Source organism: Wyeomyia smithii, chromosome 2 (assembly GCF_029784165.1).
Source record: "Wyeomyia smithii strain HCP4-BCI-WySm-NY-G18 chromosome 2, ASM2978416v1, whole genome shotgun sequence".
Classification (NCBI taxonomy): Eukaryota; Metazoa; Arthropoda; class Insecta; order Diptera; family Culicidae; genus Wyeomyia; species Wyeomyia smithii.
In genome coordinates this window covers 272,999,751-273,101,684 of record NC_073695.1, presented here as the reverse complement: position 1 = coordinate 273,101,684, position 101,934 = coordinate 272,999,751, and the positions used below count along the sequence as shown (strand labels likewise).

At 40.6% G+C, this 101,934-nt stretch overlaps 2 protein-coding genes across 2 annotated transcripts; both read left to right on the top strand.

Annotated features, from left to right (window-relative positions):
* Positions 1-11,532: 11,532 nt before the first annotated feature.
* Positions 11,533-53,263, top strand: LOC129724551 (pro-resilin). The gene is made up of 4 exons (XM_055679539.1): positions 11,533-11,751; positions 49,816-50,031; positions 50,091-50,282; positions 50,350-53,263. Exons 1-4 carry the CDS (start codon positions 11,737-11,739, stop codon positions 50,425-50,427), a joined length of 501 nt encoding a protein of 166 aa, XP_055535514.1. The 5' UTR covers positions 11,533-11,736; the 3' UTR covers positions 50,428-53,263.
* Positions 53,264-71,237: 17,974 nt separating this feature from the next.
* LOC129723299 (pro-resilin-like) lies at positions 71,238-73,269 on the top strand. The gene is made up of 4 exons (XM_055677433.1): positions 71,238-71,547; positions 71,822-72,109; positions 72,170-72,304; positions 72,388-73,269. Exons 1-4 carry the CDS (start codon positions 71,512-71,514, stop codon positions 72,889-72,891), a joined length of 963 nt encoding a protein of 320 aa, XP_055533408.1. The 5' UTR covers positions 71,238-71,511; the 3' UTR covers positions 72,892-73,269.
* The last annotated feature ends 28,665 nt before the right edge of the window (positions 73,270-101,934 follow it).

Genomic DNA, 101,934 nt, shown 5'->3' with positions numbered 1-101,934 from the left:
CACTTGTTACCTTTTCGGCTGGGAAAACTGACTGAACTGACACAATCGTGCGCGTAATAGTATGCCTCAAGGTGCAATTGTCCCCTAGAGGCATGCCATCCTTGCACTGGTACATGTGTCATGTGAAGTTGCTCTTTCGAAAATTAGCTCATTTAGTAATTTGTAAAGTGATATAAATCTTAGTTTTGTCATTGCACCCGACAAAAGATGGTTGGCTTTTTATTTACCTTGCCGCCTCAATTCGTCACACAAATAGTTAATTTCTGTGCCATTTTCCAGCGCAAACATCATCAGTCATCCAAGAATTCGAAACATCCGCGTAGACACCCATTTTTCTGTCCTCTCCTCGTACACCACAAAACGTTACTTCCTTTCCGACGTTCGCTGGCACAGTGGAGGACCGACCGTCAGAACGATTCTTGGTGCAGCCAGCCCCCAGAAGTTCAATGTGATCAAACCAAATATACACAAAATAAATTAAATCCGTCGGCTGAAAAACTAAGTCACGTTTCTCGACGCCGCTAAATGCCACTGACTGTGAGAGAGACTGACTGCGCTGGAGACCCTCTCAGCGGCGGTAACCCACTAGCGACGCCTTATTTATGTTTACCCGGCTGCAGTGGAGCCCCCGCTTGTCCTGGGGCATCAAACGTCGTGTGGTGCCAAAGCGGCAGCCACTCGGTGATGAAGACGACATCCGTAGACATCATTACATTGATTACTCTTTCCGACCAAAACCGATTCGGCTGGTTTCTAATGAGCCATTTGATCTCCGTACGGTGAGGAATTCTCGTCGTAATAAGAAGTATTCGCTAATTACCTTGGCAACAACGCCAACGACACAATCCCGGATCTGGTGCATAGCGATTCTCCTTCCAGTAGCTCATCAAGCCACTTAACATATAAATGTGTACGTGCGCAGAAAGGCAGGAGACAATTGCTGCGATAATTTGGAAGATACTAAAAATCGTTTTTAACCTTTGCCGTGGTTGCGCTCCAACGCGATTCCGTGCATGATATGGAACAGTCACCATCATCAGCGTGTTTCGCGAAGAGCACCAGGAATCGCGTTGATGGGCATGCCTTTTACGGCACACATGAACTGATTGAACCGTCAAGGCCACGAAGATGGTAAACTTGCTTCCATTTTATCTGCCATTTGGACAGGGTCATTTTGCACTCACTCGCCACGCTGTGATTGGTCCGGCTGGTAATCGATTCCGGCAGTGGAACGCTCCCATTAACAGTTGCGAGCTGTAGGGTTTTGCTATATTTTTATTCTGCAGAATTAATGACCCGTTCTACGTTCCAAGCGATTCATCTTGAGAGTGATGGTTTGCCTAGTAGGGGAGCAATTCTCGCTGAAACCGTCCCACTGGTGACATGAGGTCTTTCAAAACGGATATTTTTATGTCTAAATGATCGAAAGTAGCGAAAAAATGAGAAAACCACTTTGGTTGGTTCATATTGATGGACCCCTCGGGCACAAATCGGTTAAACGGTTTTTACAAAAATTGATTTTCGGTGAATTCTTGACCTTTTTATTGATTTATTTCTCTTGAATTTGTCATTGAACCCCCTGCAACCAACGCATTGTTTTCAAGAGAACTGATAGAGCTTTCATTTTAAGTAGAAAAAAAAATGCCCGGCATCTTGGATCTCGCCGCCATCTTGAATTTCATCAGAAAAATGTGTTTTTGAGCAAGTTCTCAACTACCGATTTTGAATTTGACATCACCTTTGGAAAGCTGAGAAAAAATGCTTTAAGACACATTCAAAACATTAGGTGAGCATTGAGTTTACCTTGTCATTCTGGTCACTTTTCAAAATCGAGCTTCAAACAGTACTACGCAGGACGTGTGGCCAATATCAAATCATGCTGAGCCTGGGGTGTGTGTCTGTGTGTAGTGTATATTAGGGGCCAGCCATGTTCCACGTGGACAGATTTTCAAGGATTTTGTTACCCACCCCCCTCTTCCCCTCCCCCACAACTTCTCATATAAGTTCTCAAAATTTTGTATGGACCGTGGACATCACACAGACCCCCCTCCCGAAAGTTGTTCACGTGGAATGTTGAAGGCCCAATGGCTGTGTGACTTTGGGTCTGTTTAAAAATTACGTAAAGCAAAAAATCGTATATTTGATCCCTTTTCACTGCATTCACTTTGTTTATTTCTTCACTCTCTCGCTCCTCCTTGAGTGTAACGTAATTTGTGATTAACCTTCTCTACGATTTTTTTGCTAGAACAAAGTTGGGTTCTCTGCACCGAGGAAAGTTTTCACGTGTTTAGTTATTTAACAAATTAATGTTAGATGTTGTTTTTGCTTCTGTTATATACTGTTGTTTTCATGCATTAAACTACTATAAACAAACTTAGGTATGGTATATCAAAGTATAGTACATATGAATCAAGTATATCCCGAGTAATCTGGAGAAGATTTGCGTATGCCAGCGTAGGTAAAGTAAGAGTAGAATCATCACTTTTTTTATCCCTAGCAAATTCCTATTGACGAACAGGGTGCGTTTGCTACCTAACGAAATTCAGCCAATTGATTAAAGGCTATTCAAAAATTACGGTGCGTGGGTGCACTTACTACCTGTGAACTAGGAATACTGACTGTCCACATCATACGCACACCACAGGCACAGTATATTGCGTTGATTTGATATCGGACGCGCGTCATGCGTTGAACTGTTTGAAGCTCGATTTTGAAAAGTGGCCAGAATGACAAGATACCCTCAATGCTCACCTAATATTTTGAATGTATCTTAAAGCATTTTTTCTCAGCTTTCCAACGGTGATGTCAAATTAAAAATCGGTGGTTGCGAACTTGCTCAAAAACACATTTTTCTGATGAAATCCAAGATGGCGGCGAGATCCCTGATGGCGGCCAATTTACTCCAAATAAAAGCTCTATCATTCCTCTTGAAAACAATGCGTTCGTTGCAGGGGGTTCGATGACAAATTCAAGAGAAATAAATCAATAAAAAGGTCAAGAATTGACCGAAAATCAATTTTTGTAAAAACCGCGTAATCGATTTGTGCCCGAGGGGTCCATCAATATGAACTAACCAAAGTGGTTTTCTCATTTTTTCGCTACTTTCGATCATTGAGACATAAAAATATCCGTTTTGAAAGACCTCATGTCACCAGTCGGACGGTTTCAGCGAGAATTGCTCTGGGGACACTCATGCAATCTGGTCCGTATTTTATTTGCTAAACACGACAATTTCTCATTTACCTTGTAATTTCATTCGCATCATACATTAACAATCAAAATTTCAATCAACAAGTGCTATAACTCAAGAAATAAAGTAGTTTAGTTAGTATGTGGTTCAAAAAATTCTGCACAGTACTACAAGCAATTAAAAATATGTCTTTATCACAACTTCCGTAGAAGAAAAGAAACAAGTAGATTCCTGTGTATCATTCATCTGCATATTTACATTCCATTTCAGGTACAATCATAAATGAAAATCGGATCATTGTTCAAAATAGATCTCGTGCGGGGGGTGTTGTTTGTGAGTCAACAGGTAGGAGCGGAACAGAGCATTAAAAAACAACGGCCTCACAATTAGGCGTACAAAAAACTAAATCATCTACCGAGTATCACTTGACTTGAATATTGGAGTAGAAAAAAAACATTGAACATTCAATATGCTTAGGTCCTGTTGGAAAAGTTTATACTTTTGGCGGCTTCGAGATTTTTCGAGGAGGGTTCCAGAAGATTTTGCCTCAGGTTCGATTGTTTGCTTAACAAGTTTCAAGAGGCATAATTTTCTAATCCTAGCTTGATCCTCACGTACTTCATTTTGAGTAACTGCATTTTGACCTGCATGTTGACTGATATCTGCTGTTTCTTCATAGGAAGTCAACGCTAGTGGTTTCCGATAGAAAAATAACTTCAACAAACTAGACAATCAATCAACGCATATGGCATTTATGTAACACTATTTTATCAAAAACAATAGACGTAAAAACATTTAATGAAAAAAATGTGAGACAGAAAAATATCGCGTCCGTCCGGGTTCATGCTTCTCTGCAGGTCGGACTCGATTATCCGGAGACTCGATTATCCGGGGGCTCGTTTACCCGGGGCTCAATTATCAGGAGAAAATGGTTCGATTATCCGGAGTATTTTTTTTTTCTGTATTTCTATAACGTACTTTTGTCTTTCAGGTCATTGGGAGGTTCAAGGTTGTTCATAATTATAGCGGTACAAGCCCCGTTTTTGGCAGCTTTGTTGCCGATGAGGACAACTGCTATTGGTAAACCGGTTTCGGATTTATGGCAGGAACATAATCCTCTAATATAATGGTCATGATCGTTGCAGTACTTAGAACCACAAGCAGGCCTGTCTCGGTTGTGATCCGGATACTCTCGGATTATTGAACCACAACTCATCAAGCGAAATTAACGACTTGAAATCCGCAAAGTAGTCCATTAGTGGCCATATCGAGCGTCTAGGTCGTTATAGGTCACTCGAAAAATAGAAAAAAAATATATGAATGTTGTTTTATTTCTTTTTTACACGTTCGAGGTAATCAATATAAAATATTACATAATTTATTATTACGTATATATGCATAACAAACGCCGACAAACAGTCTAAAGACAATTTTTAATTTTTTTCGTCGGCACGTGTATTATTTACAATTTATTATAATAGAAAACTCACTGTTCTAGATGACAGATATTAAAAATTTTAATAAAAAAATGGCTCAATTATCCGGAAGGTTCGATTATCCGGAGCGAAATGTTTTTCAAAACTCCGGATAATCGAGTCCGACCAGTAGTAGCCAAAATCCAAACTTCTCTCTCTCCTTCTCTCTTTCTTTCTTTCGCTCTCTCTTCTTCTTTCATTCTTTCTCTCTTCCTCTCTTTCGTTCTCTTTCTTTTTCTCTCTCAATTTATCTTTTTCTTTTTCACTTTGTTTATCTCTTTTTCTCTCTTTTTTTTCTTTTTCTTTCTCTTCCTCTTTCTCTATGTTTCTCTTTCTTTTTCTTTTTCTCTTTCTCTTTCACTTTCTCTTTGTCCTTCTCTTCATCTCTCTTTTTCTTTCTCTTTCGTCACCTGCCAATACATATTAATATTGGAGAGCATTAGCTATTCTGAAACCAGAAATCGCCGATTTTCAGTTTCTAGGAATATCAATATTGAGCAATATTGAGGAGTATTTAAATATTTTACTCAGGTTTTGCTGAGAAAAGATATTGTCAATTGTATTTGACAATGGTGTCAAATATTTATTCTCGGTTCAACAATCAACATTTGGCAACTTCTATTGTAACCACGAAAAATGGAAGGCGTCATTTTGGATTTCAAAATGACAACAGACATCGATAGTTAGACTCCGCAGATTTCCGGAAGCTGAAAGTCACCATCGTGGATTTGCATCAACCGGGACATAATGTTCGAAAAGCTTCGAACATCATGTTTCGGTCTGTGGATATGACCAGCAATAGAGTTCTCCAGGCGAAAACATACGAACACTACGACACAGCCCGCGTTACACTGTATATTGAAATTTGTGAGGAGTGAATCAAACTCGGTAGTTTTCTATCCTCTCTTTTAGATGACAGTTCTCACAGGTGACAAAAAATTCTCACAGTTAACAAAGAAAAATCGAATACATCGCACTAATACACACGCGCCTAGAGAACTCTATAGACCTTAATAAGGTATAGCGTTTACTGATCGCCTGAATGGGCATGCAGCACGGCTAGCCACAAAATCACCCGTGACAAGTGGGCACAAAAACTAACAAAATTGCTCGTGCGAAATGGGTACCAAACTACCACATATGATGCTCAACTGCTAACGCTAATTACTCAGTTCACTGATGCTCCGTCTAGCCTGTCGCGATCGTCATCCCAACAAGGTAGGCTGTGTGAGTGATCACGACACGTTCTTATTCTTTGCAGCTATTCCTTAGCTGCCACGGTCAGCACAAGATGGCGGCCAGGATGCCATCGCGCTCGTATCGCACGCGGAGTAGCCTGCTTGGCAGCCCGGTTGCGGCCACTTGGCCTTCAGGCCGAAGCTTTTCGTCTCTTGCGCGCACCAGGAGTCACACCACGGACACAAAACCCGCCACACCCGCGCTATTCATGCGTTTTCAGGCAGGCCAACACTCCCAGCACATTTTTCCAACTCGTTTTCGCAAACTACGCACATAGCCCGCCTGGCCGTGCAAAGTTCACTTCGTTTTCGCGAGGCTAGTATGTTGTTTCCCGCGATCCACTAGAACCCGTTTTGCCTGGGTTTTCTTTCCAACTGGCAGAGCGCTTTTGGTTTTATCGTCACCACCTCGCTGCATTTGTGCACATCGCGACGACTCAACCAGAAGAGAGCTAAACGCTGCCCCTTTCGCTTCACGGAAGTACCGTTCTTCCCCTTCTTTTGTTGCTGTCATCGTTTTGACGTTTCTTTTTCTTGAATGTCCTTTGTGGCAGACTTCACGATTATGTGTTTTTTATAGCAGTATGAAGAGGAACCGTTGTGATGAGCTGACTTTATTCTTAAACATAACAACCTTTTTATTTGCACTAGTATGTATTAGCGGTCGTTTTCACTAATGTAGGAACTGTTCCATTAATCATCTCAGCCCGTATATTCATCTCATTCAACATGTAAACACAATTGAAAACAGGAAAAAACGCATATTTTCTTCTGAAACAACGGGACTCGTTCAGCAGCCAACCAAAGTTTTTTTCATCACTAGCGGACCACTTTTTATTTCAATCACTAAACAAAATCACTCACTACACTAAGAATACTTCAATCTTTGAAATGTTCACCTCAAATTTCCTAAAACAAGCTTGAATTAGCAGAAATATATGTGATGAATTTCTACAATTCTTAAATTTCAACTGTATGTATTTTCATCTGTTTTCACTGCTTTGAAGAAAATCAAGAGTTGCCAAATCAGTTCCTATTAATACGAAAAAATCATACTGAAAATATTGAATTATTCCGATATAATTGACATAAATTTACAGCACTGTAGTGGTTACCTAGGTTACCAGTTTTGCACGTAAACAAATGCAGCGGGTATCTAGGTAACCTACTATGACGGGCTGCGGCTACGTTCATTCATGATAATGTGTTTCATTCATGATTTACAGTGTGATGAATATGGGGGCGTCGTGAGATGAATAATTGAGCAGTGATTCAAGTTTTGAGATGGATATGGAAGCGTTGTGAAAAATGGTTTTGTTTTACAAAATTCAGGATAAATCTAGCTTATTTTACTAAATATACAATGCTAAACGATTCCATAAGAATAGGTAAGCATATTTAGTTTATTTGTTAAATGATTCCGTGAAAATTTGGTGTTTAATCCGTACATTCTTCGTGAATATCGGCTTAATGAGGAATAATGGAGCAGTTCTCCTACATGTATTTTGCTGGTTGCAAATAAGTAACACGCTAGTCAGTAACCAGAAAACGAGTATTACTTCATTGCTTCACTGAAAATATTTTTTCGTTATTCTCTGCACGCACATTTCGTAAACATGAAATTCGTATATTGTACAGCACTTTTGCTGGATGTATAGAACATTCGTACTGCAAGTTATCGAATAGAATTGCAACTTTACGCATAATTTGTACAATTCACGAATGTACTTTCATACGAACGTGGATAACAACGAACAAAAAAAAAACGGGAGGACGAGTTTTTACTTGAAAGAAATTTTCGTGTTCTGTTATTTTTGATTTCGTATAATGTACATGTTATTGCGTAAGCTTACTAATTTTTCGTACTATTTACATTATGCAGCGTTTGTTTGTACGATTGATTGCGTTCATTTTTTGAACCTTTCGTTACGTATACGAATAGAGATCTGCAACCATTTTGGCAGTTCTGACGAAAGTATGTACCTTCATATTTAATACTCATTAAAGATATACCACATTGCAAATATTTTTTCGTTATTCCACTCACGCACAATCCGTAAACATGGATTTCGTAGAGTGTACAGCACTTTTGTTGATTTTATAGAACATTCGAATTGCAAGTTATCGAATAGAATTGCAACTTACGCATAATTTGTCCAATTCACGAATGTACTTTCGTATGAACGTGGATAACAACGAGTAATTACTTGAAGGTGTTCTGTGATTTTTGATTTCGTATAAACAGAGCTGGTAGCCACATGGTTACAGAGTCCGCTTTAATAAGCAGATGGTCGTGAGTTCCACTCCTTCTCTCTCACACTTGGTCCGAATCCGTTGCTTTTCCACGATGAGGTAGAGAACATTTATACGTTTCTGAAACAACTTCACTTTCGCATCGATAGAACCGCCGCTCAGCCTCCGCTCAGCTCAGGTTTCGTATTGAAATAACTTTCATGAACATTTGTACGTCTCTGGGGTTAAGTTGGGAAGGCGCGCGTCGTCGCTCTCTCGCAATCGATAGAACTAGAATCGCGTTGTGGCAAAAACCGGTGATGATCAATCTTTCTCTCTTTTATTTTTGATTTCGTATAATACTAATTTTTCGTACTATTTACATTATGCAGCGTTCTGTGTACGAATTATTTGCGTGAGCTTACTAATTTTTTGTACTATTTACATTATGCGGCGTTCTTAGTACGAATTACTTGCGTGAGCTTACTAATTTTTCGTACTATTTACATTATGCAGCCTTTGTTTGTACGATTGATTGCGTTTATTTTTAAAACCTTTCGTTACGTATACGAATATAAATCTGTAACAGTTTTGACAGTTCTGACGAAAGTACCTTCATATTTATTACGCATTGGTTTCGTTGCAGAAAATAACAAAAGGTTTTGTATATAAAACATACGTTTTCGTGGAATAAACTAAAATATATTTTCAGTGTTGGTTGAAAACACATCGATTCTATACGGTTCCACGATTAAGCCTGTATTTGTAAGATCTACTATCTTTTACTGAATCGATACTTCTTGATATCATTTTTTTCACACTTGAAAAATAATAAATAGATGTACCTAATAAAAAACTATTTTTTTCATCATGAAAATATACTCATTATCAAGGCAAAAATTTGATGAACATTCAAGAATGGTGCGTAATTGGTTTTCCGGCAAAACTTTTCCATAAAGCCGAAACAAAATCTATGTACGGCTTTCACGTCGACTTTACGAATGCATCTCTTGATTCTACCAATCAACTGGTGGCAGTTTGCTGCTCTTCAGTTATTGTTGTAAACCAAGAAACTCAAAATCCCAAAGAAACCTCCGATTGGACGACACTGAGACAGGTTTGTTGAGTTGCGTATTTTGGGTACAAATTGGGTCGAGCGATTGTTCAGCAACTTTTGTGTTTTTTAGCGCAATGTGATGATGATGATCTCGTTCTGGTACACATCTTGAATGATAGCCAAACCACTGCGATTGAACCACGATTTTGATTAGAAGAACGAAATCCTCTTTTGTTCATTACTTTGGCCGGTCTTCTACTGCGAATTATTGTTGAGGTTTGCAGGATAGAATTCACATTCAAATTTCTCTCTAAGCGTGTTTATTATTGAGTAAAAGAACCTCGAACAAAATTCGACAATATTAGTTGTATTTGCGCACAGTTTTTAACCATCGTGTGCTCGACGGGGTACCCGGGTATCTTTACAGGTTTCAGAAGACGTAATTTCATAGTTCACCTCAATCAATAATGATGAAAATCAGTGACATCGGAATACTCATTGAAACGCAACTTTCGATAACATTAGTTTTAACATAGCAAAATGGGGGAGTTAATGGGAGAGACTTGAATTTTTTTACCTCGTACGTTTCCGACGGGGTAATCGAGTACCCAAAAATTGAAATTCCAGTAACTTTTGCACATCCGATTTCGATAGTTTAAGTACTAAATGATTCAGTAACTTGTCTACTTTAAAATCAGAATTGTGGACGCGACGCCTCGATTTTTTTTTTTTCCTTTTTTTTATTAAAAACTGGTTTTCCGCGGAACTGAGAGATTTTATGAATATTTGAACAAAATCATACTGGTGCAAAGTTTATAAAATTACTTCAATAGCCTGTTTTCAGGTCTCTACACATCAACTATGAAATACTCATAAGATGTACTTTTTGTTTTACGGAAGTCACCATCCTTAATTCCAAAAGGGAGTCTGGAGTTGATTTTCGGTCTCATCCAGGTACCGGAAATACCTATATTGGATGGTATACGGCCAACTTTTGTTCTCGTCCAGATACCGAAAGTTGCCATTTTGGAATCCAAATGGGATCAGGGGTCATTTTCCGGTATCTAGATATCATCCTGGCTCTTAAAATACCGATATTGAATGGTATGCGACCTTGTATTATTTAATTGTGTCTATGGTCAAAGCCCCGGTGAAAATCTGTTCAGGAAGGACCATTTTGAGTGTATATCACGATAACACCCAAAATCATAAAAAAGGCCTGTAGATGTAATTTTTCAATCTTTGATCTTTCGGATTGATAATTTCAAAACAGATAAGTTGCTGAATCTTTAAGTGCTAAAACTATCGAAATCGGATGACAAGTGCAAAGTTACAAGAATATTATTTGTAGATAGCCGGGTACGCCGTTGAGTACAAGACTCAAGAATATTCGATGCGTCACCTGAGAAAACATTTCCTGATGTTTGCAGAGATGACGCACTACGTATTTCCGAGTATTGTATAAAATAAGAAAAGACATCCCCTCGAGGGTAGAAGAGTTGAAACTCCGAGACATTTAGAGTGAAAATACACCTCTAAAACTACAAAAAAACAGTAGAATTAAGACAGAAGTTTCATTACACTGAATTACTACCAGAACGATTGTATTACAAAATGCAATACTAAACAAAAAACATACAATCTTACAACTTCACGGTGAGCAGATGTTAAGGCATGAAAAACCTTACAAAATCAAAGTCACATTCTGACGAACCCATTTTTATGAATCAAGTTCAGCTCCGCCAACGGCAAACCGCAACATCGATTCGAGCGCGCCCAACAGAGAGAAGATTCTCTCCACTAATTTTCGTTCTCCAAAGCCTATCTCTCAAAGTTTCGTCAGCGCGCCGTTCTTCCGTTAAGCTCTCACAAAAGCATCACCATCAGTCGGACTCGGGTGAGAACAATTTACCACCCCCTTTGTTGTCGAGCTGGGCGCCGAGCAGCGGCTGATCGATCGGCGCAATGCAGCAACTTTGTAGGTACCTTTCACGCGTGCTCATCATCGCGTCATCGTCGGTCGGTTGGCTGTGGGCTGGCCGCAACCTGTTTGAAGAAGCTACGAAGAACAATCGTTCAAATCCTTTACTCATTCAACTCGTGCGCGGATGCTCAATCTAACGGCTGGGGCGAAAAAAGATAACTAAAGTTTGAGAGAGTTGCTCTCCGGCTCGTGACGGATGCTTTTTCATCTGAGATTTGCGCACGAAGAAGAGGATCGCGTCGTCGGGTGTCGCGCGTGCCTCGGGAAATCTTGGGGGTACCGCGCGCGAAAAACATAGACTCCTTGCCCGATCTGTGCGGATCTACGATCCACAGTTAATAAAAGGGAAGCTGGTGGCGTTGTGATGTGACAGTTGATTTCGGTGTTCTGAAAGCGAAACAGCTTTTGTGCTGCTGTACGGTGTCGTGTGAAGTGTGCTAGAAAGAATTATTTTTTCTGTGGATTGTGATTCTGTTCTAGAGGGCAGAAGAAGACTGTGCTTGATTGTGGGTTGATCGTTTGTGAAGTTAGCGAGTGGAAAAGGACTCTGCAGAAGCAACATGATGAAGTTTTTGGTGAGTAGTGTCTGGTGCCATATCGAGCAGTTCCATCCGAGGCAAGTTTAGATGTATTCAGTGCACATGTACGATGGAGTACGCGCACCCGGATGTAATTGTCTTGATTGTTTTGAACAACAACGCCGAATTGGACCATTTGAAGAATCATAACAATGACTTTGCGCGTTTTTCTATAAAAAATGTAAAACAGTTGTTAACGGTACGTCATCTTTTCAAAACAAGCGGATGCGAATGGTGTTGCTGAAATACGATGAAAATGCTACAATGGCTATGACCTACGTTTGAATGATTTGCTTTAAATATTTAAATATGTATTCCCTGATGGAGCTTTAATGAATTTTTATCATTGTTTCTGTGTCTAGTTTGAGGTTTTGATTATTCTTTATTTAAAGTTTTCTCAATATATTTATTTGTTTTCTATTGCTTTTTAATGAGTGTTTTTTTAAGACTATTATAGTTTTTACAACTTAGTGAAACTGAATGTCATTTTCCACGATTTTATGAGTTCTGCGTACGAATTGATTACTTGCTGCTATTCTTTCATTGCATTTTAACAATTATTTTATAGTCTTATTATGATTTATTGACAATAGAATAGAAATTTATTCATAACAAAAAGTGAAAGGGTAATATTTGTTTCACCTTTTGTCAACGATAGATGTTTTATAATAATGGTTTTCTTATTATTCAATCATACTTCGTGATAACGTAACTTTGTTTTTATTATCAATTTTTTTTTATTCAATGATATATTGGTACAGATTTACATTCAGGATTAATTCAACCGTTCTTACAGTTCATATTTGATTTTAATTTTTTTTTTTGCGTTTCACGTTGCATTTTTTTATAATCTCCATGCGTCAATAAAAAACCAACCAGAATTTCAAAAAATATTTTGTATCAAGTTACGTTGTAACGGAATATAATTGTATATTGAATAGTATCTAGATTGCTTTTTTTATTTTTTATTTTGGAAGCTTCCAATAGCTTTCAGAATACAGTGATCACCCGATTATATCTCACCCTGATGATTTTTGGCGTGATAAAATAGGGATAGTCATAAAATCGGGAAGTTTTTAAAATTTTTCTTTAATTTTTATTGAAGACTAGTTGAACGTTCCCGGCGATGCTCGGGATCAAAGGTTTTAAATTTAGGAATCATTTTTTATAATTCATTACTGCTTTAGCACAACTTACTTATAATACTTAAAAACTTAAAATACAATATTTTGAGAACAGAACACACATAAACTGGAAGTCGGCATATCGGATTTCCAAACGACGTATGGAGTTCCACTTTCGGAATTATTGAAATGGTTGGCCAAATACCACTTTAGGATATTTTTCTTAAGCCAGAAGCCGCCGTTTTGGATAATGTTGTGTGGAGTCATCCCAGTTTCGAATATTTCTTTACTGGGTGATATTCAGGCTATTTGACAATCGTTTACAGTGAAACCTCTTTTTAGGAAATTCGAGTAAGTAAGAAGAATTGAGCATGATCATTCATGCTTATTTCTCCTCTATAATGAAATCTAAAGAGATGCTTGTGATTTTTTTCAAAACGAAAATGTTTGTTGGTGTCCAAGGAACACGTCTGAGAAGAAGTGAAGGTTTTCTGATAACTAACAATTGTGCTTTAATCCACAAAATTATATAGAAAATAAAAAATGACTTTCAATGCTTAAGTCGCCTCTTAATCTATGTTCAAACCAATGAAATGGGACCTTTCCTCCAGCTAAATGTTCCAAGATCTAGTTTGGGTATAGGTAAAAAAGTAAATCGAATCCCGTAATGTGTTACTATTCACAAATCTACGAATACATCAGAAATGTAAATTTTTTATGCTCGACTCGCACTGATTCAAACATGGATTTTTCTTCAAAAAAAATATTTGGAAATATTGAAGAAACAACGAAAATTTTATTGAAGAAAAATTTACATGTCATCGTTTTGAATTTTTATTTAGATGCGACTTGAGCTTATGCTCAAAAAGTCAAAGTTTTGCATGTATTATATGTTTTTCAAAAAAAAATCACAGAGAGAATTTTAAGGTGTTTCTTTGCATGCAGAAAATCATCTTTAAAAATGCTTCGAACATACGTAGTTTTTTGAGTAATATGTCAGCTTTTAGCAATAAGATACGTGTTATTTTTTCTCAAATGTCTTTCCTGAACATTAACTAACATTTTATTGGAAAACAATCACATATCATAGCTTTGAATTTTAATTTGCAGACAAATTGAGCCTAAATATTCATGATTTTGCACGTTTTACTTAGTTTTGTGAATAATATCTACATTTTCAGTAATCAGATACCTAACATTTCTTCTCAAATGTCATTCCTGAACATGAACGAACATTTCATTGAAAAAAATCACATGTCATCGCTTTGAATTATGTTTTAGAGACAAATTAAGCCTAAAAATCTTGGTTTTGCATTTTTCACGTAGATTTATTGAAATTATTTAAATTTCAAATGATCAGGTACTTAATTTTATTTATTTTTCCTTAGTTTTATCTTAAAAAAATCACAGATCATAGATTCGAATTTTGATTTATAGGCAAATTCAGTATGAAAAGTCATGTTTTCGCATGTTTCACGTAGTTTTGTGATTATTATCTCGAATTGTAGTAATCAAATACCTGTTATTTTTACTCGAATGTTTTTCTTGAACATCAACGAACTTTTCAATGAAAAAAATCACATGTCTTCTCTTTGAGTTTTGATTTGGAGACGAATTGAGCATAAAAAGTCACAATTTTGCATGTCTTACGTAGTTTTGTGAATAATATTTCAAGTTTTAGTAATTAGCTATTAATTATTTTTCCTTGAATGTCTTTCCTGAACATTAACAAACGATTTAATGAAAAAAGGATCTCATGTCATCGCTCTGAATTTTGGTTTAGAAGTAAATTTAGCACAAAAAGTTACAATTTTGCATGTTTTACGTAGTTTTGTGAATAATATCTCAAATTGTAGTAATCAGATACTAATTATTTTTCATCAAATGTCTTTCCTGAACATCAGCGAACATTTTCCGGTTAAAAACCTTTATGTCACCGCTTATTTTTCTGATTTAGAACGCTTTCAAATGATGATGATTACTGTACACCACAGAGACGGAGGGAATAATATCAATAAGATCAAGCGTTACGGAATTCCATTTTTATATAGTAGATGTTAAATCAATAACTAAATTCGTAAAATCAGCGATTTTAATTTTTTTTTTTGGAAAATTTATCTGTACAAACATATGAAAATAGCTGCAGTTGTTTTTTCACAAATTGATATATCTGAATAATGACAAAAAAGAGAGAAAAGTTGTCAAGAGATGAATCTGAGAAATCTGTTTGAGCTTTTATAAAAAATATTTAAAAAAATCAATTTGAGATCTTGTACTGAAAAAAAAAAATTTCAAAAACAAAAAGTGACTATAAAAAATCGATCATCACTATTTTTTTGTTACATTTTTTTGGATAGATAATTTAGTTGCCTAAAACTTTTCTGAACAAACCTAAAAAAATAGAAAACCTAAAAAAGTCGATGTAAAGTGGCAAATAAATTACAATTAAGTTTTTCATTCGTTCATGTTTTTGTTTGAATTGGTAAAATGAATTACTTGCTTTTTTGTAGCGCAGTACCATAAGCAAAATATTAGATATTCTCACAACACTAAACTTTGCCGAAGACAGCATGCTGATATCTCTCACATATTGCAACCAGAAAAATCTTAAAATGTAAATAACGATTTTTAATGCCTTCTCATAGAAAACTTTATGTTGCTTGCAATATGTAAGAGATAGTAACATGATGTCTTCTGTAAAGTTTCTTGTTTTGAGATCACCTAAGACTTTGCCTAAGACACCAAGCGTCTATCTTTATCTAAAGAAAAAGTAAATATCCTATCTCACTTTTAGGAGGATTGATCACCCAGCTTTCTACTTCAGAAGATGCGTTTTCAAATATTTTGAAACTTCTCCGAACATATTATACGATCGTAATCGACATTTGTATCACTATTCAATTATTCGCACGATAACAGCAAAATGTAACATTGTGCATCGGTTGAATTTTTAATGTAAACTGCATCCAGAATGATACACAGAATTATGAAAAATATCTTAAATATTGAAGCGTAATAGAAAATCAGTTCACCCTGACATTTTTTTAATGAAATGTTTTATGATGATAAAATCGGGTGAAAAATGTGGTAAAATCGGGGGCAGATAAAATCGGGTACAGATATAATCGGGTGTTTACTGTATCTGGTCGATAAATTTTAAACCAGAATTTTCATTTGTGTACAGTTCCATCGCAAACACGATACTTTTAGGTCTAAAAATAGCTGCTTAAAGTTACCTCTTTGCACTGTTGGCGAAATGCTGAACGTTTTAGTAAGAGAAGTTATGTAAAGTAAATAACACATTTTAGTAATTTAAACTATAAGAAAATTTCCATGCGTCCAAACTATTTTATTCGCTCAAGAAAGCTTGGAAAATGGTGAATATAAAACAATGTTCCTTGTTCTAAAGTCAGGTTTATGTTTAGAATTCTTTTCCCAGTTCAGAATGTTTTTGTCTATCAGTTTAGATCCGAAGTTCAAGATACGCACCTATAAAGGCTTATGTAACCAAAATTGAAATCCACAGGGAAGTAATTTAGACCCATGACTGTTGTATAATTTCTCTTAGACAAAATAATTTCCAGATGATTTCAAACTGAATGGTTTTACTTACAATTTAGAGGTGACTGAAGTGAAGCTTCAATTCATCTGCAGGTTTCACGGTTGACAAAAATTTTGCAAGTAAACTCGGTAATTATGTCAATGAGTAACATCCATCCGAAATGAATTAAGATGAACTTGAGATTGAGCATCATCCACCACCGAACCAATTTTGACAAATAATGTACCACATCTCTGCCAGCAAATCAGACCGTAGCTCTTACATTGCTCGCTAAAATAGACAAGCAGGGGCCGATCTCGCCGGTCAATTAACGCTGAAATAGTTTAGCCGCATTTTTGACAAACAACAAATTAGCGAACCATTTCCCATGCACCCAACGTCGGCCACCAACGTTTTTGCTACAGTCAAAGTGCCAATGCAGCGTGCGAAAATCACGGTATAAATTAAACATTCACTTCTTTTCAAAAGAGCCACATCTCACTGGGAAGAGAAGGGGATTCCTGCAATCATCTTTTCGGTTAATCGGTTACTGCAAGATAATCTCACCTACCACGAGCATCTGCTGCGAATAATGGCAAATTTGATGGGGCAGCAAGCCCCAAATGAGCCTCCTTCCGTGTCCAAATCCAATCTCCTCCGGTGTGGTCAGCAACCTGCAAATTGGTTGGAATCGACCACGAAAATGGAACCGGATTAATTATCAACGCAATGGTTTGATGCACTCTGGTCATTAAACTGCAGTTTTGCCCCGTTCCGTTCAGGTAGTGGAGATTTTGCAAGTGTGTTGATTTTCGTTACGATGTTCCTTAGCTACATTTTAATGTTAGGATTACTGTCACTCTGGCAGAGGCTAGATCATAAACTGGGATAAGCGTTCTTATGATGCCGTTCTCTGCTCGATCACGAAACTTCCAAACCTAAATCCTCCAGGCTGAATAATTTTTAAAACTGGTACCAAACAGTACCCGATCGACCAGTAAACAGGCTGACGTTGCGTCTTTAGTTATTTAGTGTGGTACCCGTAAGCGAACAACCGGCAACAAGCATACCAAATGGTAAAAGCACACAGAAAATGTCAATTCTCGGCTGAAGCTTATGCAAAGTGCAAATGCTTGTAGATGTAAATCTACACTTCGAAGAGGATCCAATTTGTTCAGATTCAGTGCAGTTCTTGTGAATGGGTTAAACACCGAGTCGAAGATTTTATATTTTTTTATCTAAATCAATTTTTTCTTATGGAAATCGTGTTAGTAAGTTTTTAATCTGCCAAGGTAATTTTGAAATGTCAGTTTTGAGATTTTTCAGATATATTAACCGTAACATAAGAGAATAGTCTTTCTTGTATTATCCAAACAATTTCAACATTTAACGAAAGTAACCTCCAATTTAGTATTTTTTTTTCGAAGGTTTTTAATTTTGAGAATGACAAATCTGGCAATATTTATTAACAGTTTTTTCTGCCTTTATTAGCATTTTTGTTATAATTGTTTAAGTTTCAAAACATTATCGAGCTGAAATGAAAACCCGAATAATACTTTTTTTTAATTCGTGAGGCTTCCGGACTGAATAATGTCCTCACGTTTCGTTCGTGTGCAATTGGATTAAAAAAATGTTCTGCTCCCACGTTAGTTAGTCGCGTTTGCTTATCGACCCGCATTGGCAGTGATATTGGAGAACACATTTCTGTTCGAGACTGTGCTCGTGGGAATCCCTTGTGTGTGGAAATTCTATTAAATTTTAAAACTGATGGTATTATTGAAAAATATTGAACGTGGTTGGATACATTCCTGCCACACCTGTCCCGTTTGGGGGAATAGTGTAATACAATGAAGGTGTTTGTCATGATGAAAATTTAGACAAGTGGTAAAAAATGCGTTCGCACAATAAATTTTCTTCCACAATGAGATAGACGAATGCTACAACTCAATGGATAGTTGATAGCTCCTCCTTTATTGTGGATTCATCCACTTTATTTTTTGCAAAAGCTTTACTAACATATGCTACAGATTGGTCATGGTTTTGAGTAAGTATCGTCCCACGCGTCGATTGTTAAAACTGGAAATTTTAGCATATAATTTATTTGGAGAACTTACGACAATAGCATCGTCGTCTCTAATGAACTGCCGGCAATTTACTGGCACAATTTTTTTCAGCAATTGTACAAGTATCTGGTTATCGGCAACTCAGTGTCATGCGGCATCTAGTCTTGTTTTACGGGTTGTAATATTGGATTTGGGGCCACTTGAACTTTTCAAACCACTTTTATCGGTTTTATTCTTTTAGTACCTATCAGTAGCATTAGAGAAATTTTCTACAATTCCGTTAAACAACCCCACTGAATTTATAAAAGCATCTAGCATTTCAGATTCTCCCGCTAATTGGTCTATGAGATATAAAACAGTTTAACTATGCATTTTTCTGGAACATTTTGCGCGATTTTTTTTATTTTTTATTTCTATACCACTAGAATCTTTACTAACAAGTGTATCTAGGTATTTAGCACCTGGAAACACTTGACAATCCTAGAATTATCAGCGGAAGCCTGAAAATGTCATATTCATTAAAAACAATTTTATTATCAGGATCTAATTTTACTTTTTGTGCATTCGAATATTACACTTTTTTCAAACAAATTATCCCTGAACTTTTTTACATGATATTTCTCAACGTGAATAAGTATATTTGTACGAGCAATTAATTTTTTTGTTTTATCTTCTGAATTTTCATCGATGATTTGGTTGGAATGTTCATTCGGGTTTAACAGCTACGACCTAGTCCCACCAAATACACAGCATAACCATCGCAGGATATATATCAGGCCGAGCTGACGACGTAGTCCCCATGATTGTCTATTTTTTTAGTTACTTTAATAAATTCATTTTCCATCACCCGTCATAATGCGTCGAAGAAAACTATTCCGTTTTTTATCCAATTTTTTCAACTGTTCACAGACAAAAACGACACTTGAAATGACTGAAAATAATAAGAAAACCAAGTACCCTGTTTTTGAGCCACTTTTGAAGCCCCTCGATCCTTATCGAGCAATTTCTCCAATTGAGCGTCTTCGAAGGTTTTTGTCCTTCTCAGCTTGTTTCATCACGTTTAAGATATGTCGATATGTGATATTCACGAATTTAGAAATCACGCAGTTTTTTACGCGCTGCGTATTCCCTGCGTAAGAAAGTCTTTAGTTTATGTTACTATATAGTAGGCTGCCCCAAAAAAATCGATGTTGAACAAGTCAAGGTGCTCAGCCCTAATTTGAAAGATAATGTTATTTTTAGCATTTTTGTAGAACATTTCGACTTTCTAAGAAATCGTTTTCAGGTTGCCCAAACGTGATTTAAGAAAAAATGGCTTTTTCAAGCTACAGGGTGACAAAAAAGTCCGGTCACACAGGAAAATCTCAATATTTCAAAGAATAAGAAGAAAATCTGAATCTGGCTTTCATAGCTTTATTCAGTAACACATAAAGATACTTCACAGACGATATCTCGGAATTACACCACCTTTCTCTGATCGAACCAGCTTCAGATGTCTCGGGAAGTCGTCGCAAGCGGCGCGCACGTGCTCCATCGGCATCTCGTTCCAGATTTTCGTGATAACTCGCTTGAATTGCTCCAAATTTGTTATTTTATAGTCGTTCAGCTTCGACATCATTTATCCCCACACGAAATAATCCAGTGGATTCAGATCCGGAGACGACGGAGGCCATTCATCCTTCGAAATGAAATCGGTCAAGTTTTCCTCACACCACGCCTGAACAACCTTTGCGGTGTGGGATAGGGCGCCATCTTGCTGGAAGCAGTAGTAATCGTCTTCAAACAATTATTCAGCTTGAGGCAGAACATTTTTATTCAAAACCGTGTCCAGGTAGTACGCTGCGTTGATTTTGACCCCTTCATCGATAAAAATAAGAGGCAGTTTACCTCTTTTGCAAATGGCTCCCCACACCATCACTGACGTCTTATTTTGAAACCGGGAAACGTTCAGTTTGTCCGCAGGAGCTTGCTGGAGGCTCACACTCCAAACTCGATCATTTTGGCGATTGACTGTTTGCTCCAAAACGAACAGCTTCTCGTCCGAAAAAATAATCTCGTCATCTGCGCGCCAACCGAGCAACTCCCGCGTCCGTTGGTACCTCTTGTCCTTTGTAGCTTTGGTAAACCCATGAACCACCTGTTTTTTGTACGGTGTAAGTTTTAAATCCTTGCGCAGAAGCAGGCGGATTGATTCTTGGTTCATTTTAAGGTTCCTGGCCAGCTTCCGTGCAGATTGGGCGGGATTCCGGCGAATCCGGTCTCGTATAATCTTTTTCAGCCTTGGAGTTCTCACAGACCTTGGTCGTCCAGATCGTGCCTTGTCCCCGGTGCCTCCGGTCTCTAGGTACCAATTTATGGTCCGTACACGCGGTTTTAGGTGTTTGAATATGTGTCCGGGTGTGTACCCTTTCACATATTCAACAATAACAGCTGCTCTTAACTCTGCCATGGCTCACAACTCAATGTAAACAAACTGCACAGAAACGAAACTATGCCACTTTGGGCAACAAAGTTAACCCTTTCATTTGACATATAGATGGCACCAGAGAGATGCAACGTGTAGGCTACAGGCGACCCCAAAAAAGTGTGCCCGGACTTTTTTGTCACCGTGTACAAAACCACTCTTCTGCACTTTTTTCAAATCTGTTCGATTCCTAAATTTTTCCATTTATATTTTTTATTTTTATGGGATTGTTTTTGAATATTTTGGCATGGTTTACAGAGCCCATTGAACATAAAAAAAAGTGAATTTTTCTTATAATTTTCAGATAAAACCCTTCAAACACATATGAAAAAAGTTTTTGATCAAAAACTAAAATTTTTATTGCAAAGTGGGATTCAAGCCGAAAATTTACATGGAAAAAGATCTTTGATATCTTATCGGAGGGCTGAGATATTGGCGTTTTTACATGTGACGGAAAACTATGCATTTTCTCAAAAATGCCACTAACGCTCAATATCTCCATTGCACAGTATTTATTTTGCCGTTTGTGCGTATAATTCCCTAAACAGTGATTCAAATGTTGATTATAGCCATAAGGTATGTTCGGAGAAGTTTCAGGATATTCAAAAATGCATCTTTTAATATAGAAATATGGGTAATTAATCCACCAATGAGTGGGATAAAAAAATTTACTTTTTAATCAGAATGAGAAATACGCAAGGTGTCTTCGACGAAGTTTTAGGTTATCTGAAAACAAGAAACTTTACCGAAGACATCATGTTTTACATATTTGAGTTTTCTATTAGAAGGCACTAAAAATTACAATTTTCGTTCTAACTTTTTTCGTGGATTTTTCCGATTTTTTAAACCTTCTAATAAGTTATCCACCATCTATAAATGCGTTTGTTTTCTGAACATTGTTATTTTTTATCTCCCAAAATAAAGCAGTTATTTAACATATTAGTTAAAATGGATAGTTTTCGATCACATAGAAAAACGCCAATATCTCAGTTCCACGATAAGATACCAAGTATCTTTTTTCAAGTAAATTTTCGTCGTAAATCCCGCTTTGCAAGGAAAATTTCAGTTCTTGATCAAAAAATTTTTTTCTTTGTGTTTTGAACGGTTTTATCTAAAAATTATTAGAAAAAATATATTTTTTTGTGATGTTTAATGGGCTCTGAGAGTCAAAAAACTGAAAGCAATGCTGAACTGAACCATGCAAAATATTCAAAAACAACCCCACAAAAATAAAAATATATATGGAAAAAATTAGGAATCGAACAGAATTAAAAAATGTGCAAAAGAGTGAGTTTGTAGCTTAAAAAAGTCTTTTTTTTTCATAAATCACGTTTGGGCAACCTGAAAACAATTTTTTAGAAAGTCGAAATGTAAATAACATTATCTTTCAATTTAGGGCTGAGCACCTTGACTTGTTCAACAACGATTTTTTTTGGGACACCCTACTATATAGGTTATTCCATATGAAATGATCACGAAAAAGCACAAACTTAGCATCGACCATCGCGAATTTAGCTCAAAGTTAGGGGAACAATTTATCTAGGTTCAATTTGGAAAATTTCCAATTTTGGTGTCGATTGGAATACGACTCCCCTATTTGTTACAAATAACGCATTTTTTGTTCAAAATCATTTTTTCCCTACAATTCATAGACGTAAGATGTCCGAAAAATGCTGCTAGATGATTTCTAATGAAAGTTAATCAAGGGATCCAATAAATATATAATTTTTGACCGGAAGTGTTGCCAGATGGATTATTTTAGTATTTAAAACCAAAATTATCATTTTTTCGTAAATGCTGCCATTTTAATTTCGAATTTGATTATTTCATCGAGAAACTTTACATAAAAAACTTAGAATCGGTTTCTGGGAGAAAATCGTCAAGCTTTTATATTTATTTGAAAAAAAGTAGCAAACCAACTTTTTAGTGATCATTTCGACAACTTTTGACCAATGATTTCAATCTTTTTGAATCCAGTTTATTATGTTAAACTGCATTTATATTTGGGGAAAACTCTCTTCAATAACAATAAATAGACATAATATCATCAAAATAGGGTCCATACAACAACAGAACTGTCAAATAATAATAGATCGATACTTATACCCATGAACGAAATAAATAGAATGTTTTCGACTACGTTTATGAAGCACCTGACACCCAGAATTGGACTGAATTCCTTCGACATACAATTCGATTGCCCATAAAATTTCTCTTTCTTTTAAGTTTAAAAAAAAAGAAACTAAAATCAAATTCTTTAAAGAAAATGTGAATCTGTATTCAAAACTTGGATACTTATTTATAGGATGATTATATGTAGGTAAACTCGCATCACTCTTGCAAGATAAGAAGACCAAGGGTTTTACCTGTTTTTGTAATAATTTTTACGTTATTCCTGAAGTAAGTTTAATTTCGAGTTATTTCAAGTAAGTAAGCCTTGGTGCTACGTTCCGATTTGGAATTCGACCTTCTGTTTTTTATACACAAACTTCGCACCCAACTGTTCAGTGTACAGGACAATTGCGGGTCTAGCGCTACGATCCTACTGACAATAACTGTCTCTCCCGAGCCGAGCCTCGAACCTACGACGACTGGCATGTTAGACCAGTGTAATTATGACAACGGAAAAGAGTAAAAGAGTACAGTGGAGTTTCGATTGTATCACGGTCGAAAAAGCATTCACCCGTGAATCCAACGAAACTCTGGACTTGGTGAAATAACAAAAAATTAGTATTATTCGTTACATTTCATTGCTTTTTAACAAAAAATACTAACCTCCATTATCTCCTCGAATCCAACGTTTCGCTAGATTTACCGGAAAGTGTTTTTTGACCATGATAAAATTGAAATTTCAATGTATCTCTAAAATCTATATGTTTCAGGAAACTTCTATGATTTCACTTGCGAAATTTGAAATGCCGTTGAATGACAATGGCCTTCAAGAAATGATTTAAAGATAACAAAATTATTGTTATGCAGTGGCCGGCCCAATTGCAGATTATTAAAAAATAGTAGGAGGGTGGTATTCAAGACACGACCGCATGACGTTGACTACCGTATTTTTATATTTCATTAAAACAAATAGTAGAGGGAATTGCAACGCTTCTTTTACTACTTACTAAACTTCGAGGCACCAAAAGGTACCAGTTGCCGATTATTCTCGTTTTCTGGTCAGTCCGTCCAGAATTCCAGTCATTTTAGTATTTTGCAGTAGCCATGTACTACTAACAGCCACCAGCGTTACGGGGAAAACCTGGCACGAGATCATCGGTACTATTTTGTCTTTCCTCCTTTCAACGGATAGCACCTAACGTCGTATGTCACTGATACGGTTTTAGAATGAAAATGACGGGGTGAAATGTTCGAACGGTATCTTTTATATCAAGGCAATGGCAAGGAAAGAAAATTTTTCTTGTAATCCGCTGTCGTAAAATTAACACCAACAAAAACATGCATATTTGCAAGGCTTTTTCCGCTAGCAGCAGCATTTTGTAAAACAGAAAATTCAATTAGCCGCTTCTAATACAATACTTCGAGGCACCAAAAGGTGCTAGTTGCCGATTATTCTTGTTTTCTGGTTAGTCCGTCCAAAATTCCAGCCATTTTAGTATTTTGCAGTAGCCATGTACTACTAACAGCCACCAGCATTACGGGTGAAACCGGCACGAGATGAACCGTACTATTTTGTTTTTCCTCCTTTCAGCTACTAACACCTAGCGTCCGTATGTAATTGGTACCATTCGGTAGAGAATGGATTGACAAGGAACGCAAATAAACATCGGAAACAGAAAGTGACAACAACAATAACAACAAAGTCAGATCGATTGTATCCGTTAGTGTCGACTGTGCTTGGGAAGAGAGGTATTGATTGGGTGCGCGGTATGATTTAGACAATCGATAATAATTACCAATTTTTCAATAGTGTTTCTCAAACAATAGGTTATTTTTGTTACATAAATTTAACCGTAAAAGAATTTCTGATCGATTGATGCCAAAACCTCGAAAACCTGATTATAGATGACTGAAAAATAAGCGCTCAAAACCTGACCACTTTTCCCTGGTTTTCCCTGGTTGAATTACTAGATTTTCAAATTCAGGTGCCTAACTTCGATATAGACGTTAGTCAATGTCAAAACTTATGAGTTATGTAAAATCAAGAAACGAAAAGGAACTGTGAACCAATCTCCAGGAAGCATAGTACGTGATGCTATCCGAAACAAAGGTTATACCACCGAATATTAATGAAAAGCTTGACAAAGCAAATGATTGTTTTTAAATTTTGCGGCTTCTTCGATATTTTTCTTTGATAGAAGGACCATTTTTCAGAACGTTATAATCGCTTCCAAAATGTTTTTTTTTAATTGCCATGATGTACGAGAATCGTATTCTGGATTCGACATAGGATCTTAACAATCTGTCGCCATAAAAGTAAAGTAAGTAAGTAAGTACGATGTACGAGAAGCTCACGAATAAAACCATTATATCTATTAGCTTTCCAATGAGGATCGCTACTTATGATTTGATCAGCGTTGGTCTCATTGTTTTGTCTATCACTGTTAGAATCGCAATCTAACACGTAGACCAGCGGTTCTCAACCTGGGGTAAGCGTACCCCTAGGTGTTAAAACTTTTTTCTCTAGCAGACCCGTTTGTAAACGCCGTTTAAGTTGGATCAGCTTTAACTGAAATTTAATTTATTTCAGCCATGTAGATAATTGTTTTAGACTAATATGTAAGCTTACAATTTTACAGTTTCTCCTTCGTACTAATTTCGACAATGTGAATTGTAATTTTAGGTTAGATGAATATTCTAGAATAAGTTTTATAATTATACAGTTTTATAATATTTTATAATGAACCGAGTAATCTACTCACGGTTAAACTAAGTTACCCTTTCTATTCCACTGTATCTACCTAATCTTAAAATCAATATAATCTTGGCATATAAATGAATATGCACTTTAAGAAAACGCTCTCCAGCACTAGCTTCAATTGTTCGATTGATCGTTCAATTCTGTCTCGTCACTAACAATGACGTTTCTTGATGATCCTGCATTGTTGCCCGAAATGCGCCCGTGTCTATTGGGCACTGTTGGACGCCGAGGGGTGCTCGACGTCACGTTCCCCCTCCCGTAAACCATCTAGTCAGTCTTCTTCCGGTTTACCGTCTCTTACGACGTCTAGCAGCGCCAATTTAACAACCGGTCGTCTGACGATTCCATTAGTTGTCAGCACTAAGGCTTGTCGGACACGTCCATCCTTTCCTTTGACGACCTTGATCACCTTGCCTCTTATCCACTGATTCCGTACAGTACTATCCACAATCAGCACCAGATCTCCTACCTCGATTTCCTTTACATCTTCAAACCATTTTGAACGCCTCGATATGATCGGCAAATATTCCTTGATCCACCTCTTCCATATACCATCCGACAGGTGTTGAGCAAGTTTCCATCCGCTATTCAAAGTTGTTCGATAATTTGTAGGCATAACTGTATGCTGTTTAACTCCATCTGAGCTCCCCAGAAGAAAATGGTTGGGGGTTAAAGCTTCCTGATCGGCTGATTGCAAAGGAATGTACGTCAACGGTCTCGTGTTTTACATCGCCTCCGCTTCAATGATCACTGTCTCAAGAATCTCATCATCTGGACGTCGTTGGGCTTCCAGTATGGTGCCTATTGCAGTCTTCACTGAGCGAACCATTCGTTCCCACGCACCTTCCATATGAGGCGCGCCTGGTGGGTTAAAATTCCAACGAGTTGTTGTGTTCGTTAAGGTCGCAGCTAAATGATTGTTTCGGTCTTCTATTTCGCGCTTCAGTTGATTGTTCGCTCCATGAAAATTTGTCCCATTATCGCTGAATATCTCCACCGGTGCACCACGTCGGGATACGAATCTTCTTATTGCCATGACAAAAGATTCCTTCGATAGACTGTGAACAACTTCCAGGTGCACAGCGCGAATAGTGAGGCAAGTAAAAAGAGCTATCCACCTCTTGACGATGGTTCGAGCGAGCTTTACTGGCACTGGACCAAAATAGTCAATTCCTACGTAAGTGAACGGCCGTATATATGGCGTCAATCGGACTTTTGGCAACGGTGCCATTGGTGGCGGGCTTGGATGTGCACGAAGAACTTTACACCAAATACACGAAAGCCTCCAGGGAGTACGCAAAAGAAAAATCAGTAATGGCGGACAATGCAATTTTAATTTATAATACTTCATATTCTGTTGAAACATGCTCTTAAAACATGACTATAGCAATCAAACAAACCATAGTTCAATTTGAAACCTGAATTAGACTACCACAACATGACCTACCACTACCCTTTTCCACTCTGCGAGAACATTATAAGCCAGGGGGTACGATTGATTGGAAAAATATCGCCAAGGGGTACGCGAACAAAACAAGGTTGAGAACCGCTGCCATAGACAATGGTAATAACGTACACTCAAAATATTTTTCACGTTATTGTTACGTGAAATTTCCTGTACTTATTTATTTTCTGTCATTTTGCATGATTTACGTGACAAACATAACATCTACGTGAAAATCACATGCATACTATGTTTTATCACGTAGCATCTACGTCAACTTGGCAACGTCAAACAGAATGGAGTATCGCGTGAACTCTCCGTGCGAAAATATACAGAAATCAAAATGGCGAAGCTGTTGTCTGATGTTGTCAACATGAAAGAAATTCCTCGATGACTTCCCAATAAGTGAGCTTTAGAAAAACCCAAAGAATCCGTCATCGAGATTTCACACAGATTCAGTTCAAATTGCGAGGAATTTTCTCAACATAACCAGTTGCAGCTAACAGTCATTATTGCCAGCAAATATCGCAATATCATTTTGTCATTTTGTATGTCGTAATTCATTTACGAATTGGCGATTTTGCATGCTTATCAAGCAACATATTTGGATAATTTCTGAAAATTATTCCTAGTCTCTCAAGAATTTGGGAAACCACAATTGAAAATTATACGTTGTATAAAACGTACAACCTATCAGCAAAGATAACTAGAACAAGATACCTAACTTCCATATTTTGCATACATTTTGAACACGACCGATTTCCGCCGGTTTGTGCTGCCATCTGATGACTTAAATTCTCATAAAATTTTCACTATGAGCAAAATCGATTTATCGTGCAAAGTCCATCATTGATCGTTTAGCTGTTCAAGATTGTATACGAAAAAGGTGTAGCAGTTTGGTCAGCTCGACGCTTAAGATAACATGCAGATTAATGATATTGTCATTTTTGCACTTAATGCTATTGCCATATTTTTTGCACTTCAAAGTACGAAAAAAGTGTGGAATTGACTGTCAGAGTAGGGTTTTTTTTATTGGATTATTTACTTCAGAACCATTGTGCATATGGTCAGGATCACCGGGGCACCCGATTTTTGCTTTATTATTCTCGGCAAGAGTGGAAAACTGGACTGTAGAACGTGCTCATAGCGGTTATCAGGAAGTTCTGATGGTACGCTTAATTTTAAATGATGCGCCGATGATTCTTGATTCTTCCAGAAAGTTTCATGTTTGAGAATTAAAGATTCGTAGACATCATTTTTATTTTTCGGATGGCAGCACCGTACAGTCATCGTACATGGATACTAAAAAAATTGTTTCACCTTTCAGCAGTTATGTCTTGGTCTTGTCGTCAATTGATTTTGACGTCAAGTATACATTATATTAACAGTGTTTAAATTAGTTCGACTTTTGCTCACACGCCGCGACAACCATGTCCGATGAATTCTGAAAGAGTCAGGTATCTTGTTCTAGTCATCTTTGCTATCAGACAATCAAATGCTTTTCACTTTACCGGTAGTTAAATTCTACGTGAAACTCACATGAAATGCATATGTCTACTGAATAAGATTCACAGGATAAATCATCTCACCAGCTCATGATGAACTCCAATGACAATCACGTAAAATCTACATGAAAATGACAGTGGAAAATATTCACATAACTTTTCCGGTAATTATAACGTGGAAAATATTTTGAGTGTAAATATGTGTCACAGGAATAATGATTAAGCTGAGTCACTTCCAGCAACCAAAGCAAAACTTTATTTTAATGACGAAGAAATCCATTGTTTACAAATTATTTCTAGTAAAATGCGTCCCTTCATTTTCATATTTTTTTACGATTGCGAATATCACAAAATATTCGATAATAGTATACATTCAATTCTGAAATGCGTGGTTGAAAATTAAATACTGTGTTCAAAACCTTTTAATGCTTACCTACAGCTTGGAAAATATTTAAAAAAGGGTATGATTTATTGTAAAAATGTTCAATCCGTTGGCATTGAATGAAAAATTTACTTGAAAAACATAGTAAAATATAGACAACAAATTAATCTGCTGTTAGAAAAGGTAAACAAATATATTATGCTTTGGAAGTATGTTTAAAAACCATCTAAACTTTCATGTTAGATAATTATTATCGCTTACAGTAGACCTAAAATTTGCTGAAATCGACGACAAACAAACCGCCTCAAACTGATCAGACTACCCAAAATACTGTGTCCTTCAACGGTTGCAGGGCTATCATTAAATTGAATCATCCCAAAACAGTCACCAAAACCTTGATAAACCATTTGCCAAACTCGGCTGCTTTTCGAGTGAGTCAGCTAGAACCAAACAGTGCAAGACTTCAGCATAGTTTTTCGCGAAGCTCGCAACAAAGGTCTCTGCCACCTTAAAAGGGCACACCTCACCCCGTCGCTAATGTGACAACGTAAATCAACAAACAGCAAGCAGCCAGAAATATCAACGGATCCACTTCGGTCGGTCTGGTGTGGCCGCGATGGGGGGGCTCTGCGGGTGTTCTCGATCGCATCTGCGTCGCGCTGAGGAGTGGGAAAACGGAATTAATTCTGATTTACTACCACCATTTATTGTAAAGCCATACGCGGCGCACTGGAAGTGCACCTGAAAGACACTTCGCAATGCGACCTGGGTGAGGAGCCCTTCGGCGGTTTATAGTGAAAAAAAAAATCAATGATCGATCACTGCACATCTTCGGAGCGGGGCGCTTAGTGCTACACCGGAGTGTAAAGCTGCTTCAGGAACCAGAGTGCCATTGTTGGTAGGCATGCGTGCTGTAGTAGAATCTCTTGCTGATGGTCGCTTTTGACGCCTCTGGGCCTGCCTACGTGCGGTTCATACCAATCGATTTAGCTAAGCGAAATCCACTTAATTTACGTTGTGACACGCGATTATCGGTCGTATAAATTGACGAGATCCGATTGCTGACACCGATTATGAAGCCGGATCTCATCGTTCGTAGCGGTTCCGACTAGCACTGTGACAACAGTGGAATTTATCAGAACTTTCCTTTGTTCTAACCGAAGAGGCGTTCATTGCTTGACACTCACTCATGTCTTTCGATGTTTCCTAAGGCAAACATCAATCGCAAATAAAAATTTAATTTGTAGCAAATTGGAAAGGATTCACCATTAGTGCATATGAAGCGTTAATTAAATCCGTCGTAAGCAAGATCGTGGCATAACATTAAAAGCCGAGTTTAAAAGAAACCGCACTTGGGGGGACATTCTCGCAGGTGTAAAAAATTTTCGATCCTTCGCCGTGCATGTGTAATGGAAACCCTTTGACCGGCCGCAAGCTCCGCTTGCGAATCCGATGTCCTGAATGTGCTCTACAGCCATTCCGCGAATGATATAATTTAAATCATCCTTGAGCATTCCTCAGTACACACACGTATTCATGCATATTACAACTGCCTGCTCGCGGTAAGCCGCATCTGCTGCTCTCCGTAGGAGAGTACGGCAATTAAAAAGATTTATGGCCACCGTTTTTGCGGCATTCGATTTGCATAATTTAACGGCTTCATCTCACGCTCGTGATCTCAAAGCACTGTCGCATCTTCACCAGTGGCAGCACTGGGGATGACCACCGATCGAGGATTAAAAGGAAAAAAAAAATAATAGACGCAATGACAGGCAGTTTAGATGAGTAGAGGATTTATTTTAATTTTTTTTACTGTTGACTTTTGACGTTCAATCGTTAACATAAACATGGAATGGAAGTTGTGGGTCGGTGCTTGATGATTGATGCGGTCCTACAGTTGGGTCGAGTGTTACTTGTTCGCAATTACGTACAGCTATTAATTTTAGACACTAGGTCGGGCGGTGAATTTGTGTTACACGCTACTGTTACGCGATAAACGCTGTCGGTCGGAGATCATTTAGGTTTTTGAATTTTTCTTACTGGAAGATCAGCTTGCACCGCGATACATAAAACATGATTGATAGGTGGAAATCGCACTAAACTGTGCTGTGGCTGCAGGATTTTGAGGGAATATAGGTGTTAAGAAACATTGTTCGTTTGATGAGTAGTTGTGTTGCTTCTGTTTGAAACTGATGTATTTTATGTTTTTTGTTTCAATTAGGCAACTTGATATGGTTTCTAATAATAATTTAAATTAATCACTCTAGTTAGGAAACTATGAGTTATACCTACCAAACACGAACATTTTGTTCAAAGTCACGTTATTGAAATCTATTCGAATGAAGATAACCTTAAAGTTTTAAATTAAACTCTCTTTAACAAAGGAAAGAATTATAATTGGTTTGTTCGAGTATGTTTTATTAATCCGTGTAATTATACTTTGAACTTCCAACATTCGCTGCGAATTAATGCTTGCAAATTATTTAGGCAAAGTGAGAGTGGGAGTCGAAATGTTTAACATACAACTAAAATTTTATTTTTCATATTTTACCTTTGATTATTCATTGGATTATCTGTACATTATTTCTAACAAATTATGGTCCAACATTTCGATTTGACATTCGACATTTTTACATAACATACAAAAATGTTAACATAATTACGGTAGATCCGATGAATCTCACTGATAAATAAAATGATCACGCGACGGTTTCACACCATTCGTACGGCGTCGCGTGCCGACGGCCATCGAGGAAGGAAGACCCTCCGTCCTCGCACGCAGAGCCCATCAATCTTCGGCAGAAGTCAATTTGAGGAACTGAATAGGCACTTTAACGTAAAGTCTTTGGGCACCAGGGTTTCGATCGCCTGACCACCCAAGTACGCCACAAAGAATAATGATGTGCTGATGGAAAAATGACCCGAAAATCACTTAATAACTATCGCAGCGATTGCGCTGGTGTTATTTTTTGGTTATTAAGCAAAAAGAATAATAATAGGACTCATTCCGCGTCAACGTGAGACAGACGAAACGCGCATTAGACAATTATTATGGTCACCAGTCAGGGGTTGACCTGCGGTCGACCTCCGTGCCCAGCATCATCATTATCATCGACGTCATCGTAACGAACTGCGTGGCTGATCTTCGGTTTCGTCGGTGGACAAGCGCGTTGACGGCTATTAATTCCGAACACCGGCTGCCATTTAACATTTTGAACTTTTCCAGCGGTTGGTCTTCGGTAGACAAGCGGCAGCAGTAGCAGCCGGGGGGAGAGATTTTATTAAATGATATATGCATCGAGTTCGTGCTACACGATAGCTATTAATCACTCCGAACGGTTATTGGACAGTCAGTGTCAGAAAAGTTTAGGTCAAGATGGTTAGGCGTTGTTCATGTGAAAGGTAATTTGATTTGATACTGTAAATTTTCAACGAAAGCGTGATTTAAAATTCACCTATTTCCTCACAAAAATTTTCAACCTGCGTGTCAGGTTAGGAAAGAAAAAACCATCTTTATCAATCACCCGCACTGAAGGGTTGCTACGGTCTCGCATAAATTGCAAAACAACCGCCTGAGTCCACGTGCAGACCAATCGAATGGTTGTAAAGCACCTTTTTGTGCAAATTCTTCTCGATCACTTGTTCTATTGTCAATTAGAGGAGCACAGGAGGAGGAGAGCTGTGCCACGATTAGGTACGCGAAAAAATAATGGAAAATTGTCAGCCCATCAAGCGAGTCTTCTTCTTGCAGCCGGCATCGGCTTGATGCTACCGGCTATAGCAATGTACTCAAGATGTAAGTTATTGACAGAATCCGTGAGTCACAAGCCGAGAGTCCGCGAAGGGAATCGCGAGGCAATTTATCAGCGGCTTGCTGGACCGCGAAAATTTGTTTGCTATGACTACTGTCGACTACTGCCGTACCTCTCTTGACAGCGCCGGCCAACGACGGTGGTGATAAATTAATGAAAACATCGATCCACGATCGCCTGCAATCCCCGACCCACGGAGGAGAAAACTGCTATTACTGCTCGACACAGCATTCACAAATTGGTGGACTTCGTCTACCAGTGGAAACGGCCGTTCGAAGGTTGAAGGAGCTGGGGGGTTGGGGTCACATGTGGTAATTGCTAATGATGTATGATTAGTCGCGACTAGCGGCTTCGCCGCGTCTCTCCACTTGTTCCTAAGAATGTTGAGAACATTTTAGAAATAGTATCAATCGAAAGGAGCCGTTCACTGTGGATTCAATATTCCGTGATGGTTTTGGATGACGCTGCTGTTAATTATTACTACCGCCTGTCAATCAGCTAGAAGTGATCGTTTGGCGGTTGGACGACGCAGCAAGGGGGAGATAGAAGCTGAGTTGCATATTTGAAGATGCAGATGAAGATGATTACCGATTATGATGCTGATTTTCATGAGAAAAATTCGTCACGGGTTGGAATAAACTGCATAGTGACATTGCACCGTTGATTACTCAATTGAACGTGATGATAAGTGGGTTTGATGTACTGCATATATTGTATCAATTCGCATACAGTTGGAGCACGTTTTGTTCAGAATTTGTTTCTTTAAAGTTGCTTCCATCGAATTCCTATTATAGATGATTTCACTCATTTCTATACCATAGATAATTTCAGCAGTCGGTTTCAGCAAGTTTGCAATTTACTATAACCGGCAGTAGTCAAAAGGAGGTTTAGATGGTTTTTAAACATACTCTTAAAACATAATTTATTCAGGTATTAACCTTTTTTATCAGCAGCCTAATTTGTTACCTAATTCGTTATTTTCTGCATTTTCCGTGCTGTAGGATCTTGAAAGTTGTGAAAATTCAATTTTGAATTCAATTTCCTACCACGCATTTCAGAGTTGAAGATATAACGATAATAACGCCTAAACCATCGAATACTTTGTGATATACGCAATTGTAGAAAAAATCATGGAAATGAAAGAACGCAATCTACTAGAAATAATTTGTAAACAATGGGTTTCTTCGTCATTAAAATAAAGTTTTGCTGCTCCCGTATCATCTCTTGTTGGTACAAAAAATTATATTGTTAGGTTCCTGGGAGCGGGTAAGCTTTATTATTATTCCTGTGACACATATTTACGGTATCACAATTGTCTACGGGCTAGAATTTGTCACTATTAATAAGATCAACGCTGATCAAAACATCAGTAGTGATCCTCATTGGAAAGCTAATAAATATAATGGTTTTATTCGTGAGAATCTCGTACATCATGGGAATTAAAAAAACATTTTGGGAACGATTATAACGTTCTGAAAAAATGGTCCTTTTATCAAATAAAACCGAAGAAGCCGCAAAATATTAGAACAATCATTTTCTTTGTCAAGCTTTTCATTGATATTCGGTGGTATAACCATTGTTTCGGAGAGCATCAGGTACTTTTCGTGACACGGACGCAAAAAGGCTTCGACATTTGCATAAAGAATACTACTACTATACTTGCTGCATTTTGGTTCGCGGTTCCTTTTCGTTTCTTGATTTTACAAGATTCAAGGGTTTTTAACAATCTCCAATTGGGCCGGCCGCTGCATAACAATAATTTTGTTATCTTTGAATCATTTCTTGAAGGTCATTGTCATTCAACGGCATTTCCAGTTCCGTAAGTAGAACCATTGAAGTTTCCAGAATACATATACTGGCTAATCGTCGACCTTATCCAGAAAATTAGATCAATCCCGTACCACATCCCAAATCATGAGTTCAAAAGCGGAAATCTAAGAACGGCGAGCTCAGAGTTTTCTTTCGACAAGCGACAACGGCGTGCTGTTATTACGATAAAATTCGTGGCCGATTTCACCATATATATTTCACGGGATGTGTTTCTACATGCACGAAAACGATTTAGATGACAATAATAATCATTCATAATAATAAGATGACTTAAATATTTTTGTTTTCATGACACAGAACTGAAACACTGAAACCAAGATTAAATTTATTGCTTCACACTTAATTTGGAGAATATATCGTCAGTTGAATTCAATACAATACAAAAATTCTAATTTTAGGACTTCCCATTTTTATTGGACTTGTTTGGGTCTATCATGTGCATGTAATGAGCAAGTTATAATAATTGTAACCTCATTTTTCTGTCTTTTAAATATCTCTATTTTAGATTTGTGCAATAAAGGCACATCTACTTATATTTCTGGAAATATTGTGAATTTTGAAACGGGTCTTTGTGAGATGAAACTTTATAGTTTTTGGCATCGTTTGCCATCAATAACTCAAAACTTCAATATTTTGAGTTGTGCCAGTATTGAATTCAACTGACGATATCTCAGTCATAATTTCGCGGCTACTCTATGGCAAGAAAATCGGCCTGTTGAAAACAACTGGTCCTATGATTTATTTATTTATTTTTTTATTTGATGTTTTCATCTGGCTAAGTATGCCTTAATGAATTTTTCGTGATGAGGAAAGCCCTTTTGAGTCACAGTTTGTTACTCAAAATAGCATAAAAACCTTATATCTTTTCTTACACTACAAAAACATCTACAAAGTATAATCAAGAACTAATACAAAAAAAAAAACGAACAAGTTACATGTTGATTGGTCAGTCAGTATAAATCTATCACTAATATTATAGTTAATTTCGTAAAATTCTCGTCATTGAAGTTCTCGCCCTCCATTCAGAAGTTTTCGTTGAAATGCCGCATTAGAAAAGTTGAAATCGTAGAGGTGGTAGACCTCATTAAAGCTGGTAGCCATAAAACGGATCGGCTCATGGCGACCGTATTCCGTACGCCGGGCATCGAGAGAAAGACAATCCCGCTGCCGTAGAGTCCTTTCAGGTGCGTATTTTTCCGACAAAAATAGCCTGAGCAACGAATCTCCTGTGTTCTAGTGTGTTTAGACCCAACAAGTTACACCGGTGTTCATATGGTGGCAAGTTCACTGAACACAAACGGCAAACGTCGAAGAGCGTATTTTACGAATTTCTTCTGCACTGATTCGAATCTGTTTTTCCAAATGTGCTGATATGGGCACCACTCAACTGCATTGGACTCTAAAATCGAGCGCACTAGAGCACAGTACAGCGACCGCATACAGTGAGGATCGCAAAATTCGTTGAATATATTAAACATAAATCCGAGCTGTCTGTTGGCTTGAGTAATTATTTTGTCGTAGAGAAGGTGAAATGAGAGACCAGAATCGAGTATTACTCCCAAGTCTCGAATGTGGTCAACTCGTACAAGAGGTTGGTTGGAAATGCTGTAGTTGTAAGTGATTGGGTTCAGTTTTCGATGGAACGTTATTATATTGCATTTATTGATGCTATTCGTTAGAAGATTTCTCGAGCATCATTCTTCGAAAATGTTGATCCATTTTTGGAGCACATGACAATCATCGATGCGTTTCACAGTTATGTATAATTTGACATCATCCACATAAAAGAGCCGACATCCCGGTGGCAGTAAAATTGACAGCTCATTGATAAATATTGAGAACAGAAGTGGACCGAGGTTGCTTCCTTGTGATACGCCTGACATATTGGAGAAGCTTTTAGATGATACGGATCCGATCTTGACACAAAGTTTGTCCGGGAAATAGGACCTGAACCAACAAATAAAATCATCGGAGATACCAAGTTTATTTAATTTTAGAAGCAATATGCCATGATCAACTCTATCGAAAGCAGCTTTTAGATCAGTATATATTGCGTCAACCTGAAAACCGGCATCAACATTACGTAGGCAGTATGAAGTAAACTGAACCAGATTCGTGGAACCGGATCGTTTGGGGTAAAACCTGTGTTGGTCAGCTGATACATAGTTTTTACAACTTGAGAACAGTACTTCATTCATAACGATCTCAAATACTTTGGAGCATGCACATAATGACGTTATGCCGCGATAGTTTGCAATATTTTGCTTTTCTCCTTTTTTATGCACAGGTAACATGATTGACAATTTCCAGCTGGTGGGGAATTTGCCTTCACGGAGAGATTTGTTGAAAAGTAACGTCAATGGCTGGATTAATGAGCTCGTGCATCGTTTCAGGACACAGGAAGGTATTCCATCTGAGCTAAGTGACGTAGAAAATTTCATCTTGGAGATAGCGGATGCTACCTGTTGGTGGTTTACAATAAAATTCCTCAGTTCACATGCGTTGGTAGGGGTATCTCTACATGCATCTGTAGCTTGCTGAGCGGAAGCAGTGGAGTTGTTGAATGCGCTTTGAAAATGGCTGGCGAAAAGTTCGCATTTTTCAGAAGGGGAGCATGCTACGTCGTGATCTAGAAACATTTCCACGGGAAGCTCATTATCCTTCCGTTTGAAGTTGACGAAAGTCCAAAACTGTTTAGGATTTTTACGGAGATTATCTTGTGTTCTAAGGGAATAACATTTATACAGATATCGGTTGTAGAGGCGGTAGATATTGATGGCACGCAAAAATTGTTGCTAATGAAACGGGCACCGGGTTCTACTATAATTACGCAGTGCCCTAGATCTTATACGCTTCAGACGCCGTAAATGAGCATTTCCCCAGGGTGGTTTAGAAAGAGATCTACAAGCAGGAACATGTTCAACCAACGCATTGTTAACAAACTGCGAGAAAAGTCAACAGCCTCGTCAATGTTGTCTGCAGTATCTAAGAACGTCCAGTCCATTCGAAGAATAATTTCATTCAACGCTACGTAGTCAGCTCTGCGATAATCCAGTACAGTATCGTTAGAGTAAGGTTATTGAAGTGTTGATGACTGCAATTAACCTGGGCCAACTAGCCACGACACATAGCTGTTGAGAGTTTTCTGATTTGGTTGTATCTAGCACCAAAAAGCTTAGATATAATCTATATTGTTTCTTGGGTACCGATCTTATCAGCGGTTTGTACAGCGTCAACTTCGTGCATCGTCGCACTCGATTCGATTCGTTAATTTGTTTTCGACGCATTTATCCACACTCATATTCATCTGGCCTCAGCTTTCAGTAGGGCATAGGTCTCCTCCGCCGTTGCAAAGTTACGCATTATTATGTCAAAGTCGCGGAGCCTAAAATCGGAACCTTGTGAAAATCTACACCCTCAAGGGCGATGTTGAACAGCAAACCTACCGTTTGTACCGTTTGTTCTATCTCGTTGACTTGCCCAGGTATATCACCCGGAGTCCCGAAGCTAATTGATGTTGAGCCGCGGAGACCGGTTATCCACATTGGTGCGTACGTTTGTAATGTCTAGGAAGAACTGGACGTCGATCAGAGCATTATCAATTTGGTTTGCTGTACGTTAGTCAGGTGACGTGTTTTTACAAGCTACACACGGTTCGCTGCTATCTCCAAGCAAGTGCGTCGATTTGCTCGCCAGTGCAAGAGCAGTTGTTTTCGCAGTGAAAAACATTCTCCTATACGCTCTCTGAGAAGAAAAAAAATCACAGGAGGGTTGTGTGCAAAGCCACGACCGCAAGGTTGAAGTAGAATACTTTTACAAGGAAGATAACCCGGCTGTTTGCGTGTCAGTCATTTTGAAATCGGATTGGTTTCGTATATACCACTTATTAAGCACAGTATCAACAAATCGTAATAAACATCACACTGCTGTGTATTTGCAGCAGCATAAAACTTCAGTTGCGGTTTATTAATAACCATTCATTATGCTCTTCCAAAAACATTTAGTAGCCTTGAAAAAGGTCGATTGCTGCAATTGCAATTTTCATTCAATTATTGCATAAATGCTTCATGGTCAGATATACCCGCTGCAACTGCTTAGGGATGTGCAATACTTTATCGATACCGCGGGTATCGATACTTTTCTTTCGATATACCGATTATTTGGCATCGATACTTCAACAAGCAATATTATGGGATATCGATATATTTTCATTTGATACTTTAAAAATATCGGAAGAAAATTCGAGTTGACGGTGTTGCTTATATTCGTGTGGTTTTTGCATGTGAAAACATAGGAAAGAAGGAAGAAAGTATTCTTTTGTTATCACGCACATCATGAAATAACATTTAAGATTTCCCGCAGGTGCTAACAGTCTTGAAACTCTATTTTAACGCTTTTAACACCGTCAACGCGAATTTGTGAAATTCGTGCGACAACGAGCAAAAAAACAGCGCGATTTTGATCTTTCTCAAAGTGTGGTTTTAGAACATTCACACGTAAATAGGTCTAATTTAGTAATTATGTCATAAATACTTCCAGTGTTATTCGCTATCGACGATATGAAAAGTAATAACCATAAATAGATTTTTTGTGAAAATGTGTTTTTTTACTTCTTACATGCCCGCGAGGATAGTTTCAGCACCAAAAGATTCAGCATCTTCTTTACTCTGACATCAGTGCCAACGGAGAAAAAAATTCAGTGTAGGAAATCCGGTTTTCGGATATGTTCCGAAACTGAGGAATTTCTAAATATTTGAACAGAATCTTACACTTATTGGTCCAAATTTCATAAAATACTTTCACAGAATATCTATATGGTTTTAGGTGTTATTGTGATATGCCCCCGAAATAGTCCTTTCAGAACAGATTCCATCACTGTTGAAAATATATGATCAATTTGAAACTTTGGAAAATTTATTATGCTTATAAACAAACCAATGCAACTCGCTCACAAGCAAAATTCACGATTCACGATTTCGTTAATTTTTTCGTTTGCACTTCACCCGTTTCGATATTGCGATAATATTGAACTATCGATTCTTTCATTGCGATATATTTGTTACTTGGTATCGGATCGTTTCAATATATCGCGATACCAAATATCGATACCTTCGCTTCCGATTCCCGTCCCTTCAACTGCTACGCTAATCGTAGCCATGCCACAGTGTGTGCGCCATCCATTGCTCCGCCGCTATCCGCTATCGCTGGTATCCACTGCACTGCTACTGCTAAGGGATGACTGCTTTTGTCGCTGTCTAGAACTATTATGAGCGGCTTCGGCTGGAACAGGCTCTTATATAGGCCAAACAGCATATTTTCAATTGCAAGGTATATGATTCTGTCGACCGTGCTTGGGAAGCAATCATGTAACGACCAATCAGAGGTCGAATTTTGCGTTTTGACAAGGCTTGACTATTTTAAATAGTACAATAGTTTGAATAATAAAATTAGAATCATCTTCATTTGGGATGAATCTTAGAAGATTTTCCAATCTACTGCTGCAAGAACAAAGGAAACCCATCGAATACTAACCGATTTATCAGCATTTGAAATTGGACATATTTTTAACTTTTTTCGGTTTTAGATTTTCATTTTACATCCCTATGTAGCCGAACTTCCTGAGAGAAGTATTCTACTTCAAAAAAAAAACCGGAAGAACACGATATTAGAACTATGACTTCTTAATTCTGCAATGGTGTGCCTGGATCAAATTTGACCGGATATAAGAAGTTGTGGAATCGAGTACAAAATTTATTGCATAAAAACGTTAAAAAAATTAACGTTCGAGTGGGCCCCCTGCTTCAGTCCATGCAACTTCACGAAAGCGACTGATGTCTTACCCGCGTATTCGTACGTTCGATATAGATCCTTCTAACGTCATTCGATTCATAGTAATGAGCTTCATTAGAAACTTCATTTGAAATATGATTTGCCGTAGCTCTATGAACAGTTGATCAGTATACTGGGACACTGTTATATGGGAAAAAAGCGATGGTGTTATTTATTCGCTCCCATTCTCTTTTTCGTGTTCCTTATGGGTCTTTGGTGATGGAACTATCATTAAAAATTCTTACTGATAACTATCAATAAATTCTAACTCGTTGCTGATTACTATCAGTAAATATTAGTAATTTGCATTCAAGTTTTAAGCAAATTATCAAGTTCAAGCAACCTTGGCTCGACATTGTTTTTCGCTGACGGTATTGCATATGTTTGGTGATTTAAATTTACATTAGAGATATCCAATCCAATCTGTATTGTTCATTTTGATAAAAATTAGTCAATCGCCAAAAATTGTATTGTATTTCGAATGCCGCGAAGAGCGCTCCCATCTCACACAAGAAATTTTCTAGCCCGCACTCAGATTTTTTCACAGAAAGGTTGTATTCTACATAGGTCCATTTCATACTTCTTCTTAACCTGCGGAGAGAAGCTTTTCAGTTATACGGCGATTAAAAACGGGGCTTAGTAAGGTCAGCACAGATTCTCATATCTAGCTCTACTCAATACTGAATCAGTTTTGCTGAAAGAGGCTGACGTTGGCGCTTCAATCCATTAGTTCGAAGATTCAATCCTTATTGAAGTGATCTTTTTATCTTTTTCAATCGTTATTTTATCAATATATTTTCAATGAAAAGTTAGGAAAAATACCACCCCCCCCCCTGAAAAATTTTCTTAATTGCGCCCAGAGCCGGATTTATATTTTTGGGGGCCCGGGGCCCAGTTTTAAGTGGGGGCCCCAAAATAGAACAAAACCAAACCAAATGTTTTTGAAAGATGTCTCCAACTGCTCGAAAACCGAAAATTTTTACTTGATATCTGAAAAAAAAAAACCTACCGCAATTCGAAAAAAAACACACAAAAATTTTCACACAATTTGAGAAAGACTGCGCAAATATAAGGCGACCCTGACACACATCTCTGCACACATCTGCAGATCAATGAAATCCCCACACGGACTCTGGAAATCCGCATTTTGCAAGGCACATCCCTGATTCGGACAAGTAAGCAACAGCAATGCATTAGAAAAACTTGTAAGTTATTTTCTTTCTCTGCTTGGGAGATGGTTCGACTCAAATGGAGTGTTAATGTGTGTCATTCCAAGCACAGATAACAGACATCCAAGCTAGAACAAAAAACTCCAGAAATCGCGTGTAAGATTTCAAACAACACAAAAACGATTTCAAACAAAAAAACTCCAGAAATCGCGTGTAAGATTTCAAATTCTTACTCGTCTGGAAAGCAAACAACATCTTTCTGCAACTTGTGGTTTTAATCACATTAGTGATGGCAGCGCTGTATTATAGTCAAAGTTGCCAGACACATGAAAATTCTCACAGATTTCAAGTCAGATTATAGACTCGCTGTTTTTGCAACGATATGATTTTGTGAGGCTTGGGTTTTTTTCAAATCAACACTAAAACAAACAAATTACAAGTGCTCATCAGTCTACTCAACAGTATACAATAAAAAAAACGGCAACCCTTCTTATTGCGATAATATCGATAAGAGCTGGAAAACTACGAATTTCATCGTTGACCTCCATTGGGTTCTTAGCGCCACCATACTGCATTTTGCGACATGTTAAAAAACCGTTGCATCTTTTTACACATGAAGCGAAATAAGCTAGGATATCTGTTTCTGTATTCAGCGATGCCAGATTGGAAGACATGTCTTCAAATATAAGACATTTACCCTGTGAAAACCCTGCGGTGAAGTCATCCTTGTTTGTGAAGAGTAAATATGTGATTATTGGTCGCCAGTTTTCGGTTTGCCGGCATTTGAAAAAATGACCTGGCATCCCTCTGTGTGTTTCAAGAGAATCCAAGGTGAACTCTTATGGATATCAATTGGCGCTCGCGAAAAAATAACACTGAAGAAAAGTTTCAGATTGAAACACACAAGTTTTTTAATGCATTGCTGTTGCGCACTTGTTGCAGATTTTAAGAGTCCGTGTGCAGATTTTGTTGATCTGCAGATGTGTGTAGTTTTTTCTTAGTTTCTGTGGATTATTGTCAGGGTCGCCTTACATTTGCGCAGTCTTTCTCAAGTTGTGTGCAAATTTACGTGTGCCAGTGGATCGCAATTTTTTCAAATTGCGGTAGGTTTTTTTTCAGATTTTTTTTTTTTCTTCACATAACATTTATTTGACACGGCACAAATACAATTTAATGTTTAACGGCGCCAATTATATCTGATGACTTAAAAACTAAAGCAAATTTTTTATCCTCGCTGCCGACTACGAGCTGAAATTAAGTCTAACTTAAAACTAGCATGGGATTTCCAATCAGTGTTTTGTTGTTCAATGGTCGTCTGATAATCGTCGAATGGCATGTATGGATTCGTTCTGCTGAGCCACGATGTCGTGAGTTGGGACAGAGGCTCGTAGTCCTTGGGTCCTGGTTCTGTTGTGCGGGGTCTGGTTGCTGGTTTTGTGCTTAAGGTTCAAACGTGTTCTTGTCGTTTTGTTGGGTGTAGACGGAGGGGAACGGGACTAGACTGGGGCGTGGATGGATTTCAGGAAAACGTATATAAGGGACATGTAGGATAGGTCACGGCTCGCCAAGACATCACGAACAGGAACAGCCGGCTGTCTACCCTCGGCCTGCAGGGAAGCTATTAATTTAGACCTGGCGTCACGGTGTACAGGGCATGACCAAACCACATGCTCTATGTCGTGATAACCTTCACCACAGGCACAGATACCACTTTCCCCGAGCCCAACACGACGGAGGAGCGCGTCAAATCTATAGTGATTGGACATAAGCCGGGACATCACGCAAATGAAATCCCGACCTACATCCAACCCCTTGAACCACGGGTTCGTCGATACTTTGGGGATTATGGAATGTAACCACCTTCCCAATTCCCCTCTGGTCCAAGCATTTTGCCAACTGATGATCGTATTCTGACGTACAAGTGCGAAAAATTCATTAAAGGCAATCGGTCTTTCATAAATATCACCGTTTGTTGCGCCCACCTTAGCCAAAAAGTCCGCTTTCTCATTACCCGGTATCGAGCAGTGAGAAGGGACCCACGCTAAGGTAATCTGAGTAGATTTTTCGGATAAAGCACTCAGATGTTCCCGTATTTTCCCCAGGAAATACGGAGAGTGCTTAACATCTTTCATCGATCGGAGAGCCTCAATGGAACTGAGACTGTCCGTAAAGATGAAATAATGGTCCGTGGGCATTTTTTCGATAATCCCTAGGGTGTACTGAATTGCAGCTAATTCTGCGACGTAAACAGAAGCAGGATTATCGAGCTTATGGGAGACGGTTAAATTGTTATTGAAGATACCGAAGCCAGTGGACCCATCAAGAAGTGATCCGTCAGTGTAGTACATATTGTCGCAGTTGATGTTTCGATATTTATTGGAAAAAATTTTAGGGATCTGCTGCACGCGTAAATGATCCGGGATTCCACGAGTTTCTTCTATCATGGATGTATCGAAAAACACAGTAGAATCAGAAGTATTTGATAAGTCGACACGATTTGGAATATTCGAAGAAGGGTTAATATTTTGGGACATGTGATTGAAATACAATGTCATAAAACGGGTTTGAGAATTAAGTTCGATTAACCTTTCAAAATTTTCAATCACGGGACGGTTCAAGACCTCACATTTGATTAGAATACGAGAAGACAGGCTCCAGAAGCGGTTTTTCAATGGTAGTACTCCAGCTAAAACCTCCAAACTCATCGTATGGGTCGATTGCATGCAACCTAAGGCGATACGCAAACAACGATATTGTATTCGCTCCAGTTTGATCAAATGTGTGTTTGCTGCGGAGCGGAAGCAGAAACACCCGTATTCAATAACAGACAATATCGTTGTTTGGTAAAGCCTTATAAGGTCTCCTGGATGGGCTCCCCACCATTGTCCGGTTATTGTACGAAGAAAATTCACTCTTTGTTGACATTTTTTCATCAGATACCTCACGTGACAACCCCAGGTGCCTTTAGAGTCGAACCAGACACCAAGATATTTGTGTACCAAAACCTGAGAAATCGTTTTACCCATTAATTGTGTTTGAAGCTGAGCAGGTTCATGCTTCCTAGAAAAAACTACTATCTCAGTCTTCTCCGGAGAGAATTCGATACCTAGCTGTAAAGCCCAAGCAGACAAATTGTCCAAGGTATCTTGCAATGGTCCTTGCAAATCGGCAGCTTTGGCTCCTGTAACAGAGATTACACTGTCGTCTGCAAGTTGTCTTATCGTGCATGAATTTGCCAGACATTCGTCGATGTCATTTACATAAAAGTTGTAAAGAAGGGGGCTTAAACATGAGCCCTGGGGAAGACCCATGTAGCTAATGCGAAAAGTTGCCAAATCGCCATGCGTAAAATGCATGTGCTTTTCGGACAACAAATTGTGCAAAAAATTGTTCAAAATTGGAGAAAATCCTTGTCGGTGAAGTTTACCCGAAAGAATGTCAATAGAAACGGAATCAAAAGCCCCCTTAATGTCCAAGAACGCAGACGCCATTTGTTCTTTACGAGCATACGCCAGCTGAATATCTGTTGAAAGCAACGCAAGACAATCATTCGTCCCTTTGGCACGGCGGAAGCCAAATTGAGTTTCTGATAGTAGACCATTTGATTCGACCCAGTGGTCTAAACGACGGAGTATCATTTTTTCCATCAATTTCCGGATACAGGATAACATTGCAATCGGCCTATAAGAGTTGTGATTAGAAGCTGGTTTCCCTGGTTTTTGGATGGCGATCACCTTCACTTGCCTCCAATCCTGCGGTACAATGTTTTGCTCCAGGAACTTATTGAACAAGTTCAACAAGCGCCTCTTGGCATTGCCGGGTAGATTCTTCAACAAGTTGAATTTGATTCTATCTAACCCAGGCGCGTTATTGTTACAGGACAGGAGGGCAACTGAAAGTTCTGCCATCGTAAAAGGTGATTCTATCGCGTCGTGGCCCGGAGACGCATCGCGAACAATATTTTGCTCAGGAACAGAGTCCGGACATACTTTCCTGGCAAAATCAAATATCCACCTACTTGAAGACTCCTCGCTTTCGTTGACCGTTACGCGATTCCGCATTCTTCGGGCTGTGTTCCAAAGAGTGCTCATCGATGTCTCCCTCGACGTCTCGTTCACGAACCGACGCCAATATCCACGTTTCTTTGCTTTAGCCAAGCTTTTAAGCTTGGTATCAAGCTCCGAATACCGTAAATAGTCGCCAGGTATACCTCCCGTCTGGTAGGCCTTAAACGCGTCGGATCTTTGCGTGTAGACATCGGAGCACTCTTGGTCCCACCACGGAGTGGGAGGCCGTTCTTTGATCGTTACGCCGGGATATTTCTTCGTTTGGGCTTGCAACGCGGCGTCGAGAATCAAGCCCGCGAGGAGGTTGTATTCTTCAAGTGGTGAATGATGTTGAATCGACTCGACCGCTTTTGAAATCATTTCCTCGTATAACTTCCAATCGACATTTCGTGTGAGGTCATACGGAATGTCAATTGGTCGCATGCGAGTTGACCCGTTAGTAATTGAAATAAGAATAGGCAGATGGTCGCTACCGTGAGGATCGAGGATTACCTTCCATGTGCAATCCAACCGTAGCGACGTCGAACATAAGGATAGATCCAAAGCGCTTGGGCGCGCTGGAGGTTTCGGGATACGTGTCATTTCACCGTTGTTTAAAATAGTCATGTCGAAGTCATCGCAAAGGTTATAGATTAAAGAGGAGCGGTTATCATTGTATGGGGAACCCCAAGCCACGCCATGAGAGTTGAAGTCTCCCAAAATCAAACGTGGCGAGGGAAGAAGTTCTATGAAATCAAAGAGCAGCCGTTGCCCAACCTGTGCTCTTTGGGGAATATATATTGAGGCAATACAAAGCTCTTTACCTTGTATTGTCATTTGACATGCGACAACTTCGATGCCTGGAATCGAGGGGAGGTTAATACGATAGAAAGAATAGCACTTTTTAATCCCTAAAAGTACTCCTCCATATGGGGTGTCTCGATCAAGGCGAATAATATTAAAATCATGGAAGTTGAGATCAATATTTGAAGTAAGCCAAGTTTCACAAAGGGAAAATGCATCGCATTTGTTTTTATTTATCAAAACTTTAAACGAATCAATTTTTGGTAAAATACTTCTACAATTCCACTGTAAGACAGAGATAGAATCCTTCATATACGCAGTTGAATTAGGCATCGAAGGATACAATCGCTGCAAGGAGAGGCCATTGGGCAGTCAACTGCTTCAAAAATGATTTAACTGTTGGGAGGAATGCTGTAAGAAAAATTTTAATTGGATCGGGTACATTGAAAGTTTCAAAAATCCAGTCCACAATGTCAGAAAATTTCACTAATCCAGAGTTTGTTTCATCAACTGGGAGTGTAAAAGGAGCAACTGGGGTTTTAGATGTTCCTGGCAGTGCTGGGAACTCCTTCTGGGACTTTAAATTTGCCAGCCCAGGAGGAGTTTGCTTCGGTTTTTCCGCAGCACTGTTTGGTTTGTTTGTAACTTTCATTTCACTTTGAGAAATCTTAGGACCTTTTCTGGGAAGTTTAGGAGAGGAAATATTTTTCCTCTTTCTAGACTCCCCAGGATTGGCGTAAGATGCTCCCGCTGGTGAATCGTCAGAATCGGTTTCCTCAGAGGGCAACAGATCGAAGGGGTTCGAAGTAACGGGAGAAGTGGTAACGGTCTTCTTCAGCATGTCAGCGTAGGAACGCTTTGAACGCTCTTTGAGAGACCGTTTTATTTTATCCCTGCGCTGCATGTACACCGCACATGTCGAGAGCTCATGCAGATTTTCTCCGCAGTGAATACACTTTTCAGCGTTAACACTGCAAGAATCTTCCGCATGAGACTCCCCACACTTGCCACAACGTGCCTTATTGCAGCAGTAGGCGGCTGTATGGCCTAACTGCTTGCAATTCAGGCAGTTCATGACGCGGGGCACGTAGAGCCTCACAGGGAGACGAACCCGGTGGATCGAGACGTGGCTTGGTAGTGCAGACCCGGCGAACGTAACTCGAAACGAGTCTGACGGAGTGTATACTGTTTTGCCACCGATGATCGATGCTGACCGCAATTGCTTGCAGTCGAGCACCTTTACTTCGGGACACGTTTTGTTCTTAAAGCACCCTTTGGCACTTTGCAGTATACACTCGACGGACAGACTCGAATCGGTTATGACACCGTCGATCTCCACGTCTCGTGCGGGTATGTAAACGCGATACTCGCGTGTGAAGAGCTCAGAGCAAGCTATATCGTTGGCCTCTTTCAGGTTACCGACCACGACACGGAGCTTGTTAGGCCGGACCTTGGAAATTTCGGTCACGCCCTTGTACTCCTTCGTCAGGTCTTTAGAAATCTGCAAGAGGTTCAACTGTTTCGATTTCGGTCCCGCCTTTGGCCGAAAATAGACAGTATAGCTGCCCTGGGCTCCGTCTGGGTAAAGCCTGGGGCGAGGGGGGACTGAAGAATGAACAGGGGAGGGGGTAACAGAAGGGTCAGGGTCAGAGGGGTTCGGGGATGGTGGCGCGGGAGGCGAGGGATCTACATCCATCGCGCTATGTTTAGCGCACTAGCGCTGACAAGAACACGTACCTTTTTATTTCTCCCTTCCAGTAAGGTTGGTTGTCCGATCGTTCGAAGTAGCAGCCGTTACAGCCAGCAGCACCAATACAGCAGCACCAAACAGCCACCAGCAGCGAGCCAGGTGTGAGATCACTCCACACAGCGATACGACTCGCTGACACTGATGGCTTCTTCTTTTTCCTCGTTTGTGTCTCGTCCACTGCTGTAGCACAATCCAGCCAGCAGCCAAATCGGCTTACGCACCAGCTGGCAGTCACGATGCGAAACAGTTGCACAAAGGAACGACCTTGAACCCGGATTTATTTCACTCGACCAGGCAAACAATGCCAACACTTGTTCACACGTCTTTTGTTTTATACTCTATCGGACCGATCACCAAACACGTCCAGTACTGATGCGTGTTCGGCACAGAATGTTTTTTTTTTTTCAGATATCTAGAAAAAATTTCTGGCTTTCGAGCAGTGGGTTCTGGTTCGGTTTGGCAAAAATCTACCGTTTTCGCCGTGCGTGTCTTTTGATAAAAACCTCGATATCCTACTTTGCTTTTGAGGGTTCAAAGTAATTTATCAACTAAACTAGCTTACGAGTGGGCTAGGATTTTCATTGGTTTGTGACGGACAACAAAAGATTACTGTGGCCGACTCCATGAAGCAAAAAACCTTCTGCTACAAAATATAAGTAAACGCTTATACCAAAAGCATGAGCAATGTTTTATCCGAATTGAAGCCGGTCGCGTGTAATCGATCCATTATTTCGCGAATAATGGCTTTATTTTAGTAGCATAAATTATTAACCCATAACAATAGATCCAAATAGACGAAATTGATTGGTTAAATAATAATGAAATATTTATTGCACAGAAAAATTATTTTCACCCCAAGCGATGAATAAACCGATATCATTATTAAACTAGTCTACGACACTCATCGCGCACCGCAAATGACTTAAAGCCTTCTCCTGGTACCAAACCTCAAATTGTTGCAATACTAAACCCATTTGTGAATGTTATCGATGCAGTGGGATAGGCATAGCAACATCTTCTCTGCACGGAAGGTACTACCATACCAGCGCCGGTAACACAGCTGTTGCCGTTGGTGCTTTCAGGGTGAGCCAGTCTTTACCATCTGTCTCGCCTAGTGGTTGCTTTTATCGAGTCATAATGTTACAATTTCCAAACTCGATTTCAAAACCAGGCTCAGAACCCAAACTGATGCAGGTGGATGATTCGCGTTTTTACTTTGTACTATTTGCATGAACGTCTATTCGAAACAGCGTATGATAGTTAAAACCATTACACTTTGAGGTAAAGAAGAGTCGAATAACCAGAGCATGACGGATGAAAATAAAACCACCGATGTTGTTGACCACAACACACTCTTGATGTGGTGTTTGCAAGAAACTCGCTGACTAATCCATTGTTTCGATCTCGTTTGCTCTTCGCTTCCAGGGTCTTTCGTTAATCCTTGCAGTAACCATTCTGGATCAGACGTTAGCACAGAACAACCAGTATCTGCCTCCGGACAAGGGTTATGCCTACGACAAACCTAACCAACCCTTCCCATCTGCCACGCAGCCGCAGCAGGTTCCATTCCCTCGGCCGACACCACCGGCCCCTGGCCGGCCAGCGCCATCCTATGGACCTCCACCAGCCGGAGGCGATGATGTAAGAAAAATCACGCAATTTTAATTTCTAGTTATAATAATCTGAACGATTGTTTCTAGCACCACCACGAGCCTGGCATGCCGTTCGATTTTAATTACAACGTGAACGACATCGAAACCGGAAATGACTACTCCCACAACGCCGTCAGTGATGGGGACGTGACCCGTGGCGAGTATCGAGTTCAGCTTCCGGACGGACGAACCCAGATTGTGCGCTATACTGCCGACTGGAAAAATGGTTACAATGCAGAGGTATTGATGATATTTTCCCACCAGAGAAATCAATGTCAAATACAAAATGATGACTTTTTCGTTTCAGGTATCGTACGAGGGTGAAGCCAAATACCCCGAAGGTCCAGGTCAAGGTGGTGCCAATGCTGGTGGATATAAATATTAGGTTTTCCGGTCTGAATGTACCACCGGTGCCAGGGATCATCATCAACGCCTCACCTCCACGTGATAATAGACCCACGTCGAATGTCATTTTTTCCTCAATCAATGCAGTGATCTTTTTTTTTTTTTGTACGCAAGCCACGGCAAACGACGAACGAACATCGCACACAATGTCATTATGATTCTATCCCTCTCCTAAGTTTACCTACTAAGATCGTTAGTCGTTAAGTATCATCAGATTTGCAGCAGACTGCATCCTAACTTATGAAACCCTTTTTTTTCGGCGCACTGCCATCGTTCACATGCCAGTATAGTTTCAAGCTTGCGATAAACAAGCAATTTATTCTACAACTGAAACAAATGATCTGCGAAATTAGAGAGATAATCGCAGCACACAATTCGCGAACATTCTCGAGCCGTGCAGCGAGTCGAGTTATCTCTAGTGATTTAAGTTTAGGAACACACTTGAACCTGTTACTCTTGAAACCCACATGTATAGTGTTACGTATGATCATGTTAACGTTTAATCTAACCTGTACATGTTTCTCAGTATAGTCATAAATTTAGTAGATCGCCAGCGGATAAACGGTTATATGTTTGCTTTTAAAACTATCAACGAACCAACAAACCGGGTCATACCTTAGCAAAGCGATATGCATCCCACACTCATAGAAATTTGTTGCGAAACGATCGTGGCGCTTCAGTAGGTCAGACTAAGTTAAGTTAAATTTAGGGTGGTTTACCGGTAAAACAAAACCCAGGAAAACCGATATTTTTTTCAGTACCGAAATACCGGTATTGGAGAGGCGAAAAAACCGGTATTTTCGGTATTTTTTCTTTAAATTGAAAAAAAATATTGAAGAAACTTATCAATAAAGCAAATCATTTTTTGTTTAAGTAGAACAGCTAATCTCTTTACACACTCATACTCACAGAGGCAACGCGTGGGTTTTGAACCTACCAGTTTAACTATAAATTATGAAAATCATAGTTTGAGGCAGTAATCACAATCATGTCAACAAAAATACGCGTCATTATTCATTTTGTGCTATTTAAAAGTAAAACTAAAAAAATAATAAATAAATATTAATTTGGATTAGGAATTTATTTTTTGTTGATACAAAGTCTTTACAGGATGAAATAATCAACCAATGAAGAATTTCATCCTAAAAATTACTGCTCCTTGAAAAAGTGAAATTTAAATAGCTGTAGCATGGTCAAAGCTTCGTCGCCCGTACCGCAGCGGGCTTTTATTAGCAACTAGCTGCATGTACCCGGCCTCATTCGCGTAGTTTCTGCTTTTTCTATCATTTTCTATAGTTTCTACCAAACTCTCATTTCAAATGTTTATCTCTATTTCAGTTACAAACTTGTTCATATGCCTCATTTTTCGTTTCTCCATCAGGAGCTAAAGTTAATAAAATAATTATAATAATAAATAATTTGGACGAACTGTTTAAAGAGCATCGAACAGAATAAAAAAGTATTTACCTTCGATTCATTCGGATTCGTAAAAAGTAAATTCTGGTCTGATCGTGATTTTTTTTACTTCATTCATAAACTCTTCTCAACAATTTCTAATATTGTTTTTCTACGAATTTTAAAGTTATTCACCAATTTGAAAATAAGCTTTGCGATGTGAAAGGAAATTTAAAAAAAAACTGCTTGTTTTTTTGATATTACATCAGTTTTGAAATTATGTTCTTCGTAATCATATCACTAGACTCATTCATTGGAGTTTTTCCTACGCTGTTATGCAGTGTTGTATCTGGATCATATACCACAAGAGATCAAAACAATGGTCGCAGAGGTCCTAATCTTACAAAAAAAAATCTGGATCGTAATGAAGCATAGATACTCATAAATGCAAAAATATAATCATGCAGCGACACGTCTATACATAGATGCAACCTTAGACACTAAGCAAAAAATAAATTTCAAATCCAAATTTATGAAGGTAACGTCTTCGGCAGTAGCTTACTTCGGCAGGTTTTTGCATAAGACTGCGGCAGTAAACCGAAAAAAAACCACTACCGGAGACGTCATCGGACGATCATCATTACTTCCCCAAACTATGATTGTAAGAATTTTGTAGTTGGAAAAGCAGGTTTAAAGACCACGAGTTTGTATTGATCTGAAAAAAATATAAATACCGATTTTTTACCGGTTTTACCAGTTTTTATTTTAATAAATACCGAAATACCGGTTTTTCGAAAAGTCGGTAATACCGACCACCCTAGTTAAATTCCAATATCGAATTACCAGTCGAAAAAAATAAGTGATTTTTGATACCGTAAAACTGCCAACCAATTGCAGAAACCATAACACTGAAAATGCATTTTTGCGAGGCGTTATTAGGCGGCGAGAGTCAGTAAAAACCAGACGTGGATTTTACTCAAGTTTTTCGGATATGCGATCATCTTTTGAGAAACGTGGTAAAATGTTGCAGTTAAGCACTGCATAAAAATGTATGAAAAGAAGCAAAAATGAGCAATAAAATGATACAGAATTACATTACTTTTATGATTAGTTCCTTTACAGTCACTTATCCAGATTTAAAATACAAGTTTAGTCGAGAGGAAAATCTTCGAAACAATAATCCGTCTCTCACTATCTTTATTAACCGTGTGTAACTTTTAACACTATTTAATAGTTATGGGGGTAATCTACAACGGTGTTGGAAACAACAAACTAAATTAACATGATTAATCGGACCAATTTGGACTATTTGTAAGGTACATCAATTATCATGTCACATTTTCACCATGAAAAATATTATCGAATTTATCGAAAGAGTCTATCTGACTAGTTTACAGAAATAAAAATTTACTCGTGTCATATTTCCTGTGATTTGTTATTTGTTAAAACACACGCAAAATATTTTTCACGTTATTGTTACGTGAAATTTCCTGTACTTATTCATTTTCTGTCATTTTGCATGATTTTTCAAAAAAATCCCAAAGGGCACTAAAAGACCTGGTTTTCTTATAAAATAAGACCCCCTCCCTATTTGATAGCTGCCCCTTTCTCTTTTAGACATCATGTTCCGGTCTCTGGAAATCAATTTTCGGTATCCAGACATGAACAAAGGCCCGAAAACTATCGTATTCATTCAGAAAGTTCTCATAATGCACGAAAAAAATTGATTTTCTGACCAATTGAGACCCCCTCCTTGTTTGAGGGTTGCTCCTTACTCTTCCCAATTCTATATTCTATGACCACTTCCTCTGTACAAAGAACACGTATGCCAAGTTTGGTTAAACATACATACATAAACAGCTGGATTTTAGGAGCTCTTATCTTATGATCGATGCTCTTAACTAAATTTCTATTCGGTAACAGTTGAGCTTCAGCAACTTTTCCAAACATATTTTATAACCAAAACGCTAGATTGGATTCTCCGTTATCAAATTATGCAAGAAATATGTCAAGAAATCGTTCCAAAAACGGATCAAAGCAGGTTGGATGTTTTGAAACACTTTTCTAGAAACATTGGCACGAGAGCCTATTTTCGGCTGCAAACAGACGTTTTCCCTACGTTTCAAAAAAAGGCCAATATTTGGAAATATATGATCGATTTTCATATAACGACGTCATTCCGATTCCGAAAATACCCATATTGCGAAGTATATAATTCAATTATTAATTTTCGCAGATTTCCAGAAACCGGAAGTCGGCAACCCAAGTTTCAAAGTATTGTCAGGCACCGATAACCGGTTTTTTTTTCTCATATCATTTATTTGACACGGCACAAATACAATTTAATGTTTAACGGCGCCAATTATATCTGAAGACTTAAAATCTTACAGCAAATTTTTTATCCTCGCTGCCGACTACGAGCTGAAATTAAGTCTATCTTAAAACTAGGATGTATTTTTCAATCACTGTTTTGTAGTTTGAGGGTCGTCTGATGCTCTTCGAATGGCCATGAATATGCAGCATGTATGGATTTGTTCTGCTGAGCCACGATGTCATGAGCTGGAAGAGCGGCTTGTAATTCTCGGGTCCTGAAGGTATTGTGCGGGGGCTAGTTGCTGGTTATGGTTCGTTGTTGTTGTTCGCTGGTGTTCAAGTGGCCTATGGTATGTGCCGCTGAGCCAAGATATCACTGAAGGCCTCGGGTTCTCAGGTCCTGGTGAATTCGTGTGGGGTGCTGGGTTGATTCCAAAACCTCTGCTCAAGGTTCAAACGTGTGCTTGTCGTTTTGTTGGGTGTGGACGGAGGGGAACGGGACTAGACTGGGGCATAGATGGATTTTAGGAAAATGTATATAAGGGTCATGTAGGGTATGTCACGGCTCGCCAAGACATCACGAAGAGGAACAGCTGGCCGTCTACCTCCGGCCTGAAGGGAAGCTACTAATTTAGACCTGGCGTCACGGTGGACATGGCATGACCAAACAACGTGCTCTATGTCGTGATAACCTTCACCACAGGCACAGATACCGCTTTCTCCGAGCCCAATACGACGGAGATGCGCGTCAAATCTATAGTGATTGGCCATAAGCCGAGACATCACGCAAATGAAATCTCGACCTACATCCAACCCCTTGAACCACGGATTCGTCGATACCTTGGGTATAATGGAATGTAACCACCTTCCCAGTTCCCCTCTGGTTCAAGAATTTTGCCAACTGATGATCGTACAAATGCAAAAAATTCATTAAAAGCAATTGGTCTTTCATGAATTTCACCGTTTGTAGCGCCCACCTTAGCCAAAGAGTCCGCTTTCTCATTGCCCGGTATCGAGCAGTGAGAAGGGACCCACACTAAGGTAATCTGAAAAGATTTTTCGGAAAAAGCACTCAGATGTTCCCGTATTTTCCCCAGGAAATACGGAGAGTGCTTAACATCTTTCAACGATCGGAGAGCCGGAGAGATGAAATAATGGTCCGTGGGCATTTTTTCGATGATCCCTAGGGTGTACTGAATTGCAGCTAATTCTGCGACGTAAACAGAAGCAGAATTATCGAGCTTATGGGAGACGGTGAAATTGTTATTGAAGATACCGAAGCCAGTGGACCCATCGAGAAGTGATCCGTCAGTGTAGAACATATTGTCGCAGTTGATGTTTCGATATTTATTGGAAAAAATTTTGGGGATCTGCTGCACGCGTAAATGATCCGGGATTCCACGAGTTTCTTCCATCATGGATGTATCGAAAAACACAGTAGAATCCGAAGTATATGATAAGTTGACACGATTTGGAATATTCGAAGAAGGGTTAATATTTTGGGACATGTGATTAAAATACAATATCATAAAACGGGTTTGAGAATTAAGTTCGATTAACCTTTCAAAATTTGCAATCACAGGACGGTTCAAGACCTCACATTTGATTAGAATACGAGAAGACAGGCTCCAGAAGCGGTTTTTCAATGGTAGTACTCCAGCTAAGACCTCCAAACTCATCGTATGGGTCGATTGCATGCAACCCAAGGCGATATGCAAACAACGATATTGTATTCGCTCCAGTTTGATCAAATGTGTGTTTGCTGCGGAGCGGAAGCAGAAACACCCGTACTCAATAACAGACAATATCGTTGTTTGGTAAATCCTTATAAGGTCTCCCGGGTGTGCTCCCCACCATGATCCGGTTATTGTACGAAGAAAATTCACTCTTTGTTGGCTTTTTTTCATCAGATACCTAATGTGACAAGCCTTTAGAGTCGAACCAGACACCAAGATTCTTGTGTACCAAAACCTGAGAAATCGTTTTACCCATTAATTGTGGCTGGAGCTGAGCAGGTTCATGCTTCCTAGAAAAAACTACTATCTCAGTCTTCTGCGGAGAGAGTTCGATACCTAGCTGTAGAGCCCAAGCAGACAAATTGTCCAAGGTATCTTGCAATGGTCCTTGCAAATCGGCAGCTTCGGCTCCTGTAACAGAAACCACGCTGTCGTCTGCAAGTTGTCTTATCGTGCATGAATTTGCCAGACATTCGTCGATGTCTTTTACATAAAAATTGTAAAGAAGGGGGTTTAAACGTGAGCCCTGGGGAAGACCCATGCTAATTCGAAAAGTTGCCAAATCGCCGTGCGTAAAATGCATGTGCTTTTCGTACAACAAATTGTGCAAAAAATTGTTCAAAATTGGAGAAAATCCTTGTCGGTGAAGTTTGCCCGAAAGAATGTCAATAGAAACGGAATCAAAAGCCCCCTTAATGTCCAAGAACGCAGACGCCATTTGTTCTTTGCGAGCATACGCCAGCTGGATATCTGTTGAAAGCAACGCAAGACAATCATTCGTCCCTTTGGCACGGCGGAAACCAAATTGAGTATCTGACAGTAGACCATTTGATTCGACCCAGTGGTCTAAACGACGGAGTATCATTTTTTCCATCAATTTCCGGATACAGGATAGCATTGCAATCGGCCTATAAGAGTTGTGATCAGAAGCTGGTTTCCCTGGTTTTTGGATGGCGATCACCTTCACTTGCCTCCAATCCTGCGGTACAATATTTTGCTCCAGGAACTTATTGAACAAGTTCAACAAGCACCTCTTGGCATTGCCGGGTAGATTCTTCAACAAGTTGAATTTGATTCTATCTAACCCAGGCGCGTTATTGTTACAGGACAGGAGGGCAATTGAAAATTCTGCCATCGTAAAAGGTGATTCTATCGCGTCGTGGCCCGGAGACGCATCGCGAACAAAGTTTTGCGCAGGAACAGAGTCCGGACATACTTTCCTGGCAAAATCAAATATCCACCTACTTGAAGACTCTTCGCTTTCGTTGACCGTTACGCGATTCCGCATTCTTCGGGCTGTGTTCCAAAGAGTGCTCATCGATGTCTCCCTCGACGTCTCGTTCACGAACCGACGCCAATATCCGCGTTTCTTTGCTTTAGCCAAGCTTTTAAGCTTAGTATCAAGCTCCGAATACCGTATATAGTCGCCAGGTATACCTTTCTTCTGATAGGCCAAAAACGCGTCGGATCTTTGCGTGTAGACATCGGAGCACTCTTGGTCCCACCACGGAGTGGGTGGCCGTTCTTTGATCGTTACGCCGGGATATTTCTTCGTTTGGGCTTGCAACGCGGCGTCGAGAATCAAGCCCGCGAGGAGGTTGTATTCTTCAAGTGGTGGATGATGTTGAATCGACTCGACAGCTTCTGAAACCATTTCCTCGTATAACTTCCAATCAACATTCCGTGTGAGGTCATACGGAATGTCAATTGGCCGCATGCGAGTTGACCCGTTAGTAATTGAAATAAGAATAGGCAAATGGTCGCTACCGTGAGGATCGAGGATTACCTTCCATGTGCAATCCAACCGTAGCGACGTCGAACATAAAGAGAGATCCAAAGCGCTTGGGCGCGCTGGAAGTTTCGGGACACGTGTCATTTCACCGTTGTTTATAATAGTCATGTCGAAGTTATCGCAAAGGTTATAAATAAAAGAGGAGCGGTTATCATTAGAAGGGGAACCCCAAGCCACGCCATGAGAGTTAAAGTCTCCCAAAATCAAGCGTGGCGAGGGAAGAAGTTCTATTAAATCAAAGAGCAGCCGTTGCCCAACCTGTGCTCTGGGAGGAATATATATTGAGGCAATACAAAGCTCTTTACCTTGTATTGTCATTTGACATGCGACAGCTTCGATGCCTGGAATCGAGGGGAGGTTAATACGATAGAAAGAATAGCACGTCTTAATGCCTAGAAGTACTCCTTCATATGGGGTGTCTCGATCAAGGCGAATAATATTAAAATCATGGAAGTTTAGATCAGTATTCGAAGTTAGCCAAGTTTCACAAAGGGAAAATGCATCGCATTTGTTTCTATTTATCAAAACTTTAAACGAATCAATTTTTGGTAAAATACTTCTACAATTCCACTGTAAGACAGAGATAGAATCCTTCACATAAGCAGATGAATTAGGCATCGAAGGATACGATCGCTGCAAGGAGGGGCCATTGAGCAGTCAACTGCTTCAAAAATGTTCTAACTGTTGGGAGGAATGCTGTAAGAAAATCTTTTATTGGATCGGGTACATTGAAAGTTTCAAAAATCCAGTCCACAATGTCAGAAAATTTCACCAGTCCAGCATTTGATTTTTCAACTGGATGTGCAAAAGGAACAACTGGGGTTTTAGATGTTCCTGGCAGTGCTGGGAACTCCTTCTGGGACTTTAAATTTGCAAGCCCAGGAGGAGTTTGCTTCGGTTTTTCCGCTGCACTTTTAGGTTTGTTTGTACCATTCATTTCACTTTGGGAAATCTTAGGACCTTTTCGGGGAAGTTTAGGAGAGGAAATATTTTTCCTCTTTCTAGACTCCCCAGGATTGGCATAAGATGTTCCCGCTGGTGAATCGTCAGAATCGGTTTCATCAGAGGACAACAGATCAAAGGGGTTCGAAGTAACGGGAGAAGTGGTAACGGTCTTCTTCAGCATGTCAGCGTAGGAACGCTTTGAACGCTCTTTGAGAGACCGTTTTATTTTATCCCTGCGCTGCATGTACACCGCACATATCGAGAGCTCATGCAGATTTTCCCCGCAGTGAATACACTTTACAGCGTTAACACTGCAAGAATCTTCCGCATGAGTCTCCCCAAACTTGCCACAACGTGCCTTATTGCAGCAGTAGGCGGCTGTATGGCCTAACTGCTTGCAATGAGTGCAGTTCATGACGCGGGGAACGTATAGCCTCACAGGGAGACGAACCCGGTGGATCGAGATGTGGCTTGGTAGTGCAGACCCGGCGAACGTAACTCGAAACGAGTCTGATGGAGTGTAAACTTTTTTGTCACCGACGATCGATACCGACCGCAATTGCTTGCAGTCGAGCACCTTCACATCGGGACATGTGTTGTTTTTAAAGCACCCTTTAGCACTTTTCAATATACACTCGACGGACAGACTTGAATCGGTCACGACACCGTCGATCTCCACATCTCTAGCGGGTACATAGACACGGTATTCCCGTGTAAAAAGCTCGGAGCAAGCTATATCGTTGGCCTCTTTGAGGTCATTGACCACGGCACGGAGCTTGTTCGGCCTGATTTTTAAAATTTTAGTCACAGCTTTAAAGTGTGACGTCAAGTCTTTTGAAATCTGTAGAATGTTTAAAGATTTCGATTTCGGCCCCGCTTTAGGCCTGAGGTAAACTGCCACCGGAAGAGTCGATCCATCTGGATACAATCTGACACATGGGGGAGCTGAGGAATTAATATTAGGAGGGGGGGGCAGGAGGGACAGGGTCGAGGGGATTCGAGGATGGAGGTGCGGGAGGTGGGGGGTCTACATCCATCGCGCTAAACCTAGCGCGCCGATGGGACAGACAAGAAGCACGTACCTTCCTTTCTTTTTCTCCTTCGTGTTGGAGTGCACTGCACTCACCACCAAATCGTTCGACAGCAGGCAGCTACAAAGCGACACAGTAACACAAGGGCGCTTGACCTTGCGATACAGCAATCTAGACAAAAGACACCGGTCAAAAAATGCCACCACTTGCACACACGTATTGAAATTTATCGGAGCGATTTCGAAGCACAACCGATGCTGATGCGTGTTCGGCACAGAATGACCGATAACCGGTTCTTAAAAGTCATTTTTGCTCCGAAAATACCAACATTGGGGGGTTTGTGAGTGTTTCCACAGTTTTGATTGACTTCCCAGAAACCTGAAGTCGCCATCATGGATTGAAAATGGCATCATGTTTCGGTCTCTGGAAATCAACTTCCGGCCTCCAAATATGACCAAGAACCCGAAAATCATCAAATTTCAATGAAAGGTTTCCATTATGTATGAAATTTATTACTTTTGACCCCCTCCTTCTTAAAGGATGACCCCATCTCCCTATCTAATATTCCTATGACCACTTCCTTTGTACAAAGAACACGTATGCCAAGTTTGGTTGAAATCGATTCAGGCCTTCGAGAGTTATGGTGGGACATACATACATACATACATACAAAACTTCTTTTTTATATAAATAGATAGATAGATAGAAGATAGATAGATATAGAATATAGATAGATATAGATACAGATATAGATATAGATATAGATATAGATATAGATATGGATATAGATATAGATATAGATATAGATATAGATATAGATATAGATATAGATATAGATATAGATATAGATATAGATATAGATATAGATATAGATATAGATATAGATATAGATATAGATATAGATATAGATATAGATATAGATATAGATATAGATATAGATATAGATATAGATATAGATATAGATATAGATATAGATATAGATATAGATATAGATATAGATATAGATATAGATATAGATATAGATATAGATATAGATATAGATATAGATATAGATATAGATATAGATATAGATATAGATATAGATATAGATATAGATATAGATATAGATATAGATATAGATATAGATATAGATATAGATATAGATATAGATATAGATATAGATATAGATATAGATATAGATATAGATATAGATATAGATATAGATATAGATATAGATATAGATATAGATATAGATATAGATATAGATATAGATATAGATATAGATATAGATATAGATATAGATATAGATATAGATATAGATATAGATATAGATATAGATATAGATATAGATATAGATATAGATATAGATATAGATATAGATATAGATATAGATATAGATATAGATATAGATATAGATATAGATATAGATATAGATATAGATATAGATATAGATATAGATATAGATATAGATATAGATATAGATATAGATATAGATATAGATATAGATATAGATATAGATATAGATATAGATATAGATATAGATATAGATATAGATATAGATATAGATATAGATATAGATATAGATATAGATATAGATATAGATATAGATATAGATATAGATATAGATATAGATATAGATATAGATATAGATATAGATATAGATATAGATATAGATATAGATATAGATATAGATATAGATATAGATATAGATATAGATATAGATATAGATATAGATATAGATATAGATATAGATATAGATATAGATATAGATATAGATATAGATATAGATATAGATATAGATATAGATATAGATATAGATATAGATATAGATATAGATATAGATATAGATATAGATATAGATATAGATATAGATATAGATATAGATATAGATATAGATATAGATATAGATATAGATATAGATATAGATATAGATATAGATATAGATATAGATATAGATATAGATATAGATATAGATATAGATATAGATATAGATATAGATATAGATATAGATATAGATAGATATAGATATAGCTAGATAGAAGATAGAAGATAGATAGATAGATAGATAGATAAGGCAAACTGGCGGATAGAAGATAAAATCGAATTTTTACCAGTATAACTCTTCGGTATTTTTTATTTGTTTTTTTTCTGCTTTCGTTGACCAATGTTATCATTGAAAATTAACATAAGCTTCTGGTGATATGCGTTCTTCAATTCTGGATGTATTTTTAAAACATTCATCTCCATGTTTTAGCTTTTCTTGCAATAATATTGATGGCGCGCAAGCTTCAAATCGCACATTCTGAAAACAAAAATAACGCTTTCGGAGGTTATTGTCTATTGATGTAACCTATTTGAATCGTCAGTATCATAGTTAGTGAGCACCAGAATATATTCTTATTCTATGTCTCAAATTATATAGGAGCGCTTCACTGGCTTTTATCTTCACGAAGGATACTCTAACAATAGAATAGATTACAGTAAAGTATATTTTTACACGATGGATACCTCATGAACTAATTCAATATTTTGTCTCATGGCTTACATTTTGAGTTTTGAAAAGTAGGCTATGTATGTAATTTTTTCGAGGATATGAAAAATGAACACTGAAGGCGTGATTAAGACTTAGAATTATTTCTCTCATTCAGACGGGACTCGAACCCGCAATTTCCGATGTCTCCGGCATGGTGTTTTGGCCAATTAAACTACTGGGGGCGTAGTTTCCCCTAAGACCAATATCGATCACCCTTCACGAAAAGGGTCACGAAAAGGCAACGAAAAGGATCATGTCAGATTTCGAAAACCGACCATGTACATTTTGTTCAATGGCCCAAAAAAATGATCTGTGTAAAACTCGAAAACTTTTTGACGTTGAATACGTCTTACGGCAACATATACAGAAACCCTACTTCAATACAGGGATCCAATTTCGAAACCGAAAGCCTCGAGAGCGTCACGAAAATTGTCCAATTTCAAACGTTTTAAACTCAGTCAGTTTCCAACCGATTTCTATCATTTTTGCAGCAATCGATTGGAAAATCATCTAAGCACTCGTCCAAATGCAGAAAATTGTAACCTGATTGTTCGAACTGATGTACTATTGAAAATGGTTGAACATTGTCGAAACTCAAATATCGACTTTTGATTGGTCGCTTGCTGCCTTTCCCTAAAAAGGACGACAAAATGGAGTACCTAGTTAGCTGAGCAAGCACTCTTTGGGCTACATAAGAGACTGGTTCTCCTCAAGCAAATCAGTTTACTAGCAGCAGGCAGCAGCAGCGGACATCAGCACCGATGGCAGTGGGCGAAGGCAGCGTGGATCAGCAGTGGGCAACAGCAGCGGTGGTAGTGGTTAGCTGCAGTGCCTACTTCTTTCAGTTCGGCCTCCCTTCGATCTGAGTTTGAACCCACCAGCGGTAATCCCATTCAGATATCGTTGGGTGACCGCCAGGTGATTTGAGAAGCCACCATCATCCAGCGTATGTTTATAGGGTGTGTACACATAACGTGTGTGAATATCTTTAGCGTGTGTGGTTAGCGTGCGTAGCTTGCTATAGAGCGTGTGTGGCTTGCTATATAGCGTGTGGGGATAGCGTGCGTGGCTTGCTATATAGCGTGTAACTAGCGTGCGTGGTTTGCTATATAGCTTGTATGGTTTGCTATAGAGCGTGTGTGGCTTGCTATATAGCGTGTGTGGCTTGCTGTACAGCGTGCGTGGTTAGCTGTACAGCGTTTGTGTATGTTTATAGCGAGACAGCTACATAGCGTGTGTGTATGTTAATAGCGTGCATGCATAACTTGTAGTGCGTGTGTGGTTTGCTATATAGCGTGTGAATGTCTAGCGTGTGAATGTCTAGCGTGTCTGAGTATGTCTATAGCGTGTGACTTGCTATATAGCGTACACGTGGCATGCTATATAGCGTGCGTGGCTAGTAGTATAACGATTGAAATTTTCATATATAACTGCAAATAAATCACCTCTGCAGAATTTAATTACCACTGTAAATCGTTCAGAACCAAATAAAAAATTTGCCATGTTGAAAACAATTATTCAGTTGTCAATAAACGACATTGACAAACACAATTCATTTTTTGACCGATTTATGTATTCCAAAACCTATTCCAAGAAACACATTGACATAAGACAGGCTGTCGTATTCTACGTTAACTCTGCGGTCGTGTCTAAGAAACAACCTCTTGAATTATTTTTAATGCCAAGTGTCTCAAAAATGCATAAAACGTCGATATCTGGTGTTATCTCGAAAAAAATTTGGCCGAAATCGACCTTCTGGGATTTAGCCGTTCTCTGGGTAACCGAAGGTTTAATATGGCATATTTTAGGACTGGCTTCTATAATGAATTATTTTAATGTTTATTGGGTATCTCAATCTTGACTTTCATTAGGGTGGCTCATTTATTTTTTAACAGGGGAAATTTTTTTTCGAGATAACACCAGATCTCGACGTTTCTATTTTCTCAATTTCATGTGCTTCCCCCTTGGTAGATTTTCGAGAGTCGAAAAATCACAACTTTAAGCGCTTTGAAGCACCCCTAAATCATGTCCGATCGAGCTGAAATTTTGCACAGATCATTTCTTGGACCAGTGAACAAAATATATATGGTCAGTTTTTGAAATTCGATAATGGATTTTTTTCCGCCTAGGTAAGAATCGACAAGACACTCACCGTTAAGGCAACTGTCAACATCAAAACGGATAACGGCGATGCAAAATTATACAGCTCGCCCGTTTTGATGTTGACAGTTGCCTTAACGGTGAGTGTCTCGGCGTCTCTCTGGTGTATAGGCTGACTATCGTATCCAGGCTTCGGAAGAAGACTGCTGTGCGACACTATACTGACGAAATTTTACCAAGATGACAAGATTTTTTGAGCTTCAAAATACAGATGAAAGTGTGGCATCACTGGCTTGCGCTGTTGACAGCCTGTTGATCGACTGCGGCTGTCATCGATGGTATTAGACTCGCACTCCTTCGTTTGTACTCTTTCTTAGGCCGATTTTATAATGAATACGAAGCCAACCGTTTCATATATGTTCCCATTGTTAACATTATTCCGCACGGGAGGAAAAACGTGTTTCGCACAGCCTCGCTTTCGTTATAGCATCGGTCTTACTTTTAAGGATCAGAATCATCAGTCACACTTGGATTTGTGCCGAGGGATATTGGATAATAAAGGCTATCATTAGCGACAGCTTGGAAGAACCAACAGACAGAACAACAACAACATCGCACGCTAGCCTGTGAAGCTTATAGCAGGCTCTATCAAGGGTATCTATCAAGTTGTATGATAAGTACAACGATACACCGTAACCCAGTGCTGACTCGAGAAAATTTTCAGCTCGAAAATATCCTCTAGCTGATTGGGAATCAAACCCAATATAAAGACAGTCATTTTCAGAAGCCAGCTCGTACCTCTCCTGTAGCGGTTTCGTACCTGCGCATGGAAATATAGAAAGGGTCTTCGAATATCCTAGTCAAGGCAAGTACGATTCTGTTCCGGATCGCAGTAGTGTGAACAGTCGAAAATAGCATGGTGGCCGTTTCCTCCCGTCATTGCTGCCGCATCTATTCAGCCTCGAAAAGTAACACGCTCGAGCAACTGTGGGTGAAAATCAAACGGGAAAGTTTATCTGTTAGTATGTAGCAGCTGTATTTGCCACCTAATCGGAGAAATGATCTTGAAGCTATTCAGAAACATTCTAACTGTATTGGCTCTATTATATCACACTGGAAGCCACACGATATTGCTCTTTGATTTGGGGATTACAACCATCAAGAACTGCACTGGGTACCCATTGGAAGGGAGAAGACTTATCGATGATACTACACCCAACACAAACGGGGAACATTTTGTTACTTTGGTGCAACTTTTTATTACTTATTGTGTATTAGACCGCGCATTATACACAAAGAGTAATAACCAAAAAGTAACAAAAAATGACGGCCACACGCTTGTGTGTGTTTCTGCAGGAGAACATAAAGCCAAGAACCGCAATGCATGTGTTAGCAAAACTTCACTCGTTGCATTTGTATTAATGCCACGATCAGGTTCATTTCTGTCTCCTTATTCACACATAAAAAGAATTTCACCCGTCAACCTCAAATGTCTAATAAGAAACACCACTGAAACGAGAATATACAATACCTTGAGCCCAGAGTTGCGAAAATATTGTTCAGGATGGGCACAAGTTTTGTGTCTTCAAACAGGTCCAAATGAGTTTCTATGAAGCACACTCGTTGCGTGTTTTAGATAACTTGCATAGAGGCAAATGTTTGTGTTTTTCTCTGACGCATTGATGTGATTCCAAGACGCATTTGAGGTCTTTGGAATCATTAACATTTGCATACTGTATGACGGAAAAAAAACTGCTTGGCAACTCATAGTATTTCTTTATTCCGTATGCGTACAACAAACTAATACACGCACAGCGGATGAATTGGAGATAGAAGGAACGGCTTGAGTTGCGGTGACGGTTTGTCTTGCCGTGAGTTAATGGATAGCTCTAAGTAGTGCTGTAGATTAACCTGCGGCAGGGGGAGTCGCTCTCGCAGTGCATGTACAACATATGCGACGGTGTTGTTTTTCGACTGGAGATGGAAAGGAAGCATTTTTCGACAGAGAAAATTTTGCATGTGGTTGAAACGTCCATTATTAGATAGTCGTACTCCCGTAACACGTGCTAAATATGTGACAGTATGTGTTGTTACTTGACTGGAGATGAACTTTATTGCTTTTTAAGTAACAGATTTGTTACCTAAAGAGTCATTTCACGTTATTGCTAATTATGTAATACGGAAACACTTTGCGTGTACTGATCTGCCTATTACTCTCAGCCTTTCTCCGTTACCGCTTGCCACAGCTCATCCACCGTCTGTATCGACCAAGTTAGAACGTCCTAATGCTAATACACGAGAGCTACCACGCATTTTCTACCAAAATGTACGTGGAATCCGGACAAAATTCAACACTTTCTTTCTTACTGCTTTATAATCTGAGTACGACATTATCGTTCTAATGGTAACATGACTGAACGAAAGCTTTTTATCTCACCAGCTTCTAGGGAGCTTATTCACCGTTTTACAAACGGATCGCAGTTGTAGAGTGAATAGTCGAAAACCGCGTGGTGGTGGAGTCTTGATAGCCATCTCCTGTCTCATTTGACCGCAGCTGGGAGTACTCTATATGTTTTGACGCAGATCAACACAGTCAAGAATTCTCTTGACCTTGCACTTGCGAACGTGCCGACACTTTAAATATATATGGTTCGTTCCATACGAAATGTCCATACCACTTGGACACGACCATCACAAATTTTGTTAAAAGTTGGGGGAATTATTCATCTACTGTCTCTTTGGAAAAATCCCAATTATGGTGTCGATTGGAAAACCCCCCACTCTCCAGGACCCCCCTCTTTATTGCGAAGTCGCGCAATTTTTTGTCAAAAAAATTTTTTTTTCTTTTTCTTGCAATTCATAGACGTAAGATGTCCGAAAAATACTGATAGGTGATTTTTGAAGAAAATAAACCAAGGAATCCAGAAAAAATATAAGTTTTGACCGAAAGTGTTGCCAGATAAATTATTTTTGGATTTGAAAACTAAATTTACATTTTTCGGCAAATGCAGCCATTTTGATTTTAAATTTGATAATTTCATCGTGTTTCTTGGAAAATTTCACATAAGAAACAACTATCATCCCGAGGTAAAATGAGCCAATCTCGAGATGTAACATTTTTACGAAAAAAGTTGTAAACTTTCTAATTATTTTATTTTATAATTTATAGACGTAAGACACCTGAAAAATATTGATAGGTAAGTTTTGAAGAAAATAAACCAAGAAATCCAGAAAAAAATGTTGTTTTTGACCGGAAGTGTTGCCAAACAGATTATTTTTGTTTTTTAAAATTATTTTTGCATCCTTCGGCCAATGAAGCTAACTTTATTTTAAATTTGATGGTTTCATTGTATTTCTCGGAAAATTTTACGTAAGAAGCACTTACCACCCCGTGGTAATATTAGCCAATCTTGAGATAAAACATTTTTACGATAATAGTTCTGAATTTCGTAAGGGGCCATCCATATACCAAACGTGGAACTCAAACAAATTCATCAAAACTTCGTAAATTTTCAACAATATGCAACATCATGTCATGTCAATTTCTAGTGTTTAATGACGAGAATGATACACGTTAATAACATAATGTTGTTCAATTCTTTCTTCAGAGTAACCGGAAAAGCTTCTTGCACCGTTGAAGAAGTTTTAAAACAACTAATATTGAGTAGTCCCATTTCAAAACATGTTTCAGGTGCTGCTTGGGAGATCTGTTCGGCTCCAAAGAACCCATCAACACGGTTTTGCATCGCCTAAGGTTTTGTTTTAAATGTCTTTTTGTTATTTGTGGTTTCATTCAATTATTTTATTCATTCTCAGATGAAATTTTAAATTAAAAACATATATAATATTGAATGTTGAGGAATTTGATATTGGAAATTCACTCCACACTCTGAAAATTTTTTGACATAATTCATCAAAGTCGAACACGTTGGAAACGAAAAAAAGTTCACCGCGTAACGCGTAAATTTGAAATTCCGTACAGTTTCCTGATGAATCATATTTTGCAAAATCATGCCATTTTATTTCCAGTTAATTTATTTTCTTTATTATCTCACTCTTTGAAATAAAAATGCTCATAAAGAGAACAATAAAAATATATCCCGAAACTGTTGAAAAAGTCAAGGTGCTCAACCCTAAATTAAAAGATAATGTTATTTATAGCATTTTTGTAGAACATTTCGACTTTCTAAAAAATTGTTTTCAGGTTGCCCAAACGTGATTTATGAAAAAATGACTTTTTTAAGGTACAAACCCACTCTTTTGCACTTTTTTCAATTCCGTTCGATTCCCAAATTTTTCCATATATTCCATATATGGTTCAGTTCAGCATTACATTCAGTTATTTGACTCCCAGAGCCCATAAAACATCACAAAAAATATAATTTTTCCCATATTTTTTAAATAAATCCCTTCAAAACACAAAAAAAATTTTTGATCAACAACTGAAGTTTTTACTGCAAAGCGGGATTTATGACAAAATTTACGTGAAAAAAGATCCTTGATATCTTATCGGGAGGCTGAGACATTGGCATTTTTATATGTGATGGAAAACTATGCTTTTTAACAAATATGTTAAATAACTGTTATATTTAAGGAGATAAAAAATAACAATGTTCAGAAAACAAATGCATTTTTAGATGGCTGATAACTTAGTAGAAGGTTTAATGATTCGGAAAAATCTGCCAAAAAAGTTAGAACGAAAATTGTGATTTTTAGTGCCTTCTAACAGAAAACTCAATATTGATCGTAACATGTACGAGATAGAAACATGATGTCTTAGGTAAGGTTTCTTGTTTTAAGATAATCTAAAATTTTGTCGAAGACACCTAGCGTCGATCTTATTTCTATTAAGAACATCATAGAAAAATACAAAAAAAGGAATTCGTTTCGTCCTACTGGAAACGAATTGTATAATAATGTGTATCGATCTTAATCGACGAAAGAAGCTAAAACTCAAAAATAAAATTGCCAAGCGCACGTTTGATCGAAACACTGCTTCAATGCGCCTACATTTATAACTAGCAACTTTCACGAAAGAACTGCAAACGAGCAAATCGCCCAGCAGCTTATTCAAAGCTTAAAACAAGATTATAGTAAAAGTAATCCACAACAAGAAACCCTAGTCTCTTCTAGTGAGTTCGTTTCTCAATGGGGTATGAAGAAGGTACTGTAAAATAAAATTAAAAGTACTCAGTTTCGTTAGGAAGTTTCCGATACTGGACTCTAAACGAATGCTCTGGCATACAAATAATTTTGAAATGAATTTCAGTAATCGAAGCAGAAACGAAGCTCGAAAGCTGTATTGCTACTGAGACATATGTTTTCACCACCACCACATTTCGAAATGTATCTCTCCGAAGACCTTTCAAGAATTTCTCTTCTTTTCTAGTTTTGGCAATAATAAATTGGTTTTCATGTGTTTCTTCACAGAGCAAAGAATGTACATCGGAATCGTGCACAATAAAATAAAATCCCAGCTCGAAAAAGGTACTTCGACTAGAACTTCCGTAATAACCATTTTCTGGAACGGCGTTCCACTGCTTGCCAGTCTAGAAACGCAATTTTATGACATTTAATCTAATTGATTTTCAATTATCCTCCGATAAAAGTGAAAATATTCAGTGCAACAGTATTGCAAATATTAGAATAAAAAGAAACAATTACTGACTGAAATTATCTTAACTTCAAGTCAAGTTTCAAGTTTTATTTGGGTCTCTTCAAAAAGCAGTTTCTATTTTACTCACTGATCGCGTGCAACCTGCTTGCTAAATAAATGAACAATCTCTTCTTGATTACCCGTTCGCTACCCATCGCCCAACGTTCACCAGTAAGCATACCTCGCAGTCTTTGAAAATTAGTTCACCAAAATCACGAAAAATCAATTTGCAACGATTTCTGCTGCGCGCCGCAACCAGAGCCAGCATCAGCCGATCGTTAAGAGACATCGATGCTAAGTTAGGCGATGAACTTTACCTACAGCAATCATGCTGGAACGACTGGGTATAAACTAGCTACTGGTTAGTACATAAAAATTCAATCAACCATCAATTAACGTAAATATTAACGCTACATAAAAATATTTTTATTATTATTTTTTATCACTTTCGACAATCTGTTCAGAATCTTTTCGAATCGTATAACAGCGGGATGATCAATGTGTTTCAAAATTTTCGTCTTCCCCCAAGTTGTCCACCGAGCAATCGATTACTTCACACTGTGACACTTTAATGGGAAGTGAGAGGATTTGTGTAACTTAGAGCGGAAATTACTAGAGCTTGTTTGGCGACGGAATGTTCTAAAAAAAATAAAAAGGATTATGCCACCAATGATTTGCTTAAAAAAAAAATTGGCGGATGTAACAGAATACGAGTTTGAAGACTCAGATTTGATTGGAAACATTGATCTTGAAGCCACGAGTTTCAGAGTCACTGTCGCAACAGTACTTGGGACTTTTCCCGAGCTCGCGACAGCTAGCAAACGGTACAGCACAGAAGAGCTGATCGCAACGACATCTTGCTGCTTGTCACTCCTCTAATGCACCTATTACCAATTGAGGGGGAGTCATCACGGTGGAAAACTGGCGAGGCCTGACGGGGATGAGCATACAAACGGTCCATGAATGGCACATTATGCTTCGGCGGCTTGCGCATTGATTTGTTTCGTTATTGTTTTATCGCTTTCGGTTTCGTTTTTCTCGGCCGGATTTTCGCCATCCGACAATGCGCGGTGATATGCGCTCCAAGAAGAGGATGTCGATATGATAGTGAGCTGTCGCTTGTTTGGAAGCGGAAAACGAGTCCAATCTGGGCCTTTCGTAACAACTGCCTTGTCAGTGGTGGAATCGATTGACTCGCCAGGCTGTCGTCACCTGTCGTTATAGAATGTGGGTGATTAGAATATTTGGATGGGTCTTTGGTATAAAAATAGCGGCTCCGCAGAACTAGGATATCAGTTTTCGAATCTCGATCGAAGCAGGAAGAGCAAACTGGACTGTTCTTCCACCCTGCCAGTGGTAGTCGTCATTATTCTGAGCACACCCGTGCGAAGTGATAACAGCGTTCAGGTGTTGCTGATCGTTCCGAAGTGTTACATTTGCTACATGGGTGTAGTGCTGGTGAAGTGTTTCTGCATTAGCTGGACTGTTAAAAAGTTCTGAATGAACGATTGCTAGCGATAGTAGCGAACCCCGTGCCAAGAGGAAACTTGAGAACTGCACGGCAGTTCGACGACGCGAGAAGCGATGCAGTGCCCGCCAAAACGATTAAAAGTACTGAAGGTAAATATTGAATCCTACGCAAACAGTGACTGTGATTTTTGAATATCATACTGAAAATATTAGAGTGTCCGTTGTAAGTTGTTGATGGTTTCAAATATAAATTATACATTTTTACTTGCGCACATAAAACATAAATTATCCTAGAAGAAAAATGATGGAAGTCCAATATTCGCGCAAAAAAAGCAGTTATAGAAACTACCATAATAGCATACCGAAAGGCGAATAATTCAAATTCACCAGATTTGCCATACTCACCACTGCGTTTCGCTTACAGCTTTACTGCTGCCTATTTCTGCTAGCTGCTATATTAGTGGCAAATGCCAAACCGGAGGCGCCACTCAACTCCTATCTGCCGCCTGCGCATGGACACAGCAATGGAAACGGGTACCACGACCGTGGCGATCACGGCTCAGACCACGGGGATCACGATCTAGTGCCGCCGTCGTCCAGCTATGGCACACCGGACAGCAGCTATGGACCCCCGCATCATCAGTCCGGTTTCCATCCGGATCATCACGAGCACCACGAACATCATGAAGACCACACTGATTCGTACGAAGATGTGAGTAAGATTGGTTAGTGTTGAAATGATGAGTTTTTAATTTTGTTACTGCAATCTTAGGAACCGGCCAAATATGAGTTCACATATGAGGTCGACGATGAGGACGCAGACCTTTCGTTCGGTCACGAAGAAATGAGAGACGGAGACTACACTACTGGGAAGTATAACGTTTTACTGCCGGATGGTAGACGACAGGTAAATGGAACAGAAAAAAGTTGTAGCCGCTAAGGAAATAGATAAACTGTTCGAGTGAATTTTCTCCCAATTTTGAACCCTAGATCGTGGAGTATGAAGCCGACCACCGAGGATACCGACCGAAAGTTATCTACGAAGGCGGAGACGAACACCCGCACCATCACGACCATCCACATTTGCACAAACATCACCAGGGCTATTCCCACGAGGCCCCGCGCAATCCGCTGGGATATCCGGAGAGCGGCCACCATCACGGGGAAGACGAAACTAACCACGAAAACGGACACAGCCGGGCAGACCATGGCGTTCACGATGATGGCCACCATGGTCATCATGGTTACGATAGTAATGCTCACGAGCATCACGGCCACCATGGTGGCAATGGCTACTCGAACGGGAACGGTCATCATCATCGACGACATTCCAACGACAGTGGCCACAGCAGTCATAACGGGCACGATCACGGCGGTGGAAACGGACACAACCACGGACATCATCATCATCACGGGGAAAATGGCAATGGAAACGGCAACGGAAACGGTGCTCATCACGGCGGAACCGGACACCGCCACAATGGCTACCACTAGAACTTGAAGACACCCTCTCACGAATGAAACGGATTCACGACCCATGCTCAATCGAAACGGCTCAAGATTTACAATGGCATTTATTTACCTGCCGTGTAGTACAAATTAGTGTTGTTTATTTATTATTGTTCAATCGTTTCAAGTTATTCCTAATGATAGCTAATCGTCAAAAAAGACTCACTTGATGAGCAAAAAAAAAACATTGTATCATCTAATCTTAAGTTAAGTGCTTAGTAGGTTAGGAAAATTACGCTCAACTTGTTACAAAAAAAACAACTTATTTACTCACATAATAAGCATCAATAAAGCACCAAACCAGCAAGGCAATCATCGAAACAAAACATCCACTGGCTGGATTCGATGGTTCAAAAAATGTACACACACTAAATCGAGCGCCATTTTTTACTTCTTCTGATTTTATTTGCTCATCACCATCAACTTCACACCACCGGCACGAAAGATCGGCCATTAGAATTCCAAGCGCAAACAAGTCAATCAATTCGTCGCGCGCGCACGAGCGGCCGCTCTAGAGCGCGACGTTATCAGGGCCAGCCATTCGCCACCCCATCTGCTGCTGCTGCTTCCGCTGCATCGAAAACGCAACGGCACTGCTTCCTTCCGATCCTCGTGTCAGCTGCGAAGTGATTGTTATTCGAACGGAATTTGTCTCTTTTTTGTTCCGTTCCGTCGCGCTCGCCTATAGCGGTGTTATTCGGTCACTTGAGTGGAAATTAATGATTGGATAGATTTCAAGTTGAGAATAATAAACACTGGTAGGTTCGACATCGACACTTTTGATTGCGGAGCGATAAAAAAATAGTTGAGGCAATCAATGAATTGCCATTGAACGATGATGATCCAATCAGTTTTACAGAGTACTGGTTTTCAGGCATATAATGTCTAACAACTGCATGGAAAGTTGAAGACAATAACCTCTGCTCAATCCTTAGAAACCATCATAGGTGCATATCATACAGTCATTTTTCTGCAAAGTTCGAACTATTTTTTTAAGTATTTCTATCCTTTGAACTAAAAAAATGGTCATGGTTTTCCACTCTCAAGTCTGATTTTTGAGATGTTGTAAAAAACACAAGCAAACCCAAAATCCGCAAAGAACTTATAATTTCATATTAGGGGTACGGGGGGTAAGCCCGGCCCCCTAAGGAAAATAATTATTTAGTAGGACTTGATGGCAAATATTGTTATATTTCCTTAACAGAATCATTGCCCAGATTGTTTTCAACAAGATATAAAAACTGTCAGTACTTTCAAACTGTTATTTTTCAAGGAATAGTGAAGTTTTGAACCTAAAATAGAAACAACGTTTAGCAACCAGTGCTGGTGAAACCGGCACCCCTTGGGGGTAACACCGGCACCTAAGTTTGTTCATGAATTTACTCGAATTAACTGAACCAATTTGGGATTCGGAAAGCGCCAATGAGAGATCTTACATTTTTGTATGTTAGTTACTGTTGAATTTGGTTGTTGACGGTTAGCTGGTTCTGGGGAGATTGGCGGAACAAGTACCGGTGGCGGAACAAGTTACAATATGTATAAACAATGAAAGAATTTCATACTCGGCAAGCCTATCACGTAATTGTGCCGTATCAAATAAATGTTGTGTGAACAAAAAAAAAGCCTATCACGTGGCACTTTTAACCATATTAATAACTAGTTTCATCGAAGTCAGGATCACCTTGACCACACCGGAGCATATTCCGAATACCACCGGGAAAGCGGTCAGTTTTGTGACTTGATTCATTACATTTGACACCTCTAATAACCCTTGGAATCCTTCATAAATCACAGAAGAGCTTAAGTGCAGAGTTCTCAGTCGATTTATTAATTTATTTGGCAGCGAATTACCGGTAATAGTTGAAAAATATGTGTCAGTAACATCCAACTAACCTCAGACAATGTTGGGCTTACCCCACTCACTGGGTGACGGTGTTACCCCGACAGCACACATTTTTTTAAAAAGAGAATTTCTACTAATTTATCGCTTCAATTCACGTCAGATCGGATTCCTGTGATTGCTAACAATACAGGCAATAAATTGTAGAGCAACGAAAAATAATTTTAGTCTTTTCAAATGAATAAAAGCTTAAGTTCCACTTACGAAAAATTACATCCGTTTACGCATCAGCTGTAGTAGCGTGTGTTTTGTCTATTATTTTGACGTTCAGTGCGTCTTGAACTGTCCTACAGATCAGACGTTTTTTCGGTTGCTTGTGGACTGGTCTTTGACTGCCTATAGCTTCAAAGTTTGTGTGTCTTTTAAAGACTACCTGAAAGTTATTTCCCACCAGTCTTTCTCAAGACTACCTACTTTTGAATTTAACATTTGTTTAATCTTTTTTCGTATCACCTGAAATGGCTGGACGAAAAAAGAAACCACGCTGCGGGGAGGAAAAATGAGGCATCTCTTTCTGACACTTCGAGTGTCTGTAGTGACAATCCTTTTGATATTTTGCCTGAGCAAGAAGCTGGTGAAATGGAAGTTATGAGTAATGAAACTATACAAAACGTCAATTCTTTAAAAAAGGGAAAAGTTCCACCTATTGCGGTAAATATTTCTTCTGAATTTAATATATTCAAAAAGGAACTTTCAACGTTTGTTTCTGACGTTAAAGTTACCTATCAAATTGGCCGTAGAGGTGAATGCCGCTTATTAGCCGACTCAGTAAAGGGTCGTGATCGTCTTGTTCAGTATTTAACTGACAAGATGTACAAATTTTTTACATACGACACCAAGAACGCCAAGCCGTTCAAGGTTGTCTTGAAAGGTCTCACCAACGATCAAACCGTTGATGAGATCAAACTTACTTTAACAGAATTACTTGGCATAGCCCCTACCCGAGTAATTCTAATGAAACAAAAATCACGAGGCGAAAACAGTCAGAGAACTGGAATTTCCCTTGTTAATTATTCAATTCATTTTAACCGCAATGAGGTTAACAACTTAAAATTTTTTGAAAAAGCACAGGCATTGTATAATGTGCGTGTAAAGTGGGAAATTTATAGGAAGTATGGCGGAGGTGAAAAGCATATCACCCAATGCCGTACTTGCCAACGTTATGGCCATGGTTCCAAATTCTGTAACATGGACCAAAAATGTCTTAATTGTGGAGACTCTTCTCACAAAAAGGACACATGTCCTGTGAAAGAGAGTAAAAATTTTCGCTGTGCGAATTGTAACGACAACCATATGTCAAATTTTTATCAATGCCCAGTCCGTTTAGCAATTGTTAAGGCAAGGCAAACAAAAGAGACGGGTGCGGAGGGGTTACCAAATCCCTTTGCACGAGGTGGCATCCAGCGGTCTCCGCAGAAGAAGGCGGAGACGGATGCGGCGAAGTCTGGAGGTGGAAAAACGGCGAATCCGTCGGTGTCCACACCAGACATCTCGGTAGACGGTCCCTTGCTAGTCAAGGCCGTCGAAAGGTGTATGGACACGCGGCCAAGAGTGGCGGCGCTGTCTGAACAACTCGATGCCATAATCGAGTTCTTGGCGAACAGGCGAAACATCGCTGGCGACCTGAAGCAGAGCCTCCTCCTGCTTCGGAGCACCATTGATGAAGCCAGAAAGGAGCACGAAGAACTCGTAGCTCGGGTGAAGGCGGCCGAGAAAGCGGCCAGGACCGAGAGGGCGACTGCATCTAAAGAGGTGCAGACAGACGCCCCCTCGTTCGCGTCGGTCTGCTCCACGGGGCAGGTCGCTAAGCGAACGAGGCAGTCCCCGGGGGAAACGGCCCCCGGGAACACCAAGAAACGATTGGTCGTGCTACTCCCACGGGAACACACGCCAACCAGTTCAAGGTCCACCGCGGAAAAGGCACAGGTGGAGGCTACGGGCAACCCTTGGACTACCGTAGAGGGTAGGAAGCGTCGGGAAGGTGCGACGCGACATGATGGCGGAGCGGCCAGAGGACCAAAAAAGGTCAAAAAGGCGCGGAGTAGGGGTGATGCCCTCATACTCAAGACGGATGGGTCGAAGTACTCAGAAGTCTTGAAGAAGATGAGGGGGGAAACCCAGCTCAAGGATCTGGGGGCGGATGTGCGGAGTATCCGCCGATCTCGCACTGGCGAGATGATACTTGAGCTCCGGAAGGACGCCAAGAACAAGGGGGCTACCTACAAAACGGTAGCTGAAAAAGTCCTAGGGAAGGAGGTGCAAGTGCGGGCACTCACCTCAGAAGTGACTCTCCAGCTTAAAAACCTGGACGAAATCACTGAGGGGTGCGACATTGCACAAGCCCTAAAAGCGAAGTGCGGGGTGGAGGTGGCTAAGGAGTCAATCCGCCTCCGCAAAGGTCCGGCGGGGACCCAGATAGCTACCTTCCGACTACTGTCGGCGGACGCTATCCTGGCCCTGAAAGAGGGCAAGTTGAAGGTCGGCTGGTCTGTATGTCCTCTGGGCATACTACAGCAACCAGACATTTGCTTCCGGTGCTTTGAGGGCGGACATAAGTCCTGGACCTTCAAGGGGCCCGATAGGAGCCAGCTGTGCAGGCGTTGTGGAGATGCAGGCCATAAAGCAAAGGACTGTGTGGAGTCTCCCAAGTGCATGGTATGTTCCGGGAAACGGGACGCCAAACACTTTATGGGAGGCCCCAGGTGCCCAGCCGGTAAGCCGGCTGCGAAACCACGGGCGTAAGGGTGACGCAACTGAACCTGAACCATTGCTTCGCGGCTCAGCAGCTGCTACACCAAGCAGCCACTGAGTCGTTGTCGGACATCGCCGTCATATCGGATCCCTACCGCATCCCTCCCGGAAACGGTAATTGGGTTGCGGATAAGTCCAGTTTGGCGGCCATATGTACGACGAGCAAGTTCCCGGTTCAGGAGGTTGTCTCAACCTCAGAAGAAGGGTACGTAGTTGCTAAGGTAAACGGAGTATTCTACTGCAGTTGCTATGCTCCGCCACGTTGGTCTACCGAAAGGTTCACCCAGATGGTCGACCTCCTATCCATGGAGCTAACGGGCCTAACGCCGTTGGTGGTGGCGGGCGACTTCAACGCTTGGGCTGTTGAGTGGGGAAGTCGCTTCACGAACCAGAGGGGCCAGATCCTGTTGGGGGCTTTTGCAAAGCTCAACCTAGATCTGGCCAACGTTGGGAACAAAAGTACATTTAGCAAAAATGGTGCGGAGTCGATCATCGACGTGACGTTCTCCAGCCCAGGACTGATCAAGAACTGGAGGGTAGACGATGGCTACACTAATAGCGACCACCAGGCGGTCTGTTATAGTGTAGACAACAACGAGAGGCGGCAAGCGACGGGTAGAGCCAACACTCCGACCGTTCGCGGGTGGAAGACATCGCACTTTGATGCCGAGGTATTCGAAGAGGCAATGAGAAGGGAGCGCGAGGGGGGCAGTTGGCTCCGCCCGACTGCTGACCAACTAGTTGCTATGCTATCGCGGGCGTGCGACGCCACCATGCCTAGGACTCGCCAACCTAGGAATGGAAAGCCACCGGTTTACTGGTGGACGGACGCGATAGCCGACCTTCGCAGTGCGTGCCTCCGTGCAAGACGGAGGATGCAGCGTGCGCGAAACGAAGAAGAGAGGACAGAGCGCCGCGCAGCATTCAGTTCGGCAAGATCGATGCTAAAGAGTGCGATAAAGGCCAGCAAGAGGGCCTGCTTCGATAGGCTATGTGCGAGTGCCAATACAAATCCGTGGGGTGACGCCTACAGGATCGTAATGGCCAAGACTAAAGGCGCGCTGGCGCCTGCAGAGCGATCACCAGCGATGCTGGAGCGTATCATCGAGGGACTCTTTCCACGCCACGAGCCAAGTCCTTGGCCTCCGGCAGTCGAGTCTCACGTCCGACGTTCCAGTATCTCAGACATAGACCAGAGATGGTCGGCCAACCTGCCGAGCATCCAATCCGTGAGCGACGACAGCCGTGTCGAGGCAGGGGAGGAGGCAAGGGTTACGAATGAGGAACTCATCGTGATCGCCAAATCCCTAAAGGTGAGCAAGGCACCGGGACCGGATGGTATCCCTAACCTGGCGATCAGGCTGGCGATAAAAACGGCCCCCGGGCTGTTCAGGGCAGTCATGCAGAGGTGCCTGGATGACTGTCTCTTTCCGGACAGGTGGAAGCGGCAGAGACTGGTCTTATTGCCGAAGGCTGGGAAACCGCCAGGGGACCCATCGGCATATAGGCCTATCTGCCTGCTGGACACCGCGGGCAAGGTGCTTGAGAGGATCATCCTCAACAGACTGGTGAGGTACACGGAGGGTGTACACGGTCTGGCAAGTAACCAGTTCGGCTTCCGGAAGGGCAGGTCCACGCTGGACGCAATCTCTTCCGTCATCAAGACGGCGGAGGCAGCAATCCAGCGCAAGAGAAGGGGAATACGCTACTGCGCAATCGTCACGCTCGACGTGAAGAATGCGTTCAATAGTGCCAGTTGGGACTCCATAGCGCTCGCGCTCAGGAGCATCCATGTACCGGTGTCGCTGTACAAGATTCTGGAAAATTATTTCCAGAATCGAGTACTTGTTTACGACACGGAGGAGGGTCAGAAGTGCGTCCCAATTACCGCAGGAGTTCCGCAAGGTTCTATCCTGGGCCCGGTGTTGTGGAATGTCATGTATGACGGAGTGTTGAAACTCAAGTTCCCTGTAGGGGTTGTGATCGTCGGCTTTGGAGACGACATAACGCTGGAGGTTTACGGCGAGTCTATCGAGGAGGTCGAGTTGACGGCCGCGCACTGTATACGCAAGGTCGAGGACTGGATGCGCTCCAGGAATCTGGAGCTCGCGCATCATAAGACGGAGGTCACGGTTGTGAACAACCGTAAATCGGAGCAACAGGCGGTGGTCAGAGTCGGAGACTGCACCATCACCTCGAAGCGATCCCTGAAGCTCTTGGGGGTTATGGTGGACGACAAGCTCACGTTCGGGAGTCACGTCGACTATGCCTGTAAGAGGGCCTCATCGGCTATTGTAGCACTATCTCGTATGATGTCCAATAGCTCAGCGGTTTATGGCAGCAAGCGAAGACTTCTTGCCAGCGTGGTTTCGTCCATACTTAGGTATGGTGGGCCAGTGTGGTCCAGAGCGCTAGGTACTAACAGTTACCGTGGTAAACTGGAAAGTACCTACAGGCTCATGTGCCTGAGAGTTGCGAGTGCGTATCGTACGGTGTCATACGATGCAATCTGTGTCTTGTCCGGCATGCTGATGCTGATAGGCATCGCCATCAAGGAGGACAGAGAGTGTTTCGACCAACGTGACACAAGGGGCATACGAGGTACCAGAAGGTCATTCTCGATGCTCCGCTGGCAGCGGGAATGGTCCAACTCCACAAAGGGCAGATGGACGCACCGACTCATACCGGAGATATCCGGCTGGGTCGGGAGACGACATGGTGAAGTGAACTTCCACCTGACACAAATCCTGTCAGGCCATGGTTGTTTCAGGCAATATCTGCACAGGTTCGGACACGCGGTGTCCCCCATGTGTCCCGAGTGCGTGGAGGAGGAGGAGACTGCTGAGCATGTCTTCTTCGTATGCCCCCGTTTCGCAAGAGCGAGGAGCAACATGATGGCTGTGAGCGGGCCTGGCACTACTCCGGACAATCTAGTCCGGAGGATGTGCGACGACCCGGACATCTGGAACGCGGTCTGTGCGGCCGCCTCTCAGATTGTTCTGGAGCTGCAACGTGTGTGGCGGGTCAACCACCAACACGCCAGTGGTAGCTAATTACCAGTCTCCAGGTAGTTAGCTAGGAGGTTATAAGAGTAAAGAGGGTGCATCACGCACAAAAGCCACTCCCCGACGTAATACTTAACCGTCGTTCCGGGAAGACCAGGGCTGGAGACTGGAGGGGTTTTAGTGGGTCGGGACAGGGATCAGTAGGTGTCTGGGCGAGTGTAACTACCCCAGCATCTCTCCCCTAGTCTCATCCCCACACCCTGAGCTCTCTTCTCAGGTGTCTGTTTGCAGATTTCCCCGCCACCTTTAGAGAAAAAAAAAAAAAAAAAAAAAAGGCAAGGCAAGGTAAACAAAACTCAATTTATCAATTAAAACCAACTTCAAAACAAAATTCTCCAAGCGTACCAGTGACGCATAGTTTACCTACTCCTTTGCATACCCGTTTAACTTATGCACAGGTTACAGGTAGTTCGAACATTATACCGCCTAGTGTTGGTAGTCCGAAAATGACCGTTAATATGGGTAAGCAAAACACGCTAGAAAATAATTGTACACCTGTTACTCCAGCTAATATTGCTGCCGAAAATATTTTTTCTAATGTCAACTGCCTGGGGCCTATTACGGCAGGTAAACTTTCTTTTTTGCAACAGGCAATGTTCGATCTTATGAACGACGTGTTGCAGGCAAAATCAATGTTTGAAGCCATTCAAATAGGCACAAATTTTACTATTAAAATTGTTTCTAATTTAAAATTTAGCAATGATTTTAAATAAAACAATTAAAATATTAAATTGGAATGCTCGCTCATTGAAGGCCAATGAGAATGAGCTTTTTAATTTTTTAACAGTAAATAATGTGCATATTGCAATTATTACTGAAACATTTTTGAAACCTAACATAAAATTAAAATATGATCCCAATTACGTGGTTCATAGATATGATAGGATTCAGGGTTCCGGCGGTGGAGTTGCAATTGTTATTCATCGCCGAACCAAACATCGTGCTCTTCCCCATCTTGAGACGAAAGTTATTGAAACTTTGGGAATTGAAGTTCAAACTGAACTTGGGATTTTATTTATTGCCGCAGCATATTTACCATTTCAATGCACACGCGAGCTCAAAAATTATTTTAAAGGTGATTTACAAAAACTCACCAGAAATCGTTCTAAATTTTTCATAATCGGCGATTTTAACGCTAATCATCGTTCATGGAATAATTCTCAAAGTAATTCCAATGGCAAAATTTTATTCAATGATTGTTCTGCAGGATACTATTCTATTTTGTCTCCGAACAGTCCTACATGCTTTTCTTCTATAAGAAACCCTTCAACAATTGATTTGGTGCTAACAGATCAAAGTCATGTATGTAGTGATTTGATCACACATGCTGACTTTGATTCTGACCATCTTCCAATAACTTTTTCTTTATCACATGAATCAGTTTTAAACCCTATGAGCTCTGTTTTTAATTATAACAAGGCTAATTGGGAAAGATACAAAACTCATATTGAGAGAAATTTCAATAATGAGCTTGATCTGCAAAACGAAGTGAATATTGATTCCGCTTTGGAAGCATTAAAATGTGCAATTGTTGATGCCAGGAATTATTCTGTTCCAAAGGCTCAAGTGAAATTTGATTCATCAATAATTGACGAAAATCTTCAACTTCTAATTCGTTTGAAAAATGTCCGCAGACGTCAATATCAACGTTCTCGTGACCCTGTTTTTAAAACTATTTATAAAGATTTACAGAAAGAGATTAAACATAGATTTACTCTTCTGAGAAATCAAAATTTTGAGACTAAAGTTGAAAAATTGAAACCATATTCAAAACCATTTTGGAAGCTGTCGAAGATTCTTAAGAAACCTTCAAAGCCTATTCCAGTTTTAAAAGATGGTGAACGTTTTCTTGTATCCAATGAACAAAAGGCTCAAAGACTTGCTCAGCAGTTTGAGAGTGTTCATAACTCAAATTTGAATTTTGTGAGTCCAATTGAAAATGAAGTCACACGTCAATTTGATTTAATTTCTTCCCAGAATTTTTTACCTGCAGAAATAATTGAAACTAACTTGAATGAGATTAAATCAATTATTAAAAATTTCAAAAATATGAAAGCACCTGGTGACGATGGAATCTTTAATATACTAATCAAACATCTCCCTGAGAGCACAATGGAATTTTTAGTGAAAATTTTCAATTGCTGCTTCAAAATTGCATATTTTCCCAAATTATGGAAAAATGCAAAAATTACTCCCATTTTAAAACCGGATAAGAGCCCAGCTGAAGTTTCAAGTTATCGACCAATCAGTTTGCTTTCTTCAATAAGTAAACTGTTTGAGAGAGTTATTCTTAACAGAATGATGTCACACATCAACGAAAATTCAATTTTTGCAAATGAACAGTTTGGATTTCGCCATGGGCATTCCACAACTCATCAATTGCTCAGAGTTACTAATATGATACGAGCTAACAAATCTGAAGGTTATTCCACTGGAGCTGCTCTTTTAGACATAGAAAAAGCATTCGACAGTGTTTGGCATAAAGGTTTGATTGCGAAATTGCCAATTTTCCTAATCAAAATTTTAAAAAATTATCTTACTGATCGAACTCTGCAGGTTGTCTATCAGAATTCAAAATCTGATAGATTTCCTGTCAGAGCAGGTGTACCTCAAGGTTCAGTCTTGGGTCCAGTCCTGTACAACATATTCACTTCAGATCTTTCTGATTTGCCTCCAGGATGCACAAAGTCATTGTTCTGCGATGACACAAGCATTTCCGTAAAAGGAAAAAGTGTTCGTGTCATATGCAGTCGATTGCAGAAAAGTTTAGATATTTTTTTCTTCCTACTTGCAAAAGTGGAAAATCTCTCCCAATGCTTCTAAAACTCAAATGATAATTTTTCCGCATAAGCCTAGGGCTTCTTTCCTCAAGCCAAACAATAATCACGTTGTCAAGATGAATGGGGTTATTTTAAGTTGGTCCGACAAGGTTAAGTACTTGGGACTAATTTATGATAAAAAACTTATTTTCAAAGAGCACATTGAGAGTATACAAGCCAAGTGCATCAAATATACGAGATGTTTATATCCTCTCATTAACAGTGATTCTAAACTTTGTTTAAAGAACAAACTTTTGATTTACAAACAAATTTTTAGACCAGCAATGCTTTATGCTGTTCCGATCTGGTCAAGTTGCTGTTCAACAAGGAAGAAAACGCTCCAAAGGATTCAAAGTAAAATTCTGAAAATGATTTTGAAGCGTCCTCCTTGGTTTGGTACACTCGAATTACATAGACTTACTGGTGTTGAACCATTAGAAGCTATGTCAAATAGAATTATTAACAATTTTCGACAAAAATCGTTGCAATCCTCAATTGCTACGATAAGCTCTCTTTATAGCCAATAAGCTAGCAATTAAGTTAGTTGTAAGTTTACTTCCCCTTTTCTGGCAAGTAGGTTTAAATCCCTACGAATGATAAGTCCTAATTGCGAAAGCAAACAAATCCTAACAATTAAAATTAAAAATTTCTAACAGTGTTGAGAAGTTACCATTTGTGATTGGACACACATACTCATTATTTACTAATATTTATCATAAATACTTAAGCTACTAACAAATCCCCCCTTAAAAAAAAATATTATTTTGACGTTTCACGGTGTTTAAAAATATCTAGAATATTAAATATCATCACTTCACATATTTCAAAACACAGTTAATTGGCGTTTTCTAGTAAAATCCAAGGGGTGACGGTCTTACCCTCAGTGCCGGGCTTACCCCCAGTACCCCTACTGCTTTTGAAACCTTTTTTGTTTAAGTTCAATAAAAATGTAGAAAATAGATCCAAAATAATTATTATCATATTTTCTCAAATAATTTTTTCTGAATGTCTTTTTTCACCGAATGAAAATTTATCAAAACGTATCCTCTGCACATTCGTCGTTTTTTCAAAACGTGTAACTATCATCCTGTTGTAACTCGTGCATGACTCGAACGAAGTTTTTAGTAACATCAAAAATACTAAATGTGCAAATTTGTCTGTTGGGTGTTTTCGAGTTTGTGTCCAGATTTTTCCAATTTGCCGTTGTTTGAAAGTGTATTAACATTTTTAAGTTCATATATTGGCGCAGATTTTTCGATACATACGCTATATACCACACCCAACACAAACGGAGAAGATTGTGTTACTTTAGAGTAACATATTATTATTTCTTGTGTCTCATGCACATTAGATAAAAAAGTAATAAACTAAAAGTAATAAAATGAAAGACAGTTACGCGCTTGTATACATTTCTGCAGTGGAATATACAACCGAGAGCCGCAATGCATGTGTAGCGAGTCTTCTTTTTTCGCTGCATTTGTATTGATGCTGCGATCTGGTTCATTTCAGTCTCCTTTATTCACACATACGCAGAATCTCTCCTTTATCTACCTTGTGTCAAATGTCTAATAAAAAAAACAACTGTTTCGTTCCCCACTTTTGACGTAGGACTACGTCTTTGTTTTCTATACTAGATTACACTTTGTGAAATTGAAAATGAAACTGGCAAATGTTGCGTCAGATTTCAAACGATTATAGCAAGCGAACGACTTAATGCATCTTAGTCATTTATATGTCGGTGGATAGATAAAATGTGTAACAATTTTTTGATATAATGTTCAACATTGTTGCTTTACTGCTTAGTGGTGGAAAAAGGTGAAAAGTTCCAAGGTCAAGCTTTCCCATACATTTCCCTCGTTATTGGCTTGCTTCCCGAGCACAGATAACAATAACATGGACGAAATTTCCACTGCCTACATATTTTGGCTCAACAAAGTGCTTTGGTCTGTTTGTTTTTCTCTAAGCTGTGTGGCCACGCTCTAATGACAAAAATCTACTCTGAACTCGATACAAACGATTGCGTGTGGAAAATTCAGCTTCGGCCTAGTTTGTCACACAAAAGCGAGTGGAGTATAGCTGTTAGAGGTACGCGACATTGAGAAACGAGAGCTGAATACGAGTCAACTTCCAGGCACAGCGGAGCATATAACTCTTATTTTGCATACGGCAGCAGCAGTTACCATCGTACGCTGCAGGATATTTTGCTGGCACAGAAAGAAAAGTTTATTATGCGCGGCCAAGAAAAATATTCAAGGCTACCGTTGGGGCGATCATCAGCGTACTGTTCGTTCTGTTGTTGTTCTGCACACGTTAAGATTATGGAATCGGTTCGGTTTTATTTTGCATACGGCAGAAACAGGCACCATCGTACACTGCATGATATTTTGAGGGGAACAGCGGAGAGCAAATTTCATGCGCAGCCAACAAAATATTCAATGCTACCGGCAGTGGTGCAATCATCAGCATTCTGTAGCACACATTTCGAGCTGAAGATTATGGAATCGGTTCTTTTCAGAACTATAAATACTTGAAGATAAGAGTTATGAGAATTTTCACAGCTACTACTAGTGTGAAATGTTCATCAATTTCTCAATAAATATATTTACAATAAGGACCAGGGCGCACCAAAGCTAAACGGTAGTGTTGCCTATGAAAAGTTTATCACAACAAGATATAACCCCCATTCCAAGAATTTTCACTGCTAAATTGAGTGATTTTCCGGTTCAATTGTTTCTTTATGCCCACTCAAACTCCGTTATAAGTCAAATATTAGTAACGAAAATTAGTTAACCTAAGAACCAGAGTGATTTTCGCACCGGGGAAGCAAAAACTTTCTTTTGATGCTTATGAAAATCACTCAGTAGTATCGAAGGTGTTTTGGTTTGTTCCTCTTTCTCTAAGTTGTGTGGCCACGCCCTAATGGCAAGAATCTACGCTGAACTCGATACAAAAGACTGCGTGTAGAAAATTCAGCTTCAGTCTAGTTTGTCACACAACAGCGGGTGGAGTATAGCTGTTAGAGGTACGCGACATTGAGAAACGAGAGCTGCATTCGAGTCAACTTCCTGGCAGTGCGGAGCAGGGTAGGGAAATGTACTGATACGCTACAGTATTCACACGACAGCAGCAAGATTTTTGTGATTACCTCTGTGGAATGAAACACTACGCGAAAGTAGCCGCTACCGAAGTTTCATACGATCTGCTTTATCTCTTGCTTTTCGTCACGAATTCAATATGAACAACAATTCTCTCGCTCACTTCTTTTTATATTGTTGTCATTGAATAGATCGTGTGTTATTGACTGTAGCTGTCTGTAGTATTTATTGCATTTATTACGAATTGAAATGGAATCAATTTTCTTAGCGTCAATTTTTATTTGGGCACGAGGACGTTAATTGAATTTGTAAGGTTCATGCTTTTATTGTCCTGTTTTTGATTAAATATGCAAAATTTGGATGAGACTTTCGCTACAGTGAACTATTTTCGAATGAAAAGGTTTAAAAGTTGAGATTTGAATTTTTCGGTGTACACGATTGATGATATTTTTCGGCAGTACATACATAGTAAATAATAATTCTCCATCTTAGTACTGTGCTGAACTGTCGCATGATTGCCAATTATTGTCATTCGCACAATGCGACAGTCGAGATATCGGAGCGGCTAGAGATCGGCACAAAAGAGAATCGTTAACCATCCGTGTTGGCTTTAAGTCACACGATTCTCTCAAATAGAGAAGCGTACAGTTGAACGCTGCTGTCGCAGTCTGCAAGAGAGGCAACAGTATTTTTCAGCACGGTGTCATGCAAAAATGTCAACTGTTCGACACACTGGTGCGGAGCATGTTACCTTTATTTTGCATACGTCAGCAACAGTTACCATAGTACGCTGCAGGATATTTTGCTGGAATCGGTTGTTTTAAGAACTATAGATGCTTGAAGATAAGAGTTATGAGAGTTTTTACAACTACTACTAGGGTAAAATTTTCATGTATTCATGCATCGTTGGTTTTACAATAACGACCATCAAATATAAACGGTAGTGTTGCCTATGAACAGTTTATCGCAGCATATAATATATACATTTAGTCCTACGTCACCATTTCATACAACCCCTAGGGCTGTATGCCTTGTAGTATTTTTTGTAAGATTTAAACCACTGCGACCATTGTTTTAATCTTTTGTGGTATTTCCCCACTTCTTATTTTGGAATCAAGATGTGTAATGCCGAGTGACCAGAGTTGCCGGAGATGCGAATATGGGGCTCGATAATATTGGGAACGAGTTTTGTATAATCAAACAGGTCCAAATGAATTTTCATGAAGCGATGAGTGTGCTTTCAACATGGCTTGCATCCGCTTGTATGAAAGCAAATGTTTGTGTTTTTCCCTAACGCAATTTAAGATCGAGCAACTAGAAGAATATGCAAAATATGCGATAGTATGTGTTGTTTGTTGACTGGAGGAAAATGTTATTACTTTTCAAGTAATAATTTTAATACCTAGATGAGCATTTTGTTCTTTCGAAGAGCATACTCTTCTGATCAGTTCGCGAGCAGAGTGCCAGCATCTATACAGATTCAGAAGATCAGCAAATCAGTTCCTTTTTTCTTTTTTTTTCGTTCCACTTTTGCTATCAATTCGAGTGCGTACTTGGCGTTAGCCAGTCCCTGTGCCTGTGGGCAGACTGTGGAAAGTAATTTTGACCAAGTATGGTTAAAATCGTATCAGGGAATTATCATGAGAGAATCCTATTGGATTCTGATCACGCATAATACGCGATGTTTTGTATCGTCTCTCGAGAAGACAAACCTATGTGACAAATAAACTGCCGAAAGAATACTCCGTGAACTTAATATCCTGTTAACTGTATGCGAGATTATCGTCGCTCGTTAATACGATGTTTCGATTGTTTCATTTGCTTCAATCGGTAATTCATTATCGTCTCCCGATCCGATCGGGCCGTGGAACGAAAATCTTTGGTTTGAATCACCTTGTGAGAGAGAGTGTCCCGATAATCGTGAAATTGTATCCCAAATCAAAAAGTCAGAGAGGGAAAGAACTGCAAGTGTTAGACAAACTCAAAGGCAAAACAAAATAGGGATACCAGATTTACAGAATTGTCTGTGAAATGCAAATTTTTAGAGTGCGTGGCCGATTTGTTTTTTTCAAATGGCAAATATTTGTTGTTACTTTTTGCATAGCTTGCAAACTTTTTTCGAATCTTTTTATATATGCAGAATTTTTTTTTAATGTGTGCAGGTTTTTGCTTGTTAAAAATAAACTTCGATATCGGCCAACATACATCAGTGCACAAACCTTCGATGCAAATGAAATCGACGAACAAGGTACATTGAGTTGACAATGACAACAGCAAGCAACATTTTGTTAAACGATGATAAACCTATTTTACTGTCAACACTTGTGACTCAGAAAGAAAGGGGGATAATTGTTCAAGCGATCGCAATCTTTTCTCTTTTCCGATAATTATCGTCTCGCGATTCTTTTCTTTTGTTTTGACACTTGGATTCTATCAGCGAAGCGTGAATCATCGGTTCGTAGAGTTATTGGAAATTCCATCTCAGAGAGAGAGAATGCATTATATCAGCGAATCTCCGAATTGGTTCACTCGGACTGGCATATCGTACGATAAATGTTAGAACCGACTCAGAGACGAAGTTGACTCACACGCTGAAAAAGATCGAATATTCACCGCCGATTTTATCGCCGATCACCATCCTTGATTTTGACTTGCTCTCGCGGCTGGTGGGTGGGTTATGCATAGCAGAGCAGACAGCCAGCAGCAGCTGGTTCAGGGAGTTCAATCGCTGTTTCGCGCGCGGTGTTGCGTTCGGTAAAAGAAGTGTAAAGCTTTCACATGGCTCTTTCCTGCGGTGCCATGCAAACCGACGACTCACCGTTTTTATTTATTAAACATCATCGATGTTGCGCTAACCGACAAACGTTGGGGCCCATTGATGAACGACGCACTGAAGAAGAGGAGAGGGACATACCTTGAAGACCCACATTTCGGTTGATGTTCATGAATCTGAAGAAACACACGTTACACGGGATGCCAGAAGTACACGGCTTACACAGAAAATCTGCCAAAGCAGGGTAGAAGGTCTCAGAGCCAGGTTGACTGCCTCCAAAATCGCTCACGTGTTCGAACGGCGGTAAAGGTGTAACCGCAGAGGAGTTCATTCCGGCCACTCGTGGCCTAGTGGTGAAGTCGGCGGGGGGAGAGAATAACGGCTCCCGGTAGTCGCCCACTGACGAACGTCGATCCTCGGCACTGCTCTAGATAGCCCTCTGACTCGACCGCAAACTCTGGCTGGCTGGCCTCCGTTTGTCATTGCGGTCTTTCCGTTACAGATGTATATATAAGTTTGGGGTTATTACAGTTGAGGGGTGAGGCTGTCCCTTCCCTAGGCTATATTTTACGAAGGCTAAGCTCCCATACCTGGTCTGGATGTTCTGGGGTGGACACCTAAGGTCTCTTTTAAAGCCCCAGGGCTTATATTTTAGACAGTGCCCCATCACTTCCTTAAACGGTAACGTTCACATCGAATTTTTTCCATAAATTTTTCGAAGCCTAATTATTGGTTGAAATTGGTTTGGGAGTTAGTACACTTACACTAACGAAAGCCTTAAAAAGAGGTATATCACAAAAGATCGAAATAATGGCCGCAGTGGTCCAAATTTTACAAAAAAACACTTACACTATGTTAAACGAAAATACAAAATAATTTGGCGAATAAAAGTTAATTAACAACAATGAACTGAAAAGAGCCAGAAGAACAAAAAAATAACTTTACTTAACCTACCTTATTTATATTTTCAACAAGCCGAAATAATTGCAATTTTATATTATTCCATACCATTGCTTCTTATAAGATGGTACGCTGGTTGTTTTGCCGAAATTTTCCAGAACAAAGTTGTTAAATTCGTCTATTGTTACGAGACTACGAGACTAGAACATTTCCCCTCAAAAACTCAATTTTTTAGTATAAATGCAAATGATACGAACTTGCAGTCTAGTCTTGTCTTCTCTCCTCAGAGAAACACTACCGTGTAAGAGATTATCTTACACTGCGCAAACAAATACTCTCACACTGGTAAGCAAAGCGACGCACTTGCTTGAAGAGAGCAGCGAATCTTGTGTATCTGAAGAGCTCGCAAAAAACACCGCTGTGGAATCTGAAATATTTCTCCAGAGAGATATATTTCACACAAAAGAACAATACGCTCGATAACTACACAACAAAGCTCACTGCAGTGCTTTCACTGTGTGTCTTTCAATTAAATATCAAATGAAGGCAAAATCTAGGTAGGAAAGTGTATTGCGTCGTTTGTGTTGCATCTCGAACCTAAAAAATATATCCAGGCGCCCGTTACGCAAGTTTGTTCTTCGAATTTTATCGAATTGATTTCGGCAGTACTTTTCTGTATGCCCTCTAGAGTGATTCACCACTCTTCTTTCGCTCAGCTGTGGTGTAAGCAGCAAGTGGGTTAGTTGTTCCGCGAAGAACAGAGATACAGCACAAAACAGAAAGAAAAGTGTAGTGCAAAAATTTGCTACATTTAGGAAAATACCAAGCATGCGCGGCAGTATACTAATCAAAAAAAAAAAAAAAAAAAAAAAATATATATATATATATATATATATATATATATATATATATATATATATATATATATATATATATATATATATATATATATATATATATATATATATATTTGGCAGAGCTGTATGCCACCACGGGTCGGTATTTGGCGATTACCGTAGGCCACGGAAGTGCTAACTGCAAGAACGCAGTCCCGGACCATCAGCGAGAGCTAGCCTAGGTTGTGGTGAGACTCAGGCATTGGGCCGCCGAATTCTCACAAAAGCCACATTATCCGGAAGCAGCTCTGACGGAGCGAATAGTGCCGCTCCCACCACCCAAATGCACTAATTCGCCCATTGGGATTGATGCCAGTAAGTTCCCAATTACGGTAACTGGTCGCAACGCCATATGATAAGAGTCGGATTTCGTTTTCGTACCACGATTCTGGGCTGGCACCTGCGCCGAGCTCCCTTAGTAAGGTCGTGTGACAACGGCTTGAAACGGCGAGACAACAACCGGTGCAGGGGTCTCCGTCCCGTAAAACCTGGCAGGCCTTCCAGTACGTTCCAAATTCATTGCCCGGTGGGAACCGGGCAGGAGTGGGATCAGATGTCCTTTCCTGACTTGCGCCGGTCGGGGGTGTCATAGTTGCTCATAAGGCGCTATGGCAGCCGCCCCTAGCCATGGCCTCACTGCTTCGGCATAGACTACCATGGGACCAGATAGGCGACCACTCCAGTATGGATAAGGATAGCGGCTGGAAGGGGGACCCAATTAACAAGAATGAATTTTGAAAAAAATGAAGATCAACAATTGGGCGCAGATGGGTTGAAAAACCCGTTTGCACGAGGAGGCATCCAGAGGTCTCCGCCGAGAAAGGCGGAGATGGATGCAGTAAAGGACGCCTGCGAAGACGGCAAAGGCAGTACGCCTACCGGATCGACGCAAGACATCGCAGTGGCTGGTCCACTGTTGATAAAGGCGGTCGGAAGACAGCGAGACACGCTACCGAAGGTAGTAGCGCTGTCGGAGCAGCTCGATGCCATAATCGAGTTTGCGAAAAGTCGCACCAACACGACGAAGTACCTGAAGCAGGCTCTCTACATGCTTCGGTCCTCCGTCGATGCTGCGAAGAAGGAGCACGCCGAGCTCAAGGCAAGAGCGGTGGCTGCAGAGAAGAATGCAACGGAGGTGACCGGAAGGGCGACGAAGTCGGTCCAAACGGACACCTGCACGTCTGCAGCGGTTTGCGCCTCCGGGTCAGCCGCAAAAAGAGCAAGGCAGTCTCCGGGGGAAGCCCCCGAGAACAGCAAGAAACGGTTGGTTGTGCTAAGCCCGCGAGATAGCACACCAACGGCCTCCAAGTCCGCCGAAAAGTCTGCCGAAGTGGCAGCTACGGGAAACCCTTGGGTTACCGTGGGAGGAAGGAAGCGCCAAAAAGACAGCAAGCGCAACGACGAGAAGGCGACAAATCGTCCAAAAACGGGAAAGAAGGCGCGAAGCAGGGGCGACGCCCTCATACTCAAGACGGAGGGGTCCAAGTACTCCGAAGTCTTGAAGAAAATGAGAGGCGAAACCCAGCTCAAGGATCTGGGAGCGGATGTGCGGACCATCCGTCGTTCTCGCACCGGCGAGATGATCCTTGAGCTCCGTAAGGATGCTAAAAACAAGGGCGCTGCCTACAAGACGGTAGCCGAGTAGGTCCTCGGGAAAGATGTGCAAATTCGGGCACTCACCTCAGAGGTGACTCTCCAGCTCAAAAACCTGGATGAAATCACCGAGAGGTGCGATATTGCACAGGCCCTCAAGGAGAAGTGCGGAGTGGAAGTAGCCACTGAGGTAATTCGCCTCAGAAAGGGTCCAGCGGGGACCCAGGTGGCCACTTTCCGGCTTGCATCGGCCGATGCAACTCTGGCCCTGAAGACAGCCAAACTTAAGGTTGGCTGGTCAGTATGTCCCCTGAGCATACTCCAGCAGCCGGACGTTTGCTTCAGGTGTTTCGAGGGAGGACACAAGTCCTGGACCTGCAAGGGGCCCGATAGGAGCCAGTTATGTAGGCGTTGTGGTGGTGCTGGCCATAAAGCTAAAGACTGCGGGGAGCCTCCCAAGTGCTTGGTATGTACTGGAAAACGGGACGCCAAGCACTTTATGGGAGGCCCACGGTGCCCAGCCGGTAAGGCGGCCACGAAACCACGGGCGTGAGGGTGACACAATTGAACCTGAACCATTGCTATGCGGCACAGCAGCTGCTATACCAAGCAGCGTCTGAGTCGCCGTCGGACATCGCAATCGTATCGGACCCCTACTGCATTCCTCCCGGAAACGGTAATTGGGTTGCAGATAAGTCCAGTACGGCGGCCATATGCACGACCAGCAAGTTCCCGGTTCAGGAGGTTGTGTCAACCTCAAATGAAGGATACGCGGTTGCCAAGGTGGACGGAGTGTTCTACTGCAGTTGTTATGCTCCGCCGCGTTGGTCTATCGAAAGGTTCACCCAGATGGTCGATCTGTTATCTATGGAGCTGACGGGACTAACACCCTTAGTAGTGGCGGGCGACTTCAACGCTTGGGCTGTTGAGTGGGGAAGCCGCCGCACGAACCGGAGGGGTCAGATCTTGTTGGAAGCTTTGGCAAAGCTCAACCTAGATCTGGCCAACGTTGGAACCAAGTGTACATTCAGCAGAAATGGTGCGGAGTCGATCATCGACGTGACGTTCTCCAGCCCAGGACTGATCGTGAACTGGAGGGTAGACGATGGCTACACCTATAGTGACCACCAGTCGGTCTGCTATAGCGTAGTCCAGAACGTGGGGCGGCAGGCGACGGGTAGAGCCAATACTCCGGCCGTCCGCGGGTGGAAGACATCGCATTTCGATGCCGAGGTATTTGCAGAAGCAATGAGAAGAGAGCGCGAGGGGGGCAGTTGGCTCCGCCCGAGTGCTGACCAATTAGTTGCCACATTATCGCGGGCGTGCGACGCCACCATGCCTAGGACCCGCCAACCTAGGAATGGTAAGTCACCGGTATACTGGTGGACCGACGCGATAGCGGACCTCCGTAGCGCGTGCCTCCGTGCAAGACGGATGTTGCAACGTGCACGTACCGATGCACAGAGGGTAGAGCGCCGTGTAGTATTCGGATCTGCAAGATCGGCGCTTAAAAGTGCGATAAAGGCGAGCAAAAGGGCCTGCTTCGATAGGCTATGCGCGAGTGCCAATACGAATCCGTGGGGCAACGCCTACAGAGTCGTAATGGCGAAGACCAAAGGCGTGTTGGCGCCTGCAGAGCGATCACCAGCGATGCTGGAGCGCATCATCGAGGGACTCTTTCCACGACACGAGCCAAATCCTTGGCCTCCGGTTGCTGAGTCTCACGTCCGACGTTCCAGTATCTCAGACACAGACCAGGGATGGTCGGCCAAACTGCCGGGCATCCAATCCGTGAGAGACGGCAGCCGTGCAGAGGTTGTGGAGGAGGTAAGGGTTACGAATGAGGAACTCATCGTGATCGCCAACTCCCTAAAGGTGAGCAAGGCACCGGGACCGGATGGAATCCCGAACTTGGCCATCAGGACGGCCATGAAAGTGGCCCCTGATCTATTTCGAGCAGTCATGCAGAAGTGCCTGGATGACTGCCTCTTTCCGGACAGGTGGAAGCGACAGAGATTGGTGCTGTTGCCGAAGGCTGGGAAACCGCCAGGGGACCCATCGGCATACAGACCTATCTGTCTGCTGGACACTACGGGCAAGGTGCTTGAGAGGATTATCCTCAACAGACTGGTGAAGTACACAGAGGGTGTAAACGGTCTGGCAAGTAACCAGTTCGGCTTCCGGAAAGGTAGATCCACGCTGGATGCTATTCTCTCTGTCACCAAGACGGCAGAGGTAGCACTCCAGCGTAAGAGTTGGGGCATTCGCTATTGCGCAATCGTCACGCTTGACGTGAAGAATGCATTCAATAGCGCCAGTTGGGACTCCATAGCGCTCGCGCTTAGGAGCATCCACGTACCGGTGTCGCTGTACAAGATTTTGGAAAATTATTTCCAGAATCGGGTACTAGTTTACAACACGGAGGAGGGTCAGAAGTGCGTCCCAATCACCGCAGGGGTACCGCAAGGTTCCATCCTGGGCCCGGTGTTGTGGAATGTCATGTATGACGGGGTGTTGAAACTAAAGTTCCCTGTAGGGGTTGTGATCGTCGGTTTCGCAGACGACATCACGCTAGAGGTCTACGGCGAGTCGATCGAAGAGGTCGAGTTGACGGCCGCGCACTGCATACGCAAGGTCGAAGACTGGATGCACTCTAGGAAACTGGAGTTAGCGCACCATAAAACGGAGGTTACGGTTGTGAACAACCGCAAATTAGAGCAACAGGCGGTGGTCAGAGTCGGTGACTGCACCATTACCTCAAGGCGTTCCTTGAAGCTCTTGGGGGTTATGGTTGACGATAAGCTCACATTTAAGAGTCACGTCGACTATGCCTGTAAGAGGGCTTCAACGGCCGCTGCAGGACTATCTCGAATGATGTCCAATAGCTCAGCGGTATATGGCAGCAAGCGTAAACTTCTTGCCAGCGTGGTTTCGTCCATACTTAGGTATGGTGGGCCAGCGTGGTCCAAAGCGTTAGGTACCAACAGTCATCGTCGAAAACTGGAAAGTACCTACAGGCTCATGTGCCTGAGGGTTGTGAGCGCGTACCGTACAGTGTCATACGACGCAATCTGCGTCCTGTCCGGCATGATGCCTATCAGCATAGCCATTAAGGAGGACGTAGAATGCTTCGATCAACGTGACACAAGGGGTATACGAGGCACCAGAAGGTCATTCTCGATGATCAGATGGCAGCAGGAATGGTCCAATTCCGCAAAGGGTAGATGGACGCATCGACTTATTCCGGACGTATCCGGATGGGTCGGGAGGCGCCATGGAGAAGTTAACTTCCACTTGACACAGATTCTGTCAGGTCATGGTTGCTTCAGGCAGTATCTACACAGATTCGGGCATGCGGGGTCCCCCATGTGTCCCGAGTGTGCGGATGCGGAAGAAACTGCTGAGCACGTCTTCTTCGTGTGCCCTTGTTTTGTGCATGCGCGGAGCGACATGATGGTAGTGAGCGGGCCAGACACCACTCCGGACAACCTAGTTCGGAGGATGTGTAAAGACCCAAACATTTGGAGGGCGGTTTGTACAGCCGCCTCTCAAATAGTTTTAGAATTGCAAAACAGGCGACAGGTTGACCACCGACACGCCAGTGTTAGCTAACGGCCAGTCTCCAGGTTAGTTAGCTAAGTTAGCAAAGAGATCTATAGAACCAAGAGGGTGCACAGAGCACAAAAGCCGCTCCCCGAAGCAATACCTAGCGGTGGTCCCGGGGAGTATTATGGGCTGGAGACTGGAGGGGTTTTAGTGGGTCCGGTCACTGATTCAAACCAACCCCACACTCCCTGAGGTTGGTCACCTCAGGGGTTTGGATGCAAATTTCCCCTCCACCTGAAACAAAAAAAAAAAAAAAAAAAAAAAAAAAAATATATATATATATATATATATATATATATATATATATATATATATATATATATATATATATATATATATATATATATATATATATATAGATATATATATATATATATATATATATATATATATATATATATATATATATATATATATATATATATATATATATATATATATATATATATATCTAGAGCGATAAAAGCGTGTTAAAAAGAACTAATTCGCTTAGTGAGCGACACCACTCTAATCCGCTCACTACAATGTTCCTCTTTTCCCATCTTTACAAAACACATGATAGTTATATTGTTAGTTGACTGTAAACGACTGTTATTACTTGTTAAGTAACAAATCTATTACAAAAAGAAGAACTTTCGGTCAATGCTTTCAAAGTAACTAGGAAAAAATTTGCTTGCATACAATATACTCACACGAGGAACTCGAGTGGAGACAACCAAAAAGTAGGACGACTGCAACCAAAGAAGTGCAGATAAACGCCCCCTCCTTCGCAGTGTTCTGCTCTTCGGGACTGGTCGCCAAGAAAATCCCAGGGGAAGCGAGGACGTAAGGAAACTGCTGGTACTGCTAGTCTCGCCGAAAAACCGACCGAATCAAAGGCTGCGGGGAACCATTGGGTTACCGTGGTAGTTAGGAAGCGCCAAGGTGGTGCGAAGCGCCATAGGTGACGGAGCAGGAAAGACGCCTTCATATTCAAGACGGACGGACGGAACGAATTACTCAGGAGTCTTGTAGAAAATCAGAGGCAAAACCCACCTCAAAGATCTAGGGACAGATGTGTGGAGCATCCGTCAATCTCGCACTAGCGAGATAATACTCGAGCTCCGGAAGAACGCCAAGAACGAGGGATCTACCTTTAAGATGATAGCTGAGCAAGTCCTAGGGAAAGAGGTGCGAGTTCAGGCTCTCACTTCAGAGTAACGTTGCACAATCCCTCAAGGAAAAGTGCGGGAAGTAGCCACTGAGTCAATCCGCCTCCGAAAGGGTCCACCGGAGACCCGGGAGGCTACTTTCCGACTAGCATAGGCAGATGCGAACCTATCCCTGAAGCAGCCAAATTGGCTGGCCGGTCAGTATTCCCCCTGGGCATACTCCAACAACCGGACGTTTGCTTCAGGTGCTTTGAGGGAGCGCATAAGTCCTGGCCCTTTAAGGGTACCGACAGGAGCCAATTGTCCAGGCGTTGCGGTGACTAATTGCCTGGTTTGTTCAAGGAAACGGGACGCCAAGCACTTTAGGGACGAGAGGATGACAGAGTTGAACCTGAACCACTACTATGCGGACCGGCAGCTCATATACCAAGCAGCTTCTAAATCGTAGTCGGAAACCGCCAGAAACAGTAGCTGGATGAGTCCAGTATGGCGGCCATATGGACGACGAGCAGGTTCCCGGTTCAGAAGGTTGTGTCAACCTCAAACGAAGGATACGCGGTTGCCAAAGAGAAAGGAGTATTCTACTGCAGTTGTTACGCTCCGTCACGTTGGTCTATAGAAAGGTCCGTTCAGATGGTCGCGCTCATAACCATGAGCTGACTGGTCTAACGCCGTTGGGGGTGGTGCCTTTAAAGCTTGGGCTGTTGAGTGGGGAAGTCGCTGTACGAACCAGAAGAGTCAGAGCTTGTTGCAAGCTTTGGTAAAGCTCAACTTAGATCTGGCCAACGTTGCGGAGTACGTGAAGCCCAGGACTGATCACGAATTGACGGGTAGACGATGGCTACACCAATAGTGTAGACAACAATGCGAGGCGGTAAGTGACGGGTGAAGCCAACACTCAGACCGAGCCGAGGTATTCGAAGAGGCAATGAGAAAAGAGCACGCTGGAGGCAGTTGGCTCTGCCCGATTGCTGACCAACTAGTTGCCCTACTATCGCGGACGTGCGGCGCCACCATGCCTAGGACTCGCCAACCTGGGGATAGGAAATCACCGGGTTACTAGTGGACTGACGCGGATGTGGACCTACGCAGTGGATACCGTCATGCAATACGGAAGATGCAACGCTCGCGAACCGAGGAACTTAGAGTAGGGCACCGTGAAGCATTCGGGTTTGCAAGTTCGGCGCTAAAAAGTGCGATTAAGGCGATCAAGAGGGCTTGTTTTTATATGCTAAGCGCAAGTACCCGCACGAATTCGTGGGGTAACGTCTATAGGATCGTAATAGGTAAGACAAAAGACATGTTGGCGCCTGCAGAGTGATCACCAGTGATGCTAGAGCGTATCACCGGAGGAATTTTTAAGGGGTTAAGTCTCACGTCCGACGTTCCAGTATCTCAGACACATACCAGGGATAGCCAACCCGTGAGCGACAACAGCCGTATCGAGGTTGAAGAGAAGGCAAGGATTATGTATGAGAAAGTCATTGTGATCGCCAACTTCTTAAAGTTCGGCTGCCGGAAAGGTAGGTCCACATTGGATGATATTTCAGTGCAAGAGAAAGGGTATACACAGGAGCGGGGGCCCAGCGTGGTTGGTAACGTCTCCGCCAACCGCGCTTGACGCCTGGGTTCGAATCCCACCGCCGACATAGGTGTCGATGGATGTGGGGTGGCGTGATCCACTCACAACCAACCCAACTGGTCTAGATTCAATCCTAGCCGACACCGGGAGATTTTCTGAGGCGAAAAATCTCTGGGATCACGCCTTCCATCGCATGAGGAAGTAAAGCCGTTGGCGCCGGTCCGTTAATCAACGGGTCGTGAGTTAGGGTCCTGGGTGTAGTCGCCTCCCCGGGCGTCGGTGATTGGCACAACAACAGTGGCGGAACTAGACCGACGGTAAATAAGCGAGAATAAAAGAAAGGGGTATACACTATATATAGCTTGACGTGAGTAATGCGTTCAACAGCACCAGCTGAGACTCCATCCCAATCACCGCAAGAGTACCGCAAGGTACCATCCTTGGTCCTATGATGTAAAATGTCATGTAATACGGAGTGTTAAAGCTTAAGTTCCCTGCAAAGAATTGTGATGGTTAGCTTTATGGACAACATAATGCTAGAGGTTTACAACGAGTCGATCGGAAAGGTCGAGCTGACGGCCGCGCACTGCATTCGTAATGTCGAGGACTGGATGCACTTCAGGAAACTGGAGTTAGCACATCATAACACGGAAGTCACGGTTGTGAGGAACCGTAGATTAGAGCGACAGAGAGTGGTTCAAAGTCGGAGATTCCCCCATTACTTTCACAGTTGACGCGGATAAAATGCTAATTTTTCGGATAAAATGCTTGAGGTACGTAACGTGCATCCTGGTCCAGGTGAATATGTCGTACATAACTGGAACTAACGGGTTTATTTTTGCACATATAGGTAATTCATGTATAGAAACCAATGATGAAAGAAGTTCACATTTGCATCGTCAAATTTTCGAAATCGATACATGCATCCACTAATTACAACAAATGGTGAGAAAGCCCAGCTAAAATTTATCTCAGCTTACACCGCCATTCAGTAAACACAGCCGCGGTACATCATAATCAAGCACAATTTGGATGCAATTACCGGAGCACGAAAACGCCGCAATCCTTGCACACCATAAACCCTAACCACAAACAGCATGCTTAAGTGAGATCAAAGATCTTCACTAATCATCGAGAATTAATATTGAATTATCATTTACCCATAGCATCGTGTGGCGGTTGGCGCGAGCCACCGAGAATCGTTAACCTTTAATTAGTGCTAAACCGAGCCGAATTTGACCTTTAATTGTTTCAATTTGTCTAATAAGATCGAATTTGTACACATCATCACGTTCGGCGGAATGTTGTCTCAAAATTAGCCCCTCGCAGCTAGTGGGAAAAATTATTAATTCAAGTTACGGTTTTTTTATCAATTGCTCTCAGTTTGAGCTGCCACCACGAACTTTATGATACCAACATACCAACCAGCCTTCGTTCGAATCCAATCGATCTCAGCATAAGCAGCGGTGGTCTCGCGCAACGTGATAACTACCATTTCTTGTGTTATGATGATTGCTATTAGTTGGACTAATAGCGGGCTGCTAACGCTCCTTCCCTCAGCCGCATTTACATGTGAAGATTCACGTCGGGAACCTCGAAAGGGCTGTAAAATGAGTAAATTGGGATAATTTAAAATTGCGCGTAAATTACCGTTCGTAAACGTGATCTCAGCGATGAGCATAAATTAGTTTGTCTATCGCGCGATATGACAGGATCGCGTTGCCCGGTTGCGGCATGTTTTATCCATTCATTGTGTAACTTTTTACGTAATAGTCCAGTTCAATGTAATTTCATTTATACCATAGAGACAAATCGTTATTTAAGCCTCTTACCGTTCATCTAATCCTACCAGCGTTACAACATCTGATTGTGAAGTACAAAAGTCATTCATAAATCATAGTCAATTAGTAAAATTTAATTCCAACCTCAACTGAGTTACACATGACAGTTGCCCTGCCTTGATTAAGTATGTTTTGATTGTTACAGAAACGAGAATCGGGCAAGACAATGCACAGCATGGAGCCGGCCGGGAGCCAGGTCGCGGTGAAGAGGTCATGTAGAAGCAGTTTGTTTTGATAGGTATTGTTGCCAACGATGATGTCATTGAAACCTAGAAACCGTGTGATCGCATACAGTGCTTTTGGTTTTTGAAAACGTAATCAATCATTTTGAATAGAAGTGCGTTGAAATATGTCGTTTATCAAAATTTTGAAATTAGTTTGCTAAGTTCACCCAGTACAATAAAATGAGCAAAAAAGGTACAATTGACATGATATAGTATATCATAGATAGAGAAAATTTGACTACAGCATTTGTACTGAAAGTCAAAATGCTCTAGTTCCAAAACTGTCATGAAACACTTCTGTTGTTCTATAATAACAGACAAACCGTCAATTTGCTAAAATGTAAAAATGCCCCCAATTCAAATCGATTTCGCCGCCGGAGGCCATCGTAAATCGAACTTATGTTTGCTATGAAGTATGTGATTACTGGCCATAAAAACTAAACGGTCGATTTCTCATCACTTCTCAATCTTGACTTGTTAATGACTAAATTAACTTTTTTTATAGCCAGTTCTTATTTACTCAACACGACATCGAGGTCTGTCGGGGCATACTTCAAATCGAAAATAAGATAAAAATGTAGTAATAAGAGTTACATACTTGCTACCGTTTATCTATCACTATAAATGCTTCTCTTTTTATTCTCGTTGCAAGTGACTCATTGTGCGGTACAATAATACTTGGTACTTGTAGATTTTTGTTGAAATTATCTAAATAAACCTTTTTGTTGATGGGATTTTCTATATGCTTTGAAGTATCTCCAAATCGAATTTATTATTTTTTATTCCCAGCTCTCAGACCCTCTCTCAAAATAATCTTTGGCTCTGCAGGGGA

Bases quoted from the DNA above. Each gene is read 5' to 3' on its own strand.
- LOC129724551 (XM_055679539.1), top strand. The intron at 50,032-50,090 runs GTAAGAAAAATC...GATTGTTTCTAG, and splicing joins CACCAGCCGGAGGCGATGAT to CACCACCACGAGCCTGGCAT. The intron at 50,283-50,349 runs GTATTGATGATA...TTTTCGTTTCAG, and splicing joins AAAATGGTTACAATGCAGAG to GTATCGTACGAGGGTGAAGC.
- LOC129723299 (XM_055677433.1), top strand. From the start codon at position 71,512: ATGCAGTGCCCGCCAAAACGATTAAAAGTACTGAAG. The intron at 71,548-71,821 runs GTAAATATTGAA...TTTCGCTTACAG, and splicing joins AACGATTAAAAGTACTGAAG to CTTTACTGCTGCCTATTTCT. The intron at 72,110-72,169 runs GTGAGTAAGATT...CTGCAATCTTAG, and splicing joins ACACTGATTCGTACGAAGAT to GAACCGGCCAAATATGAGTT.